Here is a 144,179-nt window from a genome sequence, read left to right as displayed (position 1 = left end):
AACACATATATTTCATGCAACCATGTGTTGAGCTAAAGATAAAGATTTTATTACTGTAGGACAATGATGAAAATTGATATTGGAGGAGTAAAATAACCCTATCTGCTCCAATAACTATTCTTAATTTGCTCACACACTCTTCTGCCTCCAATTAGCTAACCCACTTTCAATACATTCAAATCCATAAGGTGGCGCTAAATTTCCTTTTCGTGTAGATAGTTCTGCTCTCCATTCTGGTCTAACTGGGTTTCTAATTGGTTTTCTCTGTGTACCTATTGCACAGATGCCCTTCTTGGATCTTCAGACCTGATTATCCTATTTATTTTATTTGATCAGGTTGATGTTTCATTGGGAAATGCCTGTTGTCTGTATTATTGCCAACTTTTCTCATGGGCTGATCAAATTCCTAAGAGAAATAATATCCAGTTTCTTAATTATCTTTGAAATGCTCCTCTGTTCTAATCAAGAGACTTATGTTTACTTTTGTATACTGTTTAGAGAATAAATCTTCCTGTTTTCTGTCATTATGCAGGGGGCACAGAATAACCACATATTTTGGGTTTAAACTCTTTTAAACAGATCTTCAGCAAATGCTTTTTTTTCCCACCCAGCAATGCTCTTCACTTTTATTTCCATATAATCAAAATATCATTAATTCCTGAGCCAAATAAGGGTTCTGTGATGCATATTGGATTCCTTCTCAGTTTTCACCATTTAGGGCTTAGAATTTAACTTTTCTGAGACTCCTAAACCAGTAATAACGTGACTGCCTTCCATCTTCCATCCATTGCTATTATTTTCTCTGTTGTTATAGTTTTCCTTGGAGATGTATCTTTTTTTTTTTTTTGCGGTACGCGGGCCTCTCACTGTTGTGGCCTCTCCCGTTGCAGAGCACAGGCTCCGGACACGCAGGCTCAGCGGCCATGACTCGCGGGCCCAGCCGCTCTGCGGCATGTGGGATATTCCCGGACCGGGGCACGAACCCGTGTCCCCTGCATCGGCAGGCGGACTCTCAACCACTGCGCCACCAGGGAAGCCCTGAGATGTATCTTTAACAACAATTCTTATTTTTATTTTGGTAGGGTTTAGGAAAGTAATGGAGATAAATGTTTTTTCAATCAACCATCTTTAACCTGAAGTTAGTTTTGCTTTTTTTAAACTAAGAATACAAAAAAAACAAAAGCTACTTATATTTAATAGACATATTAACACAAGGACCTTTATTTGGTCTGAATGTCACAGTTACATATTACATATATTACATGAGTTATCTGAATGAAAAATAATATGTTCCAGTCACATGAAGTATAAGAAAAGAAACTTCATTTCTTATTTTATTCCAGAAGATTGTAATATATTTCTGTTTACTCATGTCCCATTAAGTCAGTGACAGATTCTATTATCAGAGATGGCAAATATTACTATATTGTAATTTCTCTTGAGATGGAGAATGATCAAAACTCTTTTTCAGCCATCTTAAGATTTATTAATAATCTCCTGGCAATCCCATTTCAAAAACTTGCCAGGGATTCCCTGGTGGTGCAGTAGTTGAGAGTCCGCCTGCCGATGCAGGGGACACAGGTTCGTGCCCCAGTCCGGGAAGATCCCACATGCCGCAGAGTGGCTAGGCCCATGAGCCATGGCCACTGAGCTTGCGCTCTGTGCTCTGCAACGAGAGAGGCCACAACAGTGAGAGGCCCACGTACTGCAAAAAAAATAATAAATTTAATTAATTAATTAATTAATTTTAAAAGTTGTCAAAGATGAAGATGTGTCATGAGAGTTGTCCTTTATAACAAGACAAAAAAGCAAAATGTAGTGATCTTCTCTATGATGACAATGTCCCTGAGTAGTACATTTCTCCATTAGTTAGAAATGCTTTTGACTCCAAGGCAATGAAATCAGACTTACAGTGATATAAATAAAATAGGGCTTGTTGGAGGAATGCATGTGTATGTCATGTTTTGATTACTTCATGGGGTCATCTATGACACAGACACTTTCTATTTTTCTAACTCTCTGTCATTAATGTGGAGATCTGTGTCCTCTTTCTCCTGCTGAAGCATCACAACTGATTCCAGGAAGAAAGAATGAGTAAAAACAAAAATTCCTTTCTTTTGGAAGTCTTGATTTATTTACTTTATCTATCATATATTTATATTTTTCTATGCATTTATTTACTATTTTTAAATCAGGGAGAGGCAAAGAAAATACTTGTTATTATTTCTCATCATAAGAACCAGAGTTAGTCACATATCTAGCTTAAGACAAATAAATATCAAAAGAAATAAGATTGCCAAAACTGTTTCTAAAAGTCATGGCTTCTCCACTGTAGAATACAAGTCTAGGCTCCCTAAAATCAAGTAGTAAATTCCACCCACTCCCAAAACAAACTGTGATTTCATAAAAAGGAAACAAAGTGGAGACTATTTACTGGGGAGATAAAAGATAGTATATTTTATGAATACCTAACATAGTTTTGAAAAATGAACATATTTTAATCTAGTTATTCAGACAAAACCAAATCCCAGCCTCTAGAACTATAGGAAATATTTTTTGTTGTTTATAAGACACTCAGTCTAAGGTATTCTGTTATAGCAGCCCTAACAGAAAAAGGTAGGCATTATGAAAAATAAGTAACCAACTATAAAAAAGAAAATCTCTATATAATTGATGAATTGGATAGAAAAAGGCACCATAATTTAATAAGTACACCAAATGTTTTACTTTTATTTATATCTCTATATATTTATGAATTATGTTTTATAGTTGTGACACTTGTTAAACCAAATATTGAAATAAACTGACCTTAGATTTAGATTTTGAGTTATGTATCCCAAAGCATTAAAAGAAGACTGTAAATAATAATGAGACCTATTCAGCCAAAATGATGCTCTAAAATGTATTAAAATAGTAGTAAATAATTATAAACTATCAATTTAGAGATAATATTATGAGTAGAAAAAGTTTTGTTTTGCTAAAAGTATTATAAAAATAACATTTACTTGATTGTAGAAAAAGCACATTGCATAGCACATGTTATTATTTTCAACTTTGGCTAAAAGAAAAAAAAAAGTATCTGAAGCAAAAAATTATCTTGAAGCCTTAGTTAAAGTTTAATGAATAACCTTGAAAGAAGCAAAGATACTTGATATAAGTGCCTGGAAAAGACAACAGGAGTAACCATACATTACATACTATTAACTATATAAGTAAAATTCTACTATTTACATTTTAGGAAGAATTTTTCTAATTCAGTTAAGAAAAACAAAAAGGTTTTCAAAAATAATATGTGTGGTTTTTAGTAATACTTGATTTTTCTGTTAACTTTTTACCCTGAGTCTAAAATAAATCTTAAAAAATTACATTTGTTAAGAGGATTACTTTAGGAGACATCTTTACTTAAATTATAACACAATAATTAGTTTTTTACTAATGAACTATGAGCTCATTTACTTATTGTTAATGAATTCTATTAATATTAAAAGAACTATTCAGAACCTAGCAGACTAATTTTAAAATAAAGTGTAAAATCTCAATTTGACACTTAACATGTGAGTCATTTATTTTCATTTAAAAATTGTTTAATAATATATTGGCACAATAGTACCTGCAAATATTTCTATTTAAAGTGATTTGGGACAATTTATCTTTTTTGCTGATGGAATATATAATAAAAATTCTAAATTAAACCATCAAACTAAAAACAATCATCCTTCATTTAATAAAATAAAAGCAAAGCAGAAAATAAATAAAGAGAACAAACTGCCAGATCATGCACACACTAAACACTGGATCTGATACTTTTTCAATGTTGTTTCCAATTACCAACCCTGGGAAAAAGGAGTTCTTCAAGGAAAGAAAGAATGTAAATCACCTCAATCTTAACCTTTTAGTAAAGAAGCTGATAACTAAGCTTCTAGAAATAAGCTAATTATAATTTGTTAGAACAGGTATCCTCAAATTAGTTTTATGGCTTTATCCAACCAATTGAGAAGGTGCATGATGTCAAAACTATTTTCATAAAAATACTAAGTCATAATTTGTCTTTTTCATCATATTGACATTTGCACTTCCGGTGTACAAATAACATTGGTTAAATTGCCATCACCTTAACATGAATAAAGTCAGTGTTATCAGACCATTCGTAGTCACTCTATTTTACATTGCTATGAACTGAGAGGGAAAATAAAGCCAGTTGTACTTAAGAATGTCTTTGCTGAACGTAATGGTTAAATTGTACGTGTCAACCTGACTAGCCTGTAGTGCCAAAAGCATAGAACTTGGTCAAACACTACTCTAGATGTTAATGTGAAGGTATTTTGTAGTTGTGGTTAACATTTATAATCAGATGATTTGGAATAAATGAGATTACCCTCAACCCTATAAGTGGACCTCATTCAATCAGATCAGGGGCTTAAGAACAAAAGCTGTTTCCCAGAGAAGAAGGAACATTGCATCAAGACTATAACAGAAATCCTGTCTGAGTTTCTTTGGACTTGCTAGCCCCCCAAAATACATGAGCCAATTTCTATACATAAGTGAATAAATAAATCTCCGACTGGTTTTGTTTCCTTGGAGAACCTTAACTGTCACAGATTTTGGTACTGAAATTGGTTCTAGAGGAACAGACTCTTAAAGGTTAGTTTTTTAAATTAATTTTGGGATTTATGGAATTGACTCACTAATCTCGTTCTAATTAAAGATATAAATTATTCCATTTCTAGTGGTAAAGAGGGCACTGATAATCCATGGTGTGATGTGGCTACAGAGAACACAAATTATCACTGTTGCATGCTCCTAATCAAATACTTATAAGAGGCAAGTCTCTGAGTAACTGTGTGTTTGCTATCTTAGACCTTTTTTTTTTTTTTTGGTCAAATTAATAACTATAATGAGATTGGTTGGTTGCTCCTAGCTGCCAGACAGGGTACAGGGGGAAGAAAGGATGAGCTCAGGGTTTCAAATTCCATGCATGAATAACCTGAAATTTTCTGTGTCTGCCCTGAATGAAACTCTTATCACCTGTGTCCATGGAGGTAAAATTTCTAAAATAAAATCCTTCCTGTAAGTAGTTGAACTACAACACAAATTGAATTTTCAACCTCATAAGACATCTGCTATTAAAATGGCTGCATTAATTGAGAAGGGATGGGCTTTTGAAAATTGGAATCGGGACATATGAGCAGTTCCTGGTGTAGCTGGGGACCCTGATCCTATAAATTCTGCCAAGTACTTGTCTCAGAAGGTTAATACCCCTTGGCTAAGGAACTTGTAACATCTTCCTTTTAGGTAGTTAGTGCAATACAATTCTGACTCTTATCAGGACCTACTTTTACTACTCTTTACTTCTAGACCTATAACTAGACTCAGCTACCAGAAAGACCCAAAAATGAGGTACAGAGTGTGACCCATGAGGTTACTACACTCCCAAAGAACTACATGAATTTTCCAATTAATGTAGACAGAAATGCTAGAAATAAGTGTGGTGAATGGATATTAAGAGTGTAAGGTAATGGTTGAAGGAACATAAATTTGAATCTAAGCAAATGTGTTGATATAAGCATGCATACTAAGCAGATTCTGGATTCATTGTTATAGCTTGAAGGGTTCAAAGGATCTTAAACTCTCTCACTGGCTGGCTGAAATATACACTGAAAAGTGGCATACACTAAATTATGTTGAAATGACATAACTACCTTGGTACATTGTAGAAGAAGGTATCCAAAGACTTAAGGACATTGGAATGTTAGAGTGGATTTATCACGTAAGACTTGTTTACCCACCAATGAAAACACATCTTTTACCACTTGTGAGAAATACATATGTGAAGGGAGCCCCAGCATTCTTAAAGAGCTCTGTGGTTGCTCTTTTCTACAGGACAGAAATTACAGTGAAAACTGCTACCATTGAACTGAGATCCTTAAATGCAATGAGCATAATTAGATGTTAAGGAGGAAGGGTTCAAGTTGTGGTGCACTAAATTGAAAAAGAGCCCGTGGACATGGTTGTTGTAATGAACAGCAGAGTCAAAGCAGTAATCAGAATAGTCTGACTCCCTGAAACCTATGACACTGGTTAGTTGATCATGGTGTCCCTAGGAGAAAAATCGATGGGCAGTCACATAAATTTTTACTTGCTTTATAAATGGGGAAGAGTTCTAGGTCATGTAGACAGACGTTTAACTTGAATTACCAAAACAGAGAGCCATGAATCAATTAATTGCCAGACTTCAGCCAGTTTAAGACCCACGGCCCCTTGAATAAAGGGGAGATAGGACCTCGGTACACTGACAAAAATTTATACTACTAATCTTTCTCTCAACCTTCCACAAAGGGACCTACGTCTTTTTGCCAAGGCATCTGTGCTTTGGGAAAATTAAATGATTACTCCTCCTGGGAATTTCTGGGCACATGCTCTGACCGGACACTTATTCTAGGAGACCCAAAATATCACTGTGGTCCACCAGTCAGAGAAAGAGCTTTTGGAAATCAAGTGATTAATAAAGTTTTATCCGAGGTTCATCTCACAGTAGGTTCAGTGGGTCCCCAAACCCATCTGTTGGCTGTTTTCCCAGTTCCAAACTGTATAATTGGAATAGATATCCTCAGCAACTGCCAGAATCACAGCATTGGTTTCCTAACCTCTGAATTGAGGGCTGTTATGCTGGGAAATGCCAAATGGAAGCACTAGAACAGGCTTTACCTAGGAAAACTGTAAACCAAAAGCAATACCATATTTCTGGAGAGATTGCAGATTAGCGCCACCATCAAGGACCTGATGGATGCAGGGGTGGTGAGTCCTATCATATCTCCATTCAATGTAAGTATTTGGCCTGTGCAGTGGATAGTTGTGTAAAGGGAAAGAAGAAAATGAAGTAGGAGACATTTGTTGGAGAAATACTATGATAGCGTAACATACATTTATTATCTCACAGTTTCCATGGATCAGGAGTCTAATATATTTCATGGGATCCTCTGTTCAAGGTCTCAACATGCTGCAGTCAAGGTGTAAGCCAGGGCTGTCTCCTCACCTGAGGCTCAGAGTCCTTTTCTATTCTCACAGGTTCTTGGCAGAAATTAATTTTCTTTGATTATAGGATTGAGAGTTGCACTTTCTTTCTAGCAGTTGACAAGGGTTGTCTGAACTCCTAGAAACCTCTAACCATTTCCGCCACACATCTCTCTCCATATTTCATGACAGCTTACTCCTTCAAGGCCAGCAGGAAGATTTCTTTCCCTTCAATTCTCTCAGACCTTTTTCAAGAGCTCACCCAGGATAATATCCTTAAAACAAATTGAGAAGAAAACGTTTCAAGGTCTAATTGTTCAGCGCGGAATAAGAGAAAAAATTACAATTCTAGTATGCAATGTTCTTTATCATATGATCTATCTGATTCTTTTAGTAATTCTCATAGTATCCTTACATTAACCACAAAAACTTGTGAAAATTTGTATTTGATTTTGAATCTTTTTTATTATCTTTTGTTAATAACGAGATGTTGGAGCTACAAGTTTATATTTTGTCAACATAGGAATATTTTGTGCATCACTGACAGTAAAGCCTTCAACTCTTTGAGTAAAGTCTGTGGGCACCACAGATGTTAGCAGGTGAATTTTTAACCTATATATATATATATTTATTTATTTATTTTTGCATGTGAACAACTCTACACACAAAAAATAAGAGTGCCTCATTAACATTTATTGTTTCTGTAAGGTCAAAAGGAGAACAGAGTCACCTCTAATTACAGCTACTGTATTGTGGACCAGAAGAAATGTTTTACCAAAGAAATAATGTTCTCTATTTTCAGTTTTTATTGGAAATTTTAAAAAATGTGCATATTTCCAAAAGTGTCAGATTTATAAACATTTGAAATGTCAATAGGTTAAATTTGTTTTAAAGAAAAATGAGAACACTTTTTTGTCATCAAAATGAATTTACTATCATTATTATCCATGTTACTATTGAATTAGATAAAAATATTTTGTAGATTTCAGGGCATTCATTCTTTCCCATGAGAGTTTTGTGTCAAGAACTGGAAATCCACTTTTTAAATGTTTAGGAAATATGTGGTTTAATGTAGTTGTATAGAGGGGTATCTTAGAGAATTCCTTAGGGATCCAAGAAGCTAAACAACCAATGATCATAAGGACAAGAACTTAGTAGCTCTAGGAAGAGACCTTGAATATGGAAGAGGAGTAAGACGTGGAGATCACCTTCCTCCCCACAAATACATCAAAAATACCTCTACATGTGGAACAACTCCTACAGAACACATACTGAATGCTGGCAAAAGACCTCAGACTTCCCAAAAGGCAAGAAAATCCCCACATACCTGGTAGGGCAAAAGAAAAAAGAAAAAAACCGAGACAAAAGAATAGGCATGGGACCTGTACCTCTGGGAGGGAGCTGTGAAGGAGGAAATGTTTCCACACACTAGAAAGTCCCTTTGCAGGTGGAGATTGTGGGTGAAAGGGGGAAAGCTTCAGAGCTGTGGAGGAGAGCACAGCAGCAGGGGTGCAGAGGGAAAAGAGGAGAGATTCCCGCACAGAGGATCAGTGCCGACCAGTGCTCACCAGCCTGGGATGTTTGTCTGCTCGCCCAGCAGGGTGGGTGGGGTCTGGGAGCTGAGGCTTGGGCTTTGGAGGTCAGACCCCAGAGAGAGGACTGGGCCTGGCTATGTGAAGAGAGCTAGTGTGCCACAGCTAGCTTGGAGGTAGCCCAGGAAAATGTCTGGACCTGCCAGAAAGACAAGAGACCATTGTTTTGGGGTGCACGCAGAGAGGGGATTCTTGCTCCGTGTGCCCACAGAAGGCAGAGTACAGCCTAAGTGAGTTGCAGAGATGGGTGTGAGCTGTGGTTATCATTTCAGACCGCAGAGATGGGCATGGACCACTAATGCTCCAGCCACTGCCACCAAAAATCCAGTGTGCAAGTGTAGGTCACTATCCACACCACCCTGGGAGACAGTGCAGCATGCCACAGCCAGGGTCCTGTGGTCCAGGGACAACTTGATTGGGAGAACACACAGCATGTCTCAGGCTATTGCAATGTCACACCAGCCTCTGCCACTGTAAGCTCATCCCACATTCCAGTCCCCAGCCTGAGTAAGCAAGAGAGCCCTAATCAGCCAACACTTTAACCCTCTCTATTCTGCGTAAGGAACAGATGCCTGAGGGTTTCCTACATGCAGAGGTGGGGCCAAATCCAAAGCTGAACCCCAGGAGCTGTGAGAACAAAGAAGAGAAAGGGAAATTTCTCCATTCAACCTGAAGAGCAACAGATTAAATTGTCGCCATCAACTCGATAAACCCTACATCTGTGGAATACCTGAATAGACAATGAATGTTCCCAAAATTGAGGCAGTAGACTTTGGGAGCACCTGTAGACTTGGGGTTTGCTTTCTGCATCTGATTTGCTTTAGGATTTATGTTTATCTTAGTTTATTTTTTATTGTTTGTTATCATTGGCAGATTTGTTTATTGGTTTGGTTGCTCTCTTATTTTTTTTTTCTTTCCTTCTTTCTCTTTTTGTGAGTGTGCATATGTATGTTTCTTACTGTGACTTTGTCTGTTTAGGTTTTCTTTTACCATGTGTCCTAGAGTTCTCTCTGTTCATTTTCATTTGTTTGGTTTTGTACTTATGTTTTGTTTTTTTTCTTTTTATGACTCTGTGTGTATGTTTCTTTGTGTGATTTTACCTGTTTAGTTTTGCTTGTACCATTTGTTTAGGGGTTATATCTGTTATTTTTTTGTTGTTTCTTTTCCTTTTCTTTTAAGCTGTGTGGCTGGTAGTGTCTTGGTGCTTGGGCTGGGTGTCAGGCCTATGCCTCCGGGGTGGGATAGCCAAGTCCAGGACAGTGGACCACCAGAGATCTCTTGGCTCCATGTAATATTGATCAGTGAGAGCTCTCCCAGAGATCTCCATCTCAACACTAAGACCCAATGGCTAGCAATCTCCAGTGCTGGACACTTGCAAACAACTAGCAAGACAGGAACAGGAACACAACTCCACCGATTAGCAGAGAGGCTTCCTAAAGTCATACTAAGTTCATAGATACCCCAAAACACACCATTGGATGTGGCAATTCCTACCAGAAGGACAGGATCCAGCCACACCCACAAGAACACAGGCACCAGTACCCTGCACCAGGAAGCGTACACAAGCCACTGAAACAACTTCACCCACTGGGGGCAGACACCAAAAACAACAGGAACTATGAACATGTAGCCTGCAAAAGAAGACCCCAAACACAGTAAGTTAAACAAAATGATAAGACAGAGAAAAATGCAGCAGATGAAGGAGCAAGGTAAAAACCATCAGACCAAACAAATGAAGAGGAAATAGGCAGTCTACCTGAAAAAGAATTCAAAGTAATGATAGTAAAGATGATCCAAAATATTGGAAATAGAATGGAGAAAAAACAAGAAGCATTTAACAAGGTTTTATAAGAATTAAAGTGTAAACAAACAATAATGAACACACAATAAATGAAATAAAGAATATGCTAGAAGGAATCAATATCAGAATAACTGAGGCAGAAGAACAGATAAGTGACCTGGAAGAGAGAATAGTGGAAATAACTGCCATAGAGCAGAATAAAGAAAAAATAATGAAAAGAATTGAGGACAATTTCAGAGACCTCTGAGACAACACTAAACACACCAACACTCAAATAATAGGGGTCCCAGAAGAAGAAGAGAAAAAGAAAGGGTCTGAGAAAATATTTGAAGAGATTATAGTCGAAAACTTCGCTAACATGGGAAAGGAAATACAGTCAAGTCCAGGAAGTGCAGAGAGCCCCATATAGGACAAATCCAAGCAGAAACATGCCAAGACACATATTAATCAAACTATCAAAAATTAAATACAAAGAAAAAATATTAAAAGCAGCAAGGGAAAAAGCAACAAATAACATACAAGGAAATCACAATAAGATTAACAGCTGATCTTTCAGCAGAAACTCTGCAATACAGAAGGGAGTGGCAGGACATATTTAAAGTCATGAAAGGGAAAAGCTTACCCCCAAGATTACTCTACCAAGCAAGGATCTTATTCAGATTCAAAAGAGAAATTAAAACCTTTAAGACAAGCAAAAGTTAAGAGAATACAGCATCACCAAACCAGCTTTACAAGAAATGTTAAAGGAACTTCTCTAGGCAGGAAACACAAGAGAAGGAAAAGACCTACAAAAAGAAACTCAAAACAATTAAGAAAATGGTAATAGAAACATACATATCAATAATTGCCTTAAATGTAAATGGATTAAATGCTCCAACCAAAAGACACGGGCTCACTGAATGGATACAAAAACAAGACCTGTATATATGCTGTCTACAAGAGACCAACTTCAGACCTAAGGATACATACAGAATGAAACTAGGGGGATGGAAAAAGCTATTCAATGCAAATGGAAATCAAAATAAAACTGGAGTAGCAATTCTCATATCAGACAAACTAGACTTTAAAATAAAGACTATTACAAGAAACAAAGAAGGACACTACATAATGATTAAGGGATCAATTTAAGAAGAAAATATAACAACTGTAAATATTTATGTACCCAACATAGGAGCACCTCATACATAATGCAACTGTTAACGGCCATAAAAGGGGAAATCGACAGTAACACAACAATACAAGAGGACTTTAAAACCCCACTTTCACCAATGCACAGATCATCCAAAATGAAAATAAAAAATAAAACACAAGCTTTATATAACACATTATCCCAGATGGACTTGATTAATATTTATAGGACATTCCATCCCGAAACAACAGAATACACTTTCTTCTCAAGTGCACATGGAACATTCCCCAGGAGAGATCACATCTTGGTCACAAATAAAGCCTCGAAAAATTTAAGAAAATATAAATTGTTTTCAGCATCTTTTCTGACCACAACACTATATAACAATTACAGGAAAAAAAAAAAAAAACTGTAAAAAATACAAGCACATGGAAGCCAAAGCTAATAACAAATATCAATGAAACTAAAAGCTGGTTCTTTGAGAAGGTAAACAAAATTAATAAATCATTAGCCAGACTCATCAAGAAAAAATAGGAGGAGACTCAAATCAATAAAATTAGAAGTGAAAAGAGAAGTAACATCTGACAGTGCAGAAATACAAACGGTGATGAGAGATTACTAAAAGCACCTATATTTCAATAAAATGGACAATGTGGAAGAAATGGAAAAATTCTTAGAAAAGTACAACCTTCCAAGACTGAACCAGAAAGAAATAGACAATATGAGCAGGCCAATCACAAGCACTGAAATTGAAACTGTGATTAAAAATCTTCCAGTAAAAAAAAGTCCAAGACAAGATGGCTTCACAGGTAAATTCTATCAAACATTTAGAGAAGAGCTAACATCTATACTTCTCAAACTCTTCCAAAATATAGCAGAAGGAGGAACACACCCAAACTCATACTAGGATGCCACCATCACCATAATACCAGAACCAGACAAAGATGCCACAAAAAAAGAAAACTACAGATCAATACCTCTGTTGAATACAGATGCAAAAATCCTCAACAAAATACTAGCAAACAGAATCCAACAGCACATTAAAAGGATTATACTCCATGATCAAGTGGCATTTATCCCAAGAATGTAAGGATTGATTCTTCAATATACGCAAATCAATCAATGTGATACATAATATTAACAAACTGAAGCATAAAAACAATATGATCATCTCAATAGATGCAGAAAAAGCTTTCAACAAAATTCAACCCCCATTTACGATAAAAAAAACCTCTCCAGAAAATAGGCATAGATGGAATCTACCTCAACATAATAAAGGCCATATATGACAAATGCCAGCCAACATTGTTCATAGTGGTGAAAAACTGAAACCATTTCCTCTAAGATCAGGAACAAGACAGGTTGTACACTCTCGCCACTATTATTCAACAAAGCTTTGGAAGTTTTAGCCATGGCAATAAGAGAAGAAAAAGAAATTAAAGGAATCCAAATGAGAAAAGAAGAAATAAAACTGTCACTGTTTGCAGATGACATGGTACTATACGTAGAGAATACTAAAAATGCTACCAGAAAACTACTAGAGCTAATCAATGAATTTGGTAAAGTAGCAAGACACAGAATTAATGCACAGAAATCTCTTGTATTCCTATACACTAATGATGAAAATTCTGAAAGAGAAATTAAGGAAACACTCCCATTTACCATTGTAACAAAAAGAATAAAATACTTAGGAATAAACCTACCTAAGGAGAAAAAAGACCTGTATGCAGAAAACTATAAGACACTGATGAATGAAATTAAAGATGATGCAAACAGATGGAGAGATATACCATGTTCTTGGATTGGAAGAATCAATATTGTGAATATGACTATACTACCCAAAGCAATCTACAGATTCAATGCAATCTCTATCATATTACCAATGGCATTTTTCACAGAGCTAGAACAAAAAATGTCACAATTTATATGGAAACATAAAAGACCCCAAATAGCCAAAGCAATCTTAAGAATGAAAAACGGAGCTGGAGTTATAAGGCTTCCTGACTTCAGAGTATAGTACAAAGCTAAATTAATCAAGACAGTATGGTACTGGCACAAAAACAGAAAAATAGATCAATGGAACAGGAGAGAAAGCCAGAGATAAACCTACACACAATTGGTCACCTTATTTTTGATAAAGGAGGCAAGAATATACAATGGAGAAAAGAGAGCCTCTTCACTAAGTGGTGCTGGGAAAACCAGACAACTACATGTAAAAGAATGAAATTAGAACACTCCCTAACACCATACACAAAAATAAACTCTAAGTGGTTAAAAGACCTAAATGTAAGGCCAAGCACTCTAAAACTCTTAGAGGAAAACATAGGCAGAACACTCTATAACATAAATCACAGTAAGATCCTTTTTGACCCTCCTCTTAGAGAAATGGAAATAAAAACAAAAATAAACAAATGGGACCTAATGGAACTTAAAAGCTTTTGCACAACAAAGGAAAACATAAACAAGACGGAAAGGCAGCCCTCAGAATGGGAGAAAATATTTGCAAATGAAGCAACTGACAAAGGATTAATCTCCAAAATTTACAAGCAGCTCATGAAGCTCAATATCAAAAAATCAAACAACCCAATTCAAAAATGGGCAGAAGACCTAAATAGACATTTCCCCAAAGAAGATATACCGATTACCAACAAACACATGAAAGTATGCTCAACATCACTAATTATTAGAGAAATGCAAATCAAAACTACAATGAGGTATCATCTCACACCGGTCAGAATAGCCATCATCAAAAAATCTAGAAACAATAAATGCTGGAGAGGGTGTGGAGAAAAGGGAACCCTCCTGCACTGTTGGTGGGAATGCAAATTGTTACAAACACTATGGAGAACAGTATGGAGGTTTCTTAAAAAAAACTAAAACTAGAATTACGATATGACCCAGAATTCCCACTACTGGGCATATACCCTGAGAAAATCATAATTCAGAGTACATGTACCACAATGTTCATTGCAGCCCTGTTTACAATAGCCAGGCCATGGAAGCAGCCTAAATGTCCATCAGCAGGTGAATGGATAAAGAAGATGTGGCACATATATACCATGGAATATTGCTTAGCCATAAAATGAAATGAAATTGAGTTATTTGTGGTGAGGTGGATGGACCTAGAATCTGTTATACAGAGTGAAGTAAGTCAGAAAGAGAAAAACAAATACTGTATGCTAATACATACATATGGAATCTAACAAAACAAGTCATTCTGATGAACCTAGGGGCAGGACAGTAATAATGATACAGACGTAGGGAATGCACTTGAGGACAATGGGAGGGGGAAAGGTAAGCTGGGACGAAGTGAGAGAGTAACATTGACAAATATACACTACCAAATGTTAGATAGATAGCTGCATAGCACGGGGAGATCAGCTCGGTGCTCTGTGACCACCTAGAGCAGTGGGATAGGGAGGGTGGGAGGGAGGCTCAAGAGGGAGGTTACATGAGGATATATGTATACATATAGCTGATTCACTTTGTTATACGGCCAAAACTAACACAACCATGTAAGGCAATTATACTCCAATAAAGATGTTAAAAAAAGGAAAAGAACTAAAAGAGCTCTTAGAGATGAATTAAACCTATACTTTTCTTTCCTCTTACCTCTCTTCTTTTCCCCATTCCCATCAATTCCTTTGTCCTTTTCTTCTATATTCTCTTACTTTTTTTCTTCTATTCCTCCTTCTCTCTCTCCTTCTTAACTTGTATAATTTATATGAACAAATTCTCTTAACCCCAGCCTGAATCCTCATAGTTTCATTTTGCTCATACATTTACCTTGAACACATTCATTCATGTACTACTTTGTGCAGCTATTTTTACACTTATCAGTATTGAAGGGTTTAGTATATATCAATGAAGCAAGAATAGATTCCTGTTTTATGCATCTTATATTCCAATGAAGAGAGGGAATAAACAATAAACAATGAAGAGTAAATTATATACTAGGTAAGGAAATCTTGATCATTATGAAAAGTGCTGGAGAGGGATAGGGCGAATCAAAAATAGGTTTGGGAGTAAGTTGCAATTTTAAGTAAAGTGATCAGGGAAATTATATCTCATTGTCACATTTTTCTATGTGTGTGTTCCTTGAGCACAATTCCCAGAGTGAAAGTGTGATTGATCTAACTCAGGTTACTATAAATTTCCATTTTATACTCAGACAGTTGAATAGCTTATGTGGCATTTTCTAAGGAGTCATGCTCGTCTATAAATCTATAGATTATGATTTATTTACCATAAAAGTACTAAACTAGAAATGTCCTAATAAAAATATTCCTTTGGTGAGGACTCTTCTCCATCAAAGATTATTAGTCTATTTACCCAAGAGCAGAGTTTTCAGAGCTTACACTTGGTTACCTGCATTCTTTTTCCCCAGAGACTTCTCCTGTATATAAATCACTGGATAGATAGCTACTTAATTTTCTATACTCAGGAACAGAAGCTCTGCTGTTCACCATCCTCCAGCCTATCTACTTCATTGGTAACTATTGTCCCCAGGTTGGATGAAAGATTTCCAGAATGGTAAACATAACCTGAAAACCATGAACAAGGAGTAGTAGTTAGCTCTCCGCAAAGTGAGCTATTAGCACATAGCATTTCACTTCTTTTGTTCAGGTTATACGAGTGGAAGATTTTTGGAGAGTTTATAAGCCAACAAGAGATAGCTAAGAGTAACATTCTCTTGCACTAACTTGGGCACAAGGAATTATCATGCTGGCATCTCTCCCTGGGGATTGAAATCTACTAATGACCATCTTTTCCATCTGGTATGATGTACACCTGTTTTCTTATTTTTATCCATTTGACTCTCACCATTTCCTGCCATGGTTAGGGTTTCTGCTCTATCAGGTGTACTATTCACCCACAGAGCTGGTAATAACAAAATTATTAATTCTTTTACCTTGTTCTGTACCCAAGCAGATGGCATAGAGTCCGATTGTCCCTGCGAGTTGATAATGGAGCTGCATTCACAGTTCATCTTAACTTGGCTACATGAGCTGAAATCATGATTCATCCCAAGTACCTTTAGGATTACACACTGTTAAGTCTATTTTCTACACTAATATAAGCTTTTGTAGATACACATAATTTTTGTTTTTGTTTTTTTTGCGGTACACAGGCCTCTCACTGTTGTGGCCTCTCCCATTGTAGAGCACAGGCTCCAGATGCGCAGGCTTAGCGGCCATGGCCATGGCCATGGCTCACGGGCCTAGCCGCTCTGTGGCATGTGGGATCTTCCCAGGGGACACGAACCAGTGTCCCCTGCATCGGCAGGCGGACTCTCAACCGCTGTGCCACCAGGGAAGCCCGGATACACATACTTTTAAACGTTGCCCAGGACCACTGAGTAAGTTAAATGGAAATTTTTTTTAAAAGATGTGATATGAAAAAGAGAGTTAGTTATATTCTTGCATCCTCCCTTATTCCTTTATTCACACTTCCTTGATTCTAGAAACCTCTCCAAGATAGTTATTCCCTAATATAAATATTTCCTTCATGTTCAATTTAGATTACTTATTTTAACTATGACTTTTGCATCACATGTTTTGAGTCACAAACATTTTATTTGCTCTGTGGATTGTAAGAGGTAAAGAAAGTTCATTTAATATTGTTTCTTTACCTCTTTCTGTGCATTGGTGACAGTGAATATGTATCTTGATCAGAAGAAATATATCTTGGGTTTGGGGGTGCTGAGTTAATAATTTGCTGTTACGAACCTTTAATTCTGGTCTCCAAGGTTGCTTCTGTCATGGAATAAGTAGTGTCCAGAGTATATTAGGTGCCAATCTCAATTCTCACCCACCTGTAGCTCCATGAGACTACCATTAGTGGTCTGATGTAATCCATTTGCTGGCTCTGCACTGGTTTGTATTCTTGGAAGATTTTTTACCCTCTTTTATTTTCCAATTATTTTTTCTCCTGTTGACATTGAGTATATTCATTATATCAGTCATCTCATTCAGTCTAAGAGAAATGTTATGTCTATGACCATGGGTGCACAGCCTAAGCACAGCATACCCAATTATTTCATGAATCCAGGTAACTACTAAGAAATTGGATTCAGACATTAGCCTTAATGTTCAAATCTCTGTCTAAGCTGGGAAGTGGATTATATTTATTTTTATTTTTCTAATTTTTTGTTGTTCTTGGAGGACATCCCCATAACCCACTTTATTTCTTCCTATAAACACCCACCACATTCTCCATACATGAGTACCATATATAGGACTCATTTTTGCCCAATCATTGAACCTTATTTGTGTGATGATATAGTAAATCTATTAGCTAGAGCCCAAGAGTCTATAAAAATCCAAATGGTTCCCCAAAAATGGGAGCCTAATTTTTCTTCTATTAATAAATAAACAGCTTGTATCTCTGCTCCTTGCAGAGATTTGACCTTACTGACTTCTGTCAAGTTTTTCTGCATGCAGTCATATGGTACTGATTTCTAAAGAACAACATGGTCTTTAGAACAACATGGGAGTCTGGACACTCCCATCTGTGAACCAGGAAGATTATTTTGCCTTGGCTAGAAGAGAATCATAGAATTCAGACAACATAGCAATGATAGTAGGGATGTCCTTGAAGTGCTCTATAGATGACCCTATGGTCAGTGAGGCTACGTTCTCGAGAATGCAGTGCACTGCTGCTGAATTTATTCTTTAGCATGCTTCTGAATATACTATTTTCATGTGATGGGTGAGATTTGGTGTGCTGCTCCCAGACCATATTAACGTTACACAAGACATAAGTGAGTACTTCTGTATCAGAATTATCTGATGCCCTTCAGAAGTGTGGACAGTTTTGACTAAATCCCAATAATAAGCTAGAAATTATCTTTCAAATGGTCTGTTTGAAGTCCAAAATCTAAGAGTAGCACTCTTTTTCCAAAGTCTAGTCTGCACATGTTCTGAATTCAGATACTTCTAACACCATCTGAGCTACTGGATCACAGGGTCCTAGTGGGACTGCCTGTAACACCACTTTGTAAATTATTTAATGTTTGTCTCTGCCCCAATCAGATTTAGCTTTCTTTCTGACAACTCTGTGAATGAGATCCAACAGGATTTCTATTTGAGAAATATAATTTTGCCAAAAACGAAGGAAACATGTGAGCCTCTGAGGTCCTGATTTATTGACACTGTCTGTGCAAGATAATAACTTATTACTCACAATTTCAGGACTATTTCTAGCTCCTCAAGACCAAATAATTCCCAGGGATTTCATAAATTGGGTGGGGCATTGAATTTACTGAAGTTCTTCAGGGAACCTCTGTTTGCTATATGAGTGACTAAGGTTCTTAACTTTTCCTGAGCTTCTTCCTTTAAGGAGGGAATTATCACAATATCATTAATGTAGTGCAATAGCTTGTATTAATGGTTATCAGGTCCAAGTTTTGTCTCTATAGATTATGACACTACGCTGATGAATTCAAATATTTATTTGGCAAAACAACGAATGTATAATGATTTTCATTCCATGCAAATGTTATTGCTGCCTGGTTATACTGAAAGATTGAGATTAAAAAGATGGCAATGGATCCAACTTTACAACATCTGACAGTTGCTTGGATTATAATTTCAATATACCTTTTGTTGAAGAGAGAGTAATATGATTTTTCAAGGGGAGAACCAAGATTCAGAAAACATCTCTTATGAAAATAGAAAAGCCAAACAAATCCTCTATATGAATTTAAAAAAAGAGAAAAATCACCCCATAAAGACGTAAACCAGGAGGTATGTTAAAGAACAAATATATCTTTAATGAAAAATAATGTCATATATTTCTGCAAACCTAGAGCCTAACACAATATCTTGAATATATTTAGGACTTACAAAATATATTTTTATTGATTGAATCAAAATAATCATTTTAACAAGTTAATTTTGGAATTACTATTCAGCTGGGGTGGGAGAAGGAGAGAAGGAAATCACAAAATGTTATGCCACTTACCAGTCTACATTTAATAGAATCTTTCTGCTTAACTACTCCACCTCTCATGAATACCTAAGCATGACTCCTTCTGTTCTGAGCAATAACAGTGGTTGATGTATTAATAAAGATGTGTTGAGCTATGTCAAAACGAAGTTGAGTTGTGAAACTGAAGGGCACATGCCAACTGCTGTCTCCTGTGTACTAAGGATTTAAACTATGTTCTGTCCACAGCAAAACAGTCTTCAAAGGAATATATTACCACATTAGAGGCAATTGCATTTTTGGAATGTTATTACATTTCATTATTAAGACAAAAAGCCTCAAAGTTTTCTTCTCTATTTAAAAACAATCCATATTCCAAAGAGAACTGAAGCAAAAAGTGAAATTTTGGAAATTATATTCTCTAAATTTTGTAGAAATCCTTTACTTACAACTATCATAAAGCTAACATTAAATTATATGAATTTATTAGTGGTATCCTAGAAATAATAAATAATGTTTATACTATGTGATATTAAATTGTACTTAAAATTTGTGACTATATTAATATATGCATTATATCTTTATTGTAAATTAATATTTATATGTTGATATATTCATATATAGTCACATAGGTATGCATATATTTACTCATATTGAGACTGTATAGTATATATAAATATATAACTATAGCTATAGATTTATATATTTAAATAAATATATTTAAATTTTGTCCTAGTACAATAGGAGTGTTGACTCAATTATTTATTCTTTTTGAATTTCATCCAGATGGGTAAAACAGAGTATTTCTAAGATTTCTTTTTATTAAAGGCCATGAAATCTTACTCTGAGGAGGCAATGTGGCTTCATCATAAAAAAATTTGACAGTTATTGTATGAAATCACACCAGTGAAAGAAAGGAGAGGCAGGTACAAAGTTTAAAAGCACTCTTTCACTTCCTCTTAAGTTGATTCCCTACAAGTAGATCCTGAAATAGAGATTCTTGTGCAAGGGATTACTGAGGGAATGTACTCAGGTGAAAACTGAACACAAACGAGAGTAAGGATAGGACAGATGATGAAGATAAACAAAATTAGGGGTCAAGCCAAAATCTAGCTTCATCCTGAGCCCAAGGAGAGCTTAGGAGTATAAAGGGCATCAGTTAAGTGTTCTGACATGGGGGCTTTTAGATGCTCATATTACTCATTGACAAGAGGCATCCCCATTCAGGAGTGGCATAAATTCCAAGACAACTGGCAAAGCAGCTCAGATGACTCAGGTTAATTTCTGTGAACTAGTTATACTGTGCACTGTCTGCAGATGACACTCTCACAGGCTGGTAAGTGGGGCATCAACCCCATAAAGGAAATCTTAGCAGGTACCAAATTAATTGACAATATGATCCTAGGCTAATATAAGTCATACTGATTACTATATACTGGTCACATATACAATGTCAAAATTGTCCTCTGAAAGTAATCTTTCCATATTCCAATCCAGGTCCTTCTTTCTTTTGTGGTCTCTTAATGTCAGAATTTTATCATTATTATCTCTTTATCATTTTTTTCCACTCCTACTTTAGACAATGCAAAGGAAGTAAAGTAAATTGCTGTCAAAGAGTAGAAGATAAAAGGGGTTAAAGTAGAGAATCCAAATTTTCCTTTAGCCTTTAGCAGCATAGGCCAGAGAAAATCAAAGCTGGGGAGGGGAAGAAGCTTGGAATTGTCTTGGAAAATTAAGCTTTGCTATTATACTTTCCTGTAAGTTTTATATATTTTTAAATTTTTAAATTATTTTTAATTGACTTTATTCTTTAGAACAGTTTTAGATTTATTTTTAAAACCTGGAAAATAGTAGAGTTTTCATATCTCCTACACCCAAATTTTAATAATAGTATCATATTTGCATGATACATTTGTTACAACAATGAAACTATATTGATTGATTATTATTGACTGAGGCCCATACTTTATTAAGATTTTCTTGGTGTTAATTCATTTCCTCTTTTCTCCTCCATGATACGATCACATCTCCTTAGAGACATTTTCATGTCTCCTTAGGATTCACTTATCTGTGACAGTTTCTTTCTTTCTTTCTTTTTTAACATCTTTATTGTAGTATAATTGCTTTATAATGATGTGTTAGTTTCTGCTTTATAACAAAGTGAATCAGCTATACACATACATACCTCCCCATATATCTTCCCTTTTGTGTCTCCCTCCCTCCCTTTAATTTTTCATTACAATTTTTTTTTTTTTTTTTTTTTAGTAACAGTTTCTTAAACTTTCCTTCTTTTTGATGGCTTTGACTCTTCTTGAAGAGTATTGCTCAGTTGTATTTTTGGTTGCTTTATTTTTTTTGTAGGATGCTCCTACAAAATTAAAATTTTCCTGATGTTTTTTCATGATTAGATTCGGGTTATGGCTTTTGGAGAGGAAATCACAAAGATAAAGTACTAGTTTAATACATCCTGTAAAGGTTAAATGCTATCAACATGATGTAGCTCATTTGATGTTGACCTCGATCCTTTTACTGATGTAGAGTTTGTCAACTTTCTCCACTGTAAAGCTTTTATTTTTTCTTCACTGTACTGTTTGATAGAAAGTTACTCTGCCCAGCCCACACTAAGGAGAGGGAGTTATGCTACCCCTTCCTTTAGGATAGAGTATTTGCATAAATTATTTATAATGCTTTACGTGGGAGACTTTTCTATTTTCACTTCTTTATTCAGTCTTTCATTTATATCGGTATAGACTTAGAAATATTTATTTTATATTTTGGCTTATAATCCAGTGCTACTTTACATATTTTCTTCCTCATTTTTTTCCAGTTTTAGCCTTTGGGAATTATTTCATTTGGCTCCTTTGTCCCTTTCACATACCTCCATCTATATGGTGTCTGTCTTCTTTCCTTCCTTTTTTCCTTTCCTCTCTTCTCCTAGCACTTCTATGCTTTCAGACACTACAAAATGCTCCAGGCTCATCTTGTACATTGTATTACCCACTCCTAGAATCATCCATATCTTCAAGGAACTCTAACTCCTTTTATTGAAGAATGCTATTAGAAACCAAGATCTGAGTGCTACAGGGGTGTCATTTCTTTTAGAGATTCTCAGCTGGCAGAGCAAGGCAATATATGTGTGTAAACTAAACAGTGGCGATATATATTTCAATTCAACAATCTGCACCTATATTAAGCTAAATATGAGTTTATATTGATAACTCCAATTCATTACCACATGAATCATTGTAGCATTCTCCTTGCTTATCTATAAATTTCCCTCTAACAGTGAGAAACCTGGCTACCCTCAACCACTTTCTACTTACTCAAATTTTCAATTCTGTATTTCTAGATGATTGAGAATAGTGAGAAATTGTTGTAGCAGAACAAGCAAAACTACCAAAAAACTTCAATGTGGAAGGACAAAACTGAAAAGGAATTAATTGAATGGGAATAGACTCTATCTGGGCAAAGTGATCTTGGATTAAACCTGTGATCAATACAGAGCAAGCTCAGAAAAACTGAATTAGTCACCTCCACAGATCTCAGTATTTTGTGATGTAGAACGATGTTATACTCAGATAACATCTAAGCTCTCATCCACCTTTAAAACTCTATTTCTGGCATTTCAGCACATCCTAGGAAGGAAAGGAATTCTCTCTCTGTTTTATTTTTTTCTTTCTCTCCTTTTGTCTTATAAAGCTTGTGATAGTTAGAAGCCTTCAACAAATCTAAGGTGATGCAATATGAAAATTCACATACTAGTTTAACACATTCCAGACAACTAGAATTAGCTTCTGAAGCTTGAGAAAGCTATAATCACAAATGAAAAGTGATTTTCCGAACAAGAAAATTAGTTTAAAGAAAGTATTATTACCTTCTTGTGTAATAATGCCCAGCCGCTTCACAGCATGTGGGATCTTCCCGGACCAGGGCATGAACCCGTGTCCCCTGCATCAGCAGGCAGACCCTCAACCACTGCGCCACCAGGGAAGCCCCCAAATTTTTGAAGAAAGTTTTTAGTAATACAGTTGACCCTTGAACAACACAGGTTTGAACTGTGTGGGTCTATTTACACATGGACTTTCTTATTTGATTTTTTTTTCAATAGTCAATACTACAGTACTACAACATCTTCAGTTGGTTGAATGCAGAACCACAGATATGAAAGAACTGTGTATTTGGAGGGCAAACTATAAATTATATACAGATTTTCCACTAAAAAGAACGTCAGCATCCCTAACTTCCAAGTTGTTCCAAAGGTCAACCGTAATTTATTAATAGAAATTAAAAAGTAATATCAAGGAGGTTATCTCTAATGTTCAAGAACATATTCATTAATGCATATGCCATCATTCACCCAATACTTGGCATCCATTATTTGATAGATCATAATCTAAATACTGAATATATATCCCTTAACTTTAGAGTTTGCTGTTTAGATGATATTAATCCGAGGCACTCTTAGAGATAGATGGGATTAATGTCTTCAAATGATCTTGAATTATTTGAATTATATTCTGAAATTATCAAGAAAACTTTTGAGCAAATATATATTTCATAATATCAGTAGTTGGATAAAACCCTGGGTAAGATATTCACCCACCAAGCCATGTTAAAAAATGTTTTTGAATTAAGTTCACAAGGGTTGTGAGGACCAAAATAAAATAACAGGGACTTCTTCATAACATGTGTTAAAAAATTATGTTGACTATGATCATTGAATTATTTTAATAATTTAATAAAAGAGTACATACACTATTAAATGATTCCTCAATAAAATGCTATATCCATAAAGAAATACTGAGAATTATAGCTAAATAAGTATAACAAGAAAGGATGAAAACATGTAGAAAGGAGGTGAATTCTCTCCTATTCTCCAGTTAATTTTTTTTTTTTTTTTTTTTTTTTTTTTGCGGTACGCGGGCTTCTCACTGTCGTGGCTTCTCCCGTTGCGGAGCACAGGCTCCGGACGCGCACAATCAGCGGCCATGGCTCACGGGCCCAGCCGCTCCACGGCATGTGGGATCTTCCCAGACCGGGGCACGAACCCGTGTACCCTGCATTGGCAGGCGGACTCAACCACTGCGCCACCAGGGAAGCCCCAATTAACATATTTTTAAACTTTTATCTCTACTTTCTCACTTAGCATTGTTGTCCTGTGAAGTTTTTTTAACATGTAAGTAGTATGAGGCCTTGTGAACATGTCACATTTTTCTCTTTATCCTCTGCACCTAGACTAAGGCTAGATAAATAGCAAATGCTCAGTAACATTTTATTGACTATGATGAACAAAATAATTATAATTTTAGCTTACTTTTGCATACTATTTTCAGTTTACATGCTCCATTCTCTATATCTTTCTTTTTTCTTTAGATGACTAATAACAATAAGCAATCTAAACCCTTTAGTAAGGAAGATACTCATAACACTAAGATAATTATGAATTTATTCATTAAAATGTTAGGGAAATTAGGGAAGTATACTGCAGGAGCAAGAGCAATATTTATGAGGTTGTTAAGAAATACTGTCTATGCTGAAAAGAGAGACTTTGAACCTTAAATAAAATTAAGAAACTTGTAGTTTAGTTTTTTGAGTCACAAATATAGTTTTAAGAAGATAGAGAAGGAGAGAGAAAGAGAATAAACCACCTGTATATTTCAAATTTAAATAATTTTCACCATCAAACTGCTTTCAAAATACTTCAACTTACTTAGCATTACCTTATTAGTAACAAATGTTTAAATCTTCAAAATCTGCAGAATTTCTAGGTATACTAGAATCTGATGAGGTACTAGCATATGTTGGAATTGTGATCATTTCTAGCACAGCAATAAAACACGTTTAGAATAAAAATTTAACTCTTTGTCAAAAGAATGCAAAGATGATAGAACAATAAATATACAATTTCTAGTGATTTACTTTTTATAAATATATTAAAATAGTCATTCACAGTTTAATTATAGAGACAGCATTTATCTAACAGTACATTTTAATTATTCTCAATAATCCAAGGAATGGGCATTTGTTATGCTTTTGTAAGGCTCTAAATAGACATATATTTTTTCCACATATACTCAACTATATCAAAAATTCTTTGGTGGGGCTTCCCTGGTGGCACAGTGGTTGGGAGTCTGCCTGCTGATGCAGGGCACATGGGTTCGTGCCCCGGTCCGGGAAGAACCCACATGCCGCAGAACAGCTGGGCCTGTGAGCCATGGCCGCTGAGCCTGCATGTCCGGAGCCTGTGCTCTGCAACGGGAGAGGCCACAATGGTGAGAGGCCCGAGTACCAAAAAAAAAAAAAAAAAAAAAAAAATTCTTTGGTGATTTCAGTGTATAGAAAAGCCATACATTTTAAGTAATGTATGAAAAGATAAATAAATATTAAGGAATATTAGTCCTTGAGAAATAGTCAGACCAGGTATTATTTGGTATCTCTCTCTTTTTAAATTTCTTGAGGAGCAGTGAATTTGTATATATTTACACAAGATTTAGAGTTAGAGGAAATCTAAAACATATTTTAAAAAAAACATTTTTTAAAGGGAATATATTGAAGTAAGTTGTTTGACAAGGGTAAAGGTGTTCCCCTGAGTTATGACATGAAAGATGAGATAGTATCATTTCTTATGACACTGGTAATACTGTCAAGGACAATTTTTTTATGATATTTAAATGACTTGCAAAAGTGGTGCCTATAAGTGATATATTCATTTTCTAAAATCACCTGAATTTGTTACTTGAGTCAAGTTATCATGAATTTTAATGTTCAGGATAAGAGTTCTTATGAAGATGGAACTTGGTCAGAAGTAACTTCTTACCAAAAAATAGCTTGATTGTTTGGAGGCTGACACTTTGCCAACATTTTATTTTCTTCATTTTTTAGACAAAGAAACCAAGACATGTTATAATGCATATTAAGAACCTTGTCCAAATTCTTCAGCAGGACAGGAAGAAATACTTCCACAAGTCAAATACAGCCAAAGACTGCATTAGGAAGAATCTAATTGTGGGCGCTCCCCAGCTGAAATGTTTACTTTTCTCACTTTTGCTTATGATGAAATTGCTTATTAATTTAGCATCAGCCAGACTAGATAAAAAATACCTCAGTGTGACGTCTCACCAAAACTTCTGGATCCATTTCATGTGAATATATGAAATGATTCAATACCACCAAATAATTGCTGCCAATATTTAACTGAGCATTAACTTTTCTAATTTAGAAGGGAGGAAATTGATTGCCTGTGGAATTTACCTATCAGTAAAGTTAGCTGTAATTAAATTGTACATAAATATTCTGATAGTTTGGGTGATGTGTGAAGGAATTAGAAGTGCAAAAAAATCTGATTGGGAACCCCTGTGACTGGTGAAGGGAAGAGGGTACAGCAGTGCGCAGGGAAAGCCTTTAGTGTATGATACAGGTAGTCAACCTGCCACCTGAGAAGAAGAAAAGAAGATTCAGTACAAGGAGCCTCAGACTGAGAATTTCTCAACCAGGTCAATGGAGGGTCTCAGGGCAAAGACTGCTCACTACAGGAGCCTACACCCTACTGGCGTGGCAACAACCTGGAGTTCAGTACCCCTGCCATGCTTTGTTAGTGAACATCTCTAATGCTTAGCCTTGGCAAACTGAATGTTACAGTTTGATGCTGTCAGTAACTACATGGTTCTCAGCAACTTCTTTCTGAAAGAAGACAGAGGTGGCACAGTTCCATGGCTGCCACAGATACTCTGGTTGAAATACAAAATTATCATTTTTCTCGATATTATGAAATTATTAGCACTATTTTATATATGATGATTTATGTTTATTATTTAAAATTGCAAGTCCTGACTTTTTAACATCATTACTCTACTCATTGATCAGTCTTCATATTCCAAAACACTTTAAACTCTAACCGAACACAGGTTAGCAGTTAAGGGTCTTCCCACCTACAGTGAGTCCCCTAGTAATATGATTAATGCTTTTTATATGAAAAATGATTCAGTCAGCTCACAATTAAATTTGAGTGGTTGATATACTCACTATGATTGTTTTCATAGCATCTGAACTGAAGGAAACAAAGGTCAATGCTGCCAGCTGTAATACGAGAGAAGAAAATCAATTAGATGTGCCTTATTTCTGCCTTATTTTTCAACCTTGCCTTGTATGCATAAGTATTCTTACTCTCTAGGTTGGGCTCTCCTGAAGCAGAATTCAAGATGAGAAATCAAGTAAGACTAATTTACTAGAAGAACATTTCCAGGAAGAATCTGAAAGAAGAGTGAAGAAATGGGCAGGAAAGCAAAAGAGATCAAGTAAATAGACACTTTCAAGCAAAGTCCCACAAAAGGTCATTTTGGTCAACCCGATGTGTAAGGGAGCACTGGAGACCCTCTGCCTTACACCTCAGTGTTGATTGATTAAGAGGGGAGATCTTGCCTATATGTCCTCCCTCTGGAGTCAGTCATTACTGACTAAGGAATAGTCCTGTAGGGACATCATCTCCCAGGCACTCACCTTCTTTTTGCTGCAGAAAAAGCAGACTTTGGCTGCCTGAAGAGAGCCCTCCCACAATGAGACAGTGATACTCAGAGACTTATGAGAGCAAAACACCAGGAATGAGATTGCAAGATCTGGTGAGCATGCAACTTGTAAGGGATTGACCGGTTGAAGAACTGAGGGTATCTGCCATGTGCCTTCGCTTTGGGATGGAATCATGGAGGTGTTGGCTTTATTTTCCCTTCTCAGTCATTGGTTTGAGATAGACTTCTTCAATGATCTTACTATTTCTATAATGTTATCTGTTCTTTCTTTGGACACAAAAAAATTTCATTGCCTTTTTTCCTTCTCTGTGAGGCAGTAGAGAGGTGTTTTCCCTTTTTCTTTTTCCCTAAAGGAATAGATTCAAAAAGCAGAGCCTTATTTCAAAAATTAATAGTTTTTGCTATTCAGATACTTCAAAATGGATAAGGATACTGGAATACAGCTCCAGAGCTTCCTAAAACTTACCAAATGCAGACATATAATATACAAAAGATAAATTTATTAATCAAAATAAGTGTGTGATTCAAAAATTTCCTCTTGCAGATATTTTATTCTTGGGATCAATATGCTAGAAATTTCTTTTGTTATTACCTCAAACATGAAACTGACATCCAAAGAAATCTATTTTAACACAATGCTATTTAAATGTGTTGTTTATAAAAGTGTTTGATGTGAAAATATTGAGTACCTTTCTCTAAATCCATTTTAAAATGGATTTTAATGCTGTTATCTTGGTCTCACCCACAGAATGTGATGTGTCACAGATCAGAGGCATCCATGACTACAGATGGACCAGTGAATTATCTTGGCAGCTGTACTACTGCTGTATAGAGATTTTTTTCTTATTTGTTCCCCACCCCCTTACTTCTGTATCATATTCTAAATTAGCTTTGAGATATTAGAATTTTCTCATTAACTGTAATTGTTGCTATCTCTCGACCACATAGCAGATGGCCCCAGGTGCTGTCTCAGCCCTGTTTGTCCTCCTGAGGCCTGAATATCTCTATATTTCAAGTGTCAGCTTGGCTTCTGACTCATCTCTTACAGCTTGCTGCTGAACATAACCATTAACTTAGGGATTTATTGTCCACCTAGTGATTTTTCCATAGAAAGTCATGACTCAAGTTTGAAAATTCAGAGTAAGTAATTTCCAGCTAAGATGTTCATAATTTTTCTTTCTTCGATACACCCTTTCTATTTTAAATACATAACAATTATAGATAAAGTATGAAACAGAAAACCAAATAGCTAAAGTGATACTAAGAGCAGAGATAAACGTATTTGTAAGCTGAAGATGGAACAACACTGTAAAAGGAGATCAGGGCTGAAGCTGTGGAACTGCCAGGTTCAGTCAAGGAACAAGTAGTAGTTGTTCAGAATTTGGCATTTGCAAGATCAAAGAACTAAAACTCTTTCAAAGGTGGAAGTGAGCCAGAAAGGTGTTTACAGAGTATGTGTTCCCATTGTGAAAAATAAGTCTGATGAAAAACAGCAAATCAACTGTTTCCAATTACCTAATACTCCAGGTTTTAGCAAGCTGTTGGCCCTGTGAAGCAGGAGGACTCATGCATAGCTACACTCAGTAAGTGAACCAAGCTGTCCACTGGTTTTCTGATTGGGTCTATATTGTCCCCAATGTCACTGTAGGCAGAAGCTGTGAGGTGCCATCTGGAATGACAGGGAGGAGCACAGTGATGGGGCAACCACAAAACTATTGCCATGAAAGGGTGATTACAGTAGGAGAAAAGGAAAGAAACACAAGGATGAAATAATTGCTTAAAAACAAAATTGCTGAGGAATTAGTCAATTGCCCATCTTGGAAATAGTGAGTATGAATGTAGAACTACTATATGGCTAGGACTTTTAAAAAGAGACTCAAACACCAAAAGAGTGACCAGATTAAATGATGTTTGCACTTAAAATATGTCAGTGGAAATGATCCTAGAAAGTAATTCCAAAACATGAAAAATTATTTTGTTTAAGAAAATAGTCAACAATCTTAATTTGAATATAAAATCATTTATGATGATGAAGTGAAATTTATTGGACATTTTCAAAGTCTTCACATATATTTAAGTATTCACATATATTTAAGGTACTCAACAAAATAAATAAAGGAACAATTTCACTAATAAGAACAATAAATGGTAAAACAAAATGGTAGGAGACATAGTCATTGGAACAAAAGTTCACTTAGAAGGAATCAAGTCTAGAACAATACAAATTAAGAGAATTGGTGACAGAGAATATTACTAAAGAATTTACCAAGAAGTCAATACGTAAGAAAGAGAGAAAATATATAAATGAGTACTTATAATCAACACAAATGAATATGAAATGCACAAATAAATAACCAATATCTTTTTAAAAGTTTAGCTGCGTGTCACATAAATGTCATTTTTTGAACCACTGATGATACATTTACCATACTACTACAACACTATCCTCAAGAAAGTTGATGGTTCTAGGAAGAACAGAACAAGGGATTTCTTTCCCTTAATTTTAAACCATCTCTGGGAAAGTGTAAAGAAGGGAAGAAGGGAAAAGGGTGATTTGTTTTCCCCTGAATTAGGAAAGCCAAGATCCTGCATTCCCTATTTACCACTTTTATTGACTGTGGGTGGAGGGACATTTATGTGGCTGAGTATCATTTGGACTTAATATTGGATTTAATATTAGTAGCATCAATGCTGTTGTTTGAAGTTGCACATATAATAAACACATAGGGCTATATTCTATATCAATAGTTTTCAATTATACATGGTTCAGAGCCTCCTGGAGGCTTGTTAAAACACTGTGGGCCCCACAGTCTGAATTTTTGATTTAGTGGGATTGCTGAGAGGCTTGAGAATTTCTGTTCCTCCAAATTCTTAGGTGATGAAAATGCTGCTGGAGGGACCACATTATTAAAGCCACTGTTGTATACAATCTCCTAAAGTCAGTGTTGCAGAAAAATGATCTTTTCCAGTATAAATTCCATGACTAGTCCTTCAGGAATAATGTACGTGCCCACTTTTTCCTATAATCAAGTCATTGGGTTGTACTTACATGTGCTTTACTGTAAACATAGAATCATCTGAGAGTTTCTGTGTGTGTGGTTGGCAATTTGGTTAGTTTCTTGGTTCAGTGAATTTTAATAAGAGTAGTACAATTTATTTTCTCTCTTTCCCCAAACTTTAACCATTTCACACAGAACCTAAATGGGTGTGTATATCCCGAAAAACCTTTGCAAGATTTATTTGGAAGGCATGGTATGTTTAAAAACTGTTAACATTTCTTTGGTCTCATAAACCTTTCTTTTTTTGTTGTTCTTTCTTGGTTAACTCAACTTTCTTCAAATATTTGGAGAAAATCAACTTGTTTAGCCTAAAGAGATGTAAGTCACAATGAGATAAATAATTGCTCAGAAAAAAAAAAATCAGAGTACATTACTTAGGATTTAGTGAGTTTCTGATCATTAAAATGTTATGATTACAAAGATAAAAATACTTTGTATCTAGGAGGTCCAGAAAGGATCACAAACATCAAAGGAGTGGTCAGATTAAATGATTTTTTTCCCTCAAAGAATCTTCTAAAGGAGAAAGTTTTAAGTGTTAACCATTTAAGCATTCCAAGAAGTTTCTCTCAATTTTCCATTAAATTACCTACTCAATTCTAAAAAAAAGTTTAAAACTACACCATTAATGTAAACCACCTAAGTATCTCTGAAACCAAGTGTCAGTCACCATAATGAACATAACAACAACAAAATTCATCTCTGGCCCATAGATTAGAGATGCTTTGCACAAGAAAAATAGATGATTATTTGTACTTCAACTGTGTAAGTAATGTTTCTGGAGGTTTTTTTTGTTTTTTTTTTTTTTAATCCTGTGTTGTCCTCCCATAGGAAAAATCAATATTATTTTTTCTATACACAATCACACATTGAAACTTCCAGTAATGAAATATCATAAAATAGGTTGACTTAGTTGTTTTACATTTACTAGTTGTTTTACATGTAAACTAGTTGCTTACACAGAAATAAACACATCCCCAAATAACAAAAAACACTAGTGTCTTAGAATAATACATGGTATTATGTCATTCATGTGATACCTTGGTGCAGATATAAGTTTCAGAAATGTCAAAATTCAGGCAATGGAAAGAGGAGAGGATATCACCTTAATTGAGCAAAGCCACAGTAAGTACACACACATACAAATAAAGGCCTCTTAATAAATAAAGGCCTCTGACAATATATCAGGAAACAATATTTGTCCAGATCCCAAAGAAACTTTGAATAAAGTCATGTACATTTAATACATCCTATATACTATTCATTACAGAGGTGGTACAACCCTAACCTTATTCAAAATGTAGTAAACACATTTTTAAAAAATCATCACAGATCTGTAAAAATTGGAAATGGGAATCCATCCTAAATTAAATATCAAAGATATATGTAAAAATTTATATCATCCTTATATTTAGATTACATGGCTTTCATAACAGTGTAGATCAAAAAAACATAGATCACTCTACATATTTCAAACTGAGGAAATTGAGTACAGGGATTGATTATACATGTCTGGAAATGTTGAGAGAATAAAAGTAGATGTTATCTATAAATTAGGAGTTACAGAAAGACTGTACTACATCTTACTGCATCTTGACTTTTTTTCTTCTTTGATGTTTCTTAATGCCATATATCAAGGATTTTCTTCAGATGATTTAGACAGGTATTCTACTTTCTGACTCTCCATTTCTGTAAATATTTTTCCTTTGACCTGAAGGAGAATGATTTCTTGGCTGCTTATAGAATTCTTAGGTCACATAGGGACACTGAGCACTCCAAATGACCATGGTTCTGAAAATGCGGCCACTATTTTAGAGGCAAAATTCTGATCAGAATTCTGCCTTCTCTGTTGGAAAATTTCACTAACCTTCCCTCCTGTTCTTATGCCATTCTTTTGTCAAAAACCTAGAAAAGAGTAGTTGTTTTGCTGAGCTGTGCTCACGGACCCCACTGCTGTCTGTCCTCCACTGCAGAAAGGAAAGACATGGACCCTTTAGCATCCATAGTGAAAAGAGATCATCTGACACTACATAGAAAGCCGAGTTGGAAATGGGAAGCTATTAGTATGGAGTAGAGTATTCAGAGATGCCAAAGAATTACAAATGTTGAACACAAAGAGAAAAAATGAGATAGCCACACACTTACACATAGAACTTTAATGTGGATTTGGGTATAGAAAAGAGAAATATGAATGGAAGGACAAAGAAGTAGAATATAAGAAGACTGCCTTACATTGTAGTAAAGGTAACCAGTGAGAAATGGCTGATGATCCTGTTACTGAATAAAGAATGCAATAATGAAATTTATATTTGGAGGGTTTTTTTTTTTTCAATCTTCTCTTTTTTATGTCATCTATATTTTTTTCATCCACTATAATTTTATGTTCTATTCTTGTTTTGGTTGTTTTGAGGGGCATAATGAATTAAGGGAGACGTCTCATGTGAATAGTGCAGGAGAAGAGGATAGCAGACACAAGAAGAGAAAATATTTCATAAACTGAACAAATTCGTACAGGTAACTTGGAGTCAGATGTTTCTTGAAGAAATTTAAGCAAATTCCTATCCCACATGTATACCTCATTACCAAAATAAAATCTAAGATATTAGGAGGAGCGTTGTGTCTCTTAATGTATTCCATACTGGAATTGAGTTTTATTCAAACAGGAAGCTCAGCTCCGTGCTCTGTGATGACCTAGATGGGTGGGGGTGGGGGGCCAGGGAGGGAGGTCCAAGAGGGAGGGGATATATGTATATATATAGGTGATTCACTTTGTTGTACAGCAGAAACTAACACAAAATTGTAAAGCAACTATACTCTAATAAAACATTTTTTTCATTTGATTTTTTTTTTTTTTAAACATCTTTATTGGGGTATAATTGCTTTACAATGGTGTGTTAGTTTCTGCTTTATAACAATCATTTGATTTTTAAAAGGCAGAGGGAACTGTGGTGCATCTTTACATCATTGTCTGCAACTATAAAAACTTACATCCATTTCTTGAGTAAAGAAGCATCTATATAACATTTTTTGGCATTTATTGACACAAATATTTAGAATATCTTCCAAATATTTGTAATTCAAGCATCTGTGACTAAATTCATTTAAATCAAGAATGGCAAATATAATTTATAATCATAATCTTAGGTGTGTTCAAATTTTAAAAGGTTCATATAGATTGTGAAAATTACTTTTGGTGTTCCTAATAACAATAGCCAAAGAACAAGAACACAACTAGCCAATCTCTGTGGGTTCCTCTTATAGAAACTGTTATTTTATTTTATTTGCAGTATGTGGGCCTCTCACTGTTGTGGCCTCTCCCGTTGCGGAGCACGGGCTCCAGACGCGCAGGCTCAATGGCCATGGCTCACAGGCCTAGCCGCTCCACAGCATGTGGGATCCTCCCGGACCGGGGCACGAACCCGTGTCCCCTGCATCGGCAGGCGGACTGTCAACCACTGCACCACCAGGGAAGCCTGAAACTGTTATTTTAATTTTCAGTTCTGTTTTCTGGAAAATTTTATTTTGCATGATGTGTTAAGCTATTGTCTCAGTTAACATGACAGCAGTTTGAATTCAGTAAAGAGGAAAAAAGGAAAGACTTCTACCAAACTTAATGAAAGAGATTAGGAATTCTATATCTGTATGCTCTATTTGTCTACTTTGTACTAAGAAAAGAAACTTTAGGAACTATTGAAACAGAGTCAACTGAAGAATGTCTAATAGTCTAAGATCATGATAATTCCAGAAATGTTTATTTTTGTTTGATGGAATAAACTGTTACATCTTCTCATCTATTAGCACTAGTGGAAAGTAAAGGTAAACATTTTTTGGCATAATCATCTCTCAGACTATTTTCATACTACTTATGTATTATCCTCTGAAAGACATCAAAGGATGGCATTACTTGGAAATAAGTAGAAACACAAAAGAGTTTAAGAGATTCCTTTAGCTAAAAAAAGATCCAGGTGGGGAGTATGTAGAGGATAAATCCATGAAAGATTAAGTGAACTTCTTATAAACAATTAGTCAAATACTACTGAGTTACCATATTCAAATGCAAAAAAGGCATTATATGAGAAACAATGCATGAGCCCATTATGGGGATTAATTTCATATTCAAAGTTGTTAGTGAGGATATGTTGAATCTAAGCTGAAAAGAGTTCTCTAAAGTCTGCAAAAATCATCTGGTTGCCTTGGAGATGGAAGGACATTTGAGAAGATGACTCTGTGGGAGATGGCTTGTCACACACTCTTCAGGTTTTCAAAATTGAAAAACTAATCATCCTCTTCATTCCTATGCACAGAGCCAGAGCATTTTCTATGTACATGCCCCTTTGGTAAATGGTTCTTTTGAGGCTCTTTTTTTAGAGTAAGCCACATTCACAACTGTTACCCCTGTATTTTGTTTGAATGAATGCCTTTCTGGAAGAAATTACTTCAGAAAAAGGTGAATAAAGGCAAACCAAGAGTTGTCTGCTTTGTGATTGAGTATGTTAAGAAAGAGATTAGAGGAGGTTGAATTGCTGAAGCAATTCTTGAGAAAAAGACAAGCAAGGTGAATCTGTTTTAATCATAGTCTGAAAACATCATAATCCACATACTTATTAACTGACCCTGTATTGTTCATTCAGCAAACGCTTGGTGAGCATTTACTGTGTGCTAGAAATTTAGCCTGTCATTCAGTACATATTTGCCAAATTTGAATTTGTGAAAAAATGTTTACAAGCCAGGTTTTTGGACATCTGGGTTCTGATCTCAACACTGTGAAATGCTGTGTGTAAATCGTGGAATACCACCTTTAATCTGTGCCTTGCTTGTCACATACACACAAAAATGTTTTAATAAGGGAAAATATTAAAAGATAACTTTTTTATACAAAATATTAAGATAATCTAGAAAAAAACATAAGAAAATACATACACAACCATACAAACATTCACCATTCTAAAAGTGAGTTAATAATGGTTAATATTAATAAATTACATACTTTGAAATAATTATTTTTTAATGTGGCTATCATTTTTAAATGAAGTAAAACATACATCTTCACACATAAATATTTTTGAAAGAATACTTAGAACAGATTTACAGAAGCAAAACCCGTGATTTTTTTTGTGGGAGGGGGAGGGGAAAAGAAGGGTGTTTGCACAGATGGAGACCAGTTTAAGTCTACTCCCAGGGGAAGCCCCAGAGCACAAATTGTGCAGCAGAGTTGGTCTCACCTTGAGGCAAGGAAACCAGCCCCTTTATTTCCCTGGCCAGATTCTTGGGAGAGAAGTTTTGGATGTAGTGTTTGTGGCAGGGGTGGAGGTGGGTGGAGTGGGTGGTGGTATCTTTCTCTGTGAGGCATTTCCAAAGGCACCAATAGTATCCACCACTACCACAAACAGTGAGAATTAATCTCATTTGGGAGTCTAAGGAGCAAAGCAGATCTCTGCAATTCCCTTTCAATTCTAAACCACCCTGAAGGTGAGGCTCCAGGCAGCATTAACAGAGTTGCTATGATGTCCTGGCCTAAAGAAGTGAAATGGGTAGAAATTAGCTCCCATATCATAAACAGTATTTACTCTTCAAGGGAAAAATCCATTCAAAGTAAAGAATCTGACAAAGGGGTTTAAAGGACATGCTGCTGAATCTCATAAAATTCAAAAAAACAAATAATCATAATCTTTTAGATTATTTTGGTAGTTGATATAGCCTATGTAAATATAATATATTATTATTAACTACAATTGATAGAAAAATGATTATTAGATAAGGCTGATATATTAGAAAAAGTCCTAAACTGAATCCAGAGAATAGCATGGGAATATCTAGTTCTAGACATTTCATTACCTTAGAAGCGGGAGAAAGCTAATTCATTGAAACCTGCAAGCCTTGTTCATCCCAACGTGATGAACATTTTGGACTCAACCTTGCAAAAAACTATGGTTTCAAACTTAAAATGCTTTAGAAATTATTTATCTGAGAAATGTTCCAGAGTTTTGTATTATATGATATATAACATTGACCTATGAGGTCTAGTCTTTGCATATAAAACACACAGTATGGAAAACAGAAACAATTTCAAAATAATTTAAGCCTTTTTTGTGTGCATTTTCTTCTTCACAAGGAAGCTCTGCAGACATCTTATTCTACCTGTCTTCTCTTTCCTCTTTCCTTACAGAGCAGGTACATCTGAGCCCCTCTCATTTCAAAATTCTCCACACCCCTAGCCTGTCTTAACTTTGATCACTCATACCTTCTGTTATGGAAACTGAGCAGGACCCTGTGAGGCTCCTGGGCACAAAAGGCCTGAGTTCCAAAGGGCAGGTTCAAACCTTTGCTAATGAGGGAAGGGAGGGGATGCAGAGACAAGGGAGGAGCAGCCAAGAAACAATAGTGTAGCCTTGGGGTTGGGTCCTGGTCCCACCTCAAGGGATACACATAACAATATATTTAATCCCTTTTGTAGAACTAAAACCCCACCAAATGGAAGATGTTCCAGAGAGGAGGTCAGCCTGATAACCTTGAAGCTCATAGGGAGACCACCTGAGGCCAGATTAAAGGAGTACAGGCCCTGCACACACCCTGATTCTTATCAGCAACCCTGCCCTTGAACCATTGCTATAAAACTCCTCACCAAATTCCCCCAGCTTGGAACACACAGTTTTTGAAGGGCACAGCCCACTGTGTCTCCCTTTGTTGAGCAAAGTTATAAAGCTATTTTTTGTACTTCACCCAGAACTCTGCCTCTGAGATTTGATTTGTCATTGGAGTACAGAGGCCGAGTTTTGGCATCATTATTACTTTTTCTTCTTTCATTCTCTCATTAATCCTTTCTTTATGTTACAAACTTTAAGGTAACTACTTTGATAACATAAGAAATTACACAGAAAGAAAGAAGAGGGAGATTTGGGGAGTACTGAGCATTCTAAAATAGAATCTCCATTTAAGGATGAGGGAGAGAGATGCTGAGAGCACTCATAGCTTATTAATATATGTTCCCAACAAATTTGATATTTTAAAATTAAGAATAAATAAGGCAGAAAATCTTGACTAAGACTAATCATGGAAATAATTTAAAGAAAGTCAGAAGATGTTATTTAAATAACAACAATTTCTGACTATATAAAATTAAATGTCTTAGACTGATATTTTTACCCTCTTTTTTTCTTTTATTCTGGGAAGGAGAAGTGTAGAGAGAACCCACATACATATCTTGAGAAAGACAGAAATAGCCTGATACATAACTGAGAAGCTATTATAAATTATGATATATGTTTGTATATACATAGGTGTCATATTTATAAATTATTTTTTAAAGTGGGAGGCATTGGGAATAGAAGAATGAATTTTCTTTATTCTATGTAAATTTATATTTTGTTCTGTCTAAAATCACTGGCTGTTTTTATTTTACAGTTTGTGTTCTTGATTAAGCAGGTGAGTACAGATGGTGAGCTGATAATGACTGCAGGAAGAATATGAAGTAAATTTTTTTTACTTTAAACAAAACTCAGGGCAATATTAAGAAACTGGACTACACTGTTAAAGCCTTATGGTTTTATTTACGATTGGATATTTCCAAATTTACTGATGTTGGTTTCTTGCATAGTAATATAATTTCCCTGTCTTATCTGGAGAGGATATGACATCACAGAAGATGGTGGTTAAAGGGAGTGGAGTTTTATAAGAAGTTTGTCCTGAGAGAGGAAATTAACTTTGTGAAATCGACTGTAGAGTACAGGAAATTGGTAATAATTTCTCTCTTGGGATGCCTGGTAATTTGGGCTAAATAGAAATCTACACATTTTGCACCTTCCTAGTGGTGGACCTGAGCACATGGTCCTGCTATGAAGAGATTCATCCAGACCTGGACACAGCACACTGGACCTTTAGGTTCTGAAAAGAGAAGATTCCAGAAGTTCAATTATAATATCCTTCTATTAGGTATGAATATTCAGTAAAATCTGTTGAAAGCTGCAACCTACTCTCAAATCTGCTATGGAGGCATATGGTAAGAAACTTCTCCATGTTACTGATGGAATAGAAAAGAATGTGGAGAGAAGTGGAGCCAACAAGGAAGCAGCAGCATCAGCCTAAGAACCCCATCAATCATATACAAGATGTGATCACTGGAGTAGGATACAGATATCACAGAAAATATGACATGTAGCCAGAGACCAATCAAGAAAAGAATTCCCTTTGTGGAACTGTTACTAATATATACAGAAAGATATCATGTGGGACTCAGAACACTCTAAGGGATTGGTGCTAGAGGAGCTGTGAGTTTGTAAGCTACAGCTCAAAAATATCTTGGATAATGTCTGTCTGTTTTGTCCATCACTGTAACTAAGTAACTAGAGTGATGCCTGATGTGTAAGAGAGACTAAATCCATATTTGTGAATGAATTTTCAAGGGAATAAAAAATAACTGGACTGTGAATAGAAATTTTAGCCACATGCTGCTGAGAGGTAATAGACATAACTGCTACATAAGAAAATGGCAGTTTTCATAAGGTTCTTTGTTTCCTCTGCAGTTGAACACAATTCTAAATGAATAATATTGAATTCTGCCAAAGATTTCTTCAGCTAAATAGATAATGTAGTTAGTTGGAAATATTGACATACACATAGAGTTGTTTCTATTTTATTGAAAATATAATCTTCCATAGTAGTAAAGTCTATCATTATACATTTTGTGAAGGTATGCTTATCATTCTGGATTTAAATGCTATGATATACTTTCACCAGATTTACACTAACATTTCAGTCTAAATTTTAGTCTCATGTCCTATTGAAAGGGTGCCCCATTACAGATTACATGTTTGTATATCTCTTTTATAGTGACAAAAGTACAAAGAGCCACTCACATAAAGGGTCCAACATGGGTGAGTAAACATATGGTTCCCCAAAGTCAGGTTAGCAGTTATGCAAGTAACCTAAATGACCTTGGAAAAGAAATATAACAAAAGCTTTTGTATTATATAGGTTTAAAATATAAACTGACCCCTTGTTCAAGATTTGATCTCAGGAAAGGCTTGTGTTTTTAATGGCTCTAATATGCTGTGTTTGATGACACTAGAACCATTCCCCAGTCAGTGCTTTTCAATTTGATTGGTGCTTCTAGGAGTTTAAAATGCATGTAATTTGAAAGCTAAGCATAATCAGCTATTACCTTGGGAACTCATTGGAGGGACAATCTTGCTTAAGTTTATTCTTGAAGAAGTTGGATATTCTGCTTGAGGAAACATGGTAGCTTGGGCAAAACTTTGACAGTGATGTGCATTATCTGGAGAATTGCTTGTGTCCTTGCTTTGGATTGAGACTATGAGTCAATAATCAATTGCAGGCAGAGCAATGTTATACTGCACTCTGAATCAAACTTTTTCATATGGTGTGGAACAGAAAGAATAATGCCTTTTGGACCATAAAAGTGTATAGAATTTGTAAATAGTAGAGATTTGTAGAATTTAAGAGAAAAATTTATATTTCCTTCTAAAAAGGAATATAGGGTTTTGAGTAACTAACTTGAATACATTCTCTTTGTTCAAGGATTCCTTACATTTAATCAGGATTTTTAGCTTGATTTTTAAAAATAGAATTATTTTCAATTTAAATGTGAAAATTTCTTATTAAATAAATAATAAGATCCTAGTTGCAAAATTAATCTTATATGAATGTACAATAAATTTTAAAAGAATATGCATCATGAAATTTACTCAAAATTTTTTTCAGAATAAAATGTATTCTTGATAATTAGATAAGTAGATGATCTAAACAGTAAACTACAACATATTATCTTTTGTGAAAGTGTAAAGAGTTAATCAGAAGAATTGTGTGTTTATTTTTTCATCGCCAGTGAGATTTAGCAATCATGTTTGTTACAAATAATGTAATATCAGCTAAAAATATACTTTAGTATTGTTTCTATAATTATTCCATAAGAAAAAAAATAAAGTTAATAAGATAGGGATTTTCCTCATCATGGATTAGTCAAGTTTAAAATGATGTTAAAAATTTCAGGTGATTGTAGCACTGTAACCCATCAATGAAGCCTATCCTAATAATTATCATAAAGATTTGAAATATGGTCCTCAAATTCTCATCCTTATAGATTAGGAACCTAGTGCATATTTATCATGATAACATGAAAAAATCTGAAGTTAGTTCCCAATTAAGAAAGTCAATAATTTCTGTGATTCATCCAACAGCCTCTTCCCTCTTTGTTCAAGATCTACTATTTTGTGTTACCCATGCTCCCTGTTAAGCGTCAGGAGCCTTCTCCTTTAGTCCACCATTTAATCAGTTGTACTGTTATGAGACTAGATCTTCCTTTATGTGAAAGGATCTGAGATCATGGGACTTTAGGGCACATTTGAAACTCCATCCTTGTACCATACAAGGAGTAAAACATTTTAGAAGAATGTAATTATTTATAGACATGATTGGTATAACAGGAACTAATTTTATCATAGAGTTTTCAAAGAAAGATCTACCTTAGTGTAAGTTCCTTATTGGTCCTTTCTATAGCTTTCTTTAGACTCCAAAGTCTAATGTACATACACAGCAGCATTATAGTCTGTACAAGGGAGAATCATGCCATATTTGATTTTCTTTTTGTACCATAAACATGTTGTACTTGATCTTATCATAAAAATTCAGGAAAATATAAAACAGTCTTTGCCCTTAAAGGGAAATATGTGTTGACAAGCAGAAGGCTGCTTCTTCTTCTTCTTCTTCTATTTTTTCATCCCCTCTCTCTTTGCTGATTCTTAATGTCTAAAAATTAAGTGTTTGCTTGATTTTTACCTTTGATTAAATCAAAACAAGTCCCTCCATAAAAATCATAAATGGACAGCTTAAAGTGATGCTACTTGTACACTTTCTTAGCCTATGTCAATATATAAAATAATATAATAAAATACACCATAATGTATTAAAATCCAATAGAAAATTATGTAAATTATAAATGTTCTATAAAATATTAAACAACAGTATGAAGAGTAGTAGTATATATAATAAGTTTAATGGAGAATAGAGGAATGGACTTCACATGCATGATGGTTAATAGTTGATATTATTGGATACAAGGAAGAAGGTAACAGAATGAAAATTAAAAAAAGAAATGATTGAGTACAGTTTGTTTATGCCTTTACTATTATTTGCCAAAATCTCATATATAGTACATGGAAAACACCTCACAAAATTATTTGTTATAAGTCTAGTTTTGGAATAAATTTTTAAAAACTCACTACTGTTTATTCTTAGTCACCCCATCATAATTGGACAATTCAAAGGTTATAACATCATTTCACTAGTGTGTGTGTATATGTCTGCGTGCTGGTGTGAATCAGTTAAAAAGTATAGTCTGAATAATTACTGTCTTTCAAAACCTTCTACTTCTGGGAAGAATGAATTCACCTGAGATCACATTATTAAAGGAGTTCTTAGAAAGCAGAATCTTTATAAAAAGTGTTTAAAAAGGAATTATACAAACATTAACACAAATTTTCCTAAAAATTAAGATTGTTCAGTTATTCTTTCACTCTGAGCCAAACGATCATGTTCTATCTGGAGGTGAACAAGATATTGCCCAAGAAACATAGGAAGATGAGCTAAATTATAAATTGTTATACAATATCATTTGTAAAAGTGCAAAACAGTAGTCACAGTGAAATATAATTAATGACTATTGAAATATATTCTTTAAAAAATGCTGATATTTAAGTACTCTAGACAGTCACTGTCTGAAACCCCATAACACTTGGTAATGTGTTATATGTTCAGTAAATTTACATAGAAAAATTAAGTTCATAGATGTAAGTTTGAGCCATTAGTGAAATATTGTCCTTAATCATCAAAGATCCTCATATGAATATTTTTAAGAAATATTCACATCCATAATCCTAACACTTAAAAAAATGATAAACCAAAATGTGAGCTCTCAGGAATTGAAAAGAGTAAAATTACCAATGATGCTTTTATGATACTTTTTCCCTATGAATCTGTATAAATTAGGTTTTATAAAATAGCAACATAGATGGAATTTTAAATCCCATTCTTCAGCTGTTTTCCCATTAGTTTGTATAATTCAGGATTTGAAATAGATCCAAGAAATTCCAAGAAAGGAATTATGCCAGGATTTTAAAGATACCAGAGTCCTAATAACAGTACATTTTTTAAGGATTTGTATAAATCAATGTGTCAGAAAATAATTATAGAAATGTTAGGCTGATTCCTTTTAGGATATTGTTTCCTAATATCACTTATTGTTAAGACTATCTTTGTGCAGACTACAATTTTAAAATCCGATCTGAAAAGAAACTGCAACACTAAAAAATGAATTAATAATTAGATAAAAAGTAGTTTTACTTGAATTAAAGAAATAAATTGTTCATAAATTAGTTTAAATATTTAGATGGAGACAGAGAATATGTATAATATCATTAAAAATTAGTAACAAATAACCAATGGTTGTACATAAAACGTGTTATTCAACCATTTCATGCAGAATTTTGTTAAAAGTCATGACATGCAGTGAGTAAATCAGTGAACTCATCGTGAGAATTTATTTTGTCCACAGCAGTGTACTAGGATATATGAAGTTAAATAACAATATTAATAGAAATAATAATAATAAAAAAAGGGGATGAGGAGAGATGAAGAAATGAAGGAGGAGGAAGAGGAAGAGAAATATAGATTACTACAATCCTTGAGAATTATATAGTTGTCTACCATTGATTTTAGACATTTATTTATTTATTTGCGGTACACGGGCCTCTCACTGTTGTGGCCTCTCCCATTGTGCAGCACAGGCTCCAGACACGCAGGCTCAGCGGCCATGGCTCACGGGTCCAGTTGCTCCGCGGCACGTGGGATCTTCCCAGACCGGGGCACACACCCGTGTCCCCTGCATAGGCAGGCAGACTCTCAACCACTGCACCACCAGGGAAGCCCGAGTTTAAACATTTACTATTTTAATTCCAAGAGATAATTTCTTAAAGTAGCCCTATTTCAGAATTTTAATGCAAACTTTAAAGCAAATGAACCTACATTAGATAATTCATACTACAACTAAATTCCATTAGAACTTTATTTTTCCAAATCCACTTCATTATCACAGCATGAATTGAATCTATTACTAATTAAATCTATCTTCTGCTCCTCAAAAGGTATCAATGTATATACGATAATGGTAAAATTGCATAATTATTAAGGAAAGCTAAGGAGATTGGTTCAAGATGGTGGAGTAGAAGGTCATGTGCTCACTCCCTCTTGTGAGAGCACCGGAATCACAACTAACTGCTGAACAATCATCGATGGGAAGACACTGGAACTCACCAAAAAAGATACCTCACATGCAAAGACAAAAGAGAAGCCACAGTGAAATGGTAGGAGGAGTGGAATCAAAATAAAATCAAGTCCCATAACTGCTGGGTGGGTGACTCACAAACTGGAGAACACTTATACCACAGAAATCCACCCACTGGAGTGAAGGTTCTGAGCCCGATGTCAGGCTTCCCAACCTAGGGGTCTGGTAACGGGAGGAGGAATTCCTAGAGAATCAGCTAGTGAGATTTGATTGCAGAACTTTGACAGAACACGAAGAAACAGACCCCACTCTTGGAGGACACATACAAAGTGACATGTGCATCGGGACCCAGGAAAGGGAGCAGTGACCCCATAGGAGACTAAACCAGACCACCTGCTAGTGTTGGAGTGTCTCCTGCAGAGGTGGGGGGTGGCTGTGGCTCATCGTGTGGACAAGAACACTATCAGCAGAAGTTCTGAGAAGTACTCCTTGGCATGAGCCCTCCCAGAGACAGCCATTAGCCCCACCAAAGAACCAGGTAGGCTCCAGTGTTTGTTCGCTTCAGGCTAAACAACCAACAGGGAGGGAACACAGCCTCACCCATCAGCAGACAAGCAGATGAAAGTTTTACTGAGCTCTTCTCACCAGAGAAAAACCCAGCTCTACCAACCACCAGTCCCTTCCATCAGGAAGCTTGCACAAGCCTCTTAGATAGCCTGATCCACCAGAGGTCAGACAGCAGAAGCAAGAAGAACTACAATCCTGCAGCCTGTGGAACAAAAACCACATTCACAGAAAGAGACAAGATGAAAAGTCAGAGGGCTATATATCAGATGAAGGAACAAGATAAAACCCCAGAAAAACAACTAAATGAAGTGGAGATAGGCAACCTTCCAGAAAATGAATTCGGAATAATGATAGTGAAGATGATCCAGGACCTCGGAAAAAGAATAGAATCAAAGATTGACAAGATGCTAGAAATGTTTAATAAAGACCTACAAGAATTAAAGAACAAACACCTAGAAGAATTAAAGAAAAAACAAACAGAGATGACCAATACAATAACTGAAATGAAAACTACACTAGAAGAAATCAATAGCAGAATACCTGAGGCAGAAGAACGGATAAGTGACCTGGAAGACAGAATGGTGGAATTCATTGCTGCAGAACAGAATAAAGAAAAAAGAATGACAAGAAATGAAGACAGCCTAAGAGACCTCTGGGCCAACCTTCGCATTACAGGGGTCCCAGAAGGAGAAGAGAGAGAGAAATGACCTGAGAAAATATTTGAAGAGATTATAATCAAAAACTTCCTTAACATGGGAAAGGAAATGCCACCCAAGTCCAAGAAGCACAGAGTCCCAGGGAGGATAAAGCAAAGGAGAAACATGTTGAGACACATAGTAAAAAAATTGACAAATATTAAAGACAAACAAAAATTATTGAAAGCAACAAGGAAAAAATGACAAATAACATACAAGGGAACTCCCGTAAAGTTAACAGCTGATTTTTCAGCAGAAAATCTACAAGCCAGAAGGGAGAGGCTTGCTATATTTAAAATGATGAAAAGGAAGAACATACAAGCAACATTAATCTACCAAGCAAGAATCTCATTCAGAGTCGACAGAGAAATCAAAAGCTTTACAGACAAGCAAAGGTGAAGAGAATTCAGCACCACCAAACAGCTCTACAAGAAATGTTAAAGAAACTTCTCTAAATGGGAAACACAGGAGAAGAAAAGGACTTACAAAAACAAACCCACAACAATTAAGAAAATGGTTGTAGTAATATACATATCAATAATTACCTTAAATGTGAATGGATTAAATGCTCCAACCAAAAGACACAGGCTCACTGAATGGATATAAAAACAAGACCTACCTATATGTGATCTATATGCGGTCTACAAAAAATCAACTTCAGACCTAGGGACAAATGCAGACTGAAAGTGAGGGGATGAAAAAAGATATTCCAGGAAATGGAAATCAAAAGAAAGCTGGAGTAGCAATACTCATCTCAGATAAAATTGACTTTAAAATGAAGAATGTTACAAGAGACAAGGAAGGACACTACATAATGATCAAGGGATAAATCCAAGAAGAAGATATAACAATTATAAATATATATGCATCCAACATAGGAGCACTTCAATACGTAGGGTAACTGCTAACAGCTATAAAAGAGGAAATTGACAGTACAATAATAATGGGGGACTTTAACACCACACTTACATCAATGGACAGATCATCCAAACAAAAAATTATAAGGAAACACAAGCTTTAGATGACACAATAGACCAGATAGATTTAATTCATATTTATAGGACATTCTATCCCAAAAGCACATATAACACTTCCTTCTCAAGTGCACAAGGAACATTCTCCAGAATAGATCACATCTTAGGCTACAAATCAAGCCACAGTAAACTAAAGAAAACTGAAATCATATCAAGCATCTTTTCTGACCACAAGACTATGAGATTAGAAATCAATTACAGGGAAAAAAATGTAAAAAACACAAACCCATGGAGGCTAAACAATACGTTACTAAATAACCAAGAGAGCACTGAAGAAATCAAAAAATACCTAGAGAAAAATGACAATGAAAAAACGATGATCCAAAACCTATGGGATGCAGCAAAAGCAGTTCTAAGAGGGAATTATATAGCAATAAAAGCCTACTTCAAGAAACAAGAAAAATCTCAAATAAACAATCTAACATTACACCTAAAAGAACTAGATAAAGAAGAGGAAACAAAACCCAAATTTAGTAGAAGGAAAGAAAACATAAAGATCAGAGCAGAAATAAATGAAATAGCAACAAAGAAACAATAGCAAAGATCAATGAAACTAAAAGGTGGTTCTTTGAGAAGATAAACAAAATTGATAAACCTTTAGATGGGCTCATCAAGAAAAGAGGGAGAGGACTCAAATCAATGAAGTTAGAAATGAATAAGGAGAGGTTACAACAGACACCACAGAAATACAAAGCATCCTAAGAGACTACTACAAGCAACTCTATGCCAGTAAAATGGACACCTGGAAGAAATGGACAAATTCTTAGAAAGGTATAACCTTCCAAAACTGAACCAGGAAGAAATAAAAATATGAACAGACCAATCACAAGTAATGAAATTGACAATGTGATTAAAAATCTTCCAATAAACAAAAGTCCAGGACCAGGTGGCTTCACAGGTGAATTATATAAAACATTTAGAAAAGAGCTAACACCCATTCTTCTCAAACTCTTCCAAAAAATTGCAAAGGAAAGAACACTCCCAAACTCATTCTATGAGGCCACCATCACCCTGACACTAAAACTAGACAAAGATACTACAAAAAGAGAAAATTACACAGCAATATCTCTGACTAATATAGATGTAAATATCCTCAACAAAATACTAGCAAACAGAAGCCAACAACACATTAAAAGGATCATACACCATGATCAAGTGGGATTTTCCCAAAGATGCAAGGATTCTTCAATATATGCAAATCAATCAATGTGATACACCATATTAACAAACTGAAGAAGAAAAAACATATGATTATCTCAATAGATGCAGAAAAAGCTTTTGACAAAATTCAACACCCATTTATGACAAAAACTCTCCAGAAAATGAGTATAGAGGGAAACTAGCTCAACATAATAAACGCCGTATATGACAAACCCAAAGCAAACATCATACTCAATGGTGAAAAACTGAAAGCATTTCCTCTAAGATCAGGAATAAGACAAGGATGTCCACTCTCGTCACTATTATTCAACATAGTTTTGGAAGTCCTAGCCATGGTAATCAGAGAAGAAAAAAAAAAGGAATACATATTGGAAAAGAAGAAGTAAAATTCTCACTGTTGCAGATAACATGATACTATACACGGAGAATGCTAAAGATGCCACCAGAAAACTACTAGAGCTAATCAATGAATTCGGTAAAGTTGCAGGATACAAAATTAATGCACAGAAATCTCTTGCATTGCTATACACTAATGATGAAAAATCTGAAAGAGAAATTAAGGAAACACTCCCATTTACCATTGCAACAAAAAGAATAAAATACCTAGGAATAAACCTACCTAGGGAGACAAAAGACCTGTATTCAGAAAACTATAAGACACTGATTAAAGAAATTAAACATGTTACAAACAGATGGAGAGATATACCATGTTCTTGGATTGGAAGAATCCTCATTGTGAAAATGACTATCCTACCCAAAGCAACCTACAGATTCAATGCAATCCTTGTCAAATTACCAACAGCATTTATTACAGAACTAGAATAAAAAATCTTAAAGTTTGTATGGAGACACAAAAGGTCACGAGTAGCCAAAGCAGTCTTGCGGGAACAAAACAGAGTTGGGGGAATCAGACTCCATTACTTCAGACTATACTATAAAGCTACAATAATCAAGATAGTATGGTACTGGTACAAAAACAGAAATATAGATCAAAGGAACAGCATAGAAAGCCCAGAGATAAACCCACACACCTATGGTCAACTAATCCATGACAAAGGAGACAAGGATACACAATGGAGAGAAGACAGTGTCTTCAATAATTGGTGTTGGGAAGACTGGACAACTACATATAAAAGAATGAAATTAGAACACTCCCTAACACCATGCACAAAAAATAAACTCAAAATGGATTAGAGACCTAGATGTACGACCAGACGCTATAAAACTCTTAGAGGAAAATATAGTTAGAACACTCTTTGACATAAATCACAGCAAGATCTTTTCTGATCCACCTCCTAGAGTAATGGAAATAAAAACAAAAATAAACAAGTGAGACCTAATGAAACTTGAAAGCTTTTGCACAGCAAAGGAAACTACAAACAAGATGAAAAGACAACGCTCAGAAGTGGAGAACATATTTGCAGTTGAATCAATGGACAAAGAATTAATCTTCGAAGTATATAAACAGCTCATGCTGCTTAATATTAAAAAAACAAACAACCCAATCAAAAAATGGACAGAAGACGTAAATAGACACTTCTCCATAGAAGACATACAGATGGCCAAGAAGCACATGAAAAGCTGCACAACATCACTGATTATTAGAGAAATGCAAATCAAAACTACAATGAGGTATCACTTCACACCAGTTAGAATGGGCATCATCAGAAAATCTACAAACAACAAATGCTGGAGAGTGTGTGGAGAATATCCTCAACAAAATACTAGCAAACAGAAGCCAACAACACATTAAAAGGATCATACACCATGATCAAGTGGGATTTTCCCAAAGATGCAAGGATTCTTCAATATATGCAAATCAATCAATGTGATACACCATATTAACAAACTGAAGAAGAAAAAACATATGATTATCTCAATAGATGCAGAAAAAGCTTTTGACAAAATTCAACACCCATTTATGACAAAAACTCTCCAGAAAATGAGTATAGAGGGAAACTAGCTCAACATAATAAACGCCGTATATGACAAACCCAAAGCAAACATCATACTCAATGGTGAAAAACTGAAAGCATTTCCTCTAAGATCAGGAATAAGACAAGGATGTCCACTCTCGTCACTATTATTCAACATAGTTTTGGAAGTCCTAGCCATGGTAATCAGAGAAGAAAAAAAAAAGGAATACATATTGGAAAAGAAGAAGTAAAATTCTCACTGTTGCAGATAACATGATACTATACACGGAGAATGCTAAAGATGCCACCAGAAAACTACTAGAGCTAATCAATGAATTCGGTAAAGTTGCAGGATACAAAATTAATGCACAGAAATCTCTTGCATTGCTATACACTAATGATGAAAAATCTGAAAGAGAAATTAAGGAAACACTCCCATTTACCATTGCAACAAAAAGAATAAAATACCTAGGAATAAACCTACCTAGGGAGACAAAAGACCTGTATTCAGAAAACTATATGAATAAAATACCTAGGAATAAACCTACCTAGGGAGACAAAAGACCTGTATTCAGAAAACTATAAGACACTGATTAAAGAAATTAAACATGTTACAAACAGATGGAGAGATATACCATGTTCTTGGATTGGAAGAATCCTCATTGTGAAAATGACTATCCTACCCAAAGCAACCTACAGATTCAATGCAATCCTTGTCAAATTACCAACAGCATTTATTACAGAACTAGAATAAAAAATCTTAAAGTTTGTATGGAGACACAAAAGGTCACGAGTAGCCAAAGCAGTCTTGCGGGAACAAAACAGAGTTGGGGGAATCAGACTCCATTACTTCAGACTATACTATAAAGCTACAATAATCAAGATAGTATGGTACTGGTACAAAAACAGAAATATAGATCAAAGGAACAGCATAGAAAGCCCAGAGATAAACCCACACACCTATGGTCAACTAATCCATGACAAAGGAGACAAGGATACACAATGGAGAGAAGACAGTGTCTTCAATAATTGGTGTTGGGAAGACTGGACAACTACATATAAAAGAATGAAATTAGAACACTCCCTAACACCATGCACAAAAAATAAACTCAAAATGGATTAGAGACCTAGATGTACGACCAGACGCTATAAAACTCTTAGAGGAAAATATAGTTAGAACACTCTTTGACATAAATCACAGCAAGATCTTTTCTGATCCACCTCCTAGAGTAATGGAAATAAAAACAAAAATAAACAAGTGAGACCTAATGAAACTTGAAAGCTTTTGCACAGCAAAGGAAACTACAAACAAGATGAAAAGACAACGCTCAGAAGTGGAGAACATATTTGCAGTTGAATCAATGGACAAAGAATTAATCTTCGAAGTATATAAACAGCTCATGCTGCTTAATATTAAAAAAACAAACAACCCAATCAAAAAATGGACAGAAGACGTAAATAGACACTTCTCCATAGAAGACATACAGATGGCCAAGAAGCACATGAAAAGCTGCACAACATCACTGATTATTAGAGAAATGCAAATCAAAACTACAATGAGGTATCACTTCACACCAGTTAGAATGGGCATCATCAGAAAATCTACAAACAACAAATGCTGGAGAGTGTGTGGAGAAATGGGAAGCCTCTTGCACTGTTGGTGGGAATATAATTGATACAGTCACTATGTAGAACAGAATGGAGTTTCCTTAAAAAAACTACAAATAGAATTACCATATAACCCAGCAATCCCACTACTGAGCATATACCCAGAGAAAACAATAATTCAAAAAGACACATGCACCCCCATGTTCATTGCAGCACTATTTACAATAGCCAGGACATGGAAACAACTTAAATGCTCATCGACAGTCAAATGGATAAAGGAGATGTGGTACATATATACAATGGAATATTACTCAGCCATGAAAAGGAATGAAATTGGGTCATTTGTAGAGACGTGGATAGATCTAGAGACTGTCATACAGAGTGAAGTAAGTCAGAAAGAGAAAAACAAATATTGTATATTAACACCTGTATGTGGAACCTAGTAAAATGGTACAGATGAACCAGTTTTCAGTGCAGCAATAAAGACACAGATGTAGAGAACAAACATATGGACACCAAAGGGAGAAAGTGGGGGGGGGGATGAACTGGGAGATTGGGATTGACATATATACACTAATATGTATGAAATGGATAACTTATAAGAACCTGCTTTATAAAAAATTAAATTAAATTTAAAAAAGTAATAGGAAAACTAATGCTGTGGATGTAAGTAATCTGAACTTCTTCCAAGCTTCTGACAGTCGACAGTGATGCTTGGCTTGTGAATGTATCACTCAGATTTTTGACTCTGTTGTCTCATGACGTCCTCCCTCTGTGCTTTTGTGTCTGTGTCCAAATTGTGCTCTTAAAAGAACATCAGCATTGGATTGGGACCCAGTCTTAATCAGATTAAGTTTGCAAAGAATTTATTACCAAATAATATCTCATTCACAGGTACTAGAAGTTAGAACCCCAGCAAGTCTGTTTGGGGACACATTTCTACCCAGCGCACTGTCTTTTAATTATAAAAACTATGTAAATACTATACATTGCCAGCCAATTAGTAGAGTAACATGGTATAAAAGTTTTACAATATGTTTTTCACTTGAAGTTAAAAGAAATTCCCTGATTTTTCATGCCTTTGCTTAGATATTTTTGTATCTATCACTAATTCATGCCCAAATTCCTTACCAAAAGTCAGAAAGTTCCATTACATGCAAACATGTAACATAATCCATGGTAGATCTGTCAGGAAGGGTGAAGGATATGAAATTTTACTCTACTTTCAAGCTAGCAAGTGAGCCAGCCAAGGTGCATGGCTGTTGGTGTAAGACTCAGACTGCTGGGGTCAGAGATGAAGGACTGTTAATTTCAGCATTAGAAGTAGCCAGAGGTAAATATTTTAAACTTTTTCACTGAGCTCCAGTTCGCACAAAGTGATGTGCAGAGGGCTAGATGACACTTAAACATACAATAGAGTGTGTTACAGAAAGGGTATCTAGAGCTTAGAGAACCCATATTTTGTATCATGGCAGTAAGCATGCCTGCCCTCTACCCTGGAAGGAGTTACTATCTCTATCTTTCAAGGTTGTATGTAATAAACACATCCTTGAAGAGATAATCCAGAATAAAGCATCAATGCCTTTCTAACAAGAAACACAAAAGACCCATAAAAAATTATATCCCAACAATTTGTTATTGTTTTGTTTTGTTTACTATTTGCTTTTGTTTTCATTGAAGACATTTCTTCTAGACCTTTTTCTTTAGGACAACAGAATAATTTTGCTTCTGAAAATTTATTTTTATCATCTTGCTGAGTATTTATTTGCCTTTATTTCACATTTCAAATCTCCAGTGTCTCACATCTCTGGCAACATTTGATTAACTAATCATATCTACAAATTAAGTAATAAAATCTGATCAAGTCACCATGGCAGGGTCAGGGCTTGTGGACTGGGTTGTTATCTGGCAGGACTGATTCATTGGAGGATCCTTAAAAGTTAGTGTGTGTGTGTGTGTGTGTATATATATATATATATACATATATATACACACACACACACACACACACACACACATATATCTATATATGTATATATAGATATAGATTTTTTTAATTAGTAGCTAATACCCAATTCCAATATTTTTGGAACAAAGTTGAAGAAGTAGCTCAGAAAGAGTATCTTTTGTTTTTTTTGTGTAGAATTGTATTAACTTCTCATTTTGTTGGTGTTGTATTCCTACTCTTGCCTGGAGCCCAGAGTCCTTCAGTTCTGTCTCTCTAGAAAGAAGCTCATATTAATCACTTTATTATCCAAAAGTCAGCTTGCATATTACCAGTATTCGTAAAACAAAATCTTAGTTCTGCAGGGGTTACAGATGTTTATGTAAAAGCTTTTATTAAAAGCTTTTAAGTGAAAAGGGAGGATAAAGCAATAAGAGTTTGAGGGTATTTTGTATATAAGATCAACATGGAATAACCACCATCTTGTTTCTCAGCCTTTTTTGCTGTTATTATTATAGTCTTTGCAGAATTAAAAGTTATCTCGCTGTAGCAGGTACATATGGTAAAGTGAAAGTGCTCAATAGTTAATGCCCTTGAAAGCAACCCTCAACTAGGATTGACAAGAATAAGTGATAAGTAACTCATTCTCTCAGAACATATCTGGGGTTTTACACAAGCTTCCAGATTAGTTTTCTCTGCTGGATTAAGCTCCAGTCATATACAATAGTAGCCACATTAATGATACACACTTCATTTATGCCCCCTCATTTTTCAGTCCCTAATTGTGTGCCATTCACCCCCAAAATAAACTTATTAATTTGGCATTTTTGTCTCAGGCTCTGCTTCTGGAGAACTCCAGTGTAAGATAGTCTATCTAGTTCCCTTACCACCTCAGCCCTAATATTTTCCATGTCTTTAGCAGCTAGAAATATTTTTTGATATTTTTCCTCTTATATCTCAGGTTGTAACTGAAGCCAAGTTGCTAAAGATTGTGGTATTTTAACAAACTCATATATCATATATGTGTGTGTGTGTGTATGTGTGTGTATCCTCTAGTATATATAAACAAATCTATTCTCTCCTTTGCTGTGTCTTTGTGGCTCCTTGAAGAAGAGCTTCTGAATAATTTTAAAATGATAAAGAGTAAAACTTTTTGCAGGGAGCATACAAACAACCTTCATGTGATATACTCACAAAGTTTGCTGTATATGTGATTAAATTGATGGAATTGAATCTATATTGAAATGTTTTATTTATATTATTTTATATTACCAGTCTAAGTTCCTTCCTGTGTGATAACATATTTACTTTGGTTTTTTTCTCCTTTGGTGGGTAAAGCACTGAAATATATTAAGCATATAATATGTTTTATGCTTCCTTAGTATTTTCCTATTTTGTCAGTAAAACTCATAGGATTTCAGAGTATAAACAAAGATGTTTCCTCAAAACTCTAAAGAATCTTTGTCAGGTGGTCATTACATTTAGTAAAAGTTAAAGTGAAATAGCATACTAAAGTATGTTTTATTCCTATATGTCAAAGAATATTCTTAAAACCCTAAATATGAAAGCCAAAATGATATGTCAAAGTTATATAACATACTAATGAATGCTCTTACAAAACTAACCAATATATCATAAGGTAAAAGCTTTTTAAATCATTTCATAAACACTTTCTTGATACTGATAATAGTGAATTTGAAATCCACTAAGGTTAATGCCAGTGAGTTTAATTTATATTAATCTATGTTATTCAGCAGTTCATTTTGAAGAGATTAAGGATTATTGAGATGAAACAATTTATATTTTATGTCTTTGAAGCTGTGGAATTCACTCACCATATATCACGAATCACTTTTCTGAGTCTAAGACTATTTTATTCAGTTTTTACTAAGTGTTATACTAAACTATATAAAGTGTAACATTGAGTTTCATTGTGTTACAATGAAAAGGCATTTGTCTATCAAATGTTCAGGAATAATTCTTAGTGCCTGCACACAGGAAAAAAAAAATCTTCATACTATATTTGAAGTGTAACTTGGTTCAAAATCTGAGAGTGAATTATGAAAACATATATTCAAATATTTATAAATTAAACATATGTTTATATTATTTGACACAACACTTCTTTTATTAGGAATGAGTATACATTTACATACAAAAGGTTTTCTGAATCAATATTTTTAATATTGATAAAAATAGGTAGTTCAAAAGTTTAATAATTTACTATTGGGCAAACATATATTTACAATAGCAAGAAACTCTAACTATACTCTAGCTATTAAAAATGTATTTTGAAATAAATATGAGAATATTTAAGGTATATGGAGAAGAAAACTATCCAGATTTTTAGCAGAATGTACATCTTCACATAAAAATATTAAAAAATAAAAGACATACACCAAATTGTGAAAGTGTTTCTTACTGAATACTACTTAAAAGTTTATTTTTCTTTTTTTCATTGCAGAATCTTAGTTCCCTGACCAGAGATCCAACCCATGCCCTCTGCAGTGGAAGTGCAGAGTCCTAACCACTGGAACGCTAGGGAATTCCCTAAAAGTTTATTTTTTTAAATTGAGTGTTGTTTTACAACTCAAATGTTCCATAATGCCTGTAATACATAGGCAATTTAAATTGTGTTTAATTTCAAACCACTTTGATTATTGCAGTTTATGATATAATAATAGCTAACATTTATTATGAATTTACTGTGGACTTCATTAATACATTTTTTAGATTAGAGAATTAATATTTACAGTAATCCCATGAAATATGTCATGCTCTTATTCCTTTTTTTTTTTTTCTTTAAACAAATGAGAAATCTGAGGCTTACAGATGCTAACTGCTTAAGTACATCTGACTGTAAATATCATAAGTTTGAGTTGTCTCAAGCAAATATAGGTTCACAGCTGTGGCTACACTTTGACAAGTTTCAACTTTATAAGTAAGAATAAAGTTAAATTGCTCTAATAAATGAACAGAAAAAAATGGTGTACACAAAATAGTTTTTCATTCATGTAAAAGTCCATCTATGTGGTTTCTAAAGATATCTGGGGTCTTGGTTAGTTATTTTTCCTTCTTTGGAAATATATTTGTGTGGTCCTTATTCCGATAGTTGAAGATGTCCACATTCTAGCCAGAAGAGGGAAAACATAGAAGTAGAGGGTCCTCATTCTGATACACTCTATATCCATTTATATGTTATGGGCAAGGTCTTAGTCAAATGGTAAAACTTAGCTTCAAGAGAGGTTGGAATTCATTTTTATAAGGCCTGGTCATCTTCACAATGAAGATCCAGGATTGAACTTCATTCATGAAAGTGGAAATAAATATTGGGAAACAATAATCTCTGCCATGCACAGAGCAAGATTCTGAAATGTTCATCTACTCTGAGAGGTTCTGATTTGCTTTTTTGATTTTACATATAATTAGATAAATTAATTTTGAAAGTTTAAGTGTATATTCTTGCTATCATCTAATGATTGAATATTTCAATTTATCTGTAATATTTTTCTGTATTGAGAATATCAGTGAATTTTAAAATAGTTTATCTTAGCAAGGTACTATATATATGAAGATAATCAGAATGAACATTCTTGCTGAAAAGGTGCTTCTGGGATTTGATTATAAATTTGTTCATATTATGACTAGATTATTCATATACATGGTTCAAAATTTGAAATTTCACTAAAAGGAAGTGTTTTCCAGATGGGGTGGTAACTGATATATCAGTGAAGTATATTTATGAAATCATGAACAAATTTTTCTAGCACTAAAATAAAATAAGATAGAATAAAATATAATATATTATAATATACTGTTCAGAAAAATACTTATTTTTATGTGTATTATACTTCAATTGGGTAAATCTCTCTCCTCTTCTCTCCCTTTATCCTTGTGTGTGTATGTGTGTGCAGAAAACAAATAATCTGAGTTGACACAAACTTATGTTTAATCCTAATTTTTGTTAAAGTGTAGTTCCAAAATGACCATAAGCATCCACTTTAAATCTTCACTTCAATTATCCTTTCTTCTTATGCATCTAATCTCCATCTTAAACCATTCCAATTTTAATATGTAAAGTTCTTTGATGTCTATTTCTGCCTGCTAACTTTCTTTCATGGTAGTTTTTTTCCTTGTTTATTGTCTATTTTTAGATTCTAAGTCATATCTTGCCAGTCTTTCTGAAAATATTGAGGCATCTGTATTGAGGATTATTGTAGAAATAAGAATACACTTTGATAATTTTTGTTGTTGTTAAAAAATATCACTCAAGTTATTTACTAAAAGTCTACCACCAGGAAGAAATGAGAGGTGCATCTACCAGTAGAAATCAGTGTGTCCCTCACCTTGGTTTTAAACACACCAGGTTTATGGGCTTTAATTGTTCTTTCTGATTCATGATCACAACCTAGGATTTTTATACTGCCATCCCCACTTTACCTCCCCTGAAGTTGTTTAGGGATTCACAGAAGAGGTAGATTCTTGGACTTACAAGTAAACAAACCTTTAAAGTTTATTTTAAATCATGGAGAGTAAACTTATACATCTGAAAATAAATATATGTTTTGGAAGAAAAACAGTTACACTATCTGTTCAAAAAGTTAAGGTAGTATGACTTTGATGGGAAAAAGTATTAAGTTGTGTTTGTTTATTTTTCAAATGAGCTTGTTACTCTTTAAACACATACAAATTTTCAGTTAAGGGTGTTTTTGTTTTTCCTCAATATTCCTCCCATGTGTGTATATATATATAAAATCTCCACATATTTACATCTATCTATCTATCTATCTGTCCATTAGACCATGATGATGCCTGTCTGGGGATTGTGATTATTCACCATAGCTGTAAGAGATATCTGAAGGAGACAGAAAAGGTGATTTCTACAACATACCAGCAAACTGCCATCCTAATCAATGCAAGGACAAATCAATGCTGCTGTCAACATCAGCCCAATGGCTCATTGGTTCATAACACTAATCCTGAAGATGTGCATCTGCATCTTCATGTTGTTTTTCCAGACTTTATTGTGGTTTTCATTGGTCAATTTTAAGTGCTATGAGGTATCCTTCTTTTACTGTCCAGTTTAGCTTCCAGAGAGCTGTGAAAAATAACGTTTGCTTCAGGCTTTCAGTGATTAAAGTGCCCTCTGTGATGTGCAGAAGAAGCAGGCTCATCTTATTTTCATGACAGTGTTTATGTGGTTGTTCCAGGCAGTTCTTTCTCCATGATTGTTTTATATAAACTAATCTCCTCCAGTGTTGGCAGCCTGGCAACTCACATTTAAGAGACTATTTGAAGAATAGAGCAACGGTGATATTATATATTGGGTGGTAATGGTCTGAAAAGGGGTTTAACCCATCATGGGGATTGTCTCTCTTCATCTTTGTATCTGCAGCCTGTGTTTACTGTGACAATTGGAGAAGCTGTTAGTTAAATGTAAATGCAGCCTTTTTTCTCATTTCTTTCTTTTTGGTAATTCTCTTTACCTACTACTAACAGAAAAACTGCTGACATCCTAGTTCATGTAGAAATAGGATCTGTTGAACCTTCTACTTTATTATTTCTGATTATCTAATTTCAACAGAAAATGATGATTATCTTAGCCAATTTCCCCAGATTCAAGTTGTAAACATTACCTAATTTTTTATTTTATAAACTATTGTTCACCTGCTCACATTGGTTAGCTCTTAAATCTTTCTCCTCCTAACTCTAGAAATTGATGAGATTCTAAGAAAAAAATAATTTTAATGCATTTGAATCAGTGAAATATTGAATACTTTCTTATTACCAGGATAAAATAACTCTTAAAGAAACAAAATTATATCCAATTGAAGTATTGATATTTTCTTTATTATTTTTTTATACATCAGGTTTTTATTAGTTACCTATTTTATACACTTCAGTGTATACATGTCAATCCCAATCTACCAATTCATCCCACCACCACCTCACCCCCCACCCCCCACCATTTTCCCCTGTTCGTGTCAATACATTTGTTCTCTACATCTGTGTCTCTTTTCCTGCCCTGAAAACCAGTTCATCTGTACCATTTTTCTAGAGTCCACATATATGCGTTAATATACAATATTTGTTTTTCTCTTTCTGACTTACTTCACTCTGTATGACAGTCTCTAGATCCATCCACGTCTCTACAAATGACCTAATTTCATTCCTTTTTATGGCAGAGTAATATTCCATTGTATATATGTACCACATCTTCTTTATCCATTCGTCTGTCGATGGGCATTTAGGTTGCTTCCATGACCTGGCTATTGTAAATAGTGCTGCAATGAACATTGGGGTGCATGTGCCTTTTTGAATTATGGTTTTCTCTGGGTATATGCTCAGTAGTGGGATTGCTGGGTCATATGGTAATTCTATTTGCAGTTTTGTAAGGAACCTCCATACTGTTCTCCATAGTGACTGTATCAATTTACATTCCCACCAAGACTGCAAGAGGCTTCCCATTTCTCCACACACTCTCCAGCATTTGTTGTTTGTAGATTTTCTGATGATGCCCATTCTAAGTGGTGTGAGGTGATACCTCATTGTAGTTTTGATTTCCATTTCTCAAATAATTAGTGATGTTGAACAGCGTTTCATGTGCCTCTTGGCAATCTGTATGTCATCTTTGGAGAAAAGTCTCTTTAGGTCTTCTGTCCATTTTTGAATTGGATTGTTTTTTTTAATACTGAGCTGCTTATGTATTTTGGAGATTAATCCTTTGTCTGTTGATTCATTTGCAAATATTTTCTCCCATTTTAAGGGTTGTCTTTTCATCTTGTTTATAGTTTCCTTTGCTGTGCAAAAGCTTTTAAGTTTCATTATGTCCCATTTTTTTATTTTTGTTTTTATTTCCATTACTCTAGGAGGTGGGTCAAGAAAAATGTTGCTGTGATTTATGTCAGAGTGTTCTTCCTAAATTTTATTCTACAAGTTTTATACTCTCCACTCTTACATTTAGGTCTTTAATCCATTTGGAGTTTATTTTTGTGTATGGTGTTAGGGAGTGTTCTAATTTCATTCTTTTACATGTAGCTCTCTAGTTTTCCCAGAACCACTTATTGAAGAGACTGTGTTTTCTCCACTGTATATACTTGCCTCCTTTGTCATAGATTAGTTGACCATAGGTGTGTGGGTTTATCTCTGGGCTCTCTATCTTGTTCCATTGATCTATATTTCTGTTTTTGTGACAGTATCATATTGTCTTAATTACTGTAGCTTTTTAGTATAGTCTGAAGTCAGGGACCCTGATTCCTCTGGCTGTTTTTCTTTCTCAAGATTACTTTGGCTATTTGGGGTCTTTTGTGTCTCCATACAAACTTTACGATTTTTTGATCTAGTTCAGTAAAAATGTCATTGGTAATTTGACAAGAATTGCATTGAATCTGTAGATTGCTTTGGGTAGTATAGTCATTTTTGCAATATTGATTCTTCGAATCCAAGAACATGGTATATCTCTCCATCTGTTTGTGTAATCTTTGATTTCTTTCATCAGTGACCTAAGTTTTCTTCATACAGGTCTTTTGTCTCCCTAGGTAGGTTTATTCCTAGGTATTTTATTCTTTTTGTTGCAATGGTACGTGGGATTGTTTCCTTAATTTCTCTTTCTGATCTTTTGTTGTTAATGTATAGGAATGCAAGAGATTTCTGTGCATTTATTTTGTATCCTGCAACTTTACCAATTTCATTGACTATCTCTAGCAATTTTCTGGTGGCATCCTTAGGATTCTCTATGTATAGTATCATGTCATCTGCAAACAGTGACAGTTTTACCTCTTCTTTTCTGATTTGTATTCTTTTTGTTTCTTTTTCTTCTCTGATTGCAGGGGTTAAGACTTCCAAAACTATGATGAATAATAGCGGTGAGAGTTGACATCTTCGTCTTGCTCCTGATCTTAGTGGAAATGCTTTCAGTTTTTCACCATTAAGAATGATGTTTGCTGTGGGTTTGTCTTACATGGCCTCTATTATATTGAGGCAGGTTCCCTCTATGCCCACTTTCTGGAGAGATTTTATGATAAATTGGTGTTGAATTTTGTCAAAAGCTTTTTCTGCATCTATTGGTATGATCATATGGTTTTTATTCTTCAATTTGTTGATGTGGTGTATCACATTGATTGAGTTGCATATATTGAAGAATCCTTGCATCCCTGGGATAAATCCCACTTGGTCATGGTGTATGATCCTTTTAATGTGTTGTCGGATTCTGTTTGCTAGTATTTGGTTGAGGATTTTTATATCTATATTCATTATGGTATTGGTCTGTAATTTTCTTTTTTTGTAGTGTCTTTGTCTGGTTTTGGTATCAGGGTGATGGTAGCCTCATAGAATGAGTTTGGGAGTGTTCCTTCCTTTGCTATTTTTTGGAAGATTTTGAGAAAGCTGGGTGTTATCTCTTGTCTAAATGTTTGATAGAATTCATCTGTGAAGCCATCTGGTCCTGGACTTTTGTTTGTTGGAAGATTTTTAATCACAGTTTCCATTTCATTACTTGTGTTTGGTCCGTTCATATTTTCTATTCCTACCTGGTTCAGTCTTGGAAGGTTATACCTTTCTAAGAATTTGTCCATTTCTTCCAGGTTGTCCATTTTACTGGCATAGAGTTGCTTGTCTTAGTCACTTATGAGTCTTTTCATTTCTGCAGTGTCCGTTGTAACTTCTCCTGTTTTATTTCTAATTTTATTGATTTAGTCCTCTCCCTCTTTTTCTTGATGAGCCTGGCTAAAGTTTATCAATTTTGTTTATCTTCCCAAAGAAGCATCTTTTACTTTTATTGGTCTTTGTTATTGTTTTATTGGTTTCAAATTCATTTATTTCTGCTCTGCTCTTTATGATTTCTTTTTGTCTACTAACTTTGGGTTTTGTTTGTTCTTCTTTCTTTAGTTCCTTTAGGCATAAAGTCAGATTGTTTATTTGAGATTTTTCTTGTTTCTTGAGGTAGGATTGTATTGCTATATACTTACCTCTTAAAACTGCTTTTGCTGCTTCCCATAGGTTTTGGATCATCGTGTTTTCATTGTCATTTGTCTCCAGGTAATTTTTATTTCCTCTTTGATTTCTTCCGAGATCTATTGGTTATTTAATAGTGTATTGTTTAGCCTCCTTGTGTTTGTGTTTTTTATGTTATTTTCCCTGTAATTTATTTCTAATCTCATAGTGTTGTGGTCAGAAAAAATTCTTGGTAGGATTTCAATTTTCTTAAATTTACCAAGGCTTGCTTTATGACCCAAGATGTGATCTATCCTGGAGAATGTTCTGTGTGCACTTGAGAAGAAAGTGTAATCTGCTGTTTTTGGATGGAATGGCCTATAAATATCAATTAAATCTATCTGGTCTATTGTGTCATTTAGCTCATGTTTCCTTATTAATTTTCTGTCTGGATGATTTGTCCATTGGTGTAACTTAGGTGTTAAAGACCACTCTATTATTGTGTTACTGCCAATTTCCTCTTTTATAGCTGTTAGCATTTGCCTTATGTATTGATGTGCTCCTATGTTGGATGCATAAATATTTACAATTGCTATTTCTTCTTCTTGGAATGATCCTTTGATCATTATGTAGTGTCCTTCCTTGTCTCTTGTAACAGTCTTTATTTCAAAGTCTATTTTGTCTGCTATGATTATTGCTACTCCAGCTTTCTTTTGATTTCCATTTCCATGGAATATCTTTTTCCATCCCTTCACTTTCAGTTTGTATGTTTCCCTAGGTCTGAAGTGGGTCTCTTGCAGACAGCATATATATGGGTCTTGTTTTTATATCCATTTAGCAAATCTGTGTCTTTTGGTTGGAGCATTTAATCCATTCACATTTAAGGTAATTATTGATCTGTATGTTCCTATTACCACTTTTTAAATTGTTTTTGGTTTGTTTTTGTAAGTCCTTTTCTTCTCTTGTGTTTCCCACCTAGAGAAGTTCCTTTAACATTTGTTGTAGATCTGGTTTGGTGGTGCTGAATTCTCTTAACTTTTGCTTTTCTGTAAAGCTTTTGATTTCTCTGTCGAATCTGAATGAGATCCTTACTGGTTAGAGTAATCTTGGTTGTAGGTTCTTCCCTTTCATCACTTTAAATATATTGCACCACTCCCTTCTGTCTTGTAGAGTTTCTGCTGAGAAAGCAGCTGTTAACCTTATGGGTGTTCCCTTGTATATTATTTATCATTTTTCCTTGTTGCTTCCAATAATTTTTTCTTTTTCCTTAATTTTTGTCCATTTGATTACTGTGTGTCTTGGCATGTTTATCTGAGGGTTTATCCTGTCTGGGACTCTCTGAGCTTCCTGGACTTGGGTGGATATTTCCTTTCCCATGTTAGGGAAGTTTTTGACTATAATCTATTCAAATATTTTCTTGGGCCCTTTCTCTCTCTCTTCCCCTTCTAGGACCCCTATCATATGAATGTCGGTGCATTTAATGTTGTCCCAGAGGTCTCTCAAGACTGTCTTCATTTCTTTTCATTCTTTTTTCTTTATTCTGTTCCATGGCAGTAAATTCCACCATTCTGTCTTCCAGGTCACTTATCCATTCTTCTGCCTCAGTTATTCTGCTATTGATTCCTTCTAGTGCATTTTTCATTTCACTTATTGTATTGTTCATCTCTGTTTGTTTTTTCTTGAATTCTTCTAGGTATTTGTTTGTTAATTCTTCTAGGTCTTTGTTAAACACTTCTTTGATCTCGATTTTTGCCTTCGTTCTTTTTCTGAGGTCCTGGATCATCTTCATTATCATTATTCTGAATTCATTTTCTGGAATGTTTCCTATCTCCACTTCATTTAATTGTTTTTCTGTGGTTTTATCTTGTTCCTTCATCTGGTAAATAGTCTTCTGCCTTTTCATTTTGTCTACCTATCTGTGAATGTGGTTTTTGTTCCACAGGCTGCAGGATTGTAGTTCTACTTGCTTCTCTGAGTTTTGATGTCTTCAGTTGACTTTAGATCACCATATTTTAGGTCATCTTATTAACAATTTCTTGATTCAAGAAATACTTGATTTAGTTATATTTAGTTTCTCTTTCCTTCTTTGATAGAATAAATGAGCTTACAATACTAAAATTATTAAATAACTCAACAGAAACACATTATTTAGAAGATTTTTTAAACTTTTTTGTGTTTGAGTTTCTATGTACTTGTGGATTTTCAGATTTCTTATATGTCAATCAGCTTCTCCCAGCAGTCTTCTTTGGATGCTCAGATTGTTTCAACTTTGGCCAGTGGGAGCTTCTTTTTTATTGACTCCTGTGTCCTTTCATCATGACCCCATTAATCTTTGAAAGCTTCATTGCTTTATGGTACAACAAACTGTTATAGGCTCACCTTGTATCTTTTTAAACTAGAGACTGACTTAGCCATCTTTTGTCTCAAAGAACTCTGGTTCCTTCAGGTGGAAAAAATAAGATTGGAGATCAGAAGCTATGCATTACGGTGCATTATATGGGTTTACTACCAGGACATTTCTGTGGACAGAGACAGCAAATATATAATTTTAGTTGACAGGTTTTGTAATTGCATGCATTTATAATGATATTTCCAATCTAGTTCTAGTAGTACTATATATGTATTAATTCTTACATATAAGTGTTCCTTTTTTGCTTCATATTGAATATCTAGCTTCCTAACAAAATGAATATAATTACTCTTTTTTCAATAAATCAAAAAAAATAAAATATACTGTGTTGTCAGGGTTCTGACAAATATATTTTCTCTTTTCATTTTTCAATAGTTATAATTTGTCTAGATGATTGAGTGAAGGGATCAGGGACTGAAACTTGTCTATGGCTATTTTTTTTTTTTTTTTTTTGCCTTTTTCAAGGCATTGAAGAAAGTTTTTTTCCTAAGTATTTATTTTCCCTTTCAAGATAATTAATGTCATTTTATATCCTCATTTGAGTATATTTAAAGGGCACAATTAAGGATTTTATCCCTTTTTAAGCCTCGTCTTTCCATAATTCAAGCAGTTGCCCCTCAACAAATTTTATCTTAGGTAATTCAGAACATAATAATCCTGAGTGCCCTCACTAAACAATTGCTTTTGAATCACCTCTAGAATACTAAATAAAATATAGTATAACATTTTATTTTAGAGCTCAGAGACCACAATGGATTAACAAAAAACTGAATGTGGATTGGTTTTTACTCTCCTAATTTTGCACTGAGAAGTAGACATATAAAGCAGTGTAAAGATGTAAATTAGTGGGCTTCCCTGGTGGCGCAGTTAAAAAAAAAAAAAAAAAAAAAAAAAAAAAAAAAAGATGTAAATTAGGTATGCAGAAAAAAATGAGAAAAAATGCAACTTTTTTTGTTTTCAGAGCGGGAGAGCTAAGAGCAGCTGGACAACAAGCCTGCAGGTTTAAACTGTGATGAGTCCTGAAATGAAAACTTTGAGTAATTGAAAGTGGAAAACTGAAAAAATGGAAATGGTTCAGTGTTGAAGAGAAAAAGAGCAATAAGAATCTGAATGTACAAATGGACATTGTCTAGAACAAAATATGAAAATAGAACTCTGACCCACAACTTCTGCAGCAACCAGCTCAGGAAGCCAAACTACCACCTCTATAGCACTAGGCCCAGAAAATTCAGGATGCAGTTAATACCTACCAAGTTTCTTATTGCCTGACCTCACTTGCAACTCAGGACCCAACCAAAGAAATACAGATATGATCCCCAAACCACTTGTAGAAGTTTACCTGCTTCTAATTAGACCAAATCCAGCTTCCCCTTGCCAACAACTTACAATCAGAGCCCACCTGAAGCATTCCGTTTTGTTCACCATAAAGCTTTTCCACTCTTTAAGTCTCATCCAAGTACAAGTGACAATGGCTGACTTCCTCCCTTTAGCCAGTTCTGAATAAATAGCCTGTTTGTTTTCATCCTTGTGGTATTTGTATATTCCCACAGAAGGAAACAAAGGTAAGAAATCAAGGGTCTTGACTATGTGCAAACCTCATCCTTGTACTGAAACCCACTCCACTACATTCTACATTGACATTGCTTCAAGTCTTACTAAGATGGTACCAAATTTTGGTGGAAATGATATCACACTCTTAGAATTTTTAGAAATATAATCTTCACCGTTACTAAAAATTCTGTATACAAGAAGAAATGAGGGAAATCTCCACCAGATAAAAGCCAGGTGACTACTTTACCTCAATTTTAACATCCGACTTAGAGATTCTCCTTTATATATGAGTATAATCCATGATCTACCCCTTACCTTTCATCACCTTCTCAAAAGTTGTTTTAGAATCCACAAGGAAGGAGGCTTTTATAGTCTGAAGGAAACAAACCAGTAGTACACCTTTGAAAATAATTTCAATTGGACATTTTGATTACATTGGAACTAATATTATTTATACAGAATAGAGGTTGAAAAACTTTTTGTGTAAAGGGACAGCTAATACATTTTTTAGGCTTTGTGGGCCATGTGATCTATGTGGTAACTCCTAAATTGTTGAAAGCTGTCTCCCTAAATATTACCAACACAGTCTATTGATAAGGCAAAGCTGAGTTTATTGCTTACCAAAGTGAAAAAGAACACCCCCTCCACAAATCTTTGGCAGCATTTCAGAGGGAAAGAGGTAACGTCTGAATCTGTTGATAATTGGCAATTTTGAGTATGTAGGCCTTTCACTGTGCACAAATTTCAAAAAACTGCATCTTCACACATCAACAATTGAAAAAATACATTGAACTCATGACCTTGTTTACTTTTCTCATCATTTTTTTTTTTTTTTTTGGCAGTACGCGGACCTCTCACTGTTGTGGCCTCTCCTGTTGCGGAGCACAGGCTCAGCGGCTATGGCTCAGGGGCCTAGCTGCTCCGCGGCATGTGGGATTTGCCCGGACCAGGGCATGAACCCGTGTTCCCTGCATCGGCAAGCGGACTCTCAACCACTGCGCCACCACGGAGACCTTGATTACATTAGAATTGGGTAAGGATAACTTAAAAGTCCAGGATTGGAGAAAATAACAGAGTCAGGATTTGAGCTAAATAACTCAAAGAATCTCAGGGTGCAAACTTTGTTGATTTTTTCTCTTGAAAAGTTAATGGGTTTTTCAGAATGAACAACCAAGCCATTTGCCTGGGCAGAAGGGTTCCTGAAAAAGCAAAAGTATGCTAATGAAGAGAGTGGATGAGAAAACTATTGCCAATGTAGACAGTTAGGTGTCATTTACATTCTTCTGTCCAGGCCAGGTGTGGGGTAGATGATTTTGGTTCTCGGATATTGGTGTTGTAGCAAAAAACAGCTACAGGCAATACATTATTAAATGAGAGTAGCTGTGTGCTAATAAATAATTATATATAGATACTGAAATTTGAATTTCATATAATTTTCAAGTCACAAAATATCATTCTTCCTTTGATTATTTTAAAACATTTAAAAACATAAAAACCATTCTTAGCTTGCAGACTATAAAACAAGCAAGTGGATGGAATGCGATGGTTTGCCAAAATCTGATTTAGAGGGCCAAAGGAAGTATGATATATATGGAGTAGAACATTAAGAGGTAATTTTTTTTTTTTAAGTTTAATCTTACTTTTGGAAACTATGACATAAAAGTCTTCTGATGTGAGGGGAGGAGGAGTTGCTCATCTTTTGATTAGTGGTGAGGAGGGGTTGCATTTTTCCAGAGATTACTTTTGCTGTGTGTAGTCATTTCCAATCACAATAAACATAAGACCTCTTAAAGATTATTACTCAATTTGGTGCTCCTCAGACCACTCACAGAGTGTAAATTTGCATATATGAGAAGAGGCTTCTGAAGATAAATTCTTAAGGGAGTTATTTATTTTACAAACTGGAATAACTCCTGAGAGCAGGTGCATCTCTAACATTTATGTGGCAGGGATCAGAGCACAAATGTATGTCTATAGCCTGTAGTACACTCTTCTCTGCCAACCTACAGTTGTTTTCTTTACAAACAAGGGCCCTGCACACCATCATATGAACAATAAAGCTGTGTAGCACATATGTCTTCATAAACATCCATAAACCTCAGCCCATCTTCGGCCTGGTGAACAGCCAGCCTCTCCTTGGCCAAGCAGTAAGCCTACATAGTGTGCTCTGCCTTGAGTGGATGGGACCAGAGAAGAGGCTCATAAAAAGCCTTGTATGCAGTCTTATGACTTGGGTGGGGAATTCCCAGGTCCTGATATCCAGAGTGTGATCTATTTACCATGTGATCAATTTACCACATTGTCTCCTTTTGCTGTCAGGAAACTTTCACCTAGTCTGTCTTCACACCCAGGGTATAATCTTCCCTGCTTCTCTGTAGTGGTACAATCCCCACCATTAATGGAACCTATGCATTTTTTCTCTCTCCAATATCTGCATGTAAACTCAAACATCAAGATTTCTGATATTGGTAAATGCTCTAGGAGTTTGAATACTCAGTTAACACTGGTTTCAAACACTCCTTTTTTTCATCCTGGGAATTTCCTCACACTATTTTTTCTTTTTCTATTTTTAGAATAGCTATGCATTTAATAGAATATTTGTTGTAATGTATTCAGAATGTTTTGGTATATTTTAGAGGGATTATAAAATTTGGTTTTCTAAAATAACAAGTCCATAAAACAGCTGAAAGTGAAATCCCCAATTTCTTGATCAAGCCACTTTTGATATTCATGTTATAAAATGTATAGAACCTTTCCTTTGTTGCATACTTAGTTTGCATTTTCTCTTTCCCATCTGATTTTCAACTCTGGAGATTTTTTATTTTTTTGGAGGCAAGTAATAACAGCTCTAACTCAACATTTTCATTTTTGTTTGACAGGAGATTATTTTTAATATTGATTACATTTCCAAATAATTAAATATAACTTATTTTCAAATCTTCCATGTCTGGTTTTAGTTTAATAATACTTATCTTCAGTGTCTTCATCCTAGTTATGTCTTCCTACTAGAAGAAATTATATTATAGTATATTTTTATAAGGGTAAAATTGGCTTTATTATTATCTCCAGTTTACAAGGATTAGTGTTTTATTTTACTTTTCTCATAAAGATTGAAATCTGAGTTTGTCTGGTAGATGTAGCAAAGGTAATTATACCAAGAATATATTGCTTAGAAAAAAGAGCTTTACAATAACTCCAGGTTAACATATTTTTATGTCTCTATTTCACAGCAAGTAACTCTTTTCATTTTAGGGTTTGTAGTGGCTATGTGAAAGCCTGTGAAATTCAGTGGTATAAAGAATTCATTCCTGTATGTATTGAAAAATAAAGACATGTTTTATAAAAGAGCTGGAAATATACAGCTATATGTAGATACAGCAAAATGTTTCTTAAAGTGTACATGTACATTAAAAACTGAACAAAAGGCAAAGAAATTTGAAGTCCAAGTGCAAATGTAGAGCATTTTTATTTTGGAAATCAGTTTGCAACTGCGGACATGCAATTTAAAATAAAGTGAACCAAAGAGTTTTAGGAGGAAATATTTGTATATGGCAAAGTATTGAATGATTGGTTACATTGACATCTTAATAAACAACTTAGTAGCAAGAAAAAAGAGAGACTTTTTAGTTTTAGAAAGACTTGCACTCCCTCACTTATTCTATATTCTTACATTACTTAAAATATTAATAAGGACTTAAAAAATGAAGATACTCTAAGAATATTCTAAGCAGGATACATTATTTATTTATTTTGGAACTGCCTTTGTATGGCTCACAATTAGGGGAATTTCCATAAATAACTGTGGTTCATCATTTAATCATATTTGAATTCTCTCTTTTTGAAGTCTATTGATGTGAATCTAATAATACAGTAACAGTAATATTTGTTCAATCAATAACTGCACAGTTATAAACTCTTCTTGGTTTTAGAACCATCAACAATGCAGTTTTGGTGTAGTCCTGTCTCATCATTTCTGACTCTCTGCCGTGCCCTTTAAGCTTCAATCATACAAAAAATCTACACATTCTGTTTGGTTTCTTGCCAAAGTACACTGATCTCATCATCTCATTTGTCTGTATTACATCTCTCCATCCTCTTGATTCCCCATTTACATGTCACCTTTCTCTGCTACCAAGTTATTTTGAGGTATATTTTCATTGTGCCCCTTAATATATTAAAATAAGCTACTATTTCCAGGAGCAATGATATTTATTTCAATGCTTTTTGGTTGTGGATGGAGGGACTGTGGTCAAATCAATTTTGGTGACACCTAAGATTGTGATTGTGATAACAGAAATACCAATTTCTCTTCCCAATCCCCCATTTCTCTTCCCAATCCTCCAAGCTTCCAAATGTGGCATCAAATCACCAGCTCTCAGAGAACAAGAACAAGGCAGGAGAAGGAAATAAAGAAGAATAACAAGAATTCAGAGATAAATTTCTGGAATAACTTGAAAGGGTTGTGTTTTATTGGAGCTATTTTATCTATTCAGGAAGTCATTCAGCAACTAAATTTTTTAACCATTATTTGCCAATACAATGCAATTTGAATATACAATGATGAAATACAATATTTAATAGAATACATTGCATATAATGTGTTTATACTTACATAATAAAAGGATCTATCAAGATGACTCCAAGTTATGATTGTTAATTCATTATTGACCAGCCTGTGAATTTGAAGATAAGTATTTCAGACCATTTTAGAAGCAACATCATAGGGAAGAAGGAGGCAGGGGAAAGTAGCAGAACTAACAACTTTCTGAAACTTCTATCTCAAATGATAATTCTGCTGTCACCTGCTTCTGGTCTCTTTTTAAAATTCTTCTTTTTGGTCACTGAGAAGAGAAGAATGGAATAATGGGAAAGGGGCCTACTGCAAAGAACAGAAGAAACACTTGAATATGATGCAGTCTTAAAAAATACATTGTGTACTCTCTCCCCCTGCTTTTATTTGCTTTAGCCTTATTTGGTTTGCGGTTTAGCTGTACCAGGTAAATAAATCATTTGGCAATATTTCTTTTTTAACTTTCTGTTTAGTGACAATGATTGGTGAGGATTCAAATTTTGATGAGAAAAGAAGGAATAAGATTTTCCTGTAAATACTGTTTATTCAGATTTATAAAAAGTGAACCGTATTAATTCAACCATATTTGTATATGTTGATATATACATTGAACTATGTATATATGTGTGTATATATGTATATACATATACACATTAAAATATTTTAAGTTTTAATTATTAATATTATTGTGGAAATCAAGCCCCAAATGTTTATCAATACCTGTAAAATTATATCACTATGTCTAATATTGATGGAGAGGAAGTAATGCCATAGAAAAATGTTTTCTGGAATAATTTTAGCAATACAGTTTTTATGGCAGACATTATAACTTTGCATGGATTTCGTCCTAATTTTAGTGACAAAAATTAGGGATTATGTAGTACTAGATTAGTAAATTCAGAGGTTTGTTCAATGTAATTTTTTAGGACAGAAAATGGAAAGTGATAATTTGGAATACAGTAATACTTTAAATGAATCTTCAAATTTAATAAATGTCCTTATATAATATAGCACAACTACATGCATAATCTACACTAAGGCACATAAACGTTTAGTCACATAATTATTTTTCAACAAATATTTCCACCATGTAAGTGAGTGAGCTATGCATCCATTTTCTTAGCATATTTTACCTGTACCAATTTTCTTTTTTATAGATTATTTTTCAATAACTTCTATAGAGCATAATGAACTAGAGTGGCATAATTGAATTTATATGGCAAAGACCATTTCTCTGAACAAAGAATCATATACATGGCTAAAGGTACTAATAAATAAACCTTCATATGTTAAAGGGAAACTTTATGACATTGCTAATATTAGAAGGCAGAAATTTAATAATAAAAAAGTTGAAATAATATTATTTTTATGATCTCACCTTGTACATGTACAAAAAACAAGTAACATTCTGAGTCAGTTTCCTTAGAAAGTATTTGTTAGCTTAATTCTAATTGTTTTTCATGGATCTTGAAAAATACAATTTCAACTTTGCAATAGATTATATTTCCTTTGTACATTAACTTATTTATATTTCACATTTCTTACTGGATATTTTTTACACAATTCTTTTCTCTTTAAGTTACCTTATTCCTTTGGGTAAGCTTATGCTCATGGAATCTTGCTTCAGGAGAAAAATAAAAGATTTCCTTTTTACTTTTTAATGCTCTAGAGGTATGTTAAAAACTACAAAGAGCTAATCATAGAATATGCAGTCCAGTTAGGCTATAGGAACTTAATTTTATATTCCTCATATATTTTCAGAAAGATTTTCCTTCAGAATATTTTTCACTTATGGGGCCACAGATTTGTTCAGAGAATGAGAATGAAGTATTAACTTTAATAGAGCCATTGATCCAAAAGCATGCACAGTATAGAATAAAATAATTATAAAATAGCTTACAGAAAATTATACTGAGTGATACACCAGAGTCAATACTTGCTCATTAGACCACTCTATCTGTCTATCTATCTGTCTATCTATCTATCTATCTATTTATCTATCTATCTATCTATCTATACCTATCATTTATTATTGCAACAGTTAATCCCATATAAGCATGGAATGCATTGATATTTTAAAATTTTAACTCATATGATGGTGTAAGTGTATTTAATAAGAATTTTAGTGATAACAAGATGGCATTGTTTTTGGTGTCACTTGAGGAATTATTTACATAAATGAAATGTACAGATTAAGAGTCCAGCTGTGTGATTTTTACTAATTGCATTACACCCATATATCTCTCAACTCAGTTAAGATATAGAACAATTTGATCAGACCTCAAAAACATCACTCAAGAGCCTTGTCAGGAAATTCCACTCACCTTTCCAGCCTCCTCAAGAGGGCCACCACTGTTTTAATTTCTTTATAAACATGGATTTTTTTTTTCTATTCTATAACTTCAAATGAGTGAAATCATACAGTATGCACTCTCTTTTGGTGTTCTGAAACCAATTCAGTGTGTGTGTGGAGGGGACTTCTCATGCCAACAATAAGGAATTCTCTGGATACTGACAGAGTGTCCTACAATTTAATTCAATTTGGGCACTATCTACTCAAAGATAGCATCAGAGTCCACAGGTTGAGAGCTAAGTCCTACGAGGCTGCCCTACCCACCCATTTCAGACTCCAGTTGCCAGCCCAGGTTGTAACCTGTGCTTCTGACCCAGCAAATTAGAGGTTCCCATGACCCCCTCCTTGGCTTTCATTAATTTCCTAGGGTGGCTCACTGAACTCAGGAAACCCACAACTAGATCACTGGTTTATTGTAAAAGAATATAACTCATGAACAGCTAGATGGAAGAGATGCATAGGGCAAGATATGGGGAGAGGACTCAGAGCTCCATGCTCTCTCCAGGCAAGCCACTTGCCCTGTACCTCCATGTGTTCACCAACCTGCAAGCTCTCTGAGCTCCTTCCTTTGTGGTTTTCATGGAGGCTTCATTACATGGGTATGATTGATTAAACCTTTGTCCATTGGTGGTTGAACTCAATCTCAAGCCCCTCTCTCCTCCCCAGGAGGTCAGGTAGTGGGATTGGAAGTTCCAACCCTCTAATCACAGGGTTGTCTCTCCTTGCAACCTCCCCTCATCCTTAGGTGCTTTCCAAAAGTCACCTCATTAACATAAAAAAAGATAATTTTCATCACTCAGGAAATTCTAAGAGTTTTAGAAGTTCTGTGTCAGAAACAGAAACAAAGACAAAATACATATTTCTCATTATAAATCACAATATCACACACTATTTTTTGTCTAGCTACTTTCACTCAACATGTTTTTGAGTTCCATCCATCCATCCATGTTGTTGTGTGTATAAATAAATTTTATTGTTGACTAATCCTCTATATACAAGAATTTGTTTCTCTTTTTTCTTTTTGATAGATATTTGCATTGTCTCCAGCATTGGCTATTATGAATAAAGCTGATATGTTTATCCTTGTGCAAATATTGTTTTGTGTGAAAATATGTTTTATTTCTCTTGGGTAAAATTCTAGAAGCCAAATTTTTTGTCATAAGGCCGGTGTATGTGTAACTTTACAAAAAATTGCCAGACTGATCTTCAAAGAGGTTATACATTTGTTTATTCCCACCAGAATTGCATGAGATTTCTGGTTGCTCCGTATAGGCACCAACATGTGGTATTGTTAATCTTTTCAAGTTTAGACATTCTAGCAGGTATATAATGGTATTTCATGTGGTTTTAATATGCATTTCCCTGATGTCATAGGATGTTGAATACTTTTTTATGTACAATATCTATTTAACTCCTTTGTCCATTTTTAAATTAGGTTGTTTGTCTTATCAGTATTGACTTCTAAGAATAGTTTATATATTCTGGGTACAAATACCTTGTCTAATATGTATTTTGCACACATTTTCCTCAGTTTATGGCTTGACTATTAATTTCTTTATTGGAGTCTTGATGAACAGAAGTTTTTTGTTTTGTTTTGTTTTTTTAGTTTTGAGAAAGTCCATTTTGTAAACTTAACCTCTTTGAGTTGCTTTATTGAAATCAACTGATGATAAAAATATGGTTTATTTCTGACTATTAATTGACTCTCATTGATCTGGTCTGCTTTTCATTATGCTAAAGACATACTATTCATTAATATAACTATAATAACTCGGGTTTACATTTTTATCAAATTTGGGAAATTCAGACCTTATTTATAAATATTTTTCTGCTCCAATCTTCCTCCACACTCTGTCAAACACTTCACCTACAATTATGTTAATCTGTTTAATACTAGACACATTGCATTGTGTTTTTCTTCATATTTCTCTGCCTTTCATTCTCTCTGTGCTTTGTTTTAGGTAGAGTCTACTTGGGAGAATCTACTTTGTGGAATCTACTTAGATATATTTTATCTTCAAGTTCACTAATTTTTTTTTTTTAAGAGAGACTAGGCTGTGGTTAAGCCTATATTGTCATTCTTTTCCACTTCCAAAATTATATTTTTGAGTATTCGATATTTCATTTTGTTATTTTTATATCTTCCACTTTTATCACTATTTTCTTTTATGAACTTAAATATATTTGTTATAGCTGTTTTAAACAATTCATGTACTAATTTCATTATCTCTATCATTTCATGGTTTTTTTAATTGACTTTTCTTCCAACTATTCACATTTTCTGTTTTTTTTGCATGTTTAGCTATTTTCGATTGGATAGTGGGCATATTGTATTATGTTATTAACTCACTGGATATTGTTATCATCATTTACATGACACTGGGCTTGTTCAAACAAGTAATTAACTTACATCTTGGTCAACTTAACCCTTTTGAGATTGTTTTTGAGATTTTTAACTAGAAAAAATTTTTCTAACATTTCTGTAATCACTACTGAATTCTTGGGTTAATCAAACTTGTATGTCCACTCTGGTATAAAACAAAAACTTTCACAGTCCTTTGTAAGTATTAGGTATTCAAATCATAGTTTCCTGTTTCTGTTTGTTTTAGGGTAGTTGTCCTTTACCTATCTGTGGCTTCTTGTCTTGTACATGTGCAGCTATAGTATTAAGACAAGACTCAAGAGAACTGTTTAAGCTCTTCTCTGCACAGTTTCTCTCTCTTTTATTCCACTGTTCTGAAATTTTCAACCACCTCAGTAGCTTTGAATCCAAATCTTTCTCCACAGCTCAGCAAATACGAGTTGTTCTTCTTGGGCATCCCCACTCTATGCAGCAGTCCCAAGACTGACTCTAGGCAGAAAAGTTGTTTACTTATCCGAAAGATCACAGTCAAATGCTGCTTGTTTCTCAATAGCTGAAGAGTTGTTTTATTTACTTTGTCAAATTTTATAGTTGTAAACATTGCAGGTCTGGTCTAGTACCAGTTATTCCAGCAAAGCTATAAGCAGATAGTTCTGTGCTATTTAATGTAATTTTCAAGTTTCAATTTCTGTTGAAAACAACATTCCAGAAAAGTGTGACATAATTTTATGTGAAATCCTCATATGTTTCTTTTAAATCCTCATATGTTTTATACATATATATATACATGAAAATTTCTCACTTATAAATAAAATTTCATTAAGTCAGAGTATCATACAGTTTTCTCTTGGAAAAAATAGATGAAATATTTTTGTAAACTACTTCCTTGAAAATTAAAATGCTCGCCGTATAAGTTCAACTTACAAGACTGTCTTCATAAAGAATTCTTCAAGTTCTTCAGCTCCTAGGTATTCACTGTGACTCCTATACCTCTGGTATATTTTACAGCTGTATGACCATAGTTAGTTTTCTTAATTTTTTTTATCTATGTCTTATCTCACTATTTTGAAGGCTTTTTAAAGCAGCAATACTGAAATATCAAAAAATGCAAATATAATATATCCTATATATAAAGAAAAAGACATGATCTACACTGTCTTCTAGGATAGGATACATAATTAAGACCCTTAGAAAGATGAAGGAAGAAGAATTTGTAGCTACAACTTGTTTAAAAATCTAGTAATTTATTAAGTCTTTCAACCAGATGCATTTTCTACATGCTTGACTAGAAGCAGGGAGCCCAGAGGTGTAAGTAACACAAAAGCCATACTCAGGTAAATTTGTTTCCCATATTTTTACTTTCAATAGTGGATATAATGGAAATATCATGATGGAAAATGGAGTTGGAAAAAGAATAGAGCTCAAAACACCCTTTTTATTTCTTAATTTGTTTTTAAGTACATCAAATATCTACTCTCTATGGAAGAAATACGTATACCATCTTTAACTAAAAACCATTGTTAAGTAAGCAACTGCAGATCATTTTCAAAAATCCAATAAATGACACAACTGAAATTGGAATAAATTTAAGAGCTTGGAAGAAGCAAATGAATATAAAGCTGTTTACTTGTTAAGGCTACAGTTTATTCACTTACTGTGGCCTATTGGTCAGTGAGAACATCACTGGAATATGCTGATCCAAGAAAAATTTACCAAATGTTATGTGCTAAATTGTGCTCTCTCCATCCCCACCACCCCACAAAAAAAAAATATATATTCATAGGTTGAGGCCTAATCTTCAATATGACTGTATTTGTAGGTAGTGCCTTTAAGGAGATAATTAAGGTTAAATGGGATCATAAGTGTGGGGCTCTAATTCAATAGGTCTAGTCTCTTTATAAGAAGAGGAGACACCAAGAGTCAGTGAGAGCCCAAGGAAAGCCAGATGAGGACATGAGGAGAAGGCTGCCATCTTCAAACCAAGGAGAGCAGTCTCACTATAGAAACCAACACTGTCAGCTTCTTGATCTTGGACTTCCAGGCTCCAGAAGTGTGAACAAATATTTTTCTGTTATTTAAGTCACCCAGCCTGTGGTATTCTGTTTTGGCAGTCCGAGCAGACTAATACACCAAGTAATATTGGTTCTTTGATTTGCACAATTTGACTCTTGAGATTGTTCACTTTCCTCTGACTTCATATCTAGTTTCCAATATATGCAGCTGTACATTAAAAATACCCACCCTTTATCTGTATAAAATATGTTATAACTAAGTTTTATATTTATCAGTTAAAAGTCATCATTTTTGTCCTAGGTCTTGAAAACCATGACAGTTTTCTAAAAGTAATTGCTTGATCTTTAGCATCACTTTATTCAATAAATGTGTATAAACTCATACAGATCATATTTTTAAAAGAGCTGAAAGAATTTTAAAAGGCCACAGTGTATAATACTTTCATTATTAAAAATTAGTTATTATGTTTAAACTATCTGTGTAACAATGCTTGCCTTTATAAAATGAAGGAAATCAATGTGACTTCAATCTGACTTAAATGCAAATGTTGTCACTACAGTGGTTACAGGTAGATTTTGTTTTTGTCTTTTGCAGCAATTAAACTTTGCTTTTTACAGGGACAGAGAAGCAATTAATTAAGATTATTTTACCAGTAATTTTCCATATGCTTCTTACTTTCATTGACAATAAGGAATTTAATAAGGTATATTTCAGTATTACATTGAGGTCTAGAGACGTTGAATCCCAAGTCATATAACTGCTGGCAGGATTCCTTCTTAATATTACCTCTTCAACATAAGGTCATATAGTTGTATGACTTTTGTGTCTAGCTGCCTTATTCTCCAGAGCATTGTAATGAAAATTAGTCTTTCTCTTTTCAGTTCACTGGGTTCTAAATCAAAGTCACTGAATTAATCCTGCTGTTTCTGGAATTTATAGACAAGGAAGTTCCTAGAAAATATTTTCTGTTACTGAAGACATTCTGACAACTGTAAATTTTTTCCCAAAATACCCAATAAAAGCCTCTCCCAAGAGTGTAATTTTCCTGTAGAGACCACATGTCAACTATGTTCTCTTAAAAACTCAGCACATCATTCACTCTTCAGTGTACCTGGACATCTTATTAACACTGATCCTTTAAGAAAAGTAGTAGAAGTAACCTGCACATTGAGTACAATATTCTTCTCAATTAAAGGATCTTAAAATGGTATAGACAAAATTAGTATGAGATTTTAATTCTGGTATTTGAAATGATTGCATATTTTAAATTTATATAGTTAGAGTTCAAATTGAACTGGGCAGGCATAAACCAAACTATAACATGAAAAATTCGATATTTTGATTCAAACTTAAAAAAATTACATTTTTTAAATCACAAAAAAATTGAAGATCAAATGTAATTAAATATTTACAGCAAGGATACTTACTAAAAATTAATTTGCAAATTAACCTTATGGTCTAGTGTTCCTGCAGAGATTCAATCTTCTCTAATTCCCCATTATTATAAGGATAATATATGAAGAAAAATGTGGATCTGAATTTATTGAATTTATGAATTTGGATACTGCTATGAAGAAGTGGTAAGCTCTGAATTTCTACACCTTGATGGATGAGGGCTATGTGAAAACTCCCAGTGCAATAGGTTTTCACCTTTTCATTCACTTTGTCCCATTGTTGTTCATCTGTCAAGAGTGGCTGACTGGTTCCTATTTATTCCTCAGGACTTAACTAATTAAGTTCCTAAATAGTCTTCTCTGACTCTGTAACTTCCTCTCTGTGATTTTCATATCTCTGCTGCAATTGTACTCAAGTGTCCAGTATTTGCCTCTTGGAGGACAAATTTACAACAAACTTCAAACTATATACATATATATATATATTTTTTTTTAAATTCATACTGCAACTCATTATGTACTTCTTATCTGGCATCTCGACACCAAGTCAGTAAGATATTTTTCTCCTAGGCTTGGTAATGACATACATTTTACAAATTTCAAATAATGCACTTTGGTAATAAACTTTCTAGAACTCTTGGGAGCATATGACATAGTTAATGATCCTCAAAACATCTTTAAACACTTGTATCTTGTAGTTTCTAGGACACTGAATATTCCAGGCATTCCTTCTAACAGGCTGAGTGTTTCTTTGTTGAATCCACTCAGGGACAGTTTTTGCTTCTCTTCTTCCTCTATTCTCTCCCTTGGTAATCTAATATATTTCCTTTGCTTTAAATATAATTTAAATATTAACTCACAAATTTATATCTCATGTACGATTTGATTTCTCTGATAGTCTACAAACACATTGATTTAACGGCATTCTTCTCAATTCTACTCTTAATGCCTTACACTCGCTTCTCTATAGAGTAATAACCTAATTGTTTATAAAGTATTCACCACATGTTATAATGCCAGTCCTTTAAAACCTTCAGTAACTTCTCACTACAACCCAAATAAAACCCAATTTTAGTGATGACTTTTCTGATGCTGCTCTTGCCCTTGTTTTCCTCTCTGAATTCATTCTATATCAGCCCCTCTCTCCCCTTCACCAGGTCCATCCATACCACTTTTATTTCAGTTCATTGAAGAGAATCAGTTCTTTCTCATGTCAGATTTTTCTTATATGCTGTCCCCTCTGCCTTGAATTTTCTTTCTCTTGCTCTTCTTATAGTATAAAAGCCAATTTTTAAGGTAAGTTGTTCCTCACCTCTCTAAAGCAGAGTTTTCTTTTTTTTTATATTCACAAGCTGTTCACTACCTTTATATCATATATCACAACTTTTAATGTATAAATTCTATTTACTTGTCCAGGCGTTAATTCCTGGTTTCTCCATTAGGCTATAATGGAAGGTTCAATAAAGCAAGTGCTATACCTACATCGTTGTTCCCAAACACTGTCTCAGTGCTTGATACATGGGGAGCACACAGTCAGTTAGTCCAATGAGTGAATGATATGAGGGAAATAATCAAAAAGAATTGAAATCAGAGTGTGTAAAACAATTTTTTTTTTTGGCCTGGAAACAATATGAAACTATGTCACTTGATTCCTTTAACAAGAGTTCAACCAGTGTCACCATGATAAGAGACCTTCGAGAAGGATTAGATATTTAAGTGAAGGCTAAATACTTATAATAATTCAATTACTGACTTATTCTCAAATATTTATAGAGCATCTACTCTGATGTACTTTAGATATAATATAAATAGAACAAAGGTCCTGCCCTCAATTTAATATAAAATACACTAAAGTCAGCACTTATTTAAATAGTGCATTATAAAGCTGGTATTGAAAATGTTTTTATTAAACCCACTGAGAATCACATAAATTTGTCTAATATAGATGAAAGGATCCCATGAAGAATATTGAAAAGAAATAGTAGGTGTATCTGATGATGAAACAGGGAAAGAGCTTTTCATAGAAAAAAATAGGTATAGAAAGGCCAAGAAACATGAGACATCATGGACTTTGAGAACACTGATTAATTTTGTTTGATTTGGTAAATTATAGGCTTTGTGTGTATGTGTGTGTGTGTGTGTGTGTGTGTTGAAGTAGTGGTTGGTGGTGACATGAAATGTGTCCTGGGGATCCTGAATGGTTTGTGAGCCATATTAAAGTCCTTGGATTTTGTTTCATAGACAACAGCAAGGCATAATGTCATTTTAAATCTGCTCAACTTAATGTGGTTTAATCATTAAAAGCAAAGAAATAAACAAAAACTAATACTATACATAGGCTTTCACATTCAGAAGAACCTCCAGATAGCATGCTAATTAAGAAAAAGTCATTACCTAGAAATAAATACTCCCACTCACTCTAACAAGATGCATCTACTAAGTTACCTGAGGTTCTCCCCAAAGAGAGACTGAAAGCTTAGGAGACTAGTTTATTTCGAAAGCTATATTCTGTAGTAAAAATGAGAGGCCAGATAAAAAAATAAATAAAATAAAAAGCTGAGAAGACTGAAAAAAATGAGAGACTAAAGAACCAAAACACAGTATGCAAGGAATTATTGAGTTCGCCACCTGTGGGAGCCCAGTGCTCAATCTCACAGAAAGGTCTGAGAAGCATTTTACACCCCACAAATGTTTATCCTGTGTTCATTAAGAGGAAGCATTTATCCATTGGCTTCTTTCCCCTACTGGTCAAGGGTTAACACAGCTGCACTTGCAGGTTGCACGTTCTTGAACATGAAAGGGTTACTGCAGATGTTCCACAAGGCAACATCTGAGCAACTGCCCAGGACAGGAGGCCAGAGGGACTAGGTGCAGGCCTTAGCAGAGGCAGTCAAGTCTCAGCTACACAAGCAACTCAAAGCTGTTAGAACTGGTTGCTAGAGTAGCGGTCAGTAAGTGGTCTCCTGTGCTCCCACATACTGAGAGTCACCTTAAAAGGTAATTTTAAAAGGTCTCTTTATTTCCATACTAGCTGGATGTCTGGTAGAAGTTATACAGATAAGACAACTTCATGACTGAATGTTATACTTTTCCATCAATTGCTGATGCAACTTCACAAACACACATATTCTCTCTTGTAAGCATACTCTGTCACAGCAATTTGGATACAGATTGCAACTTACTGGCGAGGTCTGTGAGATGCATGCTGTCTTTTCCCAACTCAGGACTAATTTTGGCCTCACTGAAGGGTTTTGGCTGGAAAATACTTGTGTCCCTAAAGCGCGTTTCCAGCGATGACTTTACCTCAACAGAGGATGTTTCTGCCAGGACCTGAGCACTTCTGTTTCTCCCCTCTTTCCTCTAATTCATTTTCATTGTAATCTTTTTTGCAGGAATCATCAACATGTCTGCCAGTCAACGTGAGGATTCATGTGGAAGAGTAATTCCTGTAAGAGCTGATGAGATTAATCTTTCTTGAATGCTCATGATGCCTTATAACAAGGACTGAAACTGTTCTCTTTTAAAATGGATTTTTTAAAAAATTGAAATAGCCTATTCAGTTGAATGACAATTTAGATGCCTGTAAGTTTCTTGATTTTCAAGCTTATAGTGAACCCCACTTATTCTTTGAAATATTATTTCCTCATTTCATTTTAGAGAGAGAGAAAGAGGAACACTACAACACAGATTCAGTAAAAGTAAAGTCAATTTACCTCCATTGCTTACAGATTGAAAATAAAATTGAGCAGTAGGTGGTCTGATTATATATTTTTATTTTCAATATCAACAACAGACTATCTAGGTATGCAGTGCTGTTACAGCTACTGAAAATACTACAGCAGTAGTGAAAAAATAATTGTCATTTGCCTGCCATCTAGAAAGCAAATCAAATCAGAGGACAGCTGATAGAATTTATCTTACTTTAAGACTATTTTACTTGTTAAAGAAATTCATAAAATTGGTTACATCCAATGCACTGAATGCTGTACTCCTCATGTCATTTGAGAAAATGAGCAAAGAAATACCAGGTACATTTCACACTTGACTACCATTTAACTACTGCCAAACCATCAGTTGTGTGTTATTTATATCTTTTAATACAATAGATTTAATTTAGTGCAATTCCAGTTATTTCTGGAGCTCATGCCATATCTAGTATAACACACTGGTTTTTTTTTTCTCTCTCTCTTCTTCTATTCCTCAGAAAGGATCAAAAGCACAACAAGTGTATTCAAAGAAGAATTTTTTGAATGTCTCACCTTAAAACCTTGTTACTCCCACAGTGGATAACCTCCGATTTCACTTCACTGCCATGGTAGCAAAAATTGAGTCTTTTTACATTCTTCAAAGGAATTCTAACAGCCTCTTTTTAACTTTGATTCTTTGTATTCCTACTTGGTTTTAGAGGAAAGGAAGAACAGAAATGCTCTCATATTCTGCAGAAAGCATATACTAGAGATTATAAGAATATTTAGTAAGTTTAATACTGTATTTTGATGAATAAAAGGGTTACACTTTTTTCTAGTAGAAATAATCACTTTATACACAAATTTAATTTAAAAATCTTATATCTTCATGAGAATTCATCCCTAAAAAATTTAAAAATTGAATATTTAGTTTATTAAGTGCCAGAAAATCCCTCTAGATTGCAGGTCTATGCAACCATCACCACAGCTCACACAAGTGAATGATATTCAAGCAAATGACTGACTTTGCCTGATCTATGCCATCAAGTCTATTCTTTGATGCTTCCACGGCCTTTCATCAGTCAGTTCTTAGAGCTAAATAGAGGTAACACTAACTTATATTAGTTCACTATTGCTGTAAAGAAATAAGCTTTGGATAAACATCTCTGAACATGGGAATTACATGGTCATTATATGCTTAATTTTGGTCATCAACCCAATGTAATTAAATCATTTAGGAACCAGAATAAATTTTTTTTAGGCATGAATTGTCCAACCTTTTGCAAGTATATGGCCTGGTCAAACTTTTCTGCTTCTCTTAATCTTGCAGTTTCAATGGTTCAGCATTATATTAATAATAAAAACTAAAATAATATGTTTGAATTTTTACTGTGGGCCTAGCACTGTTATAAATAGTTTAAATATACAATTAATTATAATTAAGTATACAACTTGCAGGTCTTTACCAATGTCTTAATACCCCAAATCCACTCATGAAAATGAATAATTCTGTGCATCTACCGCTTAGGTTTATGGTGAAAGCTTTGAAATCAATAAATATGAGTTAATATTTTGAACGTCCAGTTTGCTAGCCAAATTTCCTTGAGCATAATATTTAGACTCTCTGAGTCCATTCCTTCATTTGCAAAATGTAGATGTGGGAGTTTGTGTCTGATACTATCTGCACAGTCTAGTTACATAAATAGATGAATGAAAGTATTTAATGTACATGGTATGTAGCTTGTTATTGAGTAAGCAGTTAATAATTGGACAGTACTACTAATACTTATTTCCACTCATTGTTTCACTTATTTATTATTTTAAGGTGCCGTAATTTTCAACTCAAAAGATGTTACCTTTCAGCCAATCTCATATTTTTGAAATATAGATATATATATTTTTTAAATACTTGCAATTCAAGAGGGAAAAATCATACACATTTTCACACTGGTTATTTGATGGCAGTGTTTAAAGAAGCTCTTTGTTGCCTGCTAGTGGGAATAATCTCTCCAGTTATTCTCTTCTCCTGCTTTCTAGCATGTCACTCCCTTTGTACAACTTATTCTTCAATGTCTTCTAGTGCTTTTTCTTCTCTGCTCACTGTTTGATTTTATCCCATTTAACCATACAGTCACTTGCACAAGTCACCTTATTCCTTCTGTTTATTTTTAACTGACAACCACATTTTTTTGTTGTTGTTGTTGTTGTTTGTTTTTTGGGGTACACGGGCCTCTCACTGTTGTGGCCTCTCCCGTTGTGGAGCACAGGCTCCAGACGCGCAGGCTCAGCGGCCATGGCTCATGGGCCCAGCCGCTCTGCGGCATGTGGGATCTTCCTGGACCGGGACACGAACCCGTGTCCCCTGCATCGGCAGGCGGACTCTCAACCACTGCGCCACCAGGGAAGCCCGACAACCACGTTTTTGAAGTAAGTGACATTTTTATGCCAGCAGAGACATATATGCTAGAATTCAAGTTTTCAATGTTCAAGCTGAAATTATAATATTAAGAATAGTTTTTAGGGATTTCCCTGGAGGTACAGTGGTTCAGACTTCGCCTTCCAGTGCAGGGGGTTCAGGTTCGATCCCTGGTCAGGGAGCTAAGATCCCACATGCCTTGTGACCAAAAAACCAAAACATAAAACAGAAGCAATATTGTAACAAATTCAATAAAGACTTTAAAAGTGGTCCACATCAAAAAAAAAAAAGTCATATAATATAAAACATACTATAAAAAAGTAAAAAATACTTTTTATGTAACTGTTATAGGTGCTTCTGCAGGAAGTCACTCATGCTTGCAGGAATCACCTGCATCTTAACAAATTTCACAATATCTTAATATAGTCAAACTATTTAAGTCTGCCACATATTTTATTTATTTAAAAAATTAAAAAGCTAGTACTTTTAATATAGCCCAAATGTTTTGGGTAGGATTGTTATTTCAATATATTTTGGGATTGGACATAAATTAATTGTTTTTTCACTAACAAAAGAGAGTTGGAGGCAGAATGAAAACACAGCTTTACAAAATTGCAGGGCTGCAAACTTCTGTTGGAGCTTATCAAAACTAGAATGGAGATTGGAGGATAGATTTTATGCAGAGGAGCACAAGTGTGTAAGCCTGAGCATTTATATGGACTCCATCACTGATGCTGTTTCCACAACTTTAACATGGAAAAATATTGTCTACCTCTTTGTTTATTGTCAAAATTCATGAGATAATATGTAGAAAGCATGCATACAAGCAATAAGTAGAATAGGTTTTTGTTGTTCAATATTTGAAAAATTTCAGCTGCAAATTTATAGAGTGACACAATGTTTTAGTGACTTCATTAATTCATTTTATGTGGTAAACTACTCGATTTTGCTTCCTTTTAACTGCATTGCTATGCTTGCCAGGAAGTATGTTACTTACTTTTTATTACTTTACATTTCATAAATAGATATCTTTTTCATTATTTGGATGTTTTTATTTCTATGCTAAAAATCAAGCAAATATTTAATGGTTAAGCTAAACTTTATTCCCTTTATGGATGCATTTGACTGACTTTTAGCCCTCGATCAATTTGAATGCTAACTGATGAATGTGGTTATAAAATCTTTAGAGAGATTCTTAAAATTCTGAAATTCCATGTTTGAAACTCTAATGAGATTTCCCACATAGAATAATTAAAACAGACCAGCATTCTGCCTTATAATTTTAAGACTATAAGTTTGAACTAAACACTTTCCCTGCTAGAATAGTTATTTCTTGACTGCAGAGAAAGAGAGGTACTAAAATAAGCTCATAGTACAAAGAAGAATGAAATAAGATTTTGTTGATAATCTAACAAAAATACAATGAGAATCAAGAGAAAAGGGATGAGTTTTTTTGGCCAAGAAAAATGGCACATGAGTTGGAAACAAAGATGGGAAACACTCAAAGGGTAACAACAAAAAACCGGAAATAAGACTACCAGTGCAGAACGGGTAAAAATTATTGAGTTTTGTTAAGAGTTTGCTAAGTCATACAGCATAGTAGACATTCTTACCTGTTGAAACTGGATTGTAATAAAAGTTAAGATTTATCTTACAGGCTGTAGACTATACAAAAAAAAAAAAAAATCCAATGTTTGTGTAGAAAAATGATATTGTTGGTATTACACTTTATAAGTTAGATGGAGAAAGAGTAAGAAATATAGGCATGAGGAAAAATGGAAAGAGAAAGGGAACAATGAAGATGCTGTTTAATAAGCAATACTTAATTATTTTGCAAAACAATTAAAAGTATGGAAGAAGATGGGATGCCATTAGTATTCTGAGAACTAGGGTAAGTAGTAGCAATCAGATTGCATCATACAGAAAAGAGTTTTATAATTAACTTTTTTCCTTAGTTTTGTTTTCCTTTAAAGGTAACTTGCATTTGACAATGTGGAAGATGCTTAATCCATAACACACCAGTCACATCAGGGTGCCCACCTACGATGACAATCCTTAGAAACACATATTTCATTTTTAGGATTTATATTTTGGTGTCTTATATGTGTGCCCATCTGTTTCCATGGCATACTGCCTACTCAAGGATTGGTAGGACCTTTGGCAGCAGTGGCAACAGCCTGAGGTGCCAGGTAATACTAAATTTAAGAAAGACATCTTGCAGAATTTTCCTTATGACATCTGTGAAGTTGGAAGAGTGCAGGGAAGTCTCTTTTCTGACAAATGTGCACATTGGCTCTCCACGTCTCTGTACATTTTGTGGCACCTGTTCATGCTGGTGTGCCAAAAGATAAAAAATATATATATATTGAAAAAAAAAAGTTAATCCTTTTCAATTTACGGTCCTGTCCTCATATCCAGATATACTGCCCAGTGCAATCGTCTCTTAGTGAACCGAAGAGTTCACATAGATTTCATACTTTCTGTATCTTATATATAGTGTATATGTGTGTGTGTGTGTGTGTGTGTATGTGTATGGATCTCAAAAACTTTCTCTTATTTAGCTTACATCTTATACATATTTTGTATATTAACTAACTCGTGGGAAAAGACATAAGATGAAGGACAAAAAAGCTGAGATACAGATGTATTCTCAATTTCCAGAAGATACTCTTATGGTAAATTAATGAGAATGAATAAATAAGAATGAATTTCCCATAGGGGAATATTACAAATGACAAGTAGATAATGGCATTACTCCTTTGTTGAGTCTATCAGATACCTCTTTTTCAATCTGAATATTTTTCTATCATCAGAAATTAAGACAGAGGCTAACACCTAAAAGTTGTTTTAAAAAGTCTTTATTATTATTATATCTTATTTGGGGCAATTTGGTCATAGCACTCCCTTGGAAAATACATTCATTGTTGGCTTGCTCTTACTTTTGTCCATATGTTTACATTACTTTACTAAAGCTGTTATTGTTGAAAGGCTCACTGAATATTTAAGAAAATAAACAAATGGGCAGATGCTAATTGTCATTTTTTTCTTTTTCCAATTAAATCGAATATTCTTAGAAATTTCTGTTTCATTTTCTCACTAAACTGTCTGTATTTTCTTCAAGTTTACCCTAAGTTATACCCAGTTATACCCTAAGCCATATTCTTTAACAAATATTTTAACTGAAAATGATCCTCTCCTTTAATCCATAGGTGACAACCAGATGCAAAATGATGAATTTCATGAATTTTGAAAATCTATCCTTTTTAAATAAAGTGATAGATGATAACCTCAATTTAGCATTTAACATTTATTTTTCTCCTTTATTTTAGTGTACTTCTTTAAAGGCAGAAAGAAATTGGTTTCTTTACATATATGTATAGTAGGTACACACAGGCAATAATTGTTAAATAATTATTATATTACAAATCCCTTATCATCTTGTCACTCTTTAGCTTTTTAATTTAAACTATCTCATGTTCAAAATATATATTGAGTAATACTAAATACAAAATTTAACTTACCATCTATATTGAAATGCTTTCAAGTAATGTGTGAGAGCATTGTTTTAGCATATCAAATAACTGATCCCATTTGTACCAAATGTAAATTATCATGTAGATTATTCACCTCAAAAATTCTTTTGTCTTGCATTATATATTTAATTCCTAATCGCTTTTGTCATTTTATCCAGTAAATCTCATTACTGGTCTCCTTCTCTTTGGCTACATGTCATAACCTTAGTTAGCAACCACACAAAATGGTTGAGATTTGTGTACTTTTAGTAAAATGTTTTGACATAAATCAGTCTTGCTTCAAGAGAAACACAAATTTTCTCATGAAATATAAAAGATTTTGATTTATAACCAAATGTCTGCTCAATGATACCTTCAGTTAAACACTTTCTAAGTTTAATTTATTTTATCTGAACCATCTCCTCTCTGACAAGCCCAGAGATCAAAGAGTTTAAACCCCCTAACACCCTTGTCATAAGACATTTAAGGTACATTCCTCAACCTGCACTTCAAACTTACTTTGCATATCTCTCTTCTTAAGAGAATGATAACCACAGTCTTGGCAGTAGCTCGACAAATAGTAACTCACATCACATTTGTGAATTATCTATCTTCACATATTAAAAACTTTTCAGTAAGGGATACACCAGTTTGAAGCATGTTTGCTCTCAACGTTGAAAACAAGGAGCTTGTTTTATCTTTGCTTGATGTCACACTCAAGATCCATCTCAGAAAATTTTTGGTGTCCTAATGGGGACTTAAAATTTCATGTTCTACAATGTTGGTATGGTAGAGTAAGCATCTTGACTGCCTAATCAAAATCTACTTAGATTAAGCATAAACAAACCCTCAATTTCAGATGTTTGAGACTTGAGTTTCTAGCTGTCCATTTTGAAGTGGTTTGATCAGTAAGTCCCTTCAAGAACCACATCATTCTCAGAGGTGATAGTTAGCTTTATCATGTTAATACTTCTTTTAATGATGTTTTTATACTTACCATTTCCATGCAGTAATCAGTGAGCTGTCTAACATTTTCTTAAAAAGTAGCATTGTCTAACACCTTTATGGGTTCTTTCTATCATCCACACATCTAATCTTTCAAATAACATTCAGTACTTTTGTCCTAAGCAAATACTGGGAAGAAAGAGCAATAGTAAGATATTAGTTGCTAAGGTATATCTTCTGTTTTAACCAAAGGAAATTAATGTATAAATCAGACAGACATTTTTATACAAACTTAGTACATGTTTATTAGTCATCATACTTCAGAAATATAGAACAGAGGTAATTCTACGCTTAGCTGTATTTTGGTCTAACAAAAAATATATTCTTTAGAAAAAACAATACATTCATTTTCTAGAGATTGTTAGGTAAAATAAAGAAAGGACATTAAAAATGAATCATATTTACGTATATGATATGAAAAGCTTGAGGAGTACCCTTTAGAAATGAATGACAATTAAATATAAAAGCATTTTGTATTTGTTGAAAGCATCCAAATGTTATCTGAGAGATTTTTTAACTTCACAGGAAAAAAAAAAAAAAGAAACTATAAATCAAGAAACTTTCTAATTACTATATCATTTGTATTAGTTTAAGCTGCTACATCTATGAGAATAATAAAGTACTTCACAAAGAAAAAAAAGTTTGGGGAGGACTAGGAAAGGCATTTTGCTCATTTCAAATGACTTTAAAAATATTTTAGTGATATTCATATAATTTAAATTCTAAACTGTTATTTGATACATATTACATAGCAAATTAAGTAAAATTAATAATGTATTTAAGCTATATAATCTATTGCTACATACTTTTGCACTGATTTGAATATATTCTATTAAGTGAGCTCCAACCCAAAGTATGAAATAGCCTTTAGATATCACTTTTCATACTAATAAATATATGTACTTATACATAATAAGTATTTGAAAAGGTGTTCCTGAGAAACAGAGATCTAAGTAAACATTAGTAAAATAAACAGAATATACTAAACATTCTAAAAGTATTTTTACAATCTCTATTTGTAAAAAAAAAAAAAATAGTATTCTTAAAATCTTAATAGTGTCAATTAAAAGAATAAACCTACACCACATTATATTTTCAAATGTAGTACAGAAATGCTAAATTAAGCCTTGGGGAACAAAATATATTACAGGCATGAAAAATGTCTCATTTCTGATGCTGTTTTCAAATGACAGCATAATATGTTATGGATCATTTGATTTTTTTGTATGAAAATGCTATTCAGCACCCAAAAAGGCATATGCTGCTAAAGGCATGTGTTACACTCCTTTTTATGACAGCTGGCAACAAGAAAATGCCAGTCAAAACACAAAATGTCAAGCAGAAATTTTCCCTATAATAGTAATAGTTTGTATAAATCATTCCTAAGTAAGCTTCATTAAACAGCTTTCATTAATTCCAAACATCATTAATCAAAAACAGTTTTAAAAATCTGAAAATTATAACCTAGAAGGGCAGGAGCTCAGAAAAAATCTAACAAGGATTTCTTGCTATTTCTTACAAGACTAGGTTTTCTCCTCAACAACTCCCAGGAGTTGACATATAAAAGCTCTATTTTAAATATGCTAAATGGTGATTTTACAACCCTCTGAGAACTTTTCAGCAAACACAGAGTAACAATATTAACAGCTATACATCTTTAATTTTTTTTTTATGTTGTCAAAATTGTGGCTTTAAGCTTACTTTTTCAGCCATATAGATATTTTTAAAGTAAATATTTATTTACTTATTTATTTTTGCTGAATTGTTTGGCTTTATTAAGCCAAGTTTCTTTTTTTACTTCACACACTGGTCCATTTTAACTTATGAAGATTCATGGCAGCTTTGGAGTTTTATAATTTATTAGACCCAAGGACACAGAGAATTCCACCTGGAAGGTGAGATTATTGCTACTTTTTACTTCTACCTCAGCACTTTTTTTTTTAAATTCATTTAATTAAAATGAACAGGGGATTTGAAAAGGGAAACACTAAAATGAACCAAGAAATAATAATATAATATTAGCTAACCAAGAAAGCATATTTCCTATTCATTATTATCTTCTCCAGTGAGAGAAAAATGTTCCTTTACAGGTTTTGAGCTCTTTTTTGCAAATAGAGCTAAACAGAGCTTGTGGAATAAGGTGACCTCATCCTGGTGGCCCTGAACTTTTTACAGAGCTTATGTGTTTGAATTGGTTAAATACAGATTTTGTATCTCCATCTCTCTCTCTCTCTCTCTCTCTCTCTCTACTTATATATGTGTGTGTGCTTTTATTTATATATAGATAAATAATTTTACATATATAAATATGTAAATTTATATGTTGATTGTATATTTTATACATTAATTTATATACTATTTTATATATAAATATATTTTATTTATATATATATATAAATAACTTGGAGGAAATAGAGACAGTAAAGGTTAAGATAGGCAGCATCAACTAGGTTTTCTTAAAATGTACTTATGATTTAGTAGGCAGTATATAAAACAGAAATCATAATATTTAGACATAAAAAGACCCTTGTAAAAAATGAAAAAGCAACAAAAAAATGACATTGAATAAAAATGTGGTGACAGCTTTGAGTGTTAATATTTGACCATGCTGGTGTTACTTTGTTGAAACATGGCAGCTTTCACACCATTTCAGTTTTCTCTAGTGATAGTGGTTCTCAGTGAAGCCATGTGTCCTCTTGAGGCCTGGGTTATGAACTGGCATGTAATTTCTTCTGCCATATTTTATCAGCCAATGCAACTTACAAGGTCAGTCCAGATTCAAGAGATGGGGAAATAGACTTAGTCTTTTAAGTACGGTAAACATGCTGTCAGAATGCAAAGGATGAAGATCCAGAGAGGAGTGAAGAACTGCAGGCATGTTTGCAATCTACCACAGAAGATTAATTCTCCTGGTTATCGCATTTTATAAAATACTGTACGAATATTCTCCAAAACCCAAACTGTGTGATAAATATTCAGAGTGCTGTATGAAACATTTGTTTTTATAGAAAAAGAGACTTCTTAAATTAATCCTATCAATTTTTCAAACAGGAAAATTTTAAGCATGTGAAACACTTCTAAAATATAGTTTTTTTTCCCCAGCTATATAGCAGTTGTGAATATTTCATAGATTAATTGAAGTGATTTTTCAGATTCTAAAAGTAAATGTCATGAAATATAGAAAAAATATATTATATTATGAATGTATGACAAAGATAATAAATAAATATGCACCAAATATGTGAAACATCAATTCTAAATATTTATTTTATTTTAGTGGAGTGCAATAAAATGCATAACAAATTGAACATTTTATTTATCTAAATAGCATCATAAATGTAGATGACATCACAATGATCAGTGTTAGACAAATAGCAATTTCTGTTCATAGAAATTATGAGTATGTATAAATATCCCTGATGGAGAAGAAGAAAACATTTTAATAAAGGTGTATGAACTTGAATTTTTACAATATTTCTAAAGTGGACAGTTAGAAATATTATGAATCACAATGAATATAGTGTGCATTGTTATAATTAGATGACTCACGTTAACATATTTTCCAATGTGTTATTATGAAAAATATCAATTCTTCAGAAAATGAGAGCATAGAGAGTAATTTCTGTGTATCATAATATTTACCTAAGACTCATTAATTGTTAACATGCCACATTGCTTTATCTTGTCCATCATTCTTCTCTCTCTCTCCCATCTATCTCTCTCCTATTTCTCTCTTTCTCTCTTCTTCCCCTCTCCCTGAATTTTTTTTCTTAATCCAAACATTTGAAAACCTTTAGTACCTAACTCTTAAGAATAAGGACAATCTGTTACACGATTACAATAGCATTATATACATAAGGAAGTTAATAAATATTGGTATCATAATATTATCTAACTAAATAGTTCATTTTCCAAAATTTCCCAATTATCCCCAAAGTATCCCTTATCCATTTTTCCCCCAACCCAAGATACTATTAAATGTCATACATTGCATTTGATTTTCATTTATCTTCAGTCTTCTTAATCTAGAAGAGCTCCCACTTTTTTTTTTAATTTTACAATATTGATACTAAGAGTTGAGGCCAGTTGGCTTATGGAATTTCCAACAATTCAGCTGTTCTTCACTGTTGTGGCTGATTAGATTCGTTGTAAAATTTTCTGATGGAAAGATTACAAATGTGATCTTGCATTTGATCTAGTATGCTCCTAATCATATAATAGCAAAATCATAGGAGGTTATTATTTTCCTATATTGATTGACATTACTTTACATTACTTGCTCAAGGAGGTACTTTCTATGATCTCTCCTTTCTGAGAATCATTTATTTCCCTTTGTTAATAATAAGTAAACTATAAGGTGGTACTTCAAGGCAGTATATCGTTCTCCCAAACTTTTGCATATATTGATTTTATAATAAATTCTCAATATATGCCTGAATCTTTTAATACATTAAGGAATGTAAAAGATTGATTTTTAAATCTAACTTTTTTTCTAAAATAAGTAATTCTTCCTTCTTCTTAATTTTGTGATTTATTATAAACTTCTTGTTTTTTTTGTTTCAATATGAATATTGTCATCATTATTCCTTTGGATGCTCAAATTGTACAGAATTCAGCCATGGTGCCCTTTACACTTGGGCTATATCCTTCTGACATATCCTCAGTCATGTTGGAGCACTTCCTTGTTTATGGTTTAACAAATGTTTATGGCCACATATTTTACTATACTCCTGACATAGTCCATTTTATAGGGGACTAGGGATATTTAAGTACCACTAGTCCTCAGCTTTGCAAAGTTACATATGCATGTACACACACACACACACACACACACACACACACATACACACAAACAATTGCACCTATATTGATTTTCGAGGAGTGTCAAGTACCCAGTAGCCTGCATGAGAAATTCTTCCATTGTACATCTTTTTGATATGCTTTTTATATCCCTATTATCTTTGGAGGTGGCAAGAAAGAAGAGAGGTATTGTCACATCATAGATTGAATGTCACATTTGATTAGAAAATTTGACAATTATTTTTTTTACAAAATAATATTACATTAAGAGAAAATCCAGTTCACCCAAGGTAAGAGTATGCCTCTAACTTCCACACTCGATCTAATGCACGTTTCTAATAATGTCTCTTGAAGCATAGTTTTTTTTTCATTTCTCTTCTATGGATGTGGTGTATAAATATTCAACAATTTTATACTACCTTTCCACTTTTTAAAATGGTTCCATTTGAAATAGTCTTACACTTGGAGAAAAGAAAAGTACAAAGGAGTTTTTCCATGAAATTTTTGAGAGTAAGTTGCTGATAATGTTGCAATATCTCAAATAATTAAGTGCATTTCCTACAAGAAAGGATATTATTTTACATAACTACAAAACACACATCATTATCAAGAGGTTAACACTGATACATTATTACCATTGAAATTTCAAGTTTAGTCAGTTATCCTAATAATGTCCTTTATGGAAAAATACACTGTCCAGAACCTGTATTACATTTAGTTGGAATCTTTATTTCTTTCAGTCAGGAATCGTTGTTCAGTCTCTCCTTGACTTTATGATGCTGACAATTTTGAATATCACAGGCCAATTATTTTGAAGAATGACACTCAACTTAGGTCTGTCCAGTGGCTCCTCATATTAGCAAAAACTGTCAGAGAAAAGATGCTATTCTTTTCCTTGCATTTGAACAACTGACTTACAATTTCATTTTATCCTAGCACTGATGCTTTTAACTTAGATCCTTTGATTTAGGTGGGGTCTTCCAGAAGCCTTATCTATTGCAGAGCTACTCTTTCAATTCTTTGCAATTAAAAAGTAATCTATATAAATGTGCTTTGAGACTCCATGTGTGAGCTCCACACCAGTACCCTCCACTGCATACAGATGCCCTTCACGACCTTCTTGAGCTCTAGCATTGGCTAGCCCATACTCACCAACCTCCCATCACACCTTTACCTGTCTGAGCCCTGTTTTTAGGTTTTTTGTTTGTTTGTTTGTTTAAGGCTACCTCCACATTAAGACTTAGATGTTTCTCTTACTTTCATCTATTCTTGTAAGGTTTATGTTTATATTTGTTTTGTAAGTGTTCAAGTTCCTTCTCTTTCTAGAGACCAACATAAAAAAGAGCATAGTAATTTATAAGAATTTGACCAAAACTGAGTAAATAGGACAGAGGAATAAATAGTTCAATCATTATTTTTTGCATGTATTATTTCTGTCAGATCCTTGTTGAAGGTATCAAAAATTAAAAGACATGGATTTTCTCCATAAAGGTGTATAGAATCTAATGTAGGTGACATAGAAACTAGTAAAATGAATTTAATATTGTAAGTGACAAAGTGCTGATACATAGATGATGTTATGAAAGATAGGAAAGAGAGAATTTAGCCCAAATCTGAGCCCAAAGTGGGCTTTTGGGTGAAATATCTGAGATTTATCTTGAATTTTTAATGTTTTAGAATCAATTTCTTGTATTTTGTATTCCATTTAGACTTAGTATCATCATCATTACTGACTTCCATGTAATACATATTATATCACTGAAGCTCAGTCCTTTTATCCCATCCTAAGAGGTAATGCTTTCTTAGGTTAAGGGTGCTGAGATGTCAGCTGAAGGTATTTACTATACATTTAAATGTATATTCAGCAATATAAAATCAGTGAACACATTTATTAAACAAAACAAAGTACTTTTTTATAATGATTGTGAATAACCTTTTATTACATAGTCCAAACTAGTTGTGGTAAAAATTCTTATATTTTGTGGGAAAGAACTCAAAATAGACTACATTTTGTCAGTTATCTCTGCTCATAGAGATGTAAACATGTCACAGAATATTGAATATTTTATTGGAGTAAGTTTTGAACTTGCTGAGCCAGAATTTGGGCACTATTAAAAACCTAAATGTTTGCCTACACAAAATATATTTTGTGATCTACCTTAGATTTTTGAGGCTGTATTGGGCTTCAGGTGACCAAAGATAATCTGTAACACTTCAATTCTCCATGTTCACAGCCTAGTTTTTCAGATAGCCATGAAAAATTTATAGCCCAATCAATCAGAACCATGTCCAACTTCCACAAACCCATACCATCTTGTCTAAAGCAGTGTCAACTTATCACAGTTGAGACTCATAATGCTGTTCATTTATTGACCATCAACTTATATATTTGCCACTTACCTTCTTTGCACTAAAATCTTTTCTTTTCCAGAAGAAATCTGAAAAAATTAAAATTGTAATATTATCGTCATAGACTGTGGATGCTGCAGTTACCTAAATATAATGAAAAATGCAGAGAGATGATATAGTCTTTGTTATTTTGAAAGAAGTTCCTTGAAAATATCAAATGTGTTTACCTACACTTCAACTTCTATAGTGTTGTCATAGTATAAGGTAAACTATACATTTATAAATAAGGATATTGAAACACTTTAGGAAATTGGGATCAGACAATTAGCAATCCTCCTGAGATGAAGAAAAGGAAAACACAACCACCAATTTTCCAGATGCATCTGTTGAAGTTGACAGAAGACCTAGGTAAAAATTTCTAGTTTCTAGATATGCAATAGTCTCCTTAAATCTGCTCTAATTGCCTGTGTAGAGAAGACTTCCAGAAGAGTTGTTTTTCTTTACTTTTTGAGCATTTTTCCACTTCTAATGATAGACTGGTCAGTTCTGAGAATGAATTAACATTTACTTTTCATAAGTAAATCCATTGGCCTACACCATATCTATATTTGAACCAGATATGGTCATTCTATTCCACAAATTTAAAAACCATTTACTACTATATAGATGAAAATAAACCTGCAAGCCATACCTTTTGCATTTAGTTCTTTATAACAACAGTAATTCCATTTAAATATTAAATATAAAAGATAAGTATACAGATGAAGTTGAATGTGATGCTTAAAAATGGAACATATTCAACTGAATTCTAAAAAGAGAGATAAATCAAGTATTAACAATTATATAATAGTTGGTCTTCCAAAGATAACTTTTCCAGAATAATTAAGCTGAACGTTCACTTTGAGTTTTCTTAAACCCAGGGTGTACATCTCTTTCTTCTTTATGCTGTGTAAGTAAGTTCCAATTATCTATCAACAATTCAACAACAGAGCTGATCACTTAGTAGCTTGAGCAGTGAACTGAAAAGCAAACACAAATGTAGACTGTTCCCAATTATGACATTCATTTTTAACCTTGGTTTATTGGTGTTACTGATGGAATTTGTTTTACTCTTTTATCACTCCTGAAATTTTTGAAAGGGAATATTCATCACGTAAAAAGGCCTTGAGCAGAATTTTATACTCATGAATGTAGATATCATAAGCATAATACTTATTCAGCCATAAAAAGTATAGCTACATAGAGGTTTTGCTCAAACAAGTCTTAATTGCCTGAAATGAGGCTTGCAAAATCCACTTTGGGGTCATATTTCAATAGGAAGCATCATTTGACCTATGACTGTATCCAAAAAAACAACTATATAAACAAACAAACAAAAAAAAAAACAGCATTATACCAGATAGTATTACATAAGCAAGGAAGACTTTATACAAGACTATTGCAACAGAAGTCAAGGCTATTGCAATTGGGTAGAGAGATTAAATTCAACACTGCTGAAACAAAAAGCAGGAGAGCTTTTAAGCACTGAGGTGAACTCTCAGAAGAGTACTGGAGGTTTGGTCAGTGTGATTAGATCATCCCTGTTTGCTAATTGACTCTTGTAAAAGTTAGGCTCCTACCCTCCCACAGAGACTGGGAGAATAGAGCAATATATTTCTTAATGTTTACATTTCAAAGGGATGATTCCCTGATCCTTGAGAAAGATCCTCCTGAGTTGTGAAACTGGCCAGAGGCTTTTTAAAAGATTTACATCTCAAAAGTGAGGAGAAAAAATTTACCTTTGTAAGTTTGCCAAGATAAATTCTCCAAGAAAAATGGTATCAGTGGTCCATAGTCAGGAAGAAAACTGTCTGAAGTTTACTCAAACTAAATGAAGCAGTAAGACCATCTTGGTTATTTAATGATTATCACATACTAGTTACCAAAAAAATAACAGCATGTGACGATGATATATTTTAGGTCATATTATCAGTTCATATTCAAACAGAACAACTCCTGTTTAGTTTCTATGTTGTGTGTTTTTGTGTGTGTGTGTGTTTTCTCAACAGCAGGTAGTTTATATTTCAAGTAGCATACTAAAAAAACAAACAACAGGGTAGAGACCTTCAAGATGGCGGAGGACTATGACATGGAGATCACCTTCCTCCCCACAAATACATCAGAAATACATCTACATGTGGAACAACTCTTACAGAACACCTACTGAACTCCGGCAGAAGATCTCAGGCTTCCCAAAAGGGAAGAAACTCCCCACATACCTGGGTAGGGCAAAAGAAAAAAACAGAGACAAAAGAATAGGGACAGGACATGCACCTCTGGGAGGGAGCTGTGAGAAGGAAAAGTTTCCACACACTAGGAAGCCCCTTCACTGGCAGAGATGGGGGGTGGGGGCGGGGAAGGTTCGGAGCCACGGAGGAGAGCTCAGCAACAGGGGTGCAGAGGGCAAAGCAGAGAGATTCCCTCACAGAGGATCAGTGCAAACCAGCACTCACCAGCCTGAGAGGCTTGTCTGCTCACCCGTCGAGGTGGGTGGGGGCAGGGAGCTGAGGTCGGATACCAGGGAGAGGACCGGGGTTGGCGGCGTGAACACAGCCTGAAGGGGGCTAGTGTGCCACAGCTAGCCGGGATGGAGTCCGGGAAAACGTCTGGACCTGCCTAAGAGGCAAGAGACCATTGTTTCCTGGTATGCGAGGAGACCGGATTCAGAGTGCTGCCTAAAAGAGCTCTAGAGACAGGCGCAAGCCACGGCTATCAGTGCAGACCCCAGAGACAGGCATGGGATGCTAAGGCTGCTGCTGCAGCCACCAAGAAGCCTGTGTGCAAGCACAGGTCACTATGCACACCTCCCCTTCTGAGAGCCTGTGCAGCCCACCACTGCAAGGGTACCATGATCCAGGGACAACTTCCCCCAGGAGAAGGAAGGACGCACCTCAGGCTGTTGCAACCACACGCCAGCCTCTGCTGCTGCAGGCTCGCCCTGCATTACATACCCCTCCCTCCCCCCGGCCTGAGTGAGCCAGAGCCCCTGAATCAGCTGTTTCTTTAACCCCGTCCTGTCTGAGCAAGGAACAGACGTCCTCAGGCGACCTACACACAGAGGTGGGGCCAAATCCAAACCTGAACCCCAGGAGCTGTGCGAACAAAGAAGAGAAAGGGAAATCTCTCCCAGCAGCCTCAGGAGCAGTGGATTAAATCTGCACAATCAACTTGATGTACCCTTCATCTGTGGAATACCTGAATAGACAACGAATCATCCCAAAATTGAGTCAGTGGACTTTGGGAGCAACTGTAGACTTGGAGTTTGCTATATGCGACTGACTGGTTTCTGGTTTTATGTTTATCTTAGTTTAGTATTTAGAATTTATTATCTTTGGTAGATTTCTTTATAGATTTGGTTGCTCTCTTCCTTTTATATATATAGAGAGAGATAGATAGATAGATTTTTTTTTTCCTTTTTCTCTTTTTGTGAGTGTGTATGTGCATGCTTCTTTGTGTGAGTTTGTATAGCTTTGCTTTTACCATTTGTCCTGGGTTCTGTCTGTCCATTGTTTTTTTTTTTGTTTTGTTTTTCTAAAATACCTTTAGTACTTGTTATCATTGTTGGAATTTTTTTTTTGGTCTGGTTACTCTCTTTTCTCTTTCATTTTTCTTTTTTTTTTAATTCCTTTTAATTTTTTATTTTTAATAAATTTTTATTTTTTTTATTTTAATAACTTTATTTCTTTTTATTTATTTTCTTTCTTTTTTTTCTCCCTTTTCTTCTGAGCTGTGTGGCTGACAGGGTCTTGGTGCTCCAGCTGGGTGTCAAGCCTGTGCCTCTGAAGTGGGAGAGCTGAGTTCAGGACATCAGTCCACCAGAGACCTCGTGGCTCCATGTAATATAAAACAACGAAAGCTCTCCCAAAGATCTCCATCTCAATGCTAGGATGCAGCTCCTCTCAACAACCAGCAAGCTACAGTGCTGGACACCTCATGCCAAAAAACTAGCAAGAAAGAAACACACCCCACCCATTAGCAGAGAGGCTGCCTAAAATCATAATAAGTTCACAGACACCCCAAAACACACCACTAGACGTGGTCCTGCCCAACAGAAAGACAAGATCCAACTTCATCCACCAGAACACAGCCACTAGTCACCTCCACCAGGAAGCCTACAGAACACAATGAACCAAACTTAGCCACTCAGGGCAGAAACTCAAAACAACGGGAACTATGAACTTGCAGCCTGCAAAAAGGAGACGCCCAAACACAGTAAGTTAAACAAAATGAGAGACAGAGAAATATGCAACAAATGAAGGAGCAATTTAAAAACCCACCAGGCCAAACAAATGAAGAGGAAATTGGAAGTCTACTGAAAAAGAATTCAGAGTAATGATAGTAAAGATGATCCAAAATCTTGAAAATAGAATGGAGAAAATACAAAAAATGTTTAACAAAGACCTAGAAGAACTAAAGAGCAAACAAACAATGATAAACAACAAAACAAATGAAATTAAAAATTTTCTAGGGGCTTCCCTGGTGGTGCAGTGGTTGGGAGTCTGCCTGCTGATGTAGGGGATGTGGGTTTGTGCCCTGGTCTGGGAAGATCCCACATGCCACAGAGCGGCTGGGCCCGTGAGCCATGGCCGCTGAGCCTGCGTGTCCGGAGCCTGTGCTCTGCAACGGGAGAGGCCACAACAGTGAGAGGCCTGTGTACCGAAAAAAAAAAAAAATTCTAGAAGGAATCAATAGCAGAATAACTGAGGCAGAAGAACAGAGAAGTGACCTGGAAGATAAAATAGTGGAAATAGCTACCACAGAGCAGAATAAAGAAAAAAGAATGAAAAGAATTGAGGACAGTTTTAGAGACTTCTGAGACAAAATTAAATGCACCAACATTTAAATTATAGGGAAATATAGAGAATATATAAAGAATTATAGGGAAATATATAGAGAATATATAGAATATAGAGAAAATATTTGAAGAGATTATAGTAGAAAATTTCTCTAATATGGTAAAGAAAATAGTCAATCAAGTCCTGGAAGTGTAGAGAGTCCCATACAGGATAAATCCACGGAGAAACATGCCAAGACACATACTAATCAAACTATCAAAAATTAAATACAAAGAAAAAATATTAAAAGCAACAGGGAAAAAACAACAAATAACATACAAGGGAATCCCTATAAGGTTAACAGCTGATCTTTCATCAGAAACTCTGCAAGCCAGAGGGAGTGGCAGGACACATTTAAAGTGATGAAAGGGAAAAACCTACAACCAAAATTACTATACCCAGCAAGGATCTCATTCAGATTCGACAGAGAAATTAAAACCTTTACAGACAAGCAAAAGGTAAGAGAATTCAGCAGCACCAAACCAACTTTACAACAAATGTTAAAGGAACTTCTCTAGGCAGGATACAGAAGAGAAAGATGAAACCTACAGTAACAAATGTAAAACAATTAAGAAAATGGCAATAGGAACATACATATCTATAAATACCTTAAATGTAAATGCATTAAATGTTCCAACCAACAGACATAGACTGGCTGAATGGATACAAAAACAAGACCCATATATATGCTGTCTACAAGAGACCCACTTCAGACCTAGGGACACATACAGACTGAAATTTAGGGGATACAAAAAGATATTCCTTGCAAAGGGAAATTTAAAAAAAGCTGGAGTAGCAATTCTCATATCAGACAAAACAGACTTTAAAATAAGACTATTACAAGAGACAAAGAAGGACACTACTTAATTATCAAGGGATCAATCCAAGAAGAAGATATAACAACTGTAAATATTTATGCACCCAACAAAGGAGCACCTCAGTATATAAGGCAAATGCTAACAGCCATAAAAGGGGAAATCGACAGTAACACAATCATAGTAGGGGACTTTAATACCCACTTTCACCAATGGACAGATCATCCAAAATGAAAATAAATAAGGAAACACAAGCTTTAATTGATACATTAAACAGGATGCACTTAATTGATATTTATAGGGCATTTCATCCAAAAACAACAGAATACATTTTCTGCTCAAGTGCCCATGGAACATTCTCTAGAATAGATCATATCTTGGGTCTTGAGTCACAAATCAAGCCTTGGTAAATTTAAGGAAATTGAAATCATATCAAGTATCTTTTCCAACCACAATGCTATGAGACTAGATATCAATTACAGGAAAAAAAATCTCTAAAAATACAAACTCATGGAGGCTAAACAATACACTATTTAATAACCAAGAGATCACTGGAGATATCAAAGATGAAATCAAAAAATAACTAGAAACAAATACCAATGAAAACACGGCTACCCAAAACTTATGGGATACAGCAAAAGCAGTTCTAAGCGGGAAGTTTATAGCAATACAGTCCTACCTCAAGAAACAAGAAACAGTTGAAATAAACAACCTAACCTTACACCTAAAGCAAATAGAGAGAGAAGAACAAAATAACCCCAAAGTTAGCAGAAGGAAAGAAATCATAAAGATCAGATCAGAAATAAATGAAAAAGAAATGAAGGAAACAATAGCAAAGATCAATAAAACTAAAAGCTGTCTCTTTGAGAAGATAAACAAAATTGATAAACCATTAGCCAGACTCATCAAGTAAAAAAGAGATAAGACTGAAATCATGAAATTAGAAATGAAAAAGGAGAAATAACAACTGACACTGCAGAAATACAAAGGATCATGACAGATTAATACAAGGAACTATATGGAAAAAAAGTGGGCAAACTGGAAGAAATGGACAAATTCTTAGAAAAGCACAACCTTCTGAGACTGAACCAGGAAGAAATAGAAAATATAAACAGACAAATCACAAGCACTGAAATTGAGACTGTGATTAAAAATCTTGCAACAACAAAAAAAAAGCTCAGGACCAGAGGGCTTCACAGGAGAATTCTATCAAACAGTTAGAGAAGAACTAACACCTATCCTTCTCAAACTCTTCCAAAATATAGCAGAGGGAGGAACACTCCGAAACTCATTCCACAAGGCCACCATCACCCTGATACCAAAACCAAAGATGTCACTAAGAGAGAAAACTACAGACGAATATCACTGATGAACATAGATGCCACAGTCCTCAACAAAATACTAGCAAACAGAATCCAACAGCACATTAAAAGGATCATACACCATGATCAAGTGAGGTTTATCCCACGAACGCAAGGATTCTTTAATATATGAAAATCAATGAATTTGATACATCATATTAACAAATTGAAAGAGAAAAACAATATGATCAGCTCAATAGATGCAGAAAAAGGTTCTGGCAAAATTCAACACAGATTTATGATAAAAACCCTCCAGAAAGTGGGCATAGAGGGAACTTACCTCAACATAATAAAGGCCATATATGACAAACCCACAGCCAACATCATTCTCAATGGTGAAAAACTGAAACCATTTCCACTAAGATCAGGAACAAGACAAGGTTGCCCAATCTCACCACTATTATTCATCATAGTTTTGGAAGTGTTAGCCACAGCAATCAGAGATGAAAAATAAATAAAAGGAATCCAAATCAGAAAAGAAGAATTAACACTGTCACTGTTTGCTGATGACATGGTACTATACATGGAGAATCCTAAAGATGCTACCAGAAAACTACAAGAGCTAAACAATGAATTTGGTAAAGTAGCAAGTTACAAAATTAATGCACAGAAATCCCTTGCAGTCGTATACAATAATGGTGAAAAATCTGAAAGAGAAATTAAGGAAACACTCTCATTTACTACTGAAAAAAAAAAGAATAAAATACCTAGGAATAAACCTACCTGAGGAGAAAAAGACCTGTATGTAGAAAACTATAAGACACCAATGAAAGAAATTAAAGATGATACAAATAGATGGAGAGATATACCATGTTCTTGGATTGGAAGAATAAACATTTTGAAAATGACTATACTACCCAAAGCAATCTACAGATTCAATGCAATCCCTATCAAACTACCAATGGCATTTGTCACAGAACTACAACAAAAAAACTCCACAATTTGTATGGAAACACACAAGACCCCAAATAGCCAAACAATACTGAGAAAGAAAAACAGAGCTGGAGGAATCAGGCTCCCTGACTTCAGACTATACTACAAAACTACAGTAATCAAGAGAGTATGGTACTGGCACAAAAACAGAAATATAGATCAATGGAACACGAGAGAAAGTCAGAGATAAACCAATGCACATATGGTCAACTTATCTTTGATAAAAGAGGCAAGAATATACAATGGAGAAAAGATAGCCTCTTCAATAAGTGGTGCTGGGAAAACTGGACAGCTATATGTAAAAGAATGATTGTAGAACACTCCCTAACACTATACAGAAAAATAAATTCAAAATGGATTAGAGACCTAAATGTAAAACTGGACAGTATAAAACTCCTAGAGGAAAACATAGGCAGAACACTCTATGACATAATTCACAGCAAGATCCTTTTTGACCCACCTCCTAGAGAAATGGAAATAAAAACAAAAATAAGCAAATGGGACCTAATGAAACTTAAAAGCTTTTGCACAGCAAAGGAAAACATAAACAAGATGGAAATACAAGCCTCAGAATAGCAGAAAATATTTGCAAATGAAGCAAGTGACAAAGGATTAATCTCCAAAATTTACAAGCAGCTCATGCAGCTCAATATCCAAGAAACAAAAACCCAATCCAAAAATGGGCAGAAGACCTAAATAAACATTTATCCAAAGAAGATATACAGATGGCCAAAAAACACATGAAAGGATGCCCAACATCACTAATCATTAGAGAAATACAAGTCAAAACTATAATGAGGTATCACCTCACACCAGTCAGAATGGCCTTCATCAAAAAGTCTACAGACAATAAATGCTGGAGTGGGTGTGGAGCAAAGGGAACCCTCTTGCACTCTTGGTAGGAATGTAAATTGATACAGCCACTATGGAGAACAGTATGGAGGTTCCTTAAAAACTGGGCATGTATCCTGAGAAATCCATAATTCAAAAGGAGTCATGTACCACAATGTTCATTGCAGCTCTATTTATAATAGCCAGGACATGGAAGCAACCCAAGTGTCCATCGACAGATGAATGGATAAAGAAGATGTGTCACATATATACAATATTACTCAGCCGTGGAAAGAAATGAAATTGAGTTATTTGTAGTGAGGTGGATGGACCTAGAGTCTATCATACAGAGTGAAGTAAGTCAGAAAGAGAAAAACAAATACCATATGCTAGCACATATATATGGAATCTAAAAAAGAAAAATTCTGATGAATCTAGGGGCAGGTTAGGAATAAAGATGCAGACATAGAGAATGGACTTGAGGACACAGGAAGGGGGAAGGGTAAGCTAGGATGAAGTGAGAGAGTGGCATGGACATATATACACTACCAAATGTAAAATAGATAGCTAGTGGGAAGCAGCCACATAGCACAGGGAGAGCAGCTTGGTGCTAGGGGAGAGCACCCCTAGAGGGGTGGGATAGTAGACACAGAGGGAGGAGATATGGATATATATGCATATGTATAGCTGATTCACTTTGTTATAAAGCAGAAACTAACACACCATTGTAAAGCAGTTATACTCCAATAAAGATGATAAAGAAAACAAAACAAAACAAAAAAGTAGTTATGCACAAAAATTTACCTCTGTCCTTTATTTTCTTTGAACAAGTTATGATTTTTCAAATTCATCTCAAGCCAATATAACTTAACAATTTTAAATTCTATTGTTGATTCTTAGAGGGAATGTAAAAAAAAAAAAAAAAATCCCTCAGAAATAAGAAATAACAAACTGTAGCTCAGATCTGTTTCCTTCCATATCAACCATGACAGTCTGTTGTGTTATTTTTGGAAAAGTATTTTGGTACATTTGAAATTTAGGTATTCATTAATGTAGTTGGTTAGATTTTGTGATTCTGAAGCACTTTGTAGGAACTATCAGGATGAACCTTGCTTTATTGTGCAGTTTACTATTACAGGGTTTTATTAAATCTGCTCTCTCCTATGAAGCATATTTTAGAAAAAGTGATCTCATCAGTCTTTTGTTTTTTAATGCATCTAATGAGAATAGTTAAAGAAAGCAAAATACTCATAGAGTAAAACTTTTACAAGATGATTTCCATGTTGTGCCCTCAAATTATAATAGGTTTCCAATATATTCATTAAAACTTATTTTGTTCTCACTGTGCAAACACATTGACATAACATTATTTCATTTAATTATAATAAAGCTTCTGTGAGGTTAGACATCTTTATGATACCTATTTTCAAATTTAAAAAAATATTTCTTATGTTGTTAAGGAAGTCATCCATGGTCACCTAGCTATTAAATGGTGAAGTCAGCCCCTTCATGCAGGGATATAAGATTTCAAAATCCAAGTGTTTAACTCTCAGACCCCATTGTCCCTCCTATTAATTCTGACAAGTCATGGATGTTAAATTATAATGGAAAGAAAGCAACAGAAGAAAAAGTCAAGGGAAATATAAATAATTAGAAGAGTTTGAAAATATACTGGAGACCAGTGGAAAATTCAATGAAGCTAAAATATAGTGTCTGTATAGATAAATTAACCTCTTTGATGATAAAATCCAACTTCATTTCTAGATACAATGACTAAGATTAGGCAATGGATTTGTAGCTTTTCTTAGTAAGAAAATATAAAATAAAATAATTTAATTAAGCCCAGCAGGAATCTTTGAACATTAGCTGAATCAAGTACTGAAGGATAAAACTTGAACCTGGATGAATCTGAAAGCCATATGTGTGTGTGTGTGTGTGTGTGTGTGTGTGTGTGTGTGTGTAATTCCTTATACTGTACTCTCATATCCACATGTTAACAAGAATGATGGCTGCTGGACAACTCTGAAAGCCATATGTGTGTGTGTGTGTGTGTGTGTGTGTGTGTGTGTGTGTGTAATTCCTTATACTGTACTCTCATATCCACATGTTAACAAGAATGATGGCTGCCATTTCCTTAAATCGCTTAAATAACTTGAATATTTTAGTAAAACAATGAAAAGATTAAATTGAAGTAAAAAATGTTGCAGGATTATTTCATATTAACTCTGAAAATGAAATCCTATTTTATATGCATCAGAAGAAAGTACAATCCAATGCAATCCTCTCATGAATACGTTTTTATTACGAATAGTTATCTTTAATACTTCCATTTTGTCTGTGAATCTGAACTCCTGAATATCGCTATTTCTTCCAAAGAGGACCTAGTTGTATAGTAAGAAAAAAAAAGAAGTGTGTAACCGATTTTTAAATGTCCTTGAAACACTATAGTTGGCAAAATCCCCACCCAAGTATAAAATAAGCTTAGCTTCCAATTAAAATATTACAAGTTTGTACTAAATCTAACCAACAATTTGAAGCCTTCAGTAACACAAAAGTTGTCACTGCTTTTTTAAAAAGGTGGTTGACAATGCCTCACTAAAAATAAATTTTTAAAACTAACTACCCTAAGAGCAAAAGAATTCAAAGATAGAAACAATGAAGAAATAAAGAGTACTGAACTAAAATGTGTTCTTATCATCTTCTTTTATTTAATAATACATTAAGAGAGGGAGAAAGACCTTAGATGTATTGAAAGTTATGATTCCCTTAAGTATATGATAATTATCCCTTAATTATGATGACAGAAAAATGTTAAAATAAAATTGTTAGTTTAGAAAATTCTTTTTTTTTTTTTTGACAAGTATTACTTTGTCATATAATTCAACCTAAAGCTCTTCAAATGCTTCTGGCATTCATTGAATTTCAGAAGTTTTTAATAATATTTCATGAGAAAATCATATGAAGTTTCTCTATGTACCCAGGTGATGTTGTCTGTGCCATAGGATATTCCTATCAGTAAAATTAATTAAATATCACTTCCTGACAATGGCAATGCCCAAACTGGGATGTTCTTCCATGGCCTCATAATTTCAGGATCAAATGTGGAGTTTTATCATCCAAGAGGTTTTTGGACTTTCCGAAGCTCCTAAATATAATAGATTTATCAGTATTTTGGCAATTTTCTGCTTAAAAAATATACATTCATAGTCAGTGGCCTTCAAACTCCATCTTCTTTTTCATGAAATAAGTGGAATAATGATTACAATCAACCAAAAAAGTCAATAAAAATTATAATGGGGATACTTCATAATGAGGGCTTGGCTTGAATAAGCTTATCCTTAATTAGTGGGGGAAAAATGTTACTCTTTTTCTGTTATGATATGCATAGATATATTTTCCTCTCCTCAATTTTTACCTTTTAAAGAGCATGTTTATATTTTAATGTGAAAACTTTGCTGGTATATTTTATCTGCACTGCTTCTGAATGTTGAGGATTTATCACAGTGAAAGCAGCAGCTTCTGCTTAGAGACCAGTCATTCAGAGTGTTTTACATGTGTTGAAAAGGGGCCACCGACTTCATGTGATTCAGATAAAGCAATTTTGTAAATAAAAATCATCTTTATTCCAGCTTTATCAAAAACAGTGGCCTCATTTTTTTTCTATCACTGACAGTAAAACTGACCTAAGCATTTTAAAAGTGTCAGAATTATTATTTTTTTCCATAAAACATAGTCAACATGGTTGGAGAACAAAGAGAAAGAGGAAACCATGTGAAATGATATTGAAATGAGGCAGGGACTGATCTTTCTGGAATTTATAGATCAAAATAAAGAGTCTTGAGTTTATTTTAAGGGTAATGAAGATCTTTGATTACTTTCAAGTTTGGAATGATATTATCTGACCTAAACCCTCAAGAGTTCAGTGTGTCTGCTATGTAGTGACTGGATTAGGTAAAGACAAAAGGAACGGAAGCTTGTTAGGAGACCGTTTGACTAAACCATAAAGGAAATGATGGTGTCTTCAACTATGAGGGTGTCAGTGAAAGTAGAAAGACTTTTAAGCAGCAGTGACAGGATTTCTAGAAGGTCAGGTTGAGAAGATGAGAACAAGGGAAAGAGAGAAACGAGGCATACTTGTTATCGACCAGAGAAATTGGTGCACGCTGATTTTACATAGGAAAATAGGAAATGTGTAAAGGCAGAGTATGAAAGAGATGGGTTATAAATCAAAATGTTATTTGGATATATTAGACTGTATGTGTTATTAGAGACTCTTGTGGAGTATGTGGGAAGCAGTGGAATTTAGCAGTGTTCAAGTCTGTAATTTAGAGGGAGGTCTGAATAGGAGATAACATAGTAGGCATTTCCATCTCCCCGATGAAAGGTAAATCTTAATACACTGAGGAGTAGCTTAGCGCAAGAGCTTGGCCTTTTCCCCTGAGTGATAAGAGAAGCCATTATCAAATTTCAAGCATAGAAGTAACATGAACTGAATTGTTTTTGACTCCTGTGTTGACACCTGAAGGGCAGCAAATATGGAAGTTAGGAAACTAGTCAAGAGAAAAAGATGGCAACGTTGATGGCTGACAGATGTAATATATAGGCTTTTAAGAGACAGAGAGGTGAAGAGAACGCCAATTGTGAGTCTGAGCTACCGACAAGAATAAAGTTATTTTATGAGAGGGAGAATATTGCAGGAAGAACTCAGTTTTGGACATGGTAACTTTGAGAAGACAATTGGCTATCCTGATGAAATATCAAATAAATAGTAGGATATGAACCTTAAATACAGAAATAGTGACCCTGGCTTACCTTTCTAGTTTGATCTCTTGACATTTTCTTAACATTATACAACAAACATCATGAACTATTCTGTGCTTTCCTAAATATACCATGCCTTGCAATTTTTATGCTTTCGCAGTTAAAATCCCTGCTATATAAACTTATTTCACTGCCTACTCATTTTTCAAGATTTTTCCAATGTCAACTACTTAATGAAGAGCTCCTTGAAATTTACAGGGAAACTTAGGGTCTCTCTTAATATTCTGTATTGCTAATGATAAGTTTTGGATGGTTATTAAAATACTTTGTTTATATCAATTTCCTCAACTCAAGTTCCTCCAGGGAAAATATAATCCTATTTTACCTTCAGATCTCCAAAATATAGAGTGAGGCACATAGTAAACACTACATAAATGTTCAGGAAGGAAGGAAATAAAAGAAGGGGGATATTTGCAGGAAAAGAAAGGAAGTAATTCTCATTGGATCCTTCAAATTCTTTTGAACTAAATCAAATTTTAAAATGAATTTATGATTTCATAATGTTTATTAGCCCTCCATCTGCAATGAGGATTTTCATACTACATGATTCTTTTATGACTAGATATTGAATGCTAATGGGTAATAAGTTGCTTGTAATTTAGTTTTAAATACATCAGCATATTTGTGTATATGTGTATTTGTGTGTATGCATATGGGTGTAAATTCTTGTCAATTTATACTGCAAGAACCATCATTTACTCTAATCGGAAATTTACACACTTTCCGGGAAGTCAACTAGTATTCAATAAGAAAGCTCGTACTCCAGAGGACAGTATTATAAATGTTTCAACTATCTTTACCACCAAAGCTTTGTTAATTTTTATAGCAAATTTTAGAAATTGACTTTTATTTGTGATATCTGAAGCCTATTAATTATCATAAAGGATTTTAGAAATGGGTGTTCATTGGTAAAATTATAGGTATTCAGGGCATGTGGATTAATAAATTATTTTAGAGACACTTTTCACTCTTGCATATATAGCAAGTCTAATGGTCTGATCTCTAGGGATGGTGCAAAGAATTTATTCCAAAATCCAGCTCTTTATTCATAGGATTCTAGTTGCCTCATCCTGTTAACTAAATCCAGCTTCCAAAATATTATAGTGTCTGACACAAGTAAACTTTTCAGGAAAATTATAGTGGGAGAATCTGAAACAACAGTAAAAAGGAATTTCATCATCTGTATTGAACAAGTTGCAACAATATTTTTCATACTAAATATTTGTTTAATAAATGTTTTATACAAAGCAGAATTTATTTGGTGATGAGATTTTGAGAAAGTGACTAACTCTTATTCAGCTTTCACTTGGCGACTACCATTATTAAGAGTTGTCAAGATCAAATTTGCTTGAGTCAGCCTGATTCACTGGGCATGTCTGAAAGTACCTGAACAACAGCTCTATGTAATATGGTGAGAAAAGGCAGAAAGAGAGACGACAGAATTTGGAGAGAAAGCACTTGACTGTTGCTGCCTCTGTTGATGAAGACAAGTGTGCTTGCCAAAGCTCTTTCACAAATGTGCTGAGGTGTTCCTCAGAAGACAAACAAAACTTTTGTAAGGTTAGGTAAGATTGAAAACCTTCGACATAACGAAAATGAATCTCTTCTATCTGATGAAGCTCTATATCCCCTCCTCTCTCTCAACAGACCATAAAGAAAAAGTGTTTAAATAAACACAGGCTTAAGCATCCAAAGATTCATTATTCCTAATCTAGATCTTTCCCTTTTCTAACCTTCTCTCAAATTTAGAGTCAGTATTGCCTGTAATCTAAAAGTATTTATTCCAATTTTTTTTTTGATGTAACCTTGTTTCTGAAAGAGATTGCAGACTCCTCAAGGTCAGAGGCTTAGGGAACTGGGAGAACACTTGACAAGGGGGTGAAATTTGAGAATATAATAATGAACTGACCTTCCCTCTCTCAATGCCTGTAGAAAGGGGGTCTTTTCAGAAAAAAAAATACCATAGTCTTCTAAGGAAGCCCAGTCTCACATAGGATTTCCCCATTTTCATATGCTGGATGCCTTGATGAAATTTAGCCTGTTCCTTGATGTACTCGCATCCTTCCCTTTACTGCAGTTCACCAGTCTTCAGGTCACAGGTCCCTCAGCATCACAATTTGTGTGATGGGTGTTGTCTAGAGTGCCCTAAGAATTCTTCACTTCTCTCCACTTAGAGGTTCTCGGTTCTCTCCAAAAATAGACTGGTGAGATTGAATCTTATGACTTTGTTGCCTTAATTATCGATGTTCTGGTGTTCCCCACAGAGATATTTATGAGTTACTGCTTCTGCTTATTAATGTAGCACCGCAGTCAGTTTTCACCACAATTCTGAATTCTAAAACTGCATGATTAACATACAAATGCTATGGCACATGACTAGACCACATAAATGGGAATCATGCACTACATAGAAATATTTATTCTTGCCCACTCAAATGTAAACCCCATGGAGGTAGAACAATATCTCCATTGTTATGGTAAACAGAAAAAGGCACCCACCTCCAAGATGTTCACATCATAATTCCTGGAATGTGGGAATATATTTTACCTTAAATGGACAAAGAGATTTTACAAATTTCATTAAAGTTAACAGCATTGAGTTGGGAGATTATCCAGATGCACTGATTCTAATCACGAGTCCTTAAATGTGGAGAAACTTTCCAGGCTGTGGTCAGAGAGAGACCACGTAACTACCAAGGAAAGGTCAGAGATGTGTTTTATTGCCAGCATTAAAGATGGAGTAAGGGGTCAAAAGCCAAGAAATGCCTCTAAAAGCTGGAAAGGTAAAGGAAACAGATTTTTCCCTAAAGTCTCCAGAAAAAAATTCAGAACTGCTGACACCTTGATTTTAGCTTGTGAGACCTGTCTTGGACTTCCGACATACAGAACTGTAAGATAATAAATGTGTATTGTTTTAAGTGACCACGTTTGTGGTAATTTATTTGTTAAAGCAAGTAACAGAAAAGTAATACAGTTGCTTAGCACAATGTGGGAAATCTGTAATTATTTATGAAATGAATGAGTGAATGAATCTATTATACAGCTCTATAGAATGTTTCAATATTATAAAGTACAGTCTAATGTCTAATGTACTACACAGTTTGTATTGCAATTATTTAATGCATTTTTGTGTAGTTGCATTTAACTAATTTGTTGTAGTTAGTCAATATTTTAATTATAATTTTATTTAATATATTTTCTATTCTTCGCTAAAAAGTCTATTATATTTTCATTTGACCACTAGAAATTAGTTTTTCCAAGCACAGAACAAGCCTTGCATGGATACTCAAAAACATCACATTCTTATCTTTCCATCAGGACCCTAAGTGCTTATTGCAAAATTGATTAAAAATCATATTTAAATTCCATTGTCAGTCATTTCAATCACTGTTTTGTATGTGAAATCAATTCCTTGGCCTCTCTCAAATGTTACTTCTATGGCCAAACCCAGCCTTTTTAAAATCTAACTCTCCTCTTAAACTTCTTGCTATATGTGTGCAACTGGTCTCGCTTTATATTCTTGTTCATTTATCTCAAGCGGGCTCTTACAATTGTCTAGTAAGTATACTGCTGTTCCATACTGAATTCACTCTCCCAACTTCTTAAACATTATTTCTTGATTTCTTTCCTCTTCCCAGCTATTTCCCACCTCGTTTCTCTTCTTCACTCTCACCTGGTGGCTGTACTTCCTACTTTAATGAGAAAAGTAAAATAAATAGAAAAAAAAAAATTCCACCTACCTACACTTGTGCCCAGACACCCACAAAAATGCTCTTCTATTCTTATGGATGAAAATCTAGCTAAGCCCAAACTCTCAATGTGAACTGTTAAAGGGTAAACTGAGGTGAATTACAAATTTTGAGTTTATTTGAGCAAAAATTTATTCAGATCAGGCATCATCCAATCTAACAGATAGAAAGGAGCTCCAAGGAGCTATACAAAATGAAAGACTTTTATAGGAAGAAGGGAGTGGGAACAAGAAAGCTATACTAGGCAAAAAGCAGGTTGGATATTGCAAGGTTACTGTCCTTTAAGGGATGGAATGGGTCATTCAGGCAGATGACCCAACTAGTGCTGATCAGGTGATTCCTGATAGACTGGTTTAAGATTTCATTTCTGGGAGAGTCAAAACGGTAATTAAGTCAAGTCTCTACTGGTGACCTGGAGCTTAGCATAAGCCACTCCATTTTAAAGCTGTTTGTTGTCTTGTTTTTTAACAGTACACTAGACCCCATCATCTCTCAGTGACTCAAAAATATTACCCCAGAAATTCTCTCTTTCTTCTCTATTACTAACTTTCCTTTCAGAAGAGTACATACATTTATTTACTCAGTACATCTATTTAAATGCCTAATAACATCTCACATTTAATAATACCAAAACTGAGTTCCTGATCTTTGATCTCAACCCTGTACCCCCCTCAGTAAATGGCAATATCATTCTTTCTGATGAGCAGTTTCCAAACGCTAAAGTCAATCCTTGCCTCCTTTTTCTTTCACCCCCAATCTAAGCAATCCAACACCTTGTTTTGCTTTAATTTCCAACTGTATACAGAATTTGGTTAACTTGATTCTGTGACCATCAACCCTCGCCTTGATTCTTGCATTTGCCTCCAGACCATCTTCCTGTTTCTTCTCTTGCTTCCTTACTGTATAAAGACTATACTCTATACAAGAGTTTGCAGCTGTAATGACTTGTTAACACTTACTTAGATTATGCTAGAAATTCACTCAAAGTCTTGCATCTTTTTCAAATTTCACTTAGTAAAAAAAAAACCTCCAAAACTTAACAACATCTGCCCCCTCAACCCTCATTTGTTAACTTTCTAAGGTCATCTCTTACTTTTCTCCCTCTTCCTCACTTTTCTTCTGTCCCTGTCTGCTTTGCTGTTCCTTAAAAATATCCAGCAGAGGATTTCCCTGGTGGCGCAGTGGTTGAGAGTCCGCCTGCCGATGCAGGGGGCACGGGTTTGTGTTCCGGTCCGCGAAGATCCCACATGCCGCAGAGCAGCTGGGCCCGTGAGCTGTGACCGCTGAGCGTGCGTGTCTGGAGCCTGTGCTCTGCAGTGGGAGAGGCCACAACAGTGAGAGGCCCGCATACAGCAAAAAAAAGGGAATATTGTATCTTTCCAACATTCCCTTTATTTGAATACAATTCATGGAGGGGAAAATATTTTATTACCATAAAGAATATAAAAATTTAAAAGGTACTACTAATTTAATCTTCTTGACAACTCCATTAATTCATTAGGTTTGCTATTTTAATTTGAAGCAAAAAATAAAAACCCATAAATCGAGACACAGAGAATAATTATTAATGTTACCACATATAGAATATTTCTATGAGAGACACTAGGAAAAGCCCTTTACACTTAACATAAGAGACAGCTACATTTCCAGTACTAGGTAGTGGCAGAGTGAGGTTGGAAGCTTGGTATCCTCATGGGAGCAGACAGGGTACCTCTCTATTCAGCCTGGTCTACTCTAGGCAGAGGGTAGCTCAGAGGCAAAGATGAGAAACTCCCTTTATTGTTAATCTGTGGAGAGTCTTCCTGACCCTCAAGTTTTTGTTTAAATAAAATTATCTTCTCAATACAATTGATGTGTTCAGAAACAATCTAAATGCCAAGTGGCATGTTGCAAAGTGACTATAGTTGCAAAATCAGACATTTGTCCTGCCTGCTTAAACAAAGTTGACAAAGTAAACTCAGAAGGGCTTTTAACATGACATTTGCCCCTTACTTCTGTTCTCATCACACCTGCTTCTATACCAATTTCCTTCACAAATCTGTGAAAACTTCAGAACAGGTGCTGAATCTTTTTAATTCTTGTTTTCAGTATTTGGAAAAATGCCTAGAAAGTAATAAGCATTGGTTCATGCTTGCTGAACGGATGAATAAGTGTTCCCTGCATCTGAGTTATGTGTATCACAATTTCAAGAGGCCAAATAGAGCTGAATATCCATAAATTAATATCTTATAATTTCATATATTGTTTCAAAACTCCACAAGATTTTCAGTTTCCATTCTTTTCTTTCTACAAGCTGCATTAACTTCTGTAATTAAAGGGAAAAAAAAAGATGGCCTTTTTACTTTAACAATGTAAACACCTTAATGTTCTCTGGAGATAAACTATAAGTATAATGAGTGGTTCTTCATGCAAATATGGTGCTTGAACCAGAAGGATAGTCATTTTCCTCTGTAGGATGAATGCAAATTTAAGTACTATTTTGGAATGTGGCTACAAATTCTACACATATTTGTATATCCAGATAATACTTATAAGCAGTAACACAGAGAAAACATTGTACTTTGTGATAAATGCCTAATCCCTTATGGAAGAAATTATTTTAGAGGGAGAATGAAATTAAACAAGAACTTGAATGTCTATAAAGCATGTTGAGAGTTTAGGTTCTGAGATACCTCCCGTTTGTTGAATAATGTTGGTACACATCAACTTTTTTGAGTCCATCTCAAATGAGAAGCCTGTTTTCAATGCTTGTAAAAACTCATAGATATGTACAATAATTATCTCTTTTATTCCCACAAGAAAACAAACTCAAAGAATTATTATATTTTTTTTCTTTAAGGTTATATCCTGCTCTAGTGTGATGAAGACAAGATTCAAACCCTTGCTTATTCAACTCTAGCCAAACTAAATCATTATAACATGCTGCCTGTTCAAAACTTAGTGAGTGCTTACCACAAAGCAATCAATTTCAATGTCTCCCTGTGTCCATTTGTCTGTCTCTCTCACACACACACACCCACACATACACAGGCATACACCAAACACACAATCTCATGAGGTAGATGTAATTACCTAAACAGGTGATTAAATAAAAAATTAACTATACTAAATAACTGTTCAGGATCATTTTGATAGTAAGAGATAAGGAATTGTGATTCAAATTTGTCTTATTCATAATCCACTGTATTTAATCACAGTATGTTAAAATATCATATAAATCGCTTTGATTAAAAAATTCCCTAAAAACATGCTTCTGATTACATTACATGGATTTGGACATTCTGAGAATATTGCTTTTGTTTTCAAGCTTGTGTTAGTTGAATGCTACATTAAATTACCCAAATGTTCAATTCCAATTTTGTCTTACCACCAGAAGTGAAATTGTTATTGGAGCAATGTGATTCTATCACTGTAGACTGTGAGAGAAAAATATATTTAGATATATTTAATATATTTAATATGTGTAGAAACCTTAGTTCTCATGAACATATAGGTTGTCAGATTATCAATTGGGTCATCAGAGTGGGATTAAAGGCAGTTTATAATATTGGAATGTATGTTGTAAAGTTCTTAATAAATTGCATTTCAGAATAAGCATTAGCAATGGATTAGTAAAGAGAATTCTAAACTTATAAATGATATACTCAGATTCAAAGTTTCAGCTCTGTCATTTACTAGGTTTTGAATTTTCAAAACGCATTTTCTTTTTCTGGGCCTCAAGATTTTGTTTGTTTGTTTGCTTGTTTTTATTTATCTGTATAATGAAAGTCTAGAGTCAGTGATCTCTAAGTTTCTTTTTTCCTACTGTCCCTAGCATCACAATGTTGTATTGAAAACATTCTGCTAGGTCAATATTAGTAAAGCAGAATGAATATAAATGTTCTGCTCACACTTATGCATACTATAGAAATCATGAGTAATGAATATTAAACTCACATTTCTTATTTATGTATTTCTTGATCTCATTTTGTGAATATTCCCTTTGTAGTAGCCTCTGGGCATAAGAAGAGAGACAATATCTGCAATCTTAATTGTATATCAGAATGATAAACTCACAAACGAAAATCTTGACTTGTAACTTTAATTCACTCTAAGCTTGTTAGAAAGAATATACCAGAGAATATAACAGCTCTCATCTCAAGTCATGGTATTACATGAACTTCTCAATTCCCATGTCTACTAATATTAATACATTTAAGGGCACATTGCCTATTTTAGAAGAAGAGATAAGATATATATTTTAGTTTGATTTAAGATACTTCTGTGTAGTTTATATCCACTAGAGACCTATTTGAACTATCTCTATTAAACACATTTTAATAAGTTGGGCCTAGGTAATGTCCAATGTCCATTAGTGTGTGCATTCCTGAGGTTTTGATAGATAATTCAATTTCCTATTACTTAGAGTAATTACCTTGTCCCATAACTAGGTTTACTGTGGGTGGAAAAAAAAAAAAAAAACTTAAACATTGTAATTGCTTCTTAATCTCAGTACAGAGAATTATATTTTAATATTATTTAGAATTATTTTTGTCCATATTTTAACAGGAGATTTCAATATTGCAATTATTTCCTGGCCTATCTCTTTACACAATATAATAGTATATCAACATAAGAGCAAAAACAAAAAGAGTTTTATTAACAACATGAACATTTTATGTACTTGTAGAATTCTAGAAAAGGCAATGACAATAACATAATATCTGTATAAGGATAGAGTGCAGATAAAGGGAAGAAAACTCAGGTAATAGGCATTTACCATAGGAGAGGTGGTTTGCTGTTTTTACAGACATATCTTCAGTTAACTTGCAGCAAAACTCCACTCAGTGAATCAATTATATTCTTTTCATGGATTACAAAACAAAAATCTGAAAAATTAAGTTTGTTTTATATGTTGGTTTTGTTTTTTGTGTTTTTACAAATTAGTTGTTTATTGTTTCTACATTGATAGGATAAATATTCATCTGAATAAGGCAACCTTTTACTTAACTTACTGGGCAGGGATACTTTATTTCTTTACATCACCTATCCTAATATTAGCTATTGCTAAATTTCACCTTAATAAAAAGGTAAATTCAAAGAGTTATTTTATTTAGCAAGATTGAAAATAAAATTGACATAAATTCATAGGAAATCTTTAGTTGTTAAAAACAATTCCTCCAGCTATCAATCCAAGGCTGAAAGTCAAAAGCTAGTTAGCCATTGAAGATCCTAACTGGCATTCAGTTCTGACACTGGTATTTTAAAAGATGTCACAAATTCTTTGCTATGTCTCCTATGAGAAGTGAAGTCCATGTTCTTTCCCCTTGCATCTGGACTCTGTGACTTCTTGACCAGTGAAAGTTATGCTCTGTTAGTTTCTAAGCCCAGATCTCAAGAGATTGGCTATTCTTACTTCTTGCTCTTAAAGCACCTGCTCTTGGATATCTGAGCCATCATTTAACATCCCAATTGTCCTGCTGGAGAGACCCTTTGAGAAGCCCTGAGGCCTAAGAGGAAGAAGCACCTGAATGATACCACATACCTTCCATCTCTGCAAAGAACTAGGCAAGGGTATGAATGTCTTAAAGCTGAGAGAGCAGCTCAGTCTTCAGTCATGTAACACAGTGATCCCAATGCCATGTGGAGCAGAAGAATCCCTCCTCTGAGCTTTGCCTGAATTCCTGACTCACCAAAATCCAAACTAAAGTAAAATAGTTGTTTTAAATCACTAAGTTTTGGGCAATCTCTTAAGCAGGTATAGATGAGTAGAATAGATGTTCATTCCAAGATAAAACTGCTACCTATGAAAATACAAAAGTGATAATACATTTTTCTAATAAAAAAATTGAAGGAAACTATTGACTATAAAACTAGAGAAATATAGAGTGAATATAAACTTCACAAAATTCCAAATTATAAAAGTAGAGAGCTTATTTCATCCTAAAAAAATATAAAATACTTTAAAAAAAGATACTATTAAACACATGGGAAACCAAAAAATGGAAATGCATACATTCTATATATTTTGTGGATCATGAGATAAAGCTGCAGATGTTCAAGTACAAGTCAAATAATTTGAAATCAATGTAATGGGAAACTACTATAATATCTTAAGAGATCTTAGCACAGCTCTTAGAAATATATTACTGTCTAGATTTATCTCATAAAACATAGTTTTAAAGTAATTGAATAAGTTAATTCTCTCAACTCATATTTATATTTTTCTAATTTTCATCTATATGATTGCATTACATCTCATAATTTGCATAATATGATGGAAGAATACATAGATTGATAGGTAAATGGATAGATAGCTAGATGGATAGATAGAGACAGACCAGAAAGAATAAATGACATAAATTTGGAGGGGTAGAAAACAGTAAACATATTGAAATGTTCTTCAAATTGAACATTTAAAACATATTAGCCCTGTATAGATGCCAATATGTGTAAATATTGAAATATAAAGAAAATGCTAAAAATGAAGATATGAGTGTATATATGTACATATGCATGTATAAATAAAAATATATAAACCTATATTACATATAGATTTTTCCCCTCATACCAAATATATACCATGTTGATGATCTCTTATTAAATAGCTGGATGACCAGGATAAAAAACATTTTATTTCTATGAGTTTCAGTTTCTTCAATTGTATAATGAGGAGTTTTATGTAGTTAACTTCACTTTTCCATTATCTTTAAAACGATATCAATTGTATAGGCTATCTTCTAAAAGGTAATTAACTAAACCAAAAGAGATTTTAAACATTTTTGTCAAAAATTTTCCTGGTTAGTAAATTTTAGTTCTTACTGAAGTTTTTCAAAACATTTCAGTTAATCTACCTAAGAACGCTCTTAACTCCCAATTTTGTGTTTCTCAAAAGAGAAACTGAATTGTTTATTTATTATGCTCATGTATCTAAACAGAAAAAAGTAAATTCTGTAATGTTTCTATTATCTATATGGCAGATATAAGTAGAGACGTAAAAAGCAAAAGCATACACAGAAACTTGATACACCCAGTGGAACAATCCCGTTGGCTGTTTTACTAAATTTTTTAAGTTCCTTTTGCTGCAGTTGATTTTTTTTCAGTGGATCACTTAACCAGACTTCAAATTTCTGCAATGGATGGCAACTGAGACAAACAACTCCAGGAACCCCAAGAAAAGTATGTTACAATTTTCTATGTGTTTTCTAGTACAAACATCTTTTCCTTGAGATTCCTGGAGTTGTTCTGGTGTTTCCACTAGACTTAACTCCCATTTTCTTTCCATTTCTTACCCAAGATGGTCTTAGTAGGTTTTGGTAACTTGCGACAAAGTGTTGTGACTAACACAATGAATAACAAATATCCTGTTCTTTGTTTTTACAATTTTTTCTAGTTTATGTGTCTGCTCTATTATAAATTATTTACATAATATAAACTCTTCAATTTAAAAATCTTAAATTTCTAAAAACATAATGTGTTTTGTTGCTTGAAATCTTGTTGCAAATATCTTACATGGATTTATGTTATACAGAAGTGATAATTATTTGTGATCAGTATTTTGCACTAGCAATGAAAAATAAATATATAATTCACATTTGTATAGTTATGTATAATTTATAATACAGCATACAATCTAATGTATAATTTATTGCATAACATATTTTTATAATGTATGATATAACATATAATTCATGCATATAATGCTTAGACATTGTTCACTCAATTTTTTAAAACCTCAAACCATAATGCCTAATACACTCATTTTGATAAGATGTTACTCAAAAATCCCCAAGTAAAATAAATATTTTTGTAGTTTTATATCATGGCTATATTGAAGACTCTAGATTTTGCATCCCTACAAGCGAACATAACATGCTAGAATCTTGATGCAGACGTATACATTGTCTTGCTGTTTCTTTGAGAGCAAACACTGCTTTCACCTAAGTAGTTAGAGTATGATTCTATTTTGGTTGCAAATATAAGCAAAGTAAAATATTAAATTTGTGATAATGTTCTGAAAAATTATATTTTATGTTATTATTGTTTTTAAAATTTAAAAATTATTTCAATAAAATCACTGACAGGTAATTTAATTTCTCAAATACATTTAGTTGACTTGTATTTTAGTATTGATACCATTTACAATTCACTATGCTATTAATTATATTACTTTCTGCCACATGATAATATACTTGTTTTAAATAAATCAAAACAACATTATAACATTTGGCAAGTTTTCAGGAACCTGATCTGTCCTTGTTCTTTGCCAAATTAGTTATTCTTAATAAAGCATGGTATTATGAATATAAAGCACTTAGCATAGTGCCTGGCACAAATTAGTAATTCTGAATATAGAGTGATAATGTATTAAATATTAATTAACAAGATTTAGAAAAACAAAAGAAAAGCCAAGGAAGTCAATGTATGTAAAGGACAAAAACTAGTTTTCATTTAGCCTATGGCCACAATACCTCTATTGGAGGTTGACTGTAAAGTTCTTATCTATCTATTTATTTAAAATAAAATAACGACAACCCTTGTATATACCTGCCATGGTACAGGGTGCTGTGTCAAGTACAGCACATACAGATATGAATAACATACATACGTATTATCTTAAAGAATTCTAAGGAAGTTCTTGGTTTATCTGATAAGAGACTGACACGTAAATTTAAAAGTACATTAAAATTGCATTTCACATGTAACTGAGCTCCCAATGGAATCCTTGGTTTTTTCACTCTGCGGTAACCTTGTGAAAGTAACCCTTTGCAAGTAATCTATTCTTGCTAAGATTAGATGACCAAAAAATAATCTAAAAAACATCATACCCAGAATTAGAGATTCTATTGAAATATCAAGGAATTCATGGAAAATTATTTTCCTTGTGTACCATATGACAACACAATATAAATGATAGGTGTTTAATTAGATACATAGATAAATAATCTCTGTTCCTTTCTCAAGAGATATTCTCTGGCCACCAGCTACATCACTACATTACCTTCTATCTTTCCCTTTCCCTGTCCACAAATAGCATCTAAAGTTTGCTCTTCCTTCCTAAATAATTCAGTGCTATCTTTTATTGCACATGCCTTGCAGCAAAACAAAAGTTGTCTAGTTACTGGCAAAACCGAGTATTCTAGGAAAGCTTTCAATTGATTATGCATTGTGTCCTAAGTATCTCAAGGGTGATATTACCTGCAACATATTCTTTTATTCTGGGGATGGAGTGGAAGAGTAGTTGGAAATTTCAATGCTAAGAAAAAATGAGATTTTTCTCTTTATGTGTACTCAGTACACTACATTTTCTGAAGTTTGAATTGGATATATTATACAATTGTATATGTGTCAGGGTGTGTGTGGGGGTCACATTTAGCTGCTCATGGGGCTGAGATTGTTTCCCAACAAAGGATGTGACAATTGGATTGCAAGTCAGTATTTTACCTGTGCTACTAGATTATGTAAATTTTTAAGGCATTTTCCATGTTTCATCCATTTGTATATTACATACTATCTTAACACTTGCAAAAAGAAATGTTTCAACATTTGTGTGGAAAAAAAGAAAATGGCAGAAATAACTGTACCCTTCAGGACCTCTTTTCAATTGTATGGTTGAATTTGATGATTTGTTATTTAATTAGGAAAGTTATTTAATTCATAAGATGTATAGTTGACAGCACCTCAGTACAATATTAGGAGATGTTTCTTCATGGGTCTCTTGTGCTTCTGCATCACTAATGACAAAGGCATTGCATTAGTTATCTCTTTTTCTGCATAACAAATTTCCATAGATTTTGCAGGTTAAAAGAGCATACATTTATTATCACTAATTTTCTGTGGGTCAGAAGTTCAGGCACAGATTAATTGAGTCCTCTGCTCAGAGTTTCACAAATCTGCTATCAAGGTATTGGTCAACCTGCTTTCCTGGAGGTTCAGCTGTGGAAGTATCTACTTCACAGTTTATTCAGGATGCTGTCAGATTTCATTTTCCTGTAGCTGTATGAATGAGGGCCCCAGATCCTTATTGGATTTGGATAGAGGTTCTCCTCATGACCTAGTGGACATCAAGAATTACTTTTTACATGTTTTTCTCCATCACCCATAACATCACTATTTGCTTCTTCAAGGTCAGCAGGAAAGATTTTCTCTGTTGCATATTATCAAGATGGAGTCATATACATAATATATCATGTATCATATAGCATATAACATAATGTATAATATACTGATATATCATATAGCATATGGAATGTGTACTACACAACAGACATGTATAATATATAGCATAATTATATTATAATTTAATTATAAATTATAATTTAATATATAACATACAATGTATAACCTAATGCATAACATGTGTACATAACATGTGTGTGGCTTATATTGCAGCCAAATCTAAAGAGTGGCATTCTATCAACTTTGCCACATTATATTGGTGAGAAGAGAGTCACAGTTCCTGCCCAACTCAAGTGGCAGGAATTATGGTCACTTTCCAGTGTGTTTGTCACAAATAATAACAGCTTTTATTTTTTCTGGACTATCCCTTTAGAAAAAAACATATATATATATAGTCATTGTGCTGTATATTGGATCATCATGACTTATTTATTTTAAAACTGGAAGTTTGCACCTTTTGACCCCTTAACCCATTTCACCTATAGTGGGTATACCAATTTACATTTTCACCAACAGTGCACAAGAGTTCCCTTTTTGGCCACATCCATGCCAACACTTGTTATCCCTTGTCTTATTGATGGCAGCCATTCTAAAAGGTTTGAGGAGATATATCACTGTGCTTTTGATTTGCATTTCCCTGATAATTAGTGATGTTAAGCATCTTTTCATATGTCTATTGGCAATCTATTTGCCTTCTTTGGCAAAAATGTCTGTTCAGATCCTCTGCCCATTTTTAACTGAATTGTTTTTTGAGTTTTTTTCTTTTCTTTTTCTTTTTTTTTTTATTAAGTTTGTCAGCAAAATGTTAATTGGTTGATCTAAGAAATGGAAAATTTTATTTGAGCCAAATTGAGGATTATAATCCAGGAACAGCCCCTCAGAAAGCTCTGAGAACTGTTCCACCCAACAAAGGTCAAAACACAGTTATATAGGTTTTTGAGACAGAAGGCTGTACTCTAAATGATGTATTATTGACAGTTTACAAAATCCAGATTTGCAAGTACGGTGATGTGGGTCATTGTGACCCCTTACAAAATGAAGAGGGAATGTTATCTTTTAATGAGTTGTCTTATTGGCCTAGGAGAATGTTGCTTTTTATGGTTGAGCATGTGTTTCTTCGGATGGGGGAGGTTTGGTTGATGCATAATGCAGATACAGAATGCACAGTGGCAGGGAGAGAGGAGGCCAAAGGGCAGAGAAAAGTTTTTATGGTTAAGTTTTTCTTGTCTTTACATAAAATATGAATTTTATTTCACAAGTTGTTTGAGTTCTATATATATTCTGGATATTAACCACTTATCAGATATGTGGTTTGCAAATACTCTTTCCCATTCAATAATTTGCCTTTTTATTTTGTTGATGGTCTCTTTTGTTGTGCAGAAGCATTTTAGTTTGATGTAGTCCCACTTTCTTATTTTTGTTTTTGTTGCTTTGCTTTTGGGGGTAGATTTAAAAAAAAAAAATTGCCAAGACAAATGTCAAGGAGCTTATTGCTTATGTTTTCTTCTAGGAGTTTTATGGTTTCAATGAAAAATGTCATTGAAATTTTGATAGGGATTGCATTGACTCTGTAGATTGTTTTGGGTGGTATGAACATTTTAACATAACAACATAACTTAAACTATGTTTTTAAATATGATATTTTAAAACATTATTTGAATAGCAAGCAGCCGTGAAAGATAGAAATAGTGTCTCCCTCAAGGACAGAGGACAAATTTGTTTCCCAAACAAGGTAATAAAGACAGTTTATCCTTCCATGGCAATGATTAGGCAGAATTGCTTTAGCTCTTTAAAAGATTTCAGTCTCTTAAACGTAGTGCTCCTCAGCTGTTACACAGATTCACTGTATGATAGCATGACCTGGGCCACTCTGCATTGTAGCTATGGGGTTTGACATATGTGTCAGTGGTCACTAAGACTATCCTTGGTCTCGATGATTTGTTAGAAGGACTCACAGGACTTAGAAGTTCTTATATGGATGGTTATAGTCTACTACAATTAAAGGATGCAGAGTAGAATCAGCAAAAGGAAACAGCATAGGGGGCAAAGCCTGGAGGAAGCCAGGCCCTCCCCTCCCAGTGGAGGTGCAGAGAACACACTTAGTCCGCCATCAATAATGAGTAAGAAAAGGACACATACAAAGTACTGCCAACCAGAGATGCTCACCTGAGCTTGGATGTGCAGGTTTTAAACTGGGGGATACTCATTGGGATGTACAGTGCTTAGGTGACTGCCTCAAGCTCTAGACCCTTCGAGAAAAAGCAGATGCTCACTGTAAATCATATTGTAAAGCATAAACTATCTGGGCAGACTAGAACAGCTTGGGTCAAAGCCTCAGATGTACAAAGGTATTCATCAGACCACTCCAACAGTTTAGTTCCCAGCAGTCAGCCAAAGATCCTGCGAATAGCTTTTTTTGTGGGAATGTGCAGGGTTTGAACAACCTAAGACTGCTGAGTTACTCCTTTCCTTCACTTGGGGCATGAGAAACTAATACTAACATGAACCTCATGGTGTCTGTTATGTCGTGACTAACAGAGTCTTTTGTCTCAGAGCCAGGAGTCTCTTGTCTTTTGCTAGCAACTATGAAAGTGCTACAGCCTAATTCTTTTATTTTGCAGGCAAGGAAAATGTCCAGACCCTCCACAATTCTTGATGGTCAATTGTACAATCCTGAGTAAATAGTGTAGTGAGAAGACCCAAATCTATCCATCTTATGTGCAGACCTGACCTTTTTCCTCAATAAGTTTTGCTTCATAAATTGAACCATCATTCAAAAATGTAAGTTAATTGAAAAAGCCTTCCTTCAAAGAAAGTGTTTAATTGAGGTATATTTATTAAAGTAACATGTGTTAATTTGCTTTTACAATTTAAAATAAAGTTATGTTTTTATATTTAAATATTTTTATTCACAGTTAATATAGTAAGTAAATGTTAGTTTCTGTTATATAATGCTGTTTCCATCTAGCTATTTTGTAGCATTTCATTTAACTTCTTATTTTATTGAACTGTAAGATAGTAGATGCAAATTATTCTATGTACAAGATAATGTATTTGTACATTAAATTAAAGATAGAAGTTATGGAAAATAAATGATTGTCCTTAGACATTTTGTAAATTTTGTTAGTTCCCTTTTCTTTACTGAAGAGATACATTCCTTCTGCTCTTATACTCATAAACATTAATGGAACCACAAAAGGACCTGAATGGCCAAAGCAGTCTTGAGAAAAAGAATAAAGTGGAGGTATCATGCTTTCTGACTTCAGACTATAACATAAAGCTACAGTAATCAAAACAGTATGGTACTGATACAAAAAAGACACAAATTAATGGAACAGAACAGAGAGCCAGGAAATAAACCCACATACCTATAGATAATTACTCTATGACAAAGGAAGCAAGAATAAACAATGGAGAAAAGACAGTCTCTTCAACAAGTGGTGCTTGTAAATATATATATATACACACACACACACACACACACACACACACACACACACACAATGAAATATTACTTTTTGTCTACATGTAAAAGAATGAGATTACAACATTTCCTCATACCATATACAAAAATAAACTCAAAATGGATTACATACCTAAATGTAACCCCTGAAACCATAAAAGCCCTAGAACAGAACATAGGTAGAACAATCTTTGACATAAATTATAGCTATATTTTGGGGAATCTGTCTCTTATGACAAAAGAAATAAAAGCAAAAATAAACAAATGCAACCAAATTAAATTTTAAATCTTTTACACAGCAAAGGAAACCGTTGACAAAGCAAAAAGACCATCTTCTGAATGGGGGAAAATATTTGCAAATGATATGGTCAATAAGAGGTTAATATCCAAAATATATAAACAGCTCATACAACATAATATCAAAAAACAAAACAAAAAAAAACCCCACAAACAACCAGATTTTAGAGTGGACAGAAGACCTGAACAGACATTTTTCCAAAGATGGACGACAAACAAATGAAAAGATGCTCAACATTTCTAATCATCAGAGAAATGCAACTCCAAACCTCAATGAGATATCACCTCACACCTGTCAGAATGGTTACCATCAAAAAGACCACAGATAACAAATGTCAGTGAGGATGTGGAGAAAAGGGAACCCTTGTACACTTATACACACACACACAGTAGATTATTACTCAGTGATATAAAAGAAAGAAATTCTGCCATTTGCAACAATGTGAATGGACCTAGAGAATATTATGCTTAGTGAAATAAGTCAGACAGAGAAAGACAAATACTATATATAATCAGTTATATGTGGCTTCTAAAATATAAAACTAATGTATATAGCAAAACAGAAATAGATTAACAGATATAGAGAATGAACTAGCAGGCAAAATAAGAGTATGGGATTAAGAAATACAAACTACTATGTATTAAATGGATAAGCAATAAAGGTATATTGTACAGCACAGGGAAGTATAGCCATTATTTTGTATTAACTTTAAATAGAGTATAATCTATAAAAATATTGAATCACTATGCTGTACACCTAAAACAAAATAATATTAGAAATAACTATATTTCAATATAAAAATATATATTTAACTTAACTGGGCCCCTGATATTGTAGGAGTTTTTTTCTCTTCATTGATTCTCACTTCCCAGCAACCACTTTTAAATGTCTAGTTCTGAGGGAGTCATCTTGTATATTGGGACACATTTTCTCACAGTTCTCCTATATTTCTGAAAGTCTTGTGAGTATGGCTCTAACTTCCCTTTGGACAATATTTTTGTAGATGTTTATATCACAAATTACCTTCAAATGTATAGTGAGTTCCTCCAGAGCAAAAAGCAGGCATATTCACTGACCATTTTGAAATATTACAGACCCCTAAACTCAACATCCTTTTCCTCTAAAAAAAACATGGAATGTTCAGTTGTCTCTTGGCCATCTTGTGCCACCCTGTGGAAATTAGAAATTGGTTGAGGAACCAGTGGATAAAAAAAGTCCTGATATTTGGGCTACTGCTTTTGTTGTTCAAAGTAAACTGTCCTTAATCTCTAACCCAGAAGTTTTGTATATTCTGCAATGTCTGTAAAATTGTGTCAGGCTAACTTGTTATATCCCAGGTAGGTAATATCTTACACACCTCACAGTGTATAGGCAGGTTTCATACTTAAGAAACCTTATGACAGGTAGCCTAACTCAACACATGAAGAGTCTCTGTAGCAATAAAGAACTCAAATTTCACAAAGCAGAATGACTTCTTCCTTAAACCTAACTGAATATATTCACATATCTAAAGATAGAAAAGATCAGTCCTAAGAGGTGGACAGGGAGAGTTTATCAGAAATAAAGATTAAAAGAAAGCCACTTTTGGATGTAAATGAGCTGCATCCAGAGAGACATGAATGGGAGGTTAGAATCATCAAGACTGGTTTGTATAGGCTATGTATTTCATGGACGGGCTGACTCAGTCTGTCCAATGGCTGTCTAAAGCCCTCAACAGCCATCTTCCTCTTACCTCCTTCTTGTAAAAGGTCTGCACATCTTGCAGCCAGGTGTCATCGTGTGATATAATTAGGAACAGTGAAATGTGTATGGAAATTCCTAGTAAAGGAATCCTTTCTTGTAAAAAGACATATGTCTCATTTAAATTTGTTATTAATATTTTCCTGATTTTTGTGTCTAATTAAAAAAGAAATGAATCATATTAGAATCATCTGAGGATGAATTTACATGTTTCGGATGAAAGATCAGGAAAATTAAAAAAGGCCCACATTGGGCTTCCCTGGTGGCGCAGTGGTTGAGAGTCCAACTGCCGATGCAGGGAACATGGGTTCATGCCCTGGTCCGGGAAGATCCCACATGCCACGGAGCAGCTGGGCCTGTAAGCCATGGCCGCTGGGCCTGCACATCCGGAGCCTGTGCTATGCAATGGGAGAGGCCAAAACAGTGAGAGGCCCATGTACCACACACAAAAACAAGTATTAGGAAATCTACCATAGCCCATTTTCATACACATTCAAACTCAAGTCCACAAAAAAATACACACTAGATGAAAAACCAAAACAATATTAAGGTGATAGTTCAGTTATTTTACTACATTTAGTAAGAAAATCTATTCTAAGATCTTTAATATTTTCATTTATCCAGAGATTATTACTGGTTTGCATTACTGGACCTGGATTTGTGAGTCCCAAACTGGGCTCTCCTGGTGTGAAAATCTTAATTATTTAATTACATAACTAGGAGTCTGTTTTCCACTTATTGCTTTCTGCCTGTGTAAGTTTCTTTTACAGAGAAAAGTACTGGTCAGATGATATAGTATCTGGCCCATTTCATATTTATATATCTTATTTTGTAATAATTAATACATGTATTAGTTTGTTAGTATTGCCATAACAAAGTACCACAGACTGGGCGGCTTAAACATCAGAAATTTATTTTCTCACTGTCTGAAGGCTAGAAGCTCAAGATGTCAGCAGGTTTGGTTTCTTCTGAAGTCTCTCTTCTTGGTTTGCAGGTGGCCATTTTCTCTCTGTGTCCTCACATGAACTTTCTCTATGCACAAGCACCCTGAAGTCTCTTATCCTTATAAGAAAACCAGTGCTATTAGATTAGGGCCCCGTCCTAATGACCTCACTCCAAATTAATCACCTCATTAAAGATTATCTCCAAATTCAGTCATATTCTGAGGTATTGGGAGTTAGGGCTTCAACATATGAACTTGAGGGGATACAATTCAACCTATAACAATACACCTTTTTTTTTTCCAAACTCAAACTCTTATAGAGATAGTTACTCTTTCATTTTCCTTAGGTCTTATTAACTCTGAATAAATGAAGAGATGACATAGTGCCTGAAAATTTAAGTCCAAACCACAGAGTATGGTGAATTCATCAAGATGATATCCATATTTTGAGTCTATGGTGTTTAATCAGCAAGTCAGAATGTCCTTAAAAGCACCCAGATCACTCTACTCCTTCTATTAAAACTCCAGTGCACAGATTTTAAAAAAGCATATAAAAGTTCCAAGCTATGGTGTGGCTTTGAGAGAGAAGTCCTATTCCAATCACCCTACACAAACAAAGAAATTAACTCTCTACAATTTTGTTTCTCCTAGTTTCAAATTAGGTTCATTTACATTTTGTGTTCCACTAATGTGCATTTATTTCAGTCCTTTGCATAGTTCAGCAGCAATGGATAGAAGCAGTACAGTAATATATAAACTAGCTTATACAATCATTTTTATTTTTGTAGGACATGGCGTGACCACTAAATGAGACGTAGTTGGTAGTTAGACTTCATCAGGCAATATTTATTTCTTTTGTCTGTTTGAATACTCCCTTTTATCTGACATAAATAAGCATTCTATACATAAAATCACTTGCTTTAACAATTCAATATGTCACATGAAACATGAAGAGGAAGAAAAATAAACATTCAATAAAAATATGCTGTAAAGGTAGCTCAGTCCCTAAGGTGTTTAAATTTAATTTTTTTTTTAAAAAACTCAATTTACAACTATAGTAACTCAGTTTAAAATATATGTTTTTGGTGTAGCAAACATCATAGGAGGAGTTTGCTTTTATTAAGTTCTTAATACTAGACAAAGGAATTTAAATGAAAAAATGTAGAGGTATGGATTGAAATTTTGAAGCAGTGTTTTAGTAGTCAAGATGTCAAAAATGATTTATGAACTTACGAGACTTTATATGTCCCTTCAATTTTTTTATCTCTAAGATTTAGGTATAAATTCAGCAACCTTGAGAATGTGTTGACCCATTTGCACAGAAATGAAAAAACACATGCACAAATACTGTGAATATATTGAGTGTAAATCTACTGTTTAAAAAGGGCCCCAAGTAAACTGAATTAACCCTGAACTCCTCTTTATCACCTAATGGTCACTTGGCGTGAATATTGGATTACTCTACAGCTATAACTAATGCAATATATCTCTGTTGTTTATGAGGAAGCAAGGGATTCTTAAACACAGACACATTATGCATACACCTTGAACTAAGAATCAAAAGACACTAGTTTTAGTCCTATTTCTGTCATTTGCCTTGTCTAAGACCTTTGTCAAATGAAAAATCAACAAAAACAAAACCAAAAAAACTAAGAAACAAAGCAATCTGGATCTTAATTGCCTCATTTGTATAGAGTTGAGGTCAAGTTAAAAGCATACGAAGATCTTGTCTCAAAAATTCCTTTCTGATTCAAAATCTGCAATCATAATAGAGGTATAACAAATATTCACTTAATATATTCCATGATCAATTATTATAATCCCATCTTTGAATAAACCCTAAAGGACTTTAGTTTGTCATACTCATGTGAAGTACTAGTGCACTGACAGAAACAGACTCCCACTCATATGGTTCAAGATTTTCCATGGAGGGAATATTTATGAAGGTGTCAGCAGTACTAATGGAACCAGCTGTGGATGGTGAAGCAGCCAGGGCCTGCCAATTGTGGAAAGGCATTGACAGTCTTGAGACTGAAGCAACAAGATCAAATAGCATGGCTGTTCCACTGAGAACTATAACAATGACAGAGACACTGCTCCTGTTAGAAAAAGACCTTCCAGAGGGGAGAGAGCATAGAAATAAATATTCTGAATTATTTTTTCTCCTACTCTCCAGTCTCCTCTCAGAGCCTTTCATTGGTTGAGCCTCAATTTGAAGTCAATTGCAAAGAGTGCCCTTGTGATGACATTTATAGGGCTCAACCTCCCGGGATGCGAAGTAAGTGTATGAAATGTAAATGATAAATCTGGGTGGGAGAGAGTGAGCCAAATGATGAAACACTTGTACACTTGACAAAATCACAGTCCTTGTATATCCCACTCTATTTTGCACCTGCATCATGTGTCTCAGTTCGGCTGGAGGTAACCCCAAAAACCACAGTAGACAGAAGCATTTAAATGTATGACAACTAACTTCAAGTGAATGCTTATCGTCGAAGGAAATCATACCATACTTTAATCCATTAATTCTTCTGTACTCCTAGGAGTCTTTTCCATACTTTCTGCTTTCTTTTTACATGGTCAATACCTCCTATCCCATCCTCACACTTAACTAATGATTTTGCTTCATATGTCAGTGAAAAATATTATAGTAATCTGAAAAGAATTTCTATAGACTTATACCACATCAAACAATTTTCCAGTATTTGCACCCACATACCAAGTCTTTTACCTTAACTTGAGTAAACCATCATATAGCCAGTCTTTCTTCATGGAGGTTGGATCCCATCTAATCTTATATACTTAAAAACTTTGCTCCAGAGATTCTCCCCTCTTCCTTATACATTGTCAACATTTACTTCCTAGAGGATCATTACCATCAACATATAAAAATGTTGTATTTCTTCAATAATTATGTGATCTTTCAGCAGCATATGATATAATCACTCACTCCATGTGTAGAAAAGAATTTGACCTTGCCCAAAGAGATGTCTGATCTTTGTCCCTTGCCTCTGGGAAATAACTTTTAAAGCCTTGGAATTTCATGACTGATAACAATGTTTTTGTTATTCTTGATGGGCCTCTGGGACCACACCTGATAATTTATGTTAACAAGGTGATTCATGGTGAGCCCATGATATCAGCTCAATCTCCTGGAACAGGAGATGGGAGACTGAGTTCTATCATGTGGAAAATCAATCAATCCTTACTACTACAATGATTCCCCAATAAAAAGTCTTGGACACTGAAGCTTGATGAGCTTTCTCAGTTGGAAATACTCTATGCAGATTGTCAGACATCAACAGTAGGAGAATAATCTGTCCTGAGGACAATGGAAATTTCATATTTGGAATCCTTCCAGACTCTGCCCATGGCATTTCTTCTCTTGGATAATTTTACTGTATAACTTCCCTGTAATAATTCATGACTGTGAGTGTAATTCAGTGAGTTCTGTGAATCTTTCTAGTGAATTATTGTATTTGAGGGTAGTTTGGGGAACCCCGTAAACTTACATTGGGTGTCAGAAGTAAGGACAATCTTTGGGGACTATTCCCTCAGAACTCGGGTTCTCCATTTTTGACAATACTTTCTTCACTTCACATCCAGTATACCATGATTTAATGGTTTTCCTCCTACTTCCATTGTTCATTTTATCACAGTTTCTTTTTCAGCTTCTATCTCTTCTCCCTTATATTTTAATATTGTAGTGTTCTGAGACTAATTATTTTTTTCCTCCTTTCTTACTTTTTATCTATAGTAACTCTCTCTTGCTTTGATCATCTCAAGACCTTTAGTATCATTGCTTTGCCAAAGTGATGTACCAAATACATACCTTTAGTCTGTCCTCTCTCCTCAAACTAGATTAGTATAGCCAATGGCTTAGTTACTCATCCACCTAGACATCTAGTAGACTTCTGAAACATAGCCTATCCATATGAAAATAACATTTCTTCTTCCCTACCTATACTCTAGCCCCCAAATATTTACCTGTGACCTTTTTCATCTAAGTGAATGCTAAATCAACCTTTGAATTACTCCAGACAAAAATATGGAGTATGGGCTTATACTCAAATCTTCTCATTCTTTCATGTGAAAACCATCAAGGAAGACTTTACCCTCAAAATATATTCAGGGTCAGTTTTTTGGTTTTTTTTTTTTTTTTCTACTTTCAATGCTACCAATTCATCATTTATTTCCTTGATTAATGTAAAAACACTCTATTTCCATTGCTACTTTCATTGACTGTATATAGTCTAAATCATGACTCAAGCCAGAGCAATTCTCTTAAAAGACAAATCAGGTCATGCACCTCCTTTGCTCAAAACTCACCAGTAGCCTCCCATTTCATTGAGGGAAAAATCAAAGTCCTTACAAAGACCAACAAGCTGCTGCATGATATACCTCAGTATTTGCTCTCAGATCTCAAGAGCAGCCAACACTTCCAGTCACACTGTCCTCTGTTTCGTAATACTTACTGGACATGGTGGGTCTACTTTTACATTGGCTGCTACACAATGCCATGATATCCTCCTCCCAGATGTTTAGAAGTTTTATCCATTGTTTGCTTTTAGTCTTTTCTCAAATTCCAACTTGTTATAGATGTCTAATTTTTTCAATCTATCTTAAAATTTACCTGTACTTCATTGCTACTAATATCCCTTATCATAGACCACATTTTCAGTTTTATTTCCCAAAGTACTTATCTTCAAAAATATTATGCAATTTACTTATAGTTTATTCTGTGTATCTCCTATTAGAATTCCATCTCCAAGATGTCAGGAAGCTTGTCTAGTTGGCTTTTGATCAATTCCATGTATAAATATAACTAAAGTCAAAGTTCTTCTCTTGTCATGGTCACAGGCATGGAAATTCAAGTCTATTACTCACTGGCCTCTACCTTAGGATAACTGCTTCCCCTAACTCAATGCATGTTTGAGTGAGAAGATTAATGTCTCTTAAGCATCACATTTCTGACCTCAGGTTTTTGGCTTTCTTTCTTTCTTTCTTTCTTTCTTTCTTTCTTTCTTTCTTTCTTTCTTTCTTTCTTTCTTTCTTTCTTTCTGTCTTCTTTCTTTCTTTCTTTCTTTCTTTCTTTCTTTCTTTCTTTCTTTCTTTCTTCTTTCTTTCTTCTTTCTTTCTTTCTTTCTTTCTTTCTTTCTTTCTTTCTTTCTTTCTTTCTTTCTTTCTTTCTTTCATTCTTCCTTCCTTCCTGCCTTCCTTCCTTCCTTTCTTTCTTTCTTTCACATCCCTTTAAGGCTCCAAACTATGGGAATAAATCTGTACTGAAAAATGCAAGAATACCTTCTTTAGAAAATCTAAATTTGTTTCCATTTATTTCTGCTCACTGATACATCTTAGCCTAATTTTATCTCTCTCTCTTATGAGAATTTATTTTTAAAAAGCAAGAAGAAAATAGCAAATTCCAACTTTCTGAATTTTTCCTAACATTTGCCTCAATGTTCTAGCTTTGTTTGCTAACAGATATAGCAGAATTCACTAGTGTTTACCAATATTTATGGTATCTTTCCTTTCCAGTTTATACTGAATGATTGCATAACCCACCCTCAGAAATTAAACATAGTCACGGGATTTTCCATTTTCACTGAAAATTAAGTGGGTTTGATTTAAGTCACCTATAGGTAGAAGAGCCATTGAATAATATTCATGTCTCCTTTCCTACATTGAGTTTAGATGAAATTACATCTAAATTTATGTAGTGTGAAATGTGGATAACAGCTGCTTAGAACCACATGTGAACTCTGATACATTGATAAATGTTTACTGTGTTGAGCCACTGAGATTTTGGTGTTTTTGTTTTTGTAGCATAATTTAGCTTAATTGTATTGAAACAGTTGTGGACAATTTAACCAAATATTTTGCCAAAACTTAAAAAAGGTTCCCAGCTCTCCAAACTACAGTAATATCTTCACTGACCCTCTTCTTGACCAAAGACAATGAAAATATTTTAGATTCTGTCTTAAGTAGCACAAAGTACTTATTTCAAATACTGTCCTAGTTAAGATTACAGTCTGTCACATGTGACAGAAACTATCAAATAAGAGTTCTAAAAAGATTGAAACGTTCTATGCTTTCACAGAAGAGATGCCTACAAGATAATTAAAATCTTGTATTGAGGTTTCAGGGTATCAGGTATGTAAGCTTTTACAATATTATGTGCCTCCACAATCCTCATTAGTAGGATTCTTCTTACAAGCCTAAGTTTAGAATGACAATATATATTGGTTTTCTCAGTACATTTATACTTTACACCTATTGTATTAATTATTAGAAATACCTCCTTTCACTCTGTAATATTCCAGATTGAACAATAAGTTATATGATCACTCTACCCATAATAGCAGATAAAACTCCTGTTGTCACTTCTGAATTTTATCAGAAGAAAAGCAGGAAAAAAACATGTCCTCACTCTCTTAAAGGTATTTCCTGAAAGTTAAACAGAAGACCTTGGATGATATCCTGTTGGCAAAATCTTAGTTACCAGTTACCTTATCCCACCAAGATGCAAAATGAGCTAAGGAACATACTTTTTTATTCCTATTGAACATGTGCTCATCTAAATCATTAGGGTTCCATTGATAGATAAGAATGGGAGAAGAGAGGGAATTCCCTGGCGTTCCAATGGTTAGGACTTGGTGTTTTCACTGCAGTGGCCTGAGTTCAATCCCTGGTTGGGGAACTAAGATACCCAAACCACACGGTGTAGCCATAAATAAATAAATAAATAAGAATGGGAGAAGAGATATTGGCAGTAAATGATACTTCTCAACTTCAAAAATTAATAGACCAAATTTGCTGACAATTTTTAAAATCTGATTTATATAGATGTATTATTTATGTCTCAAACTCACAGGAATATGAGTGTTGTCTTTCAGCATATAATACAGAAGATGTCTTTGGTTAGACTAAGTGTTCCTTGAGGGCAGAGAACACATTGTTTACTCCTGCATGTTTGTACATGTCCTAGAACAAGTTCTTATAGATTTGTCGATTGAAATAAAAATATGCATGTGGGTATTTTTTCCAAGACATTAACTGTAAAATTTAAATTAATTGCAACAAATATTTTTGAGAACCTAATCAAAGTGCAAAATATCTTCATAGAAACTGTGGGAAATATAACAGAAAAAGTGTGTGCCTTGTTTATGCTTTCTACTTTCTTCTTTTTAGAGTAGCCTTTAAATATGTGGAAATGTAAGTGTCTGGGAAAGGCCAAAATCTGTATAGTGTTAAAATGCTATTAGAATGAGTTAAAGTCAACATTTCCACCCCAATATGTACATTATAATAGATAGTTTAATTTAAATTTTAATGAGAAATGCACAATAAGTGCTTAACTCTCAATAAATGTGTATGATTATTTGTATTTCTAGGATGGTGTTTACTTTTGTTTGACCTAAATTCAGTAATTTGTATTAGCAAAAGAGATATCTTTTATCTTATTGTAATCGACCCCTGTAATTCAATAATCTTCCAGATCCATCCTTTATTTGCAACCAATGCACTAAAATTACTATAATTTGTAAAAGCAGGAGAGAAATAAGTTGTTAGAAATTCTTGCTTCAAACTATGTTTAAAAAAAAGCCTTTTGATTCATATTTTCAAATCTTTGAACAAAGGAAACAGATACTGTAGTTCTAGAGTAGGAGGCAGATACTATGATAAATAATTTGAAGTGCTCAAGGACACCAGTTTTGGATTCATTTAGACTTCTTGTTGCCATTTCTAACTCTGTTCTGTGTGACCTTGTCCACTGTGTGACTTTATCCTGTATCACTTCTCTAAAACTTAGCTTTCCTTCTTGATTGAGAAAGGATCATTGATTGGATAATGGAGGGATAAAGGGTTAATATACATAAGAATTCAACATGAAATTTTTGACAAATCCTTGGATTATTATTATTATATCAATAACCTAGACAATGATCATTATAATTAGTGCAAATTATATTAATAAGTATGCATAAGCTCTTGAACATTTATATGCAAACTCACTGAAATAGCTTTGTCCAACTAAGTAGACATATGAGGGCACTCACTTATGCAAGCAATGGCAATTAACCAAGCATTCCAATTCTATTATAGAGTCTTGCATCCTTCATCAGAAATACTGGAGGAGCATATGCTCTCTTGATTTATGAAAAAAGGCATTCATCCCATGCTTACTTCAGTAGATTAATTGGGTGTGGATGCTTCATTTCCTTTAGAAGAGATCAAATTAGCAATTAAATAATTCACAGGTAGAAACATCCTGAGCTTAGCAAAAGTTTAATAAGGTTTTACCTGGTGAAAAATTAGTAATTGCCACAATAATAGATGAGGTTAAATAAAGGGATTGCCCTGGATCCACAAAAATATGGTTATAAATATGTATTTTTAATAAGAATTAGGATGGGCTTGTTGTTTTGTAGGTTTTAAGATTCTGTTTGAAAGTACATTGGTTTCTACTTGTAACATATAATTAAACACATATGGAAAGGAAATTATCATTGCAGCTTATTAGTGCTAAAATAAATAGTAGCTTTTATTGTCATGTGATAAGAAAATTACATTGTAAGTTTCATTATTAATCAAAACAACTCTCAAATTTAAAAAAAAATAGAAAGAGAAGAAAATGGGAAAAGAAAGCTTTTAAGGTTGACAAGAACTAAAAATGAGTGAATTGCTCTTTTATGAAAATTGAATACAAGAATATCCACAACTGATTGTTGATACTGAAATTATAAGATGGATAAAATGTAATTTTGGTTATGAAGCCAAATCTTGCCTCTGTACCTTGGCACTGAATTAATTTTCAGAGGCAGAGTTTTGGGTGAAGTAGAAACAAATAGCTTTATTGCTTTGCCAGGCAAAGGGGGCCACAGTGGACTAGTGCCCTCAAAACTCTGTGTCCCAACTTGGAGGGGGTAGTGAGAAGTTCTATAGTAATTGTTCCAAGAGGGCGTGATCAGCTCGAGGACATTCTTCTGATTGATTGGTGGTGAGATAAGAGGAAGTCAATGTCATCAACCCTCCGGTTCCAACTGGTCTTGAGTCTGCTTGCTTGTGGGCAGCATACCCTACCTGGTGGGCATTTCAGTATCTGCAAAACAGCTCAAAGATTTGTTCCCCTTGAGGGTGAACCAGGACCTTGCCCCAAGGCTGCATTGTTATTTGTCTTGGCTGTTCCTCCCTTGTCTCCACATCCCCTCCCTTCCCTAATTAGCAACAGTTTGAACCTGCTCTTTGGAACTCAAGGAAAGTTATGGAGGCTGAATGAAGCCTATTTCCTGTAATCAAGAGACAGTGGACACAGAAAGGCTTTTGTGCCCTGGGGCCCCACAAGGTCTTGCTTGTTATCAGTTAAATTCAGAACACATTGCTTGGTATGTATTTATAAAATAATATTTTGAATTTAAAATGCTCAAGCGGTCTTTTGTGATAATTTATTTAAATTTTATTTCTCATCAGCATCCCATATTTATTGTGCCCTGTTGTGGACTGAATATTTGTGTCATTCTAAAATTCATACATTGAAACCCTACCCTCAAAGTGGTGGTATTAGGAGGCGGGTTTGGGGGAAGTAATTAGGATTGAATGAGGTCATGAGGGTAGAACCTTCATGAAGGGGATTAGTGCCCTTATAAGAGTCACAAGAGAGCTTGCTTCCTGTCTTTGTTCTCTATCATGGGAGGATACAAGATGTTGTCAGTCTGCAAACAGGAAGAGAGCTCTCACCAAAACCTGACCATTCTGGCACCCTGATCACAGACTCCAGCCTCCAGAACAATGAAAAATACATTTCTATTGTTTATAAGCCACCCAGGCTAAGGTAGTTTGTTACAGCAGCCTAAACTAAGAAGATATACTTTTTGTATGTTTAGCTTCTTTTGTCCTAATCCCCACTGACTGAAGACATTCCAGTCAATTAAATTCCTAACCACATTTCTTGGCCAAAAGAGATTCCCTCATCCTCCCACATACTTGGCATATTTTTTACCTTTGTGTTGTAAATCCTCCAATTTCCTTTATTCTTAGTGTTTTTACTGTGGGGTTAATTATAATATTCTAATGAAGCTTCCCTGATTTTTTTTAATCCTTCAAAGTCTGTTACATGATATAAAGCTATAGAATCAAATAACTTCCTGCTGGCCTCTGGGTATCCATTTCTGTAGGCTGAATAATTCTCTCAGTAGGATAAAAAAGGTAAGCACTCAAGTAGGTCAGGGATTTCCTTACAAATAGCATTGCCACTCTATTACTCCACTATAGAAAATAACAAGAGCATGTTTTTATCTGATTGTGAAGCCTTTGGCATCTTCTGTACACTTTCAAGGCTGCAGGCCACAGTGGAATAAGTTGAATTAATCTCTTTAGGTTTAAGCTTATTTATCAAAAAGGAAGAAGGCTGTATGCTAAAGTCTTAGGTCAAGCCCTCTGCTTTCACGATTCTCTTCCACCTTCATACAACTGAGATGTGACTTAATAACGTCTTTACACATTGAATAATGCTTTGCAGCTGCCTTATGATGGCAGAGCACAGTAAGACATTGTGTAAATGTTGAGAGAGATAATATCATTATTCCAGGTATGAGTCCAGGAGTAAGAGTGTAGAAAGATTTAACCGTCTTTTGGGAATTCAATGAAAAATGAGGTGTAAATTTTGTTCAGTGTTTAAAAATATATGCACATATATATTATATATATGTGTGTGTGTGTGTGTGTATTTATATTTATACACATATATGCATATATATATGGAGAGGGAAAGAGAGAATTCATAATTCTTAGAGTAGACATGAAACACAGTATGATCAAAATATTTCTTGAAAAAATATTAAACGTTAAATTAAATTAAATTAAATTATATGTCATCTCTGAGGGCCTTCACTGAATTCTTATCTATTCTCTTAGATAGTTTAATTCAGATTCTCCAACTGTAGTCAGTGGAAACTAATGGCATACTTGTCAGAGGCCTGCTTGTCAATGCTAATCAGATGATGTGGTCTTAGACAAATTCACCAAGTTTGCTGGATTTATCCTTGTCAAACTGCTACCTTTTAAGACTCTCTCAGTCAGGTCATCCCTCTCCCTTGTCCTCAAGGCCAGCTCCAAATTATCTATCTCCCTATTCCTCTCATTTACTTTCTTTTCCCCATCTGTGTCATTCTGCAAACTTTTATTAAACCCACTGGGGGGTTACATATAAAAATGATGAATAAAACATACCTCCTACATAGAAAAACTGTGGCTAATAAGGTATACATTCAACATGAACAATGGCTTATTGATTTTTAAATACTAAGTGTTTTTGGACACTAGAAAAGTGAATAACCAAATCTACTAAAATGGTATGTGAGCATCAGAAATTATTCACAGAAAGAGAATCAGTTATAGAAATCATTTGGAATTAACTATGAACCTTGTTAAAATGCAAATTTCTGGGCCCAACCTCAGAGATTTGAAAGAGTAGATGGAACTCAGTAATCTGCATATTTAACAAGTAATCTAAATCCCAGTAGAGAACAATAATAATAATAGATAACTTAGATTGAGTGCTTATTAATAACAAATGGCACTCCAAATAATCTACCAACCACAATTTGAGACACTGATTTAAACTCTGCCATATTTTTGTTGTGATTTCACTACCTTCTGGAGCAAAGAATTACCCTGTAGAAATACAGGGAAGAACATGTAGAAAAGGATCTTATCAGCGGACTATTGTCAAAATGATGTTCAGTAAACACCACCCCTAATCTCAGTAATTTACAATAGCAGTGATTTATTCTTCTAGATGTATGTTGGTTTCATCTGTTCAGCTCTGCTTTATGCTGCAGTGGCTGGGATTCTACAAGTCTTTATTTTAGAACCTAGACTTAAGATCCAACAGCTACCAAATGAAAGCTCTAAGTTCTTGTAGTAATTGTATGAGGCTCAAAGGGAGAAACACAACTACAGCTTTACCAGGTGAGGCACCATCACATTTGCCAAGGCAAGTCAAATGGTCAAGGCCAACATTAGTAGGGTGGTGTATGTGTCAGGTCCTGTCAGGAGCCAGAAACCACATTAGTTATTCAAAGATAATTTAATAAAGGCTTGATGATGTCTTGTTGATATCTAATAAAGATATTAACTAGATAACAGAAAGCTATCACATCTCTGCCTAAGAGAACAAAGAGAGGAGTTTCAAATAATTAAAATCTATAAACATAGATGAGGAGCCCTGTAATTGACTGAACTGTGTTCTCCCCAAATTCATTAGTTGAAGCCTGACCCTCAATGTGACTCTATTTGGATATAGGACCTTCAAGGAGATAGTTATGGTTAGATGAGTTTGTAAGGGTGGGGTCCTAATTCAGTAAGTGTGGTGTCCTTATAAGAAGAGAAGGAGACACCAGGAATGTGTGTGCACAGAGGAAAGATCATGTGAGGACATATCTAGAAGGTCTGCAAGCCAAGGAGAAAAGTCTGAAGAGAAACCCACCCTTTCAGCACCTTGATATTGGACTTCTAGTTTCCAGATCTGTGAGCAAATATACAACTATGTTTAAGCCACCCAGTTTATAACATTTTGTTATGGCAGCCTGAGCAGACTAACAGACTCCCTATAGAGCTGGAATTTAGATTTATTAGGAGAAGTTCTTTCCCATCTGAATTCTGAGGAGCCATTCCTTGGGCATGTAACACACCATTTCTGAGGATGGGTAAAATCCTAATGACAAAAAATATATATATATTTTGTAGAGTCATGTAGCATCAAATTATTCTGAAATACTGATTTTTTGAAGTTGTACTAGCAATAGTTTCCTTGAATGTATGAATTTATTTGAAAATTACTTTCAATAATTATTTAATTTAGAAAGATATTGAATTTTTGCTTTGCCCAAATAAACTAAATTGATTGACATCAAAAAAACAATAAAGAATGAAGGAAAAACTTAGAACACTAACAAGACTTTTTATGTAGAAATATCTAATACTTCAAATATTATTAATACTACAATAATAATTGGATATGTCTTCCTTGTTAATAAGACAAACTGCAATAAAAACAGGGTTGCAAATTAAATGGAATGGGATGCTAAATGTTTTAAAGTTACAGGCAACAGGATTTACTGATGATAAATACATTCAGGCTAAAGTAATAATAGGACACAGTGGGATGATTTAAAGAAAGCCACTAGAACACTCACTGTTCTCTGGTGGTGAATCCTGCCAATAAATTGATAAGCCACCAAAATAACAATAGTTTACATCTAGGAATTCTGCATAAGAAGTCCAAATATAGTGTTGAAATATAATGTAAACAACTGTAAATTTTTTTTTTTTTTTTTGTGGTACGCAGGCCTCTCACTGTTGTGGCCTCTCCCGTTGTGGAGCACAGGCTCCAGATGTGCAGGCTCAGCGGCCATGGCTCATGGGCCTAGCCACTCCGCGGAACGTGGGAACTTCCCAGACCGGGGCACAAACCCACGTCCCCTGCATCGGTAGGTGGACTCTCAACCACTGCGCCACCAGGGAAGCCCAACAACTGTAAATTTTTGAATATTGTAAAATATGGTTTTAAAAATTTTATAGTCA

This window comes from Neophocaena asiaeorientalis, unplaced genomic scaffold (genome assembly GCF_003031525.2).
Source record: "Neophocaena asiaeorientalis asiaeorientalis breed wild unplaced genomic scaffold, Neophocaena_asiaeorientalis_V1.1 scaffold284, whole genome shotgun sequence".
NCBI lineage: Eukaryota > Metazoa > Chordata > Mammalia > Artiodactyla > Phocoenidae > Neophocaena > Neophocaena asiaeorientalis.
This window is presented reverse-complemented; position numbering follows the sequence as displayed.